At 41.6% G+C, this 144,179-nt stretch overlaps 2 protein-coding genes across 7 annotated transcripts; both read left to right on the top strand.

Moving 5' to 3' along the window:
• The first annotated feature begins 64,786 nt into the window (after positions 1–64,786).
• On the top strand, positions 64,787–111,565 carry LOC127415465 (beta-1 adrenergic receptor-like). 6 transcript variants are annotated; one of them, XM_051654238.1, is made up of 5 exons: positions 64,788–66,852; positions 72,319–72,390; positions 80,372–80,528; positions 102,400–102,816; positions 110,873–111,565. In XM_051654238.1, the coding sequence occupies exons 1-2, from the start codon at positions 65,471–65,473 to the stop codon at positions 72,326–72,328; spliced, it is 1,392 nt and encodes a 463-aa protein (XP_051510198.1). In that variant the 5' UTR covers positions 64,788–65,470; the 3' UTR covers positions 72,329–72,390; positions 80,372–80,528; positions 102,400–102,816; positions 110,873–111,565. The 6 variants fall into 6 exon arrangements, with proteins under 6 accessions (XP_051510192.1, XP_051510198.1, XP_051510194.1 ...); XM_051654234.1 differs by lacking the exons at positions 72,319–72,390; positions 80,372–80,528 and having other exon boundaries at positions 110,873–111,147; positions 111,309–111,565; XM_051654236.1 differs by lacking the exon at positions 80,372–80,528.
• A 2,761-nt stretch (positions 111,566–114,326) lies between these two features.
• On the top strand, positions 114,327–115,256 carry npm2a (nucleophosmin/nucleoplasmin, 2a). Its single transcript, XM_051652865.1, has 5 exons — positions 114,327–114,334; positions 114,486–114,567; positions 114,614–114,724; positions 114,829–114,922; positions 115,001–115,256. The coding sequence occupies exons 1-5, from the start codon at positions 114,327–114,329 to the stop codon at positions 115,024–115,026; spliced, it is 321 nt and encodes a 106-aa protein (XP_051508825.1). The 3' UTR covers positions 115,027–115,256.
• Positions 115,257–144,179: the final 28,923 nt, after the last annotated feature.

Raw genomic sequence — 144,179 nt, 5'->3', positions numbered from 1 at the left:
GTGCAGCCCATAAAAGGGCACGTTTGCAAAACAAACACTGTGGTAACACAGAGGGCTATCAAAGCAACGTGATCATCATGTCATTGACAAAATTTGCGTTTTCCAACAGCCTAATACTTTGGCTCCATTGTTTGCGCTGTAATAATGTCACTGACAACAATACTCATACACCATTTTTTAATGACACATGACAGACTCATCCCACACTGGTTTGAGGTTGCACGTGCTGGTTTGGATAATTATCATAGCTGGACCACAGGCGGAGTTGAGGTTCAGAGGGCCTGGCAAGCTGTCAGACACCCAGCTAATCGTCTCCTACACAGGCAGAGATAAGAGTCCTCTGCCCTTTTACGGGGCCTCAGTCACAGGGGAATACCCACAACACTTGCCTTGGTTAACCTACCTTTCGGTCTTGTGCTCAGAGCCTTGAATAGTCTACTAAATAGAAGTGCAGTAAGGAGAATTATAGTATTTAGTTAATGGTGGCTGGTACAACCTGTAAAGAGGGTCTGGGGTACAGCATTTGGGGGTTGTGTAGTGACAAGTTTACAGATTTCTTGTACTGTATGTCTTGAATGGTGATAGCTCATGGGTTGTTCCTTGCAGGGCTGAACTCAACAAACTACCAGTTACAAGACCTGAGTTTTAGCTATTATGCCTTTATACTGTATACTAAAGGGCGTAGCAGCCGTGGGGGATGTGGGGGACACTTCCCCCACACTCTTTAAAAAGGTGATTTTTGTCCCCCGCACTTTTCCAAGCTAAACCCATACCGAGTCCAAATGGTGGATTTGTATACAGTATTCTTTGCGTTTTGTTTTTTTGGGCTGATTGAGCGAACATCCAGCCAATCACAGGTGAGTTTCATGAGCCGAACAACTCTTACGTAATAGGCCGTCAGTCAGACAGTCTAATCTACGCAGCTCCATTCATTTCTACAAAGTTGCTTTCAACAATGCTCATTTATCCATGTTTTTTTATCGGCATTGATCAAATCAAAATCAAAATCAAATCACTTTATTGTCACACAGCCATATACACAAGTGCAATGGTGTGTGAAATTCTTGGGTGCAGTTCCGATCAACATAGCAGTCGTGACAGTGATGAGACATATACCAATTTACAATAACATCAAATTAACACAACACAATTTAAACATCTATTATACACATAATTACACTCAACAATATACAAATAATAACATACACTGTACAGTATACAATATGCTGATTTGTTTTTTTTTTGTTTGTTTGTTTACTATATAGATACACATTATTCAATAAAAATTAAAAATAAAAATATATAAAAAAAAGTATATATATATATAGAATGTACAGTATTGTACTGTATTGACATTCAGGCTGTCGGTTGATAGTCAGTTGTTAAGAGAGAACATAATATAATAATAATAATATAATTTATGACAGTCCGGTGTGAGATATAAGAGTAAGGGTAATAAAGTGCAGTGCTGATGTATTTTGATCGTGGGAGATCAAGAGTTCAGAAGTCTGATTGCTTGGGGGAAGAAGCTATCATGGAGTCGGCTGGTGCGGGTCCTGATGCTGCGATACCGCCTACCTGATGGTAGCAGTGAGAACAGCCCATGGCTCGGGTGGCTGGAGTCTCTGATGATCCTCCGAGCTTTTTTCACACACCGCCTTGTATATATTTCCTGGAGGGAGGGAAGCTCACCTCCGATGATGTGTCTGGCAGTTCGCACCACCCTTTGCAGTGCTTTGCGGTTGTGGGCGGTGCTATTGCCGTACCAGGCGGAGATACAGCCAGTCAGGATGCTCTCCACGGTGCAGGTGTAGAACCGTGTGAGGATGTGGCGGTTCATTCCAAACTTCCTCAGCCGTCTCAGGAAGAAGAGGCGCTGATGAGCCTTCTTCACAACGACTTCAGTGTGGATGGACCATGTGAGTTCCTCAGTGATGTGGACACCCAGGAACTTGAAGCTGCTGACTCTCTCCACTGGTGCTCCATTGATGGTGATGGGACTGTGTTCTCTGTCTTTTCTTCTGAAGTCCACCACAAGCTCCTTTGTCTTACTGACATTGAGGGAGAGGTTGTGCTCCTGACACCAGTGTGTCAGGGTGTGCACCTCCTCTCTGTAGGCTGTTTCATCATTGTCAGTGATCAGACCTACCACCGTCGTGTCATCAGCAAACTTAATGATGGCACTGGAGCTATGTGTTGCCACACAGTCATGTGTGTACAAGGAATACAGTAGTGGGCTGAGAACACAGCCCTTTAATTGATGTAGATCTAAATTAATTATCTAGAGATGCGGAACACACAAACAATAATTATTTATCGGCATATCGTTCTTGATTGGCAGCATTACGTGAAATGCACTGCAGCAATAAAACTGGAACAAAGTTTGTGAACACTACTGGGAATTAATGGCGCATGTCTTCAGCTCCAAGGGAGGTGGAAGATGCTATGTGCAAGCGATACACCCGGCCAGCTATCCCAGGCTTATCCGCTTGTGTTGCGTGCCACTACCTGGGACGAAACCGGTTCCACCCGGAGGTTGTAGAACCTTGCACAGGTGTTGGGTGTTGCCCAGCCTGCTGCTCTGCAAATGTCTGTTAGAGAGGCACCCCTGGCCAGGTCCCAGGGAGCCGCTACACCCCTGGTAGAATGGGCTGGTAGCCCTACCGGGGGCGGCATGTCCTAGGCGACATATGCCATAGTTATGGCGTCAATGAGCCAGTGGGCGATCCTCTGCTTGGAGACAGCGCTTCCATTCCGCTGTGCACCAAAGCAGACAAAGAGCTGCTAAGAGATTCTAAAGCTCTGCGTGCGATCCAAATAGATGCGTAAAGCACGCACCAGACACAGTGACGACAGGGCTGGGTCTGCCTCCTCCTGGGGCAGCGCTTGCAGGTTCACCACCTGGTCCCTAAAGGGGTGGTGGGAACCTTGGGCACATAGCCCGGTCAGGGTCTCAGGATCATGTGAAAGTAACCTGAACCGAACTCCAGGCACGTTTCGCTGACAGAGAACGCTTGCAGGTCACCTACCTTCTTGATGGAAGTGAGCGCAGTCAGGAGGGCAGTCTTCAAGGAGAGTGCCTTACGCTCGGCTGACTGCAAAGGCTCAAAGGGGGCTCTCTGTAGACACTGAAGAACTACAGAGGTCCGATGAGGGAATGAGGCGTGGTCTGGAGGGATTCAGCCTCCTGGTGCCTCTTAGGAACCTGATGATCAGGTCGTGCTTCCCTAAGGACTTACCGTCGACTGCATCATGGTGTGCTGCTATGGCGGCAATGTACACCTTCAAGGTGGAAGGGGACAGCCTCCCTTCCAACCTCTCCTGCAGGAAGGAAAGCACTGATCTGACTGCGCATCTCTGGGGGTCTTCCCGACAGGAAGAACACCACTTAGCAAACAGACACCACTTAAAAGGCATACAAGCGCCTCGTAGAGGGGGCCCTAGCCTGAGTGATCGTGTCCACCACCGCAGATGGTAGACCGCTTAGGTCTTCCAACGTCCTGTCCAGGGGCCAGACATGGAGATTCCAGAGGTCTGGGCGCGGGTGCCAGATGGTGCCCTGTCCCTGAGAAAGAAGGTCCTTCCTCAGGGGAATTCGCCAGGGGGGAGCTGTCGCGAGGAGCGTGAGGTCCGAGCACCATGTCTGGGCAGGCCAGTAGGGTCTGTGCAAGCAGGGTCTGTGCAAGCAGGCTCACTGGGGGAAACGCATATTTGCACATGCCAGGGGGCCAGCTGTGTGCCAGCATGTCTATGCCGAGGGGGGCCTCGGTCAGGGCGTACCAGAGTGGGCAGTGGGGAGGATTCTTGGGTGGCGAACAGGTGCTCCTGTGCCTGTCGAATCGACTCCAAATCAGCTGGACCACCTGAGGGTGGATTCTTCACTCTCCCCTGAGGGTAACCTGTCGTGACAGCGCGTCCGCTGTAGTGTTGAGGTTGCCCGGGATGTGAGTGGCTTGCAGTGACTTGAAGTGCTGCTGACTCCAGAGGAGGAGACGGAGGGCGAGTTGTGACATACAACGAGAACACAAACCGCCTTAGCAGTTGACATATGCTGCCATTGTCGTGTTGTCTGTCTGAACCAACATGTGCTTGCCCTGGATCAACGGGCGAAACCTCCGCAGGGCAAGCAGAATTGCCAACAACTTGAGGCAGTTGATGTGCCAATGCAGTCGCGGACCCATCCAGAGGCCGGTGGCTGCGTGCCCAATGCAAACAGCACCCCAGCCCATTTTGGAGGCATCTGTCATGACCACAACGTGCCTGGAGACCAGTTCTAGAGGAACACCTGCCCGTAGAAACGAGAGGTCGGTCCAAGGGCTGAAAAGACAGTGACAGACCTGCGTGATGACCACGCGACGTGTCCCGTGGCACCATGCCCATCTCGGGACTCGAGTCTGGAGCCAGTGCTGAAGCGGCCTCATATGCATCAACCCGAGTGGGGTGGCCACCGCAGAGGATGCCATATGCACCAGGAGCCTCTGAAAAAGTTTCAGTGGAAATGCTGTTTTCTGTTTGAACGCCTTCAAACAGGTCAGCACCGACTGGGCTCACTCGTTCGTAAGGTGCGCCGTCAAGGAGACCGAGTCCAACTCCAAACCGAGAAAAGAGATGCTCTGAACCGGGAGGAGCTTGCTCTTTTCCTAGTTGACCCGAAGCCCTAGTCGGCTGAGGTGTGAGAGCACCAGGTCCCTGTGTGCGCACAACATATCTCAAGAATGAGCTAGGGTTAGCCAGTCATCGAGATAGTTGAGAACGCGAATGCCCACCTCCCTTAACGGGGCAAGGGCAGCCTCTGTGACATTCGTAAAGACGTGAGGAGACCGGGACAGGCCGAAAGAATCTCCAGAGCTAGCCCACTGTTGACCTGCTATATGGCCCACCTGATTTACACTTTCTAAACGACAGAATATAATACATAATACTGTATGTGATCCTCACTGTTCACAGAAAACATACTCTTTTTCTCAGATGATGGCACAGCTGTCACCTGACGCTTTACTGTGATCTTTCAATTGGACATTTTAGCTCAGTCGCTACAAGTTATTTAAAACTGTGTCATGTAAATTCAATAAATGCCACGATAAATAACTATCTACAGGCAAATGGATGTAAATGGGGTGTGTATGCGCCCGCTTTGTAAACCGTAGACAGGGTTGGGTCCATGTTTCTAAACTACATAAAGAGACCACTTTGGTGAATAAGCCGAGAAACTCACCCCACCTCTCTCACACTAACACACACACATTACACTGTCCTCTGTCCACTCAAAGGGACCTCACGTCCTCACATCCCACTGGGGTGGACATTTGGGGGAAAAGCCCTTCATTGGTCTGGCCAATCAAAGAGGCCTTTGTGTTTCCCCAATAAAGGCATGTTTTGTCAATGTAACTTAAATGCATTATTAACTGAAGGGTGACTCACAGGTGAACTGAGAGAAAGAGGTAAACAGTTTGTGTATGTATGTGTGTATTCCTAATACGGGTGGAGTTGGTGTGGTTGATTGACAGATATGATGCTAAAGCCAGACAACTGTGATGATGGCATCAGCATTTTGACAGTAGACTGGAAAGTAAACACATACTTCAGCTCAGTCCATCCCACCCTGACTCCCTAATGCAAGCCTTGATCACAAGCCTAGGTAACGTCTGCAGGATGGAATATAAAACATCTGTATGAAAATGAACAGGACACTGGCTATCCAGTAAGACCTGTGTAAAAACATTCAGGACCATTATGACAGCTCAGACGGTACATACAGTCTCACCAAGTCTCAAAAAATTAAAATATTTGGTGTTCATTTCAATCAAATTGCTCAGCTGTAACAGCTACAGAATGTTAGCCAATATTAACACTGACAACTTAAAAATGGAAGGTTGCTTGCTTATAAATATATATATATATATATATATATATATATTTTTTTTTTTTTTTTAGAAAATGTGTGGTGCCTCAATTGATTAGCAGGACTCAAGTCAGATTAGGACTTAAGGCGCACTCAGTAAGTTTTTGTTCATGTCATCTTGGACCTACACTGACACCTAGGGGTATGGATGCATCATTGTTCAAACGCAATAGTTTTCAGTCACTGGGGCCATTGCAGAAAATCACTATTCACAGTCAGCCATGATTAAATTAATCCTGAAGTGAAGGTGTCAATTTACAGGGTTGTTACTGAGATAAAGCAAGTAGTTTTCAACTGGTAGAATAACTGTAGAATAAAACAGCTTTTAAAATGGTACTGATATGTGAGTGCACATGATTTTATACATATGCGTCAAAATTGCAATTACTTTCTTTAGGAGTAAAACGTTTTAATGAGGAAAAATAGTAAATGCACCTTAATTAACATCATGGAGGCATGGTCTCCACTTCAGTGGTATTAACAAAGTAAAAGGAGGAGCTGTTTACTGGTTGATTCTTTGAGGCTGATTAAATCTTCAGAACTTTAACTACTTCTTTGCATTCTGTGCATGATTTTGACAATTTTATAAACAACGAATTCACTATTTTTACAAATACGATCCAACTTTATGCTGTTTTTGAGATAGCCAGAAGACAGAAACATACAGTACTATATACAAGCAACATGATCACATAGAAAATCAGTGTTTTTTCCCCCACCCAAATTCAAATTACAATTTGCTGAAGTATGGACAAGCGACACCATGTGGCAAATGTAAATACTCAAAAAAACGCCATTGATGTCACATCTCTTATGAACTCTGGCTAGCGAGATACTAAATTAAAAAAAAATTGAATTAATGTCATGTCTTGTGCAATGTAAGAAGTACGCACAACTGTAGTTCCAGCTTCGGCTACTGGGGGGTAGTTTGGAAATTCGAAAAACATTGACTGATTTTAGCAGACAAAACAATTAATCTCCTGTCGCTGATTCTCCTGAGGCATCAATCTGACACAAGTACACAAACACATTGAAAGCACCCCATTTCACTTACTTGACATGCGTTCTTGCAGTAAAGCCCAAAGTATACTACGGTTGTCCACGTTGCTTACGATCCGAGCACAGTATGCGTGACGTAAATTTCATCATCAGCACAGTCTGCACAGACTGTCCACACACGGCCCAGATTTTCTCGACACAGTCCTTGTCCTTGCCGCATGCGCCAGCCATTGACTGTACTAAAAAAGTATCACAAAGCAGTCATAGTGTGCATGTGTCGAACGCATTTATATTCGCTCGTGGTCAAAAGAGTATACTTTGGAAGGCAACACGGTCGACCAGGCGTGATCCGACACAGAGCGCAGAAAAATGAATTATACCTGGGCCTTAACATACTGTATTTCAGTACTCAAAGGGGTGGTAGGGTTACCTTTAAATGTTTATGTCATTAAACTAGATTTGATATGTTTCAGGTAGCTATCAATAAACATGTTGACAGTTTAAGAGTGTGTACTACCGTTTTTATTAAGCTGTTGCTTCACCATGACAAAACTGACCGTAGACCATTGCGGCAACATTGAGAACCTAATGTGTACTTGCATTGTGTAATGAATTGCATTCTGACACATTTTGTAATGCAACAAGACTTGAAATCGAGCTTGCAAGGGTAGAAGCCCTTGTGTTCACATCTTTGCGTGTTTCAGTTTTAGGAGTGCAACACGCAAACAGGTAAACAATATGACCCTCATTTGAAAACATGTAGTAGGTCTGTGGACTACTAAAAGCAAATAAATAAATGTTAATTTATGTAAAAGGGAATGGAGTTTTAAAGCATTACACAGTTAAGTAGCATTTATCCAGTTAACCAGCATGGTGTTCAACAGTCTTACAAACCAAACTTCTGAATCAGAATAAAGTGTAGTACATATTTTAGCTTATTCTTTCCAAATACTACCCACTTATTCAGGAAGCAACTGTCTGATTGACATGTAAAATGACAACCCACAGTTTGAGGCAGGAAAACCAGAAATGGATGGTATGACAATAACATACTGTGCCCGCATGCAACAAAGTCATAGACCATTCCAATAATGTCATAAAGCAGTCTCAAAAAACACTTGAATATCTTTCTAAGATTTGATGCCATGAACCTCACAAGCTTTTGTAAATGTAGTGACAAGTTCCTCCTTGGAAGTGCTCATTATAGCAATTTGATAAACAAAACTGTAGCCACTTTTCCACCTTCAAATGATCACAGTGGGTAATGGCTCCAGTAGCCATTAGAAAATGGTTCGGTACGGTACGATTACAAACCTTTCCTGGCCAGAATTGTTGGAACGGTTAGCTAACCGTACTTAGAAGAGAGAACAGCGCTAGTCAAATGGCTTTCTGATGTGGTAACTCCTGATTGGACAGTCCTTTCTAATCCTGATTTCAGCACCACAATTGAAAAATAAAACGTAACCGTGTCTACGAGCCTAGATCGGTACAGAATGGCATGTATTGGATCAGTATTGGTAACGATTCTGTTTTATGGTGGAAAAGGGGCAATAGCTTCCTTGCATACTGATAAAAACCTGTGCACTCCTGACTCCAAGAAGTTACAAAGTAGCTAGCCAATGAGATTATAAGTGGTCGATTGAACTTGCTCTAGCTATTGTAGCAGCTTTTCATCAGATCTTCTGTGTGTGGGCAGACTGCGGCTGAGAATAGGTGTTCAATGATACAAAGAATAAATGCTGTCCATAGACTTGTAAAGTTTTGTTTGGCAAATCTTCTTCCAGCTTTCCAAGAAATTCTGCGTCTTTCTTCTCTCGCCATGGCAGGAACCTCACAGTCCCATCCTGACCAGTAACCCAGATCTCCCTGAGCTGCACTGACCACAACAACTTTAATCAAAAAGCCAGCTGCACCCTCACATGGAGCAACCTGAGTTCCAGCAGGGTCATTTGACATTAGGAAAACATATTCAAAACTCCTCACATTACCCTCTAAAACATTCTCACTCACATCATTTATCATCATCAAAACCAAGTCACAATAGCCAAAATGCAATGCAACCTGGATGAGGTTATTACTATATGTTATTACAAACATTATGGCCCATTACCACTAAAAAAGTCAGTCTTTAATAACCCTGAGCTGTCTTGATCCACACCATCTAAAATGCAACAGTTTGCATATGATTTGGTTGCAATTTTGTTTGGACATTAAATGGAGAGTTTGCTCAAAAATGAAAATTCTGTCACATTCAAACCCACATAACTTTCTTCTATGGAACACAAAAAGCATAACAGAGACAGCCTCAGTCACTATTTACTTTAATTGCATGAAAAAAAAAAAAAAGATGCAATGAAAGTGAATGGTGACTAACACTGTCAGTTCCTTACATTCTGCCTAACGTGTCCTCTTGTGTTATACAGAAGAAAGAAAGTCATATGGGTTTGGAACAAAATGAGGGTGAGTACATGATGACATAGTTAATATTTGGTGAACTATACCTTTAAAAAATAGCAAGGCAAAAGTAGCAAATAAAAAATATTTCCGTATGAAGTAAATACTCCCACAGAATGAAGCAACACTTGATGAAGTGCCATTCGCTCTGTCTTGTTTGCACTCTATAAAACAGGCCAACATTAATGCAGTATTACCATATCTCTGTTTCGGCTCAATTTGAAAAGGCTTGCCACCATCCTGGACACTGTTTGCAGAGAAACCACACTTGCGTCATCAGCGTAGTTGGGACCTGTATTCAAACGACTCTCACTGATGTGCAACTCTAATCCATGTACCGTAACAGCTATCCTTGAAATGGTTCCCTCAAACAAAAATGCACAGTGGTGAGTATGATAACCAGCCATGAGACAGGAGTTTGAAACAAAAAAGTAGAATGCGGTTTCAAAATGAAATCAAAATTGACCCTATTTGCTTTTAATGCATGTTCCTGGTCTTAGTCTGCACCATTCTTTGATGCATGTTATTTCAAGTAGAAAAAAAAGTTTGCAGTCTTTATCAAACTGTAAATTTCTCTGCCTCTGAAATGACTTTCCTTTTCAGTTGATGTCACAAATCCCTCTTACTTTTTAAACGTCTCCCCTACAACTACCTGACTACATTCTGGTATGTTACTTTTCATGAATCAATAAATTGGCAATGTTACAAGCCCTAAGATGTTTTCCTCAATATCCTGTTTCACTCTGAACAACGTCAGCTTACTAAAGTATGATGGGTTGTGAATTATGTTTTACATTGACTTTAAAGAGCTTATATATCTCTTGCACTGGTTAAGACATATTAGTACCTGAGTATTTTAGTCACTTTCGTACTTTGTAAGTCTTGTAATGGCTTAACATCTATAGACTGTAATAGTAATGATATTATAATTTGTAATGATTTGTAATTTTTTTTAAAGATTAATTGGTGACACTTCACAATTGTATTCATTAACATTTGCTAATTACATCATTTAACTTATATTCATTTAAAATAATAAACAATACTTTTACGGCACTAACTATTCTTGTATAATATTAATTTCAACATATACTAATACATTTTAACATTAAAAGTTGTATACATAAAGATTAGTAAATGCATTATAAACTAACATGAACAAACAATGAATAACAACACTAAGCAGGGCACGTGAAACAGCATTAGTGGTTGTAAGTAGTGATCCGTGGTCCAGTTCCGGACAAGAGCGTAGTTCAGTTATACTGCTCTCCAAAACATGAATCAGCAACTTTTAGGTGAGAAAACTGTATTGCGTCATATTCAATTAAATGTAAGCTATTTATGCAAATTCTACAGACTTAGAAAAATATGTCACAACGGTTATAGAAGTGATGTCAGCTCATATGCACAACCTTTTTCAACAAAAGGTAAATCGATTGTGAAAACCGAATCTTCAAAGAAAATACACAGAAAAGTTTGCTTTTATTCTCCATTGTTCAAGTGTTAAACGGGTATGTCTCATCTGTTCAGCGTCTGTAGCGCTTGTAAAAAATATATATATATATATATATATATATATATATATATATATATATATATATATATAATTATAATGTGAAGTGCCACTGAACCTGTATAGAGTATATACATATATCCTGATTGTTTTCTATATAAAGATGTGTCAGCGTTCTCAATCCCAAACATCATCAAGTCAGTTTGTTCTCTTAATAATTATTATATTAAACAATACTAATTATTCACCATATGTGCAGGACAAGTAAAAGCTAATCTTCCCCTCATTGAATGAGAGGATAAGAGAAAATAAGGAAGAGCATATTTCTTTTATGTAAAAATACAGTTTTACATTAGATTGCCATTAGTTTTCTTATGTGCATTGATATTGTTAAAGATACAGACAAAACCTATTTGTTAGTTGAGGGTGTGAGTTCACGTCATGTTTGTTCTTCCCCCATTAAGTTTTAAGTTAAGTTTTCATCTGGATAATCTGGCCCCTGCAAGAAAGTAGTTGAAGAGCACAGCAATAGTATAAACCCCCATATGTATGTATTTATTTTTAAACAAACATGTGTTGTGAACAAAAGCAGTCTCAGAGTATATATATATATATATATATATATATATAAACATTTCTCTTAAGATGGTTATTTATATCTTCAGCTTTAGTGTGTCAATAGGAAAAATACATTTTAGACTCCCAAACACTACATAAGCAAATAGAAAAGATTAGAATAGAAGAACAGGGTGCTCTGCAACAGATGGCATTGTCCCCATAAAAGCCCCCCACTGAACATCGAGTCAATCTGGGATTACATGAAGAGACAGAAGCAATTGAGACAGCCTATATAGATAGAAGAACTGTGGTGAATTCTCCAAGAAGCTTTGAACATCCTCTCTGCCAACAACCAAGAAAAACTGTGTCCAGGTGTACCTAGGAGAATTGGGGCTGTTTTAAAGGCAAAGGTGGCCACACCAAATATTGATATAGCTTTTTTATGTTTACTGGACATTGTATGATGTTAATTGATAAATGAAAACTATTAATGGAATTATTTTTGAAGACATCCTCACTATGCAACATTTTTCACAAGTGCCTAAAACTTTTGCACAGTATTGTATATATATATATATATATATATATATATATATATATATATATATATATATATATATATATATATATATATATATATATATATATATATATATATGTATATATATATATATATAAATCAAGTTTAATACTAACAAGGAGAGTACCTGCACTTCTTTCTTTCACTTCAAGCACTGTAATCATTTACTTACACTTGACTGCATATTAAGCTGGGATACAAGAATTTTAACATAAAAAAACCCCATCAGCTTTAACTGAACAAGCCCTGTAATATGGTGCCACGGGGGTGTGCTTTAATCATCATACATGACTTTATTGCAAGCGACTTGTTCCCAGTACAGTGCCATTACAGATTATTTTAACCTTAAAGACCGGCTACAAGTCACAAAGGACAAGAAAGGCATTAATATGGTAAATGTGTGTACTAGAGAACAGAGATCAGCAAAGTTCATCCAGTCAAGTTTGGACACTATACTGTAGTAATACCATAGCTCTCAACATTAAAGACCGCATGAAATGGCTTGATGAGTGTAGTTCCCTATCTGTCACTCACTCGACGCTGGTGTCGATGTAGTGACACTAGGGGTCACTCTTGGGAGCCCGAGACACCTCTGGTCTTTGATAAAAGGCCAATGAAAATTGGCGAGTGGTATTTGCATGCCACTCCCCCGGACATACGGGTATAAAATGAGCTGGCATGCAACCACTCATTCAGATTTTCTCTTCGGAGCCTAACGGTCATGCTCATTGAGCTGAATACTACTGTTCATTCACCTCTGCTGGATCTGATGGCGCATTTCAGCGGCTTCTCCCCACTCTGCACTGGTGCACTGCAGAGAACGCCCCTGGGCGCTTCGGTAGAAAAACTAGAGAGTTTAATTTCTGAAAGAGCATTTTTCCCCTCTAAAAGAGTATATATTTCTCTAAAAGAGCGCACACACGGAACGTCTTTTTAAAGACGCGTCTTTTTAAAGATGCTTTTCCGATTGTGTGTTATTCCTGGTTGTGCTCATTATCTCTCACCTTCTAACGGTCACGATCACTGTCTTTCGTGTCTGGGCACTGCTCACACGGAGACAGCGTTCGTGGATGGTCATGATCTCATTGCGAGAATATGTCCATGGCAACGTTGCAGTTGCGGCTCGCCTTCGTAAGAAAGCGAGCCACCCCAGAGGCTCCCGCCTCAGTCCTTTTACCCACGGGTATGAGGCCAGCGCGGCTAGCACTTGGGGCGATTTGGGGACCCCAATGGGACCGCCTCCGCCAGGTATTCCCCTGCGGACCTCCCATTCCCCAGCAGGCTCGTCTGCCCCTATCGGGCTTCCGGGTGAGTCCGCTGGCTCGTCTCACGGCGAGTTCGACCTCTTATTTGGAGCCCACGAAAGTGATGAGCTCTCGAGCGCAGCATCGGAGAGCGGGCTCGTCCAGTCGGAAGCCTCAGCTGGGCTTCTCCCTTTGGGGTCGATTGCCCAGTCACAGGCTGACGCGGAGATGACGACATGCTTTCCCGGGCAGCCGCGAGCGTCGATTAGAGTGGATTTTACTGCTCTTCCCTGAAACCTCGCGGCTCGGTGATTGGTTCCTCGGTACGCAGCGCCACTCAAAGCCATGCCCCGCCACCGTTCCTTTCTTCCCAGAAGTGCCTGAGGTGCTAACAAGGTCACGGGAGGCACTTTTTACTGCCCGGTCCTGATCTTTTCAGCTTCCCCACCCTCACTACCCACAATGGTGGGGCGGCCAAGGGCTATTTGGCAATCCCCCGGTGGATAAAGGCGCTCGCGGTGCACCTATGCCCGCAGAGCGCCGCCACCTGGTGCGGGTGCCCAAAGCCCCCGTCCAAGGCCTGTAGGTTTACGTGGTCTCTGACGGCCAAGGCCTACGGTGCCACTGGACAAGCCGCCTCCGCCCTGCACGCCATGGCTCTCCTGCAAGTCGGCCAAGGCGCTAAAGGAACTACACGAGGGTAGTTCCACCCCGGGATTGATGCAGGAACTGCGCTCGGCGACCGACCTCACTCTCCGAGCGACGGAGGTCACGGCGCGGTCTCTCGGGTGGACGATGGCCACACTAGTGGTCCAGGAGCGCCACCTTTGGCTCAACCTGGTCGAGATGGGTGAAGCCGACAAGACACGATTCCTTGCTGCCCCCATTTCCCAGGCGGGCCTATTTGGCGACACCGTCGAGGACTTTGCACAGCAGTTTTCGATGGTAGAGCAGTAGATGGATGCTAGCCGGCATATCCTGCCCCGGTGCGGCTCAAGATCCCGCACCCCATCTACTCATCGCAAAGGGCGTCCTCCTGCGGTGACTGCACCGGCTCCGCCGCAGCCCGCCCCTTCGGCCCGGCCCCGGCGTGGAGCCCACCGCAGGAAGCAGACGCCACCTGTCTCATGGCCGCCAAGAACCCGTGAAAGGCTTCAAAGCGCCCTCGAGACGGGCGACCCAGGGACATCGAAACCCGCTGCTCTGGAGCTGGTAAGCAGATCTCCGTCTTTTTGTTACCTTTTACATTTAATTGCGCTGCATGCCCAAGTGGCTGCAGTACTCAAGAGCTCAGCAAGAGCGGTTTCCTTGTTCCCTGGGTCACGTATCCGGTGTGTACGGCCATCATCACGACCACCGTCCCTACTTCATCGTACCGAAAAAACGCGGTGGGTTGAGGCCAATCTTGGACCTGTGAGTTCTGAACTAGGCTTTACACAGACTCCCGTTCAAGATGCTGACGTGAAAACGCATTCTGGCGAGCGTCCGGCATCAAGTTTGGTTCACGGCGGTAGACCTGAAGGATGTGTACTTCCACGCCTCGATCCTTCCTCGACACAGACCTTTCTTGCGGTTCGCGTTCGAGGGTCAGGCGTATCAGTACAAAGTCCTCCCTTTCGGCCTGTCCCTGTCTCCTCGCGTGTTTACGAAGGCCGCCGACGCTGCCCTTGCCCCATTAAGGGAGGTGGGCATTCGCATTCTCAACTATCTCGATGACTGGCTAATCCTAGCTCACTCTCGAGACGTGTTGTGCGCACACAGGGACCTGGTGCTCTCACACCTCAGCCGACTAGGGCTTCGGGTCAACTGGGAAAAGAGCAAGCTCCTCCCGGTTCAGAACATCTCTTTTCTCGGTTTGGAGTTGGACTCAGTCTCCTTGACGGCGCGCCTTACGAATGAGTGTGCCCAGACGGTGCTGGCCTGTTTGAAGGCGTTCAAACAGGGAACAGCATTTCCACTGAAAATTCATCAGAGGCTCCTGGGGCATATGGCATCCTCGGTGGTGGCCACCCCGCTCGGGTTGATGCATGTGAGGCTGCTTCAGCACTGGCTCCAGACTCGAGTCCCAAGACGGCCATGGCGCCACAGGACACACCGCGTGGCCATCACGTTGGTCTGTCAACGTCTTTTCAGCCCTTGGACCGACCTCTCGTTCCTACGGGCAGGTGTTCCTCTAGAACTGGTCCCCAGGTGCGTCGTGGTCACGACAGACGCCTCCAAAACGGGCTGGGGCGCTGTTTGCAATGGGCACGGAGCCGCCGGCCTCAGGAGTTGTTGGCAATTCTGCTCGCCCTGCGGAGGTTTCGGCCGTTGATCCAGGGCAAGCACGTGTTATTTCAGACAGACAACACGACAACGGTAGCATATGTCAACTGCCAAGGTGGTTTGCGCTCTCGTTGTATGTCACAACTCACCCGCCGTCTCCTCCTCTGGAGTCAGCAGCACCTCAAGTCGCTGCAAGCCACTCACATCCCGGGCAACCTCAACACTACGGCAGATGCGCCGTCACAACAGCTTACCCTCAGGGGAGAGTGGAGACTCCAACTTCAGGTGGTCCAGCTGATTTGGAGTCGATTCGACAGGCACAGGTGCACCTGTTCACCACCCAAGAATCCTCCCCACTGCCCACTCTGGTACGCCCTGACCGAGGCCTCCCTCGGCATAGACGCGCTGGCACACAGCTGGCCCCCTGGCATTCACAAATATGCGTTTCCCCCAGTGAGCCTGCAGGGAGGGAGGACGAGGAGCAGGTCGTCCTGGTAGCACCCTACTGGCCCACCCAGACGTGGTGCTCGGACCTCACGTTCCTCGCGACAGCTCCCCCCTGACAAATTACCCTGAGGAAGGACCTTCTTTCTCAGGGAAGGGGCACCATCCGGCACCCGCGCCCAGACCTCTGGAATCTCCATGTCTGGCCCCTGGATGGGACGCGGAAGACCTAAGCTGTCTCCCACCTGCGATGGTAGACACGATCACTCAGGCTAGGGCTCCCTCTGCGAGGCGCCTGTATGCCTTTAAGTGGCGTCTGTTCGCTAAGTGGTGTTCTTCCAGTCGGGAAGACCCCTAGAGATGCGCAGTCAGATCAGTGCTTTCCTTCCTGCAAGAGAGTTTGGAAGGGAGGCTGTCCCCTTCCACCTTGAAGGTGTACGTTGCTGCCGTAGCAGCACACCACAACACAGTCGACGGTAAGTCCTTAGGGAAGCACGACCTGATCATCAGGTTCCTTAGAGGTGCCAGGAGGATGAATCCCTCCAGGCTGCACCTCGTTCCCTCATTGGACCTCTGTAGTTCTTCAGTGTCTACAGAGAGCCCCCTTTTAGCCTTTGCAGTCAGCCGATCTTAAGGCACTCTCCTTGAAGACTGCCCTCCTGACTGTGCTCACTTCCATCAAGAGGGTAGGTGACCTGCAAGTGTTCTCTGTCAGCGAAACGTGCCTGGAGTTCGGTCCAGGTTACTCTCACGTGATCCTGAGACCCTGACCGGGCTATGTGCCCAAGGTTCCCACCACCCCTTTAGGGACTAGGTGGTGAACCTGCAAGTGCTGCCCCAGGAGGAGGCAGACCCAGCCCTGTCGTTGCTGTGTCTCGTGCGTGCTTTACGCATCTATTTGGATCACACGCAGAGCTTTAGAATCTCTGAGCAGCTCTTTGTCTGCTTTTGGTGCACAGGGGAAAGGAAGCGCTGTCTCCAAGCAGAGGATCGCCCACTGGCTTGTTGATGCCATAACTATGGCATATCTTGTCCAAAACATGCTGCTCCCGGTAGGGCTACGAGCCCATTCTACCCGTTGTGTAACGGCTTCTTGGGCCTTGGCCAGAGGTGCCTCTCTAACAGACATTTGCAGAGCAGTGGGCTGGGCAACACCCAACACCTTTGCAAGGTTCTACAACCTCCGGGTGGAACCGGTTTTGTCCCAGGTAGTGGCACGCAACACAAGCGGATAAGCCCGGGATAGCCGGCCGGGTGTATCGCTTGCACATAGCGCCTTCCACCTCCTTTTGAGCTGAAGACATGCGCCGTTAATTCCCAGTAGTGTTCACAAAATGTGGTCCCTGGTTGGCTTCCTCCAAGCCCTGTGGCAGTCGAGTTTTCGGAGAGAATCGCTGCCGGCCCAGTACATGCGCTAACTAAGAGCCCTGTTCTGGGGTAGGTGCTCCGCATGTGGCGGTTCCCTGTAAGGCTAACCCCATGCAATCTATATCTTCCGCTAATTCGTTTCCCTGCTGGCAAACTGCGTCTTCCTTGGGCAGAGCCCCTCTGCCCCAGTCTCCATGTTTGTAGTAACTCCTCCCCCATTGGGCAGGATCTACCTTGAAGGCTCTCCACATGGTTGGAAAGACCATGTGACGTATTCTTCCACTTAAATATCCCCCCCTCTCTTGGGGCGAGGTGTGGTCTCTGTGGTGTCCTCCCCTTGGGAGGGACACCCCCCGACTAGACCTGGCGGCCCAATCGGATAATCCCCCTTCTTTTTTAGGGAGTGGAAAAAGAGAAGGGGAAAAAAGGCCACGACTGGGTTAAGCCTGTCTCTATCTTTGGGTAGTCGACTTGTCCCCAAAAAGGGCCATTCGACACTCATAACTGTGTTGGGGAGGTTACGTGTCGACCTGGTGTGCTGGCTATGAGGCACACAGCAAGTCTGCCCACCACACACCGCCAGTTCACGTAACACAGTTCAGCCTTGTGGCATTTTGTATAGGGACCCCTAGTGTCACTACATCGACACCAACGTCGAGTGTGTGACAGATAGGGAACGTCATGGTTACTTGTGTAACCTCCTTTCCCTGATGGAGGGAACGAGATGTTGGTCCCTCCTGCCACAACGCTGAACTACCCGCTGAAATGGCCGGACCTTATATCGGCTCCTCAGCGTAAAAGCTGAATGAGTGGTTGCATACCAGCTCCTTTTATACCCGTATGTCCAGGCGAGTGGCATGCAAATACCACTCGCCAATTTTCATTGGCCTTTTATCAAAGACCAGAGGTGTCTCGGGCTCCCAAGAGTGACCCCTAGTGTCACTACATCGACACCAACGTCTCGTTCCCTCCATCAGGGAACGGAGGTTACACAAGTAACCATGACGTTTTCTTTTCTGTTGAGGCATTTGCTTTTGAAACAGGATGTTTGGACAGGGAATTTTGAAGGGCTCACCCTTTAAAAAAAAAAAAAAAAAAGCCAACAGGGTTTAGTTATGTCACAGCCATGAACATGGTATTCTACTTGCTAGCCAGTTATATTCTCATTCTAGAGAGCATTTGAATGGACCAAAATCTGTGTACTGCAAGATGAGCCTTCAATATTTTTGGCCATTTTCCCAGGAGACAGGGACTGTACATTTAAAATGTGTATAACTGCTAGAGGTTAATTTTGTTAACTTTAAGGAATAAAGTAGATATCACTAGCTTCAAAGCTTAAAGACATGGACTAAATGCCATAAAACTCTCATTTTGATTTAATGTGGTCTTTAAAATCTCCCCTTTTCTGCTACTTCCACCATAATTATCTTCATGTTTTTCTGTCTTTCATGCTTTCATTCAAAAGCTTTCTCTTTCTTTCTGTATCTTTTCATCTCTTTACAACATCTTTCTCTTTGTTTGTACACCCAGTATTTCACTTTCAACATCTTTCTCTCACGTCTGTGCCACACCAGGGCTTTATTCCCAGCAGCCCTGTTTCCTCTCCACCGGTGACACATTCACTCGTTCAGAGGAAGCACAGGAAGGCTACAAATTCACTGTGAGCTATTGCCACATCCAACTTACAATGCAATAAACCTCCAGGCCCATTTATATATAAAAATTCTCACTGTTTTAAGACTAAATTTCCCTTTTATGGTTCTATTTGGCCTCTTCTACTTCTACAAGATAAGAGAACATTTAGTAAAGCAATATCACACAAACAAGAGTGCTGTGTGGCCCTACATAAGCACGGCTGTGATTTGGCCACATCCTCGTGCAGCAGGTAATCACAGCCATACTTTAGGGCCATACAGCACGATTGTGTGATGTTGCTTTTATACAACAGTTCAACAAACAAGTAAACACAAATTTTAGGAAAAACTAAGAACTGTTACAAAAATAGAAGTTGTGTGTTGTGCATGGAACATTCTTACGACATGGATCAGGATCTGCCGTTGCTAGTTCAAAAGTTGTGCACAAGCCTCCATTACTTATTCACAAACGTCACTTAAGAACTAGTAACGACAGCTTCAGCTGTTTCTAACAAGTTATTGGAAAAACAAGGGTGCATGTGTTTGTGTGTGTATTTGAAAGACAGAGAGAGAGATTGAGCATGTGCAATTACCTGCGTCTGTCGTGAGTCCCAAGCAGAGATGAACAGTAAAGCTATAGCTGTAGTGTGAATAAGAAGCTAGCAAATAAAAAGCTGGATTCGGCCTCGTGTATTAGTCAGCTTGCTGAAGATTATGGAATTTTGGTCAAAAACATCTTATTTTTTCTATGTAAAAAAACAAAAAATAAAACAAAAACAACAACAAAAAAACGTCCAAGCGCAGTCCTCCCTGAGTATTTCGCAGTAGCTATTCGTTTTCTCCTCCGCCATGTTGAATGTTTACATCTGCTCGCAAAGCGGAAACTCTGGTAGGTAAGAACCTTGAGTATGTGTGATTACTTTGTCTATTGTGTCTCTCAGCTGTTATAAGCCTTAATGTTGAAGCTGTTAATTTAACTTTATTTCCCAGCTGTAGTGTAGAAGTAATCCAAGCGAGCATGGAGCGAGAGACAATTGCCTATGACTACAAAGACACCACTCGCTGACTGATTAGCGCTGACTCAAATGAACGCTGTCAACTCAACTGGCTAACAACACATAAAAACTGTCTTTTGTTGCCACTTGCTAGCTAAAATATTTAATGTCCCAGAGAAAAAGGAAAAGACACATCTAGATGCTTTTAACACATCTGCCTTACTCTTACACTTTAGTTTAGAATGGCACGAACACAAGCGGAGTGATACAAACAGTAAAGCGTCCGAGTGCTGCTGTTCTGAAACATCCACACTCTTGGAACGCATCTTGTCCAATCAGATTCGAGGACCGGAACTAACTGTAATTAACTTGTATAATATAATATAATATAATATAATATAATATAATCAGTGCTGGGTGGATTGCTTGTGAATTTTAATCAGGTACTGATTACAAATTACATGAAAAAAAAATGCAATCAGTAACGTAATCTATTAGATTACTTTTTGGAGTATCTAATCATATTACTGTTGGATTAATTTCAGATTACTTTCAACCTGATTCTTCATGGTTTAATCGTTTGAGTGATGCTTACATCCACAAATTTAGACAAATGTTCGCAAATGTAAAATATGAAGGAAGTTTTCATATTTTCATGTTCTCCCCCATGATGCTGATAGACGTCTAGCCCCGCCATCAATGACAGACTCAAATATGGTTGAGTTTAACAGGCATTTCTTATTGGTGTTTCTAAAATTATGGACAGGTTCCTGGGGCATGTTAACACAAATGTGGTCATGCAATTTTGCCATTTTACAAACGCCATCCACAAGAGGTAAGAGATCAGACCAGTTATATTTGTGAATCAGCATCACAAAAACATCTAAAAGTTATCACTACATCAAAAGTGCATTCACATAAATTATTTTAGATGACTACAAAAGCAATTTAAGGAAACTAAAAGTAACTTTACGGCACTAATCCAACTGAACATGAAATTACGTGTATTTGTGCATTTTGATGCTTTTTATAGACAAAACCCTTCCAAAAACATTGCAACACATGGTTATATCACACAGACAGTAATAATTCAAATAATAATTGAAAAAATGTGTTCAAGTTGGTTAGATTTGCCATGTAAAGTAAGTCTTTAGATTTGATGTAGAATGCTTTGCAGTTGACAGGATTTTATTTATTTATTTTTTAACTTTTTTCTCCCCAATTTGGAATGCCCAATTTCCAATGTGCTCTAAGTCCTCGTGGTGGCGTAGTGACTCGCCTCAATCCAGGTGGCGGAGGACGAATCTCAGTTACCTCTGTGTCTGAGACCATCAATCCACACATTTTATCATGTGGCTTGTTGAGCACATTACTGCGGAGACATAGCGCGTGTGATTATGAGTATTTTAAAATGCAATTTCATCCAATTACAAGTACATGATTTTTTTGCAATCTGATTATATAATCCAGATTACATGTAATTCGTTACTAACAAGCACTGAATATAATATAATATAATATAATATAATATAGAATATATTCTTTCTATATTCATAAAATTAGGTTGAGCCTGATATCAGGAAATGTTTTGGCTTGTTTATTGTTAAAAAGCATAAATACAACCAAAATATTAAAATGTATTTATTTATTGATTTATATCCCTTTAATTTGTATTTGACTTTATTTCAATAACATTCAATAACATTCTCTGTTTATAATAGGTTAAGCATGCTGTCAAATAATTTTTGGTTTGGTTTATTGTTATATTATATCTTTATTTATTGATTGTCAATTTAATTAATTTGTTAAGGAAAGTTTTGATGGTTTGTATTATTATTATTATTATTATTATTATAATTGTTTTTATTATTATTGTTAAAAAGCATAAAAACAAAGTAAAAAAACAAAAACAAAAAAAATCAATCAATCTGGTTTTAACCCGTATCATAGATCATAATAATGCTCAGTTTTTGCTTTGCTGCCCAAAAGGACTGGTGAAAATAGATCTTGCTTGTAAAAATGTTTGTGTTTTCTGCCTTTAATAGAGAGAGAAAAAAAAACATGTAACTTTATTCTGAAAATAGCGCAGTGTCCTGTTTAGTATCTAAAGACGCTGTTGTACATTCCTGTCAATCCAGGACTAATAAACAGATTCTGTTTCATCACTGGTCAGTTTGTTTGCCAAATAAAGAACGTTTAAGAATATGAGGGTCATGTACACACACAAGTGAAGATGGCATTCCCAGACAACACACGGGCCGTGCTCTAAAGTTGCAGCTTATCTCTGATTCAAACTTTTGAGTAAATGACTGTGTTCCTATCTCCTTCTCCTCTCTCTATCTCTCTGTCTCTCTCTCTTTGTGGTTTGTCATAGTGATGAAAAATGGTTTCCCTTTTAAATCATTAAACCATGTAAGCATGCAACTTTGCACCTGTACATAGCATGTATAGTTGAAATTTTCTAGTAAGGGAGAGTGAGGTAAAATGTGTCAGTGGGTAAATTGGCTCACTCCCTTAATCTAAGAAACTCTGCACAATATTTGTCATGTCACCAAATATTTAGAAAGGGCTAGTCATACACTTGAATGAGAGATGCGCCCGAGAATAATGCCATGTAATTTTGAAACAATTTCATGCTATGTTTTTTTTTTATGTCAAAGTAAATACTTTTTGGTACACTACAAGTGTATGAAATGTCATTTATTTGTCTTAGATTATCCGTTAATTATTCAATGAAGCATTTTTTCCCAAAATGGCAGTCTTGGGGTAAAGTGTGCCAGATGCTTCGGGGTAAGCTGTGCCAAAGTGTCAACTAAAAGTAAGCTTTGTCTCCACTGCAGGAAATACTTTTACTATCATAAATATTATTACAAAATGTTGACAATTGTTTCACTCTATTTAAATATTCTGAGTATTAAACCATTTCCTGGTTGGTAAAATAAGAATTTGGAATTGGATTGTGCATAAGCGCATTTTTAAAAATAAAAAATGTAAATCATTCACATACACTCAAATTATTTTAAAATAAAAACAAAATATAAGACCAACATATTTATACCTTTATTTTAGTGTTGTCAGTCGATTAAATTTGTAATCACGATTAATCAAATAATATTTTATTTATAGTTAATCACAATTATTTGCAGATTTTGAAAGTTGTGAAATTTAACTCTATATACTTCTTTTCCAGTAAAAATGCACTTATTTCCTTTTGAGGAATAATAATGCTTTTCCAAATTTTCCAAACAAAGACTTCCACAGTATAAAGATAGAAATGCACTAAAATACCACCAATTCAAGTAACATTGAATGTTTTGCAAAGTCTAAGAGGGAGAATGACTAATTGAAAGAACTATGCAACCATACAGTAGGTTGCATATTCATTGCAATGTGCATTTAATCTCTTAAACTCTCATCCTCTACAATATTCATCTGCCAGTTGACTGTGGCTATCCGCTTTTCTACAGCAATCATGAAGCCACATTCATGATTTGTGTCAAAGCGTCAACACCAGGGTCAAGTGCCACTTTGAACTTCACATGAAAAGCACTTGCAAACGTTTCCATCTGGATTTTGATTATAGTTAATACTTGACATGCTTCTGTGGTAATCAAATTGCACCTTTGACAGCTCTACTTTATTTAGAATTTCAATCTTATTCTATATACTATTTATTTATTCATTTATTGTCCCTTTTATTTGTTGCTGACAATGGGCCCTATTTTAAGAGCACAAGCGTTATGCGTAATGCAATGCCTTAAGTCATGAGCGCAAAGTCAATAGGCATGGCCATGAAGTTTTGGTATTTTCGTACAAGCATGCGCTAAGTCTAGGCACAAGTGGGCTTGGTGAAATCGCCCGTACAAGTGCCATTTAATTCTGAGGTTTTCTCTGGTTATTCAACGTCTGAGTCCTATAATATAATCCATTTCCTCAAGCACCAACGATTTAAACAAAGACAGCACATTAATAAGAAGTTGGTAGTGTAAACGGACTGTATGAAAATTACATGCTTCTGTGCATTAACTGCATCCTTGATGAATGTCATTTCTATGACAGCGACATGCTCCTTTATACACAAGAAAAATGTGATTCTCATCACAATTTTGATGTATGCGCTGTTAAATTATGTAACTACTATTAATCATTTTCATCTACTGACACACAAATCATGTCTAGTAAAAACAGTGACTGTATCGGCGCGCACTTCACTTCTTTCACTTCACGATTTTGATTTTCAAAAATTTTATTCATTTATTGAAACATGAAAAAATTAACCCAAAAATATTTCTAAATTCAAATTACACTTCAAATGAAACTAAATATAATAAAAATAATGAAGTGGTCAAAAAATTATTTAAACCCAAAATTTTACCCTCTCCAACTTGTTCCACCGCCCCCTTTTTCAGTGACTTAAAAAATCACTCTATGATAACTGGTGGAAAATGACTAGTCAAAATTAAATCATAAATACAACTGTAAATATACAAGAATAATACAATAAACATAACAATAAAAATAATAATAATAATTGAAAAAATAAACCATGACCTCTAGAAAGTTTAACACAAATCTCATAATTCTTTGTTTCAACAAATGGCTTCAACAGCAATCGTCAAGGATATTATTTGATGTTCTGAACTTTCAGAATTTGGACATGAACTTTATTACCACCTGCTGGTGAAATCTTTAAACTGCAAATGCGGGAACTGAATTTGGACTTTGCGTTGAGTTAAGAGGTGGTATTGAAACGTGTTAGCGCAATGACCAAATTTTTAGGAAAATAGCAAATTGCACTTTGCGCCACTTCATTTACATACAATACACCCACAGTTTGCATGCCTACACCCACTAGCATGACAATTGCACTTAGAATTCCTGCTCTCGAGAAAATTGGATAAGATGTTGTACGTGGTGGTGGCGTAGTGGACTAAAGCACTGAACTGGTAAGCAAAACGTTGTTGGTTCAATCCCCACAGCCACCACCATTGTGTCCTTGAGCAAGGCACTTAACTCCAGGTTGCTCTAGGGGGATTGTCCCTGTAATAAGGGCACTGTAAGTCGCTTTGGATAAAAGCATCTGCCAAATGCATAAATGTAAATGTACACGGTCGTAGCGCTGTGCTTTGCATACTCATGAAAATAGAACCCTTTATTTCAGTACTAATTTCTGTATATTCATGATATACTGTATATTTTACCCCTAATGCAGGGCAAACAATGTCACTGAGTCATATTTCTTTTGCCAATTCTGAAATATAATTTGGTGTTTTATTATTATTATTTTATTTATTTTTTAACTGTCTCATTTCTCATAGCCGAAAGTACAACTTATGTTAAAAGTGGCACAGCTATACTCACCTACACTGTAAGGCTTGTTTGGGCTTCCTCAAACTCAACATACATTTGAAACTGCTCAGGAGCTGAAAGCAAACACTAAACACACACAACCAACCAATTGTGGAGTGAACATACTATGCAAAGGGCCAAATTTCTGCAAGTCTTTCCTCTTGGCAAGACTCAGGTGTTGGGGAGCTTATCAATTCTCAAGGGCTTTTTAAAATGCAGAGAGGAACCATATGAGAATGTAAGAATATATCAATGCAATTAAAATGTTGTCTCTCACGTTCTCACATTAAGTTTAACTACAACATGACCTCATCAATATGATTCTGAAAAAAAGTAAAAGAAAAAGGTAAAAAGTAGCATATGGTTCCACTCTTTGCATAATGAGAGCAATTTTCCCCACAAACTGATAGTTACAGTGCTTCAAACTGCACAGTGTGTGTTAAATATTTGCTTTATGATCTCATCCTTTCTTACAGACTCGAAGAAACGCTGGTGGGATTTCACAGGATGATTCCACACCTTTTTAACAATATATCTGCTATCCTATTTATTTATTAATTAATTATTTTTATTTTTTTGTGGAGTAACATAGGGTACAATGGGGCTAATGTCCCCCCGAGGTAAAAGGCACTTTTGATTTTATTTTCTACTAAAACACAATACAGCAACAAACACAACCACAGTACTTTTTTAAACACCTGTTTTTCAAAATACACTGCAAAATATTTCTGATCCATGAGATCATCGCGTGCAATGTCTAAAGTTTGATTTTGATGTAATTTGATCTAATATTTAATAATTTTAAAAATGTTGCAAATTTGTGTAGCTAATGAAAATCCCAGAAATTATCACATTTGTTTTGAGACAATATACTTATTTCTCATTTTCAGTTTTGTTCAAAGTGATTTAATAAAAATAAATAAAAATAATAACTTTTAATGAAAGGACAGTATTTGGGGTAAAAAGCCCCCCATAAACCAATTTTCAAAATTGGGGCAAATACATTTTTTATGAATAATGTTCAAAGTGGGCTCACATTGACTGATCTAATCACAATGGAGATTAATTTGTTTATAGAATATTTTAGATGTTATGAAATGCCAAATTTATTGTCAATCCCTGAGCAGCTGTATTTCATAACCCATTACAGAAGTGCTGAATACTTTTTTTTAAACTAATGCCAGGGTAATATAAGACAAAGAATAGAGACAAAAATGTATAATAATAAAAATGTATAAAAAAGACAATTCTAGATGTACCCTGCTGAAGATGGAAATGCATCATCACATGAAAAGGGTCCATAATCATGAAATGACACTAGCCAGATTTGAAGGTCGTCCACATAAGTGCCACCATACTAGATGTCAGAGCATGTGTATTAGCCATCAGGCCACGTCTCAGGCTAAAAAATATCCAAATACATTTACACTGCCTGGCCAAAAAAACAAAGTTGCCATTTGGATTTAAATAAGCAGATACTTAAGAGCCTATGATTGGATCATTATTGCAGTGATTAATATGTTTCAGCTGTCAACAATTCTTTTAACCCTACATGATGCAGTGTGTAACTTCTCATTTCTTAAAAAAACCATGTCAGAAGTCATATCCCGTGATCATGGAAAAGATGTGACTGTGTTTCAGAAGGGGCACATTTTTGGCCTCCATCAAGCAAAGAAAACAGAGATTGCTGAAATCACTGGAATTGGGTTAAGAACTGTCCAATGCATTATTAAAACCTGGAAGGATAGTTGTGAACCGTCACTTGGTGAACTTCGCGGAAGAAATGAGGTCGGAAAAAAATCTTGAATGATCGTGATCGGAGATCACCAAAACACTAAGTCACATCATAAAAAAATCGACAGCAGAACTCATGGCTAAGTTAAATAGTGAAAGTTAGAAAATTTCCACACGCACAATGTGATGAGAACTTAAAGGATTGGGACTAAACAGTTGTGTGGCCACAAGAAAGCCACTTGTTAGTGAGGCTAATCTGAAAAAAAAACTTCAATTTGTTAGGAAGCATAAAGATTGATGAGTCCAGATTTACCATATTCCAAGTGATGGGCGCGTCAGGGTAAGAAGGGAAGTGCATGAAGCGATGAACCTGTCATGCATACTGTAGTGCCCACTGTACAAGCCTCTGTAGGCAGTGTTATAATCTGGGGTTGCTTTAATTGGTCAGGTCTAGGCTCAGCAACGTTATGCAGCAATAAAATGAAGTCAGCTGACTACCTGAATGTACTGAATGACCAGGTTATCCCATTAATGGATTTTTTCTTCCCTGATGGCACAGGCATTCCAGGATGAAAATGCCAAGATTCATCGGGCTCAAATTGTGAATGAGTGGTTCAGGGGGCATGAGGAATCATTTTCACACATGATTTGGCCACCACAGAGTCCTGACCTTAACCCCATTGAAAGTCTTTGGGATGTGCTGGAGAAGACTTTACAGAGAGGTTCTACTCTCCCGTTATCAATTCAAGATCTCGGCCAAAAATTAGGTCAAATCTGGACAGAAATAAATGTGACGTTGCATAAGGTTGTCGAAACAATGCCACGATGAATGCAAGCCGTAATCAAAGCTAAATGCGGGCCAACGAAATATTAGAGTATGCAACTTCTTCTTCTTTTTTTTTGGCCAGACAGTGTATGAAGACTGTTTGGGAAATGAACATATTTTGCACTTTCAAAAGAAAGAAGAAAAGCAGCATTCTTCTGTGAATAGTTACAAAATGGAAAGGATGGTAAAGTCTTGAACAAAGGTTTAGTTTTTCTTTAAAGCTGAATCCTAGTGTTCTACAGAGACTTCAAAAGTGTAGTATTTTTCTCTGTATGAGGTTCAAAATGTTACTGTAGGTATCCTATGAATGTCAAAGCCAACATTACATCATGGTTCACACAATTAATTTGGGGTCTTTTCTAAAGAGTTAACCTCAAAAACACATTTGACTTGAAACTTTTGGTGTTGAAACTGCATTTTTTCCTGCTGTGTTGAAACACGCAGACAGAATGACCAACTGAGCTTCATAAATCATGTGGATTCAGACTTAAGCACGTCTCTGAGCAATTATTATTATTGAGCGCTTATAGATAGGTTGGCAGTCCATCTCAAAAACTCCATTATGCAATGAGGGGAGAGGTACTCTTCTGAACTTTGACACACAGAGTTGTCTCCTGCCAAGCTACAGTGGTTAGATCTGTCATGACAGGACGAGAGAGAAACATAATTCAATGTGCAAAATGTCTCACAATGTCCTGTGAAGCTGCTTTGAATCCTGGTCACCTCATCCTAGGACTTCGACTTATGTAGGGCATTTATCCCTTATAGATACAATCAGTATTACGGCATATGCTGAGGGTATGGTTTAGCGTAAAGGAAAACAAATTTACCACATTTACCAATTAATTCCTATGAGGGAAACTGTGAATTATCAAATAGATTTGGCTATTTTAACAACAAAAACATGACAAAACGCTGGTCTTTATTAGATAATTAGAGAACGTCCTGGTTACTTGCGTAACCTGATGGAGGGAATGAGATGTTGTGTCAATGTAGTGACACTAGGGGTCACTCTTGGGAGCCCCAAACACCTCTGCTTTTTGAAAAAAGGCCAACGGGAGTGGAATTTGCATGCTACTCCCCTGGACATACAGGTATAAAAGGAGCTGGTATGCAACCATTCATTCAAGTTTTGTGCTGAGGAGCCGAGACAAGGTCCTGGCCATTTCAGCGGGTAGTTCAGCGTTGTGGCAAGAGGGACACAACATCTCGTTCCCTCCATCAGGGAACGGAGGTTACAAAAGTAACCAGGACATTCCCTATCTGTCACTCACTCGACGTTGTGTCGATGTAGTGACACTAAGGGTCCCTATACAAAATACCACAACTAGCTGAACTGTGTTACGTGGACTGGAGTGCGAGACGGGCAGACTGCTGTATGCCTCATAGCCAGCACACCATGCCATCACGTAACCTCCCCCAACACCGCTATGAGCGTCGAACGGTCCTTCGGGAACAAGTCAACTGCCCAAAAAATAGGGACAGGCTAGCCCAGCCGTGGACTCTTTTTTTTCTCCCCCAAAAAAGTGTGGAACTTGTTGGGCCATAAATGTCTACGTCGGGGGGGGGGGTCACTCCCAAGGGGAAGACACCGTGGAGACCACACCCCGCCCGGGGGGGGGGGTATTTTGAGTGGAAATATGTCACATGGTCTTACCGAGTCTTGTCGGAAGTATGTCATGTGGAGAGATCCCATGGTAGGTCCTACCTGAAGGGGTGGAGTTTCTACAAAGCATGGCGTCCGGGGGCCCAAGGAAGACGCAGTTTACCGACAGGGAAACGATTTTGCGGAAGATATCACATGGGGTTGCCTTCGGGGAACCAGCACATGTGGAGCACCTACCTCAGTACAGGGGTTCATTAGCGCACGTACTGAGCCGGCAGCGAGTTTCTCCGCAAACTCAACTGCCACAGGGCTAAGGAGGAAAGTCATCCAGGGATCACAGTCTGTGAACACGACTGGGAGTCAAGATTGCACGTCTTCACCTCAAAGGAGGGGAAAGGCGCTATACACAAAGGGGTACACCCAGCCAGCTGTCCCGGAACTTACCTGCTCGTGCCCGCCAATACACGGGACGAGACCAGCTCAACCTGAAGATTGTAGAACCTCACAAAGGTGCTGCCCAGCCCGCTGCTTTGCAGATGTCTGCCAAAGAAGCGCCACTGGCCAGGGCCCAGGAGGTCGCCACACTCCTGGTAGAGTGGGCTCGTAACCCCGCAGGGGGTGGCACGTCCTGAGCCTAATATGCCATCATGATGGCGTCAATGACCCAGTGGGTGATCCTCTGTTTGGAGACAGCGCTTCCTTTCCGCTGTCCACCAAAGCAGACAAAGAGCTGCTCGGAGCTTCTAAAGCTCTGCGTGCGATCCAAATAGATGCGTAAAGCTCGCACTGGACACAGCAACGCCAAGGCTGGGTCTGCCTCCTCCTGGGGCAGCGCTTACAGGTTCACTACCTGATCCCTAAAAGGGGTCGTGGGAACCTTGGCACATAGCCCGGTTGAGGTCTCAGGATCACATGAGAGTAACCCGGGCCAAACTCCAGACACGATTCGCTGACAGAGAACACATGCAGGTCACCTACCCTCTTGATGGAAGTGAGCGCAGTCAGGAGGGCAGTCTTTAAAGAGAGCGCCTTAAGCTCAGCTGACTGCAGGGGCTCAAAGGCAGCTCCCCATTGACCCCGAAGGACACAGAGAGGTCCCATGAGGGGACGAGGCACAGTCTGGAGGGATTCAACCTCCTAGTACCTCTCAGGAACCTGATGATCAAGTCATGCTTCCTCAAGTTCTTACCATTTACTGCATCATGATGAGCCAAAATAGCGGCTACATACACCTTCAAGGTGGAGGGGGAAAGCCGCCCCTCCAGCCTCTCCTGCAGGAAGGAAAGCACCAATCCGACTCTGCATTTCTGGGAGTCTTTGCGTCGGGAAGAACACCACTTAGCGAACAGACGCCACTTCAAGGCATACAGATGCCTCGTAGAGGGAGCCCTAGCCTGAGTGATCGTGTCTACCACCATGGGTGGTAGGCCACTTAGGTCTTCCGCGTTCTGTCCAAGGGCCAGACGTGGAGATTCCAGAGGTCTGGTTGTGGGTGCCAGATGGTGCCCTATCCCTGAGAAAGAAGGTCCTTCCTCAGGGGAATTCGCTGGGGGGGGTTGGCTGTCATGAGGAGCGTGAGATCCGAGAACCATGTCTGGGTGGGCCAGTAGGGTGCTACTAGGACGATTTGCTCCTCGTACTCCCTGACCTTGCACAGACCTTCACTGGGGGAAACGCGTATTTGCGTAGTCCAGGGGGCCAGCTGTGTGCCAGCACATCTATACCAAGGGGTGCATTGGTCAGGGCGTACCAAAACGGGCAGTGGGAGGATTACCGGGAAGCAAACAGGTCTACCTGTGCTCGACCGAATTGACTCCAAATCAGCTGGACAACCTGGGGGTGGAGTCTCCACTCTCCCCTGAGTGTAACCTGTCATGACAGTGCATCCGCTGCGGTGTTGAGGTCGCCCGGGATGTGAGTGGCTTGTAGCGACTTGAGCCGCTGCTGACTCTAGAGGAAGAGACGGCGGGCGAGTTGTGACATGCAACGGAAGCATAGACCGCCTTGACGGTTGATGTATGCTACCGTCGCTGTGTTGTCCGTCCGGACCAACACGTGCTTGCCCTGGATCAACGGCTGGAACCTCCGCAGGGTGAGCAGTACTGCCAACAATTCTAGGCAGTTGATGTGCCAACACAGCTGCGGGCCAGTCCCATTGCATACGGCACCCAGCCCCAGCCCGTCTTGGAGGTGTCTGTTGTAACCACGACGCACCTGGAGACCTGCTCTACAGGAACCCCTGTCCGTAGAAATGCAAGGTTGGTCCAAGGACTGAAGAGGCAGCAACAGATCGGCATGATGGCCACACGATGTGTCCCGCAGTGCCATGCCCATCTAGGGACTCGAGTCTGAAGCCAGTGCTGAAGCGGTCTCATATGCATCAACCCGAGTGGTGTGGCCACCGCTGAGGATGCCATATGCCCCATGAGCCTCTGAAAATGTTTCAGTGGAACCGCTGTCCTGCATCTGAACGCCTTCAGACAGTTCAGCACCGACTGTGCACACTCGTTCGTGAGGCGTGCCGTCATCGAGACTGAGTCCAACTCCAAACCGAGAAAAGAGATGCTCTGAACCAGGGAGAGCTTGCTCTTTTCCCAGTTGACCAGAAGCCCCAGTCGGCTGAGGTGCCGGAGCACGAAGTCCCTGTGGGCGCACAGCAACTCTCAAGAGTGAGCTAGGATTAGCCAGTCATCAATTTAGTTGAGGATGCAGACACCCACTTCCCTTAGCGGGGCAAGGGCTGCCTCTGCGACCTTCATGAAGACGCGAGTGGACAAGGACTGGCCGAAGGGGAGGACCTTGTACTGGTACGCCTAGCCTTCGAAGGCAAACTGCAGGAAGGGTCTGTGTTGAGGTAAGACCAAGATGTGGAAGTACGCATCCTTCAGGTCTACCACTACAAACCAATCTTGATGCCGGACACTCGCTAGAATGCGTTTTTGCATCAGCATCTTGAACGGGAGTCTGTGCAAAGCCCGTTTCAGTATTTGTAGGTCCAGGATTGGTTGCAACCCACCGCCTTTCTTCGGTACAATGAAGTAAGGGCTGTTGAACCCTTTCTTCATCTCAGCTGGAGGGACAGGCTCTATCGCTCTCTCTTCTGCACCCTTGTGCAGAAGGGTCGCGATCTCCACACCCAAGGTAGCGGCACTCTCGCCCTTCACCGAGGTGAAGCGGACGCCACTGAACCTGGGCGGGCACCTGGCGAACTGAATTGCGTAGCCTAGTCGGACGGTCCGGGTCAGCCATCACGACGGGTTGGAAAGTGCGAGCCACGTGCCCAAACTCCGGGAGAGGGGGACCAAGGGAAAGATCACGTTGGACGTACCGGCGGGTGGGGCCTCGCAGCGGGGCGGAGCTCGAGGTGCCACGTCGAGGGTACTCGAGCCCTGTGGCCGTGCTAAGTCCAGGGACATCGAAGCACTTACCTGGCTCCTGCCGCCCACCATAAGATTGGCCGAGGAGGGGGGAGGAGGAATCTCGTCTCCGTAGTCCACCGGAACCAATCCCGTGTGGGTGTGTTTGTGCCACAGCTGGGCACCATACCTGCAAAAATGGGACGGTGGATGGTGGTCATGACGACGGCCGTGCGCACTGGACATGTGACCCAGGAAACAAGAAAACCACACTTCTGTCGAACTTTTGGGTACCGCAGCCTCTTGGGCATGCGTCAAAAAATGAAACAAAGTATTCTCCTCCCGGCCCTCCACCGTGGGGATAGAGTGGTCTGTTCACCAGCTCCAGAGAAGCAGGTCTCCTCGTCCCTGGGTCGCCCGTCACCTGGGCGCTTCGAAGCCTTCCTCGGGTTCTTAGCGGCCGGCCGTGAGACGGGTGGCATCTGCTTCATGCGTTGGGCTCCACACCAGGGCCAGGCTACGGGGGCGGGCATGCGGTGGAGCCGGTGTTGTTGCTGCAGGAGGACGCCCTTGGCGACGAGCATACGGGGTGCGGGGTCTTGAGCCGCGCTGGGGCAGGATGTGTTGTATGGCCTCCGTCTGCTTCTTCACTGCCGAGAACTGCTGGGCAAAGTCCTCTACAGTGTCACCGAACCACCCTGAGATGAGCAGGCGGTCTCGTCCGAGTGCCCGACCGGGGCAAGCGAGCGTGCTGGGGAATGGGAGGTCCATGGGGGGATACCCGGCAGAGGTGGTCCCATTGATGTCCCCAAATCGCCCCCAGTGCTAACTGACGCAGCCTCAAATCCGTAGGTAGAAGGACTGGTGCAGGGAGCCGCTGGGGTGGTGACCGCAACGTTGCCATGGTCATGTTCTCGCAATGATGTCTCCGCATGGACAGTGTCCAGACACGTAAGACAGCGATCGTGGCCTTCAGAAGTGGACAACCAGGAATTACACACAAACGGAAAGGCATCTTTAAAAAGACATTCCGTGTGTGCCGCTCTTTTTGTGAATGAAAATATACTCTTTTAGAATATACTCTCTTTTTTCGCTCTGCCAAAGCACCCAGGGGCGTTCTCTGCACTCCATAGGCACAGAGGGGGAGAAGCCGCTGAAACGTGCCATAAATCCAGCAGTTTTACGAGGTGAATTGGAGGAATTATATTCAGTGCACTGAATGCAACCGCTCAGCTCCGAAGAGAAAATCTGAATGAGTGGTTGCATACCAGCTCCTTTTATACCCGTATGTCCTGGGGAGTGGCATGCAAATTCCACTCGTCAATTCCCATTGGCCTTTTTTCAAAAAGCAGAGGTGTTTGGGGCTCCCAAGAGTGACCCCTAGTGTCACTACATTGACACAACGTTGAGTGAGTGACAGATAGGGAACTAGAAGTTTAATTGCAGCTCATGATAGTCTTCCCATCAGGTGCATTGACAATAAGACAGATTATAAAAATTCTGTTCTAGGTTTTTGGCTGTATTGGAACAGTTTTTGGCATGTTTTTTTTTTTGTTTTTTTTTTAACAACGGCCAAATCTATCAGATATTTCTCTAACTAAAGATTTGTTTTCCCACACAAGTAGGCAGAGCCTCCCTGTCGACTGTATCAACTGCCATGTTATTTTCACTCCCAGGGTGTACTTGTCCATGTAAATACTTTCTCAGTGCACTTTTTGTTGATTTCTGATATTTCTTTTATATTATTTAAAAAAAAAGTATTTAAAAACTATAATGAGCATTATGCCCCTTACAAAAGAGTACTGTGGCAGTACCATGGAACAATGATGGCATTATTTACACTGTAATAATAAACAATGTCTTATTTTCCAGTAAAAATATCTAAAGATTCTTAAAACAAGACAAATTTACTTAAAATTTACTTATGGAAATTGACACAAGATATTTTATTTTGTTTTCAGAGAAATCTGACAAAATGTAGTAATGTTTATGCTTATAACATATATATATATATATATATATATATATATATATATATATATATATATATATATATATATATATATATATATATATATTATTTTTTTATATATTTGTAATGTAAACACTCAGTAAGAACATATTTATTTATTTTTTTTTGGAGTGTACATTTATTTGTTTAGCAGATGATTTTATTGTCGATTTTTTTACGATTTATTATTTGAAAGCGACTTACTAAAGAAGAATATAACATAAGCGATTCATCTTGATGAAGAATTAACAAGAGAAGCAGAGTTCAGAAATTGTGAAGTACAAACTAGAGCAGAGTAGAAAGTAAAAAGAGAACAGTGAAAGTTAAGGAAGGATTTTAATTAACAACCTTTTTTTTTTAGATAGAGTACAAATAGATCCTAATGGAAACAATTGCAGCTTACCACACTGAAAACCCTAATAAGTTGACTTTACTCAATTAATTGAGTAAACTCATTCCCTCAACTGAATTGAGTAACGGCATGTCCAAAACTTGTGTAATTAAGTTAACTTAACTTGGTGATCATATAGAATGAACTAAGTCAGATTTGCTATTTAAATATTGTTGTTTCTACTTAATAATTTTAAGTTGAATTGACTCAAATTAGGTCATACAATAAAACAGCTCAAATAAATATTATAACTGATTCTTGGTCAATCATTATATAAATGTATTTCTCCACAGAAATGCATAGACAAATGTACTTGCACATGCACAAGGAGAACTGAGATAGTGTTAACAGAGACCAGTTTGGCCAAAGGTGAAACAGAAATCAAGAAATCAAACAACTATTGGTAACAAAACAACTTAATACTACAAAAGAGCTAAAACCTTTGAATTCTTAATAACAACTATTTAAGAGAGTCACGTGATGCCATGCTAGGATCGGACGTGTGAACGGCAAGTTCTGCCCACTTTGCTAGTTTTAACACTTTTAATGACATAAACCGGTGAGATTCGATACACTCTGTTCCATAACTGTTCTAGGAGGACAGTATGTCAAAGAATTAAAAATCCTCGGGCTCTGGAGACATTAAAAGACACTTACATGCTCAAGCTGACACCCCCGAGCAGGCTGCGAGCCTGGGAGTCGATTTAGTCTGAGAGGTGCGGGAAATGTGGCAAGAGATGCTGAACATGTTGGCAATGCTGACGAAGTTCATTGCTGACTTGGAGGATCTTGCTGTGATATGTTGATCGATCACTGCCATGGAGGCAAAGTTCTCTGATGTGGTTACAAGAGTGGGGGATGTCGAGAAACGGATCGATTATCTGGAGTCATCGGAGAGGGAATTATTTGCTAATCTGCTAGCGACCAAGGTGGATTTGGAGTGTGTCTGGGAGAAGTTGGAAGACATGGAGAACCATAGCTGGCGGAATAACGTCCGTATTGTTGGAATTCCAGAGACCGAAGAGGGTCAGGATATGGTGAAATTCCTGGATGGGCTCCTTCCGAATCTGCTCGACATAACAGGCCATAAGCTGGAAATCGAGCGAGCTCACGGGTTTCCTTCTCATAGATCCACGGAGGGAAACAGGCCCCGATCAATTCTGGCCAAATTTCTGAGATCATCCGATAAAGATCTTGTGTTACATGAGGCAAAGGGTAAAGGAAGGCTTTCTTGGAAAAACCACAGCATTTTCTTGTTCCCAGACTTTGCGAATTCAACAAGAGAGAAACGTGATTGATTAAAAGAAATACAAGAAACTACATCAATGGAAGGTCGCTTTTGCATTGATATTCCTGGCCAAATTGAGAATAGATGCTAAGGATGGCCGTAAAACATTCACATGCCCACAGCAAGCGATGTCCTTCATAAAGTCAATGGAGTGAGTCATCTTGTGGTACTCACATTGCAGCTGAGTGGACCGGCTCAGTGAACATTCACTTGACTGTTCGAGGAAACTGAGCGTTTTGTTTTGTTTTTTGTTTTGTTTGTGCTGGTTCCGCCTAGTGGCTGGAGTTTATTTTGTAGAGTAACCCACCTTCAGGACAGCTTTATGGATGAATCTACATGCTCTTTGTGTTTATTCTGGCTACTGGCTGGAGTTTGTTTTATAGATTATCTTTTGCCATGTAATTCTGTCTCACAAAATTTGTATAGAAACACCAGACTTGAGTAATGCGACGTCAGAGTTGTTGCGGAGGTTCTCGTAGGCGTGCATGGACTGTTTGAGTTTGGAGGGATGGACGCCAGTTGGCGCTGTCGTGCACGGGGTTAATGCGCACGTTTTTCTTTTTTCTGTTTGTTTTGTTCCGGGGGAGGTTCGGGTTTTGACTGTTGCATTAATGTTAGAATGTGGTCTTTATAATCTTGTTTTTGACACACAATCTGTTTTTACTTATATGTCAAAATGTCAAATGTTAATATGAGTGGACTGTCTCTCTCCATGTGGAATTTTAATGGGTTGGGGCACCCCATAAAAAGAAGGAAGGTTATTTCTCTTTTTAAGTGTATGACATATGATATAGTGTTTCTTCAAGAAATGCATCTTTCTCCACAGGAAGCTGAAAAATTTGGGAGGATATGGGGTGGGCATGCTTTCTTTAGTGTTGGCTCGAGTAAGAGCAGGGGAGTCATTATGCTGATAAGTAAACATCTACAATTCAAATGTCTCAAACATTCAGGGGCAAAGTCTTATTTTGGCAAATATTTATACACCTAACATGGTTAATCAGGGCTTTTTTATAGATCTTGAAGGGATGTTGCAAGGTGCTAGCACCCCTCGTGATATAATATTGGGAGGAAGTCCCTCATTCCATCTGTTGTTGATTGCTCAATTGGAAACATTTTAGTCTCAGATAATGCCCTGGTGTGTTTAGAGGAGTTGCCACATATGAAGAAAATGAAATCATATAGTTGGCGCTTTAATGTATCCCTTTTGCAAAATTCTGAATTCCAACAAATGTTAAAGGCTGAAATCACTGTCTATATGGAGACCAACTGGTCCTCAGTATCCTCTGTGGGTGTGGCTTGGGAGGCACTTAAGGCAGTTCTTAGGGGCTGGATCATACAGTATGCCGCATTCACCAAAAAATCCAAAGCACAAGAACTTGTGGAATTGGAAGGGAATATTAAAAGTGCCAAGGCAGAGCTGAAACACCGAATGTCTTCTAATGGCCTCAGAGAACTGACCCAACTGAAATACAGATATAATACTATTTTATCGTGGAAGGTGAAGTTTTGGCTATTCAGGGCAAGACAGTCATACTTTGTGTCGGGGGACAAAGCAGGGAAGCTTCTGGCTAGATATAGGCACATAAGATGTTTCACAAAAGCATTTGTCTTAAGATGGTTATTTATATCTTCAGCTTTAGTATGTCAATAGGAAATATAAATGTTAGACTCACAAACATTACTTCTGCAAATAGAAAAGATTAGAATAGAAGAACAGGGAGCCCTGCAACAGATGTCAAGGCCCCCACAAAGCCCCCCACTGGACATCGTGTCAGTCTGAGATTACATAAAGCCTAAATAGATAGAAGAACTGTGGTGAATTCTCCAAGAAGCTTGGTACATCCTATTAGCCAACAACCAAGAAAAACTGTGACCAGGTGAATTGGTGCTGTTTTAAAGGCAAAGGTGGTCACACCAAATATTGATTTAGCTTTTTTATGTTTACTGGAATTTGTATGACATTAAGTGATAAACGAAAACTATTTGTCATTATTTTTGAAGACATCCTCACTATGCAACATTTTTCACAAGTGCCTAAAACTTTTACACAGTACTGTAAAACAGAGAGAGTCTTTTTCTACCATTCCCTCAGTGAAATCTGCTGGTGGTGAAATATTTACCTCGGCCACTGATATTAATAATGCTTTTAAAGAATTCTATCTTGATCTTTATAGTTCCACATCTTCGTCTACTGAAGAGGATATTAGAAACTTTGTGGAACCATTAGAACTTCCTAAACTGTCAGCTGAGCAAAAAAATTATCTTGATTCTGAGATAACCTTGGAGGAGCTTGGCGAGGTAATTAAGGCCTTGCCTACAGGCAAGTCTCCGGGGCCAGGCGGCTTTGCCGCTGAAGTTTTTTAGATCTTATGCTACAGACCTGGCTCCACTTTTGCTAGAAGTTCCATTAAAGAATGGAAAGCTTCCGCCAACCACGATGCAAACCCCGATCAGTCTGATTCTTAAAAAGGACAAAGATCCAAGCAAGTGTAAGAGTTACCGTCCAATTTCCCATATCCAGCTAGACATTTTGGAAAAATTTGGCTAACCGACTGAGTAAAGTTATGACATCTCTTATACATATAGATCAGGTGGGGTTTATTCAGGGCCGTAACTCTTCTGATAACATTAGGCGTTTCATTAACGTCATGTGGGCAGTGGCGAACAATCAGACTCCAGTCGCTGCCATCTCGCTTGATGCTGAAAAAGCATTTGCTAGAGTAGAATGGGATTGTCTTTTTAAAATTTTTGAAATGTACAGATTCGGGAATACTTTTATTGGGTGGATTAAGTTACTTAATAGACACCTGGTAATGGTGGTTCAAGCAAATGGATTAATTTCAGATTATTTTACTCTGTATAGGGGCACCCTGCAGGGTTGCCCTCTTTCCCCCTTATTGTTCTGTCTTGCCCTGGAACCATTAGCAGCCACGATTAGAAAGGAGGATGATTTTCCAGGAGTGGTGGCGGGAGGTGTGGCGCATAAGCTTTTGCTTTACGCAGATTATATTTTATTATTCGTCTCCGACCCTACTAGATCTATGCCTTGCCTCCACAGAATTATTAATTCCTTTTCTAAGTTCTCAGGATTCAGAGTTAATTGGTCTAAATCCGACACTTTGGCTCACAGTGGTACACAGAAATGGGCAGGGTAGCGGCGTTCGAAGGAATGTCGGATAGAAGGCTAGGAAACTTTGATTTGTTTAATAGGAAATGGGGCATCTATTTGGTCTTTTGTGAAGGCTCTCGGGGTGAGGCAGTGGAGAGAGTTGTGTAGTATTAAATGTGTGCGAGTATTATTTTTTTAAATATATTTTTATTTTATTTATTTATTTTTGTTTTGTGTGTATACTATAGCTATGACCACAGGGATTTTTGTTGAGGTTCAGGGTGGGGTTGGGGATTGGTAGGGGGAAAAGGAATAATGGGGGTTAAAGTTGATTCTGTGTATATATGTTTTGCTTTTCTGTTCATTTATGTGAATCAATAAAAAGTGTTAATCGGAAAAAAATAACAACTATTTAAATGCCCCTATATGTTCCCTTTGACCAAGTTTAATTCATGTTTAATTAAGACAACTTGATTTTTCCAGTAGTGACAATATTAGGGTTTCCAGTGCACTTTTAACAGCATTGGTAAAGTGTCAAGTGCTCATAGAGTCATGTTATTAGATGGGACTGCACTACCATGGTACTTTGTTATACTCTGCACCATGGTACTGTATGATTACCATAATCATACAGTATTTACATAGTACACTGTAAAAATGTTTTGTCAAATAAACTAAAAATGTGCTTTACGTGGTAAATGAACTGCTAAAATGCAATTAAAAATATTATTTAATATACATTAGTTACTCTGTCACAGAATGTCTCAAAATATACTTCTTCCTGGACATTCACTGCAGTGAGCAGGTCTGTATTTTATCTGTTTATAAATAACACATCAGCACTCTCTGAGTCCAAAGCAAGCCCATCTGGGACTGAATCTCTTGAGTTGGTAGTCTAGATTCTGTTTTACTACCACCAAGGTAGCTGTTCAGAGTAAATGTCAGTCAAATTTTAAAATGAGCTAAATACTCACTAGTAATGGACAAAACCCTTAATACAGCTACTGCTTAATAACCAAACTTTTATTTAAATCATAAGTTTCCTTCCTCTTTTCAGGTTGGCCTTATGATGAATGCTTGCTAAAAACTGTATAGCACTTTTGTATTGACATTAACACAGACAGATTTTGCACTGGTCACCTTTAGAGTAGTTGTATTATCAGAATCAGAATCAGAATTGACTTTTTTGCCAAGTATGCTTATACAAGGAATTTGTCTTGGTGACAGGAGCTTCCAGTGTACAACAATACAAAAACAATACAAAAACAGCAGCAAGACATAGATAATAATAAAAATAAAAAACAGTTATACACATACGTACATACACACAGATACACACATACATACACACACACACATACGTAGTGCAATCTAATACAAATCTGTTATGTACAGTGCAAATACAAATCTGTTATGTACAGTGCAAATGTTTTTGTTTGTTTGTTTGTTTGTTTTTTAATTTTTTATTTTATAAAAGTTAGAAAAATTATAAAAGTTATTATAATAAACAACATTTTTGTGAATAGTCTTTCGCTGAGGTATAGTCGGAGGAACACTGTTTTGCTCTGAATGTTTCCTATTTCCTTTAGCGCTCTTGATTAGACCCCCATGCTAATGGAGAATTTCCTGTGTTAAGAAAATGCCACTCAAACAAACCGAGACAGGGCAATACTAAATTACACATAAACATACAAGTCACGACAACCTAGAGATGACGAAAAGAGAGGAATATATATATATATATATATATATATATATATATATATATATATATATATATATATAAACATGCAGCATTAAAGCCGACATTCTTTTGGACATATGGAAACATTGTCTTAAATAATTTCAGCTGTCTGAGATTTTTTTTTTTTTTTTTTTTGGTGTCTGACATGGACTCATATACATTGTTGCTCTTGGGCCCATATCTGATTCATTTTAAGGAGCCAACACATGAAAATATTAGAAAAGATTTTAAGCAAACAAACACTTCAAAATCACCTTCTGCCAAGTTCTTTTTGATTCAAACCTGAAATTTAATTCTCCAGATTACAGCATGTTTTCTTTTTAAGCAGATTGAATTGCTTTGGTTCGTAATATGTGGTGCAACTCGATCTACTGGAATTAGGGTGTAGTCTTGAGATATTTGTATATGTGGCCAACATTTTTTAGTGGAATCTTGAACCGTTTTTTGTTCAAATAACCATATATGATCATCATAGTGTGTTACTTTTGTCAGTAAATTTCCAGAGAGGATAAATGCCAATCATGCCCAAGAGGCCAATAAGAGAATTATATAGTTATAAATGGTGCCCATAACAACCAGACTTATAACACTGTGATTTCAGCAACAGTAGGTCGAAAGTTTTGCTTCTGAAATCAGTCTGTGCTTACCGAAATTTGAATCAATGCCCCAGTGGCCGAAGCTGGAAATGTTGTTCAACAAATGAGCAGTTTTCGGGTAAAATGTCCACTGAGTGGCACCAAAAGTGAGTTGTATTTTTTGTTGTAAATGATGTATACAGTCAACAGAAATGCATATTCACTCTCTCCACCATTGGTAATTTGAATGTGATTGCTTTATGTTTCCCACGGGACCAGAACCCGTGTCTCAGTGGTTGCTTGTGCAACATGCTATCAGTAGAACTAGAGGGAAATGTGTTCATGCATAATTGATGAAAAAAGGTCCGATGGGGGATGCCACTTGACATTAATTCAGTAGAATGTTGTTGAATTCGGAGTACATGAACATTTGGAAACAACATGTTGATTTCCCGTGTGATCATGTTGTCAAAATGCCTTCATATTTACAGTTCCTTCTGAATAGTTCCATATGTTTTTTATATATATATATATATATATATATATATATATATATATATATATATATATATATGGAACAAAAAAAGAGAACTTTTCCATTCTTCTGAAGAAACAGGATAGCTTTGTGTGAGGAACAGACCATAATGTAAGTCATTATTCACTGACAATATTCCCCTCCATTGAGCTGTTAAAGGAATAGTCCGGGTTCAATACATGTTAAGCTCAATCAACAGCATTTGTGGCATAATATTGATTACCACAAAAATGTATTTTGACTTGCTCCTCTTTTTCTTTAAAAAGAGCAAAAATCTGGGTTCCAGTGAGGCACTTACAATGGAAGTGAATGGGGCAAATTAGTAAATGTTAAAATACTCGTTGTTTCAAAAGTATAGCTACAAGACATAAACAATATGTGTGTTAATTAGGGGTGTGAAATTTTTTTGTATGGTACGATACGACACTCACTATACAATACCATATGTAAGGTACGATACAAAAACACATTATTGTGTATTTAAAACCAAGCAGCGCAATATTGAGAGCTGCAGAACAGTCTCCTCCCCGGAGAGGCGGCGCTGAGAGCTCACAGGAAAACAGAACAACACATTTCCAGTACATACAGTAGGCAAGAAGATCGATGACAAATGGCAAGTAGATTGTACTGTAGTGGTTCAGCTTGTAAAATTTGCCAAACAACGGTGTCATGTCTTGGTGCTACAGTACGTCAAATATGTTGTTTTATTTACATAACAACGCAGCGCAAAATTTGTGAGGCAGAAACAGCAGCAGTAAGTTTAACAGCCACCTCTCCCAGCCGACACTGAGCTGACCTGCACAGCAAGATGCTCTTAAGTTATGAGTCATATCAAAAACAGCTTATTCAAAAAACTGACTACGTAAGAAACCCACGATTACATGAGGCTTATAATTATCTGCTTTTGACTTCGAAATGTAAACAGCTTTGAGAACAACACTTACGCACATGTTACAAGCCAGTAATAATGCCAGTAAGTTTACATGCAAAGTGAAACAGGGGGAAGAGGGAAAAAACATGTGTGCTGATCGTTTTTTGATCAAGCCGCTAAATAATATTGGATTATGTACATATATCGTAAAACTAGAGGTCAGATTTCTCTCAAGTTTTTTTTTTTTTCACCACTAAATAACATTGAAAGAGTTTTTTTTCTAGCTACAGTCACTTCAGCTTGTTCACAGGGGGCTTTCAGACAATAAGGCATGATTTTCTATAAAGCTGCTTTGAAACTATGTGTATTGTGAAAAGTGCTATACAAATATAAATGACTAGAGTGTAGACAAACTTATTTTCTCAAGAAGAACATGAAAATTGTGAGTTCATATTAGTTTTTCTCAACAATCAAACTAAATAAATGCAGTGCTGTTGTTTAAGTTACTTAGAATCTGCTTTTTGTTGCCAATGTCAAATACTTTTGTGGCATTTATGATTTAAAAGACATTTATGTAGAATCCTTGACCTTGAAAAAGTTTGAGAAAAACATTTGTGGGTGCTCGTATTGAACTGTATTGTGAGGCTATCGTATTGTATCTTGAAATTTGTGTATTGTTACATGCCAAGTGTTAACATGATTTTAGTGTAATAAAATCACTTGTGTAAAGTTATAGCCAATTTTATAACTTTGTTGCCATGACGATGTAATGGTAATGTCAACAAACCCTGAGATGACTGTAACAGTTATGATTTAAACAACTTTACAGCTAAAATACTACATGAGTTTTAACAGAAGAAGTGCTTTTATAAAATTATAAGCTTCACATTTCTGCCTTTAAACCCTTCAAAAATTGGCCCATTCACATCCATTGCTGTCTCACTGTCTGGAAAAGAGGTGAGTGAAATTTCTCCTTTTACGCTGGACAAACAAAATAACTCCATACAAGTGTGAAACAACATGATGTAGAGTAAATTATGACAGAATTTTCATTTTGAGTTCTTACAGTATATCTTTTTTCTTCTGTCCCTTTTACTCCTCCCTCCCAACCCCTCATTTGCCATTTCTACTTGGCAACCCTTTCTTGTTAGTTCTCTGCTCTTGACCGATACCACATGCCATACATTTATCAACTCAAGTTAAGCAATCTCTCCCTCTAAATTGGATTTTAACGTTCCTTTCATCCTTAATTCCCCTTTTCTCACTCTGCTTTCTCCCCTCAAGGAACGGGATCATGTCACTGTTCCGCAAAGAGGGCTGTCTCTAATTTGATCTCGACGTAAGCAGACTGTTTCCATGGTAATTAATGAAAAAATCCTGAAACAAATTGGTGGCGGGTGTATGATAAACAGGCCGGCTGAGACATTCCGACTGCTCTCATAACTTACAGCTGAGGTAGATAGCATCTAGCTAATTCAAGGAGTCCTTCTTGTTGTAAACGGCATTTCCACCCTTTGAAAGACACATTTGCAGTCTTGTAAACTTCTTACATTTCGGCTGCAGGCTCTTCTAAGGCAATGCTGAAAGAGAGGCGAACAGATGTGGGAAGGGTCAAAGAAACTGAGCAAAACAAATTTACGAGGCATTACGACTATGTGGATACTGGAGGCTCTGAGTTTGACCTCAGTGATAAAGAGCTTTTCCTGAGTCATTACTGAGATGATGTGAATGCTCTACAAGGGTGGTTCTCAAGTGGTCAAGCTTGTCGACTCATTTTTTGCTGGCATTTTAGCGTTCGAACACACCCCTTGAGGTACTCTCAATTAGGTATATCAAAATACTGATACTTATGTATCTGTAACAATTCGGTACACGCACACAGTCTGAAGATGCTTTTTCACCATTGGGTTAAACCTTTCTGAAGCATACTAAGTAATGGTTCCAGTAGCATTTCCACCTTAGCATGGTTTGGTACGGTTTGATTACAAACTGTTCCCAGCCCAGATTTCTCAGCACTGCTGGCTAACCGACTCAGAACAGTAAACTGTGCTGATGAAACGGCTTTACTGACATAGCGAATCACAGCTGTTCACTAGCCCAGTTGGTCCATTCTATCCTGATTTTGCAAAACCACAATGGAAAAAGAAATTATAACCATGTCGACTAGCCCGGATCAATACCGTATGGCACAATTCGGCAATCGTAGCTATTCAGCCCAGTGGTGGAAATGCACCTTAAGTGATAAGTGGCTGCTTTCGAACACTCACATGTGTATTTTTGCACTCCGGGAAATGCGGTTGCACACATAAATCATCAAATGCATTTCATGGTCAAAATGATTGTAAACCAGTCAGTTGTAAATGAAGGTAAACATGCAGGACAAAATAAAATAGCATGCATGTCAAAATGTTATATCTGTGCATTAGACCTTGCAGTGTAAATGCAGTCAAATAAACCTGCTGCTGTCTAGAATGTAATTAAATGAGATCAAACAGGAATACTGACAAGAAAAAGGAGTAAGCCACTCTGGTCTTAAAAACTCTCTTCAAAACAATTTCTGAAAAAAATCCTTGTTCATATTTATAGGCTATTGATAACTTGTAAATAAAGGAGTGTGTTCAATAGCACATTCGTTTTTTCTGTGGTATTTAAATTATTATTGAAAATCAAGAAATTTCACTGGTATCAGTGAAAATGACATTTTGGTATTGTGACAAACCTTGCCTCAGATGAAGGAAACAATAAAATTAGGGCTGTCAATCGATTAAAATTTGTAATCTAATTAATTACTTGGTATGCCGATTACATAAACCCATCATTGGCCTACAGTTCATAGCAATCCATTTTCAACTGAATTTGTCAATCTGTCCGAGAGAGATCTATTATAAAGACTTGTCTAAGAACATTTCAATGTACACCTGCATCAGACGAATGCTTTTGGAGTGTCTCACTTTGGTTGCATTGCGTCATAAACATAACGTACACTCTAAAAAAAAGATGGTTCTTCAAAGGTTCTTTACAGAACTTAATAGTTCTATTTAGAACCATATCTTCCAGAAGAAACTTTTTGTGCTGAAACGGTTCTTTGCGTTGGGCATTAGAACCGCCCTTTTGGTTTTTGAATGTAATTGTCAATAAATTCTTTCAAAGCTACCGCATCATTGGTTCACTCATAGCACTGGAGTTCTGGCAGCTCAACTGACCAATTTCACAGACTGTCAACACTCTCCATAGGTAAACTTGATATCTTTTTCTAATATTTAACCATTAGTAGTTTTAGCAGGAAAGTTATCAGGATAACATATCCCATTAGCACAGTTGAATAGGAGTGAGCATTTGTTTATTTTTTTTTCACTTCACTCAATGTTTTTGAAAGTGAAACAGTGGTGAATTTAAAGATTACAGTTTATCGTAAATGTGCTGTTTGGGAGCAAGATGTTGGCCAAATCTGAAGTCATAATTTTATCACTTTTGTAACCGCTATGGCTGTAACTGTTCATGTTGGGGAGATCACATTTTCTCAGCTCATTCACCTTATAAAATTTCAAGACAAACATACAGTTAACTAGATGGCGAAACTTTCCCCAAGCTGTTACTATTTTAAGCATTAACATGACTAATTGCGCAAAATTATTTTTATTGTTGCAACATTATCCTCTATGCATTCAAAAATTATAAATTATTTTACTCAGAGCTTATTAAACTTTAAATTTAGAAAAGTAGCCACAAAGTCCAAATAAACCTATTTTTTGAAAATATATTTAATAATCCTGATGAGAATTCATGAAGATAGAACCAAGAGCTCATAACATCAGTTGTTCTCTCTCTGCAGGGCATGAGACTGATGGACCAACATTATGTCACAGTCTGGGCTGGATAGTCCCTCGATTCTGTCTGTCTGTCTTGTCGTGTGTTGGTGCGTGTGTCTGTGTTTCCCTCTCTCTCCCTCTTGTGTTTTGCAGGTGCCACGTGGAGAACGTCAGCTCTGTTGCCAGGATGACTGATTGTTTCTCCACCCAGCTTGTCAACAGCGGCACCTTGCCTTCAATCGCCTTACCCTATAAATCCTCTCCCTTGCAGTTTGTTCTTTGCTGAACTGTTTTGTGATGTTAGCTGTTTGTGCTAATCTGTTTAACAGTTCCTGTTTCTACTTCGGTAGGTCTAGTTCTGTTTTGGTTATTAGTAGGGTGACCATACGTCCTCTTTTTCCCAGACATGTCCTCTTTTTCGGACCTTAAAAAAGCGTCCGGCTGGGATTTCTAAATTTGCGAAAATGTCCGGGATTCGGCTTTAGTTGCATTATGATGTGCATCTGGTCTAATACTTCATTGTGTGTGCGTGCATATTTGCATTGCTTTAACCCCTCTTTGTAAGTCCCGCCTTTTCGCACACCGATTGGTTGATAATAAGAGGCTTGCAGCAACTACTGGCCAAATTCTTGCCTGTCATTCTCTCCGCGAACGAGCGAAGCGCTGTTGTGTTCGGCATCAAACAGTTGCTTGACAGTAGCAGCAAATGACAGCTGAGTGGAAACAATGCTCAAACGAAAGTGCAAATTTACAGAAGATTTGCACAAAAAATTCCCATGCTTTCGTCCAGGTCGAGATCCGTGGGAAGCAGAATGTATGACAAGTAAAGCTGGCACTTATGTGTCAGTTGCTAATAAAGGTGCAAGTGATTTAGAAGCACACATTAGCTCTGCGAAGCATAAAGGGTCAGCAAAAGGTGAAAGTTTATCAGGTAAATTAACGGACTACTTTTTGTGACCAGGTAAAATTGTTATCACATTGATTCATTTTCCATGGCCATTCAAAATAATAGCAATAGTAAATGAAGGTACATTCATGGCATCAAATATTTTATTTTAGTTCATGGACATTCAAAAGAATGTTGGACATTTTTATTTATTTATATATATTTATGTTATGCTAATAGAGTGTCTTTTTCACTGTATTAAAGTTTGCATTCATAGTAACACTGTTTTGAACACTATTATTCCACCGCCCCTGTTATGAAAAGTAGATAATTTTGGATTTTTATTGTGATTTCAGGTATCCATCCCACCAGCGGTATGAGTTGTCTGCTCTGAAAACAGCATAGGCTATGCCTGCCTTAAAGCTATCAGATTATTTGAGTTTTAAGTAGTCCTTTTTTATTTTATTTTTCTCTTTTTTATTTTTTTAATCTATTTTTGCTATTAATTTATACACTATGATTATTTAATAAATGTAATTTCTTTGTGTCATAGGTTTACAGTAAAAAAGAAGCTACACTACACTTCCAGCTGTGTTTGGTGAGGATACTTTTCTCTGCTTCTCCACTAAGCACATGAGTGAAGACTGAATTTGTGATCCACAAATGAAAATTGAAATTGATGTATCCTTACCTAGGCGCAGATCAATGCGAAGTAGGGGGTGCATCTGCATCTGTAACTGTTGTCACCTTGTACTTTTCGCTGGCAGCAATTTTTCTCAGTGTGTGCTTGTCTTTCAAGAGTTTATCGTAAAATGCAGTCCAAAATTAAGACATTGCCCTCATGACTGTTACACTGAGTCGAGATTTATCCGGTGTCCATGCTGCGTTCATTAATGTAAAAATGCAATCCACAGATGCAGATGTCCCAGGCAGGCATAAAACAAACTCCACGACCTTGGCTAAGACTCCAAAGTTGATGGTCTTGCTCTCCAGCTCATGAAAAACATCTGTCCATCTCTCAGACACGGCCGTCTTGTTTATGTTCCACTCAGTGCGACGAGTGAATGTTTTTCGCGCAAGCCCACTCATCAAAGAGCGTGGTTTCTTCAGTCAAACTGAGAGTGGGGATTCTGGAGTAGAAGTGTTCGAGGCTGCTCTGAATGTCTTTCCACTCTGGGATGTTGCTCAGTAGGGCCCACTCAAGTTTTTCTGTGTTCTCCAATAAGCGGCTCTAATTTTGGAGGTAATCCACCTATGCTGAATAAAAGTTTCTCAATGCATAAAAGAAATCATCTTCTCGCATGTCACCAGCTTCAACCAGGGCATCCAACTGCTTTTTTATGTCAGAAGGTATGAATGATTCCACCAGCCTGGCCTGCTAGACTTTTTCTCAGGTCATGAACGTGCAAAGCTATGGCCGCGCACAACAGAAAGATAAGCAAAAAGTCCTTCACTTGCGTGCACCTCGTCAGATTCGGACTTTGCTTCTCAAAAATCGCTAACATGGTGTGGCACACTTTTCACAGCATCCACATGTTTTTTGTATGAACATGCTGCACGATGTTGGTGTGGGCTCCATGGGCGATGGAAATGCAAGCTACACAAATCTCACACCTCACTTTATTAGGCTCTGTCTGTGACTCTTTTTTTAGAAATGTAAACTCTTTTTAAAGATCCTCATTAAATGCATATGCACGCTTCCTTGATATCTTGGCAATTTCATCTGTGTGCTCTTTCAAACTGACTCTTCAATCAGTTCACTAACTGGACGTCTATTGATAGGGAATTGTGATTGGATAGTTTAATCCAATCATGTACTTAAATTAGAACAGTGTGATTTTATTGGTTTTACAAGCCATATCCTTGGCTACCTTTGATTAGAATACTCACGTGACTGAGAAAGCCACATAGGCGATAGAGGAATTTTAGGAGAGGGGAAATACAGGACAAAACACAATTTTTTTCAGAATAAGTCAGGACAATAGAAAAAGTACATAAATACGGGACTGCCCTGGGAAAAAATCTGGCCATGCTATTCTATTTAGCACCAAAAAGGTTCTGCTATTGTTACAAGCCGAATAACCCTTATTTGGTACTATTCAGAACCATTTTTTTAAGAGTGTAGTTTTAAGGTCACTGTGTCAAGTTAAACACAGTTTGAAACTTAAAAAAAAACATGTCTTGAGATCCCTGCGTTCGGATTTGCACTCCAAGCTGTGTTTGTAAGCAAGAATGCATCCTTCCTCATCCTGTGCTCTTTGCTGTCAATAATGGCACTTTTCCACTGCATGTTACGGTTTGACTCAACTCGACTCTGCTCGCTTTACTTTTCTGAGCTTACTTTTCCACTGCAGTTTAGTGCTGTCTCAACGTGGGTGGGATTATAGGCTGATCGTCACAGTTGCGCCACCTCTACTGCCGTGACATCATCTTAAACGCGACACAAACATTACTGACCATAAACAATAACACGACCGCTAGCTGTTAGCTACTAGCTCATTGTGCTGCATAAAGCAGTTGTTGCATGGTGATTTTACACAAGTGTAACAGTTAAATTGGCCTGGTTGATTTAGAAGCAAGCTTTCCAGTAGCTGGTCAAGTAAATAAAGTGAAGCTTTCAAGCAGAATATAGAGTTAACGTAACAAAACATACCATCCTCCATCATAGACTCCAACAACGCCGAGTCCAGGGCACTCTCCCTCCCATTGCTCGCCGGTCTATTGCCATAGATAGCATCCATTTGGTCAAACCACTTCCACTTTCTTCTGTTTGAACCACTCCGGCTGTTGTGGTCCTTGATGGTTCTGTAGTCACTTAAGTTTTTTTTTTTTTACTTTTCCCTACACTGTTGGTAGGCCCGGTGGTAGCCGTGCGCAGCCAACAGCTGAGACACTTCCTGAAAGACTTTTTTGTTTCGCGTCGTTTCGTTTGTCGCTAATGAGAGGAACGTCTGCACCTAATTTATTGACTACGGCGTGATTTTGAGCACAGCCATTTCTTTTTCCATTTCAAGATTGGTTCGCGGCGGTAGACCTGAAGGATGCGTACTTTCACGTCTCGATCCTTCCTCGACACAGACCCTTCCTGCGGTTTGCGTTCGAGGGTCAGGCGTATCAGTACAAAGTCCTCCCTTTCGGCCTGTCCCTGTCTCCTGGTGTCTTTACGAAGATCGCAGAGGCTGCCCTTGCCCCATTAAGGGAGGTGGGCATTCGCACTCTCAACTATCTCGACGACTGGCTAATCCTAGCTCACTCTCGAGACGTGTTATGCGCACACAGGGACCTGGTGCTCTCACACCTCAGCCGACTAGGGCTTCAGGTCAACTGGGAAAAGAGCAAGCTCCTCCCAGTTCAGAACATCTCTTTTCTCGGTTTGGAGTTGGACTCAGTCTCCTTGACGGCGCACCTTACGAACGAGCGCGCCCAGTCGGTGCTGGCCTGTTTGAAGGCGTTCAAGCAGGGAACAGCGGTTCCACTGAAACTTTTTCAGAGGCTCCTGGGGCATATGGCATCCTCAGCGGTGGCCACCCCGCTCGGGTTGATGCATATGAGGCCGCTTCAGCACTGGCTCCAGACTCAAGTCCCGAGACGGGCATGGCGCCATGGGACACACCGCGTGGCCATTACGTTGGTCTGTCACCGTCTTTTCAGCCCTTGGACCGACCTCTCGTTTCTACGAGCAGGTGTTCCTCTAGAACTGGTCTCTAGGCGCGTTGTGGTCACAACAGACGCCTCCAAAACGGGCTGGGGCACTGTTTGCAATGGGCATGCAGCCGTCAGCCTCTGGACGGGCCCACGACTGCATTGGCACATCAATTGCCTCGAGTTACTGGCAATTCTGCTCGCTCTGCGGAGGTTCCGGCCGTTGATCCAGGGCAAGCACGTGTTAGTTTGGACGGACATTACGGCAGCGGTAGCATATGTCAACCGCCAAGGCGGTCTGCGCTCTCGCTGTATGTCACAACTCGCCCGCCGTCTCCTCCTCCGGAGTCAGCAGCACTTCAAGTCGCTGCGAGCCACTCACATCCTGGGCAACCTCAACACTACAGCGGACGTGCTGTCACGGCAGGTTTCCCTCAGGGGAGAGTGGAGACTCCACCCTCATGTGGTCCAGCTGATTTGGAGTCGATTCGGATCGGCACAGGTGGACCTGTTCCCCTCCCAAGAATCCTCCCACTGCCCACTCTGGTACGCCCTCACTGAGGCTCCCCTCGGCATAGACGCGCTGGCACACAGCTGGCCCCCTGGCCTGCGCAAATATGCGTTTCCCCCAGTGAGCCTGCTTGCACAGACCCTGTGCAAGGTCAGGGGGGATGAGGAGCAGGTCGTCCTGGTAGCACCCTACTGGCCCACCCAGACATGGTTCTCGGACCTCATGCTCCTCATGACAGCCCCCCCGGCAAATTCCCCTGAGGAAGGACCTTCTTTCTCAGGGAAGGGGCACCCTCTGGCACCCGCACCCAGACCTCTGGAATCTCCATGTCTGGTCCCTGGATGGGACGCAGAAGACCTAAGCGGTCTACCACCCGCGGTGGTAGACACGATCACTCAGGCTAGGGCCCCTTCTATGAGGCGCCTGTATGCCTTTAAGTGGCGTCTATTCGCTAAGTGGTGTTCTTCCCGACATGAAGACCCCCAGAGATGCGCAGTCGGATCAGTGCTTTCCTTCCTGCAGGAGAGGCTGGAAGGGAGGCTGTCCCCCTCCACCTTGAAGGTGTACGTTGCCGCCATAGCAGCACACCATGACGCAGTTGACGGTAAGTCCTTAGGGAAGCACGACCTGATCATCAGGTTCCTAAGAGGCGCCATTAGGCTGAATCCCTCCAGACTGCGCCTCATTCCCTCATGGGATCTCTCCGTACTTCTTCAGGGTCTACAGAGAGCCCCCTTTGAGCCTTTGCAGTCAGCCAAGCTTAAGGTACTCTCCTTGAAGACTGCCCTCCTGACTGTGCTCACTTCCATCAAGAGGATAGGTGACCTGCAAGCGTTCTCTGTCAGCGAAACGTGCCTGGAGTTTGGTCTGGGTTACTCACACATGATCCTGAGACCCCAACCGGGCTATGTGCCCAAGGTTCCCACCACCCCTTTTAGGGACCAGGTTGTGAACCTGCAAGTGCTGCCAAAGGAGGAGGCAGACCCAGCCCTGTTGTTGCTGTGTCCGGTGCGCGCTTTACGCATCTATTTGGATCACACGCAGAGCTTTAGAGTCTCTGAGCAGCTCTTTGTCTGCTTTGGTGCACAGGGGAAAGGAAGCGCTGTCTCCAAGCAGAGGATCGCCCACTGGCACGTTGACGCCATAACTATGGCACATCTCGCCCAAAACATGCTGCCCCCGGTAGGGCTACGAGCCCATTCTACCCGTGGTGTAGCGGCTTCTTGGGCCCTGGCCAGAGGTGCCACTCTAACAGACATTTGCAGAGCAGCGGGCTGGGCAACACCCAACACCTTTGCAAGGTTCTACAACTTCTGGGTGGAACCGGTTTCATCCCAGGTAGTGGCACGCAACACAAGCGGATAAGCCCGGGATAGCTGGCCAGGTGTATCACTTGCACATAGCGCCTTCCACCTCCTTTTGAGCTGAAGACGTGCGCCGTTAATTCCCAGTAGTGTTCACAAACTTTGTTACCTGGTTGACTTCCTCCAAGCCCTGTGGCAGTCGAGTTTTTGGAGAGACTCACTGCTGGCCCAGTACACACGCTAACTAAGAGCCCTGTTCTGGGGTAGGTGCTCCGCAAGTGGCGGTTCCCTGTAAGGCTAACCCCATGAGATCTATATCTTCTGCTAGTTCGTTTCCCTGCTGGCAAACTGTGTCTTCCTTGGGCAGAGCCCCTCTGCCCCAGTCTCAATGTTTGTAGTAGCTCCTCCCCCATTGGGCAGGATCTACCTTGAAGGCTCTCCACATGGTTGGAAAGACCATGTGACGTATTCTTCCACTTAAATATCCCCCCCTCTCTTTGGGCGAGGTGTGGTCTCCACGGTGTCTTCCCCTTGGGAGGGACACCCCCCGACTAGACCTGGCGGCCCAGTCGGATAATCCCCCTTCTTTTTTAGGGAGTGGAAAAAGAGAAGGGTAAAAGAGGCCACGACTGGGTTAAGCCTGTCTCTATCTTTGGGTAGTCGACTTGTCCCCAAAAAGGGCCGTTCGACACTCATAACTATGTTGGGGGAGGTTACGTGTCGACCTGGTGTGCTGGCTATGATGCACACAGCAAGTCTGCCCATCACACACCGCCAGTTCACGTAACACAGTTCAGCCTTATGGTGTTTCATATAGGGACCCCTAGTGTCACTACATTGACACCAACGTCGAGTGAGTGACAGATAGGGAACGTCATGGTTACTAGTGTAAGCTCCGTTCCCTGATGGAGGGAACGAGATGTTGTGTCCCTCCTGCCACAACGCTGAACTACCCGTTGAAATGGCCGGACCTTATATCGGCTCCTCAGCATAAAACCTGAATGAGTGGTTGCATACCAGCTCCTTTTATACCCGTATGTCCGGGGAGTGGCATGCAAATACCACTCGCCAATTTTCATTGGCCTTTTATCAAAGACCAGAGGTGTCTCGGGCTCCCAAGAGTGACCCCTAGTGTCACTACATCGACACCAACGTCTCGTTCCCTCCATCAGGGAATGGAGGTTACACCAGTAACCATGACGTTTCCAATGGACACTGTTTTTTTTTTTGTGTTTGTGTTATTGATCATTGGCACAAAATCCGAAAACATTACTCAACGTGAATACTAATACCATAGCACACATTGGTCAGTTTATTCAAATTAAGAACAAATTACACTACAAGTCAAGTTTGCCAACTTTAATGAATTTATGTTTCTTATGATATTAAAGGCTTATGTTAAATGCTTGAAATTAGTTTTGTAGACAAATATAAACGGTGCCTATGTATATGCATTGTCTTTACAAAACTAACTTTTATTTAAATATATATACAAATGGTGGCTACTTTGAAGAAGCTAAATATAAGAGTTTTTTTTATTGTTAAACGTTTTGGTCACTACATAATTACTATACTTCCATTTGTGTTACTTCATAGTTTTGATGAATTTGTTATTTTAAAATGTGGAAAATAGTGAAAATAAAGAATGAGCAGGTGTGTTCAAACTTTTGACTGGTAGTGCACAGTCTGTGAATTTAGTAAATCAGTACCTCAATGCATCAAGCACACATTAGGTTTTTAAACAAAAGTTTATTTTAGCCGTCTTGATCAAAGGCTCAGGCACTATGCATTTGATCAACAGAAAAATAATTTAAAGTCTAATATCCTTTAATTTCACAACCCGATTCTATTGACTATTCTGTTTCTGTTCGACAAGCCAAATATGCTGCTCCAAAAAATCTGCATTGAAAATAAAGCCCCATTTGTGTATGAAAGGAGAGAAGGTGAACTCTTTTAAAGGGCCACTGCCCATCAACACCTCAAGCTGTGCCATTCTTCTACCCAGCCCATTGGACTACTACCACAGCCAGCTATGGCACGTTCTCACGCACAGACTAATGACCACCTGCCAAGTCTGTCAACTCCGACACTAACTACTGCGGTACCCACTGACAACCCCAAAACATACACAGAACAGAGAGCACTTATATGCATGAGAACACAAGTTAAAAAAAAAATATGTGCTGCTTCTACATATTACACACACACATTGAGAAAAATGTTCTCTTACATAACATAGTTCACTGACACTATCAAACATAGGCCCCAGCAAGTACAAGTACTTTTGGACATTTAAAATGTAAAAATGTATTAATTTCATTGCATTGATTACAAAATATCAGAGCATGTCACTTTTCTGAGCTCTTTTTTGCAATGACTTAAAGCCAAGTGGTCTGAAGGTGATTTTTTTGTGGATGTATTAAGTCCACACAGGTCTCCTAGCAGATTAACCACAGGTGTACAGTAGTTCATCACATTAACTACTGAAGTGACATGTTCCAATAGCGTAACCACAATGTGTCACAATATGCTATTTCTATTACTTTATCCCTATAAATAAATTTTTGTAAAATGTTCTGCTTGAAAACTGTGTTTGCGATGACTTTTTTTTTTTTTTCAATGGTGAATTAATTTCAATGAATGGTGACAAAGATCATTCTGCTGTCCTGCCTTTGCCTTTTTGTGTTTCACAGAATAAAAAACTTCATATTGAAACAATTTGTTTATTTTACACCCCATGCAAAACTGTGTCGTTTATGTGTTTGTGTAAGAAAAGTGACTTACAACAATCTGTGAAATATTTGGCTAATAATGACATTCTTTGTGGGTAATTCTTTCCATAACAGCCCTACATTAAAACCATTCTGTTTTGTAACTAGATTTAGATGCCAGTGATTGCATGGCAGGATAAATGGAGGAAGTTAACTTAATTTAAGCTGAATTACTTGCAAAAAATTTGGAAGAACTAAAAAGACGCGTCAAAGAAGATGAATCTCAATACAGTGATGTCTTGAAAGCACTGTAAATATCACTTACTTACAGTGCATACAGTGTGTTCAAAAGTATAAGACCACATTGAAAATATAGTTATTTTTTTTTCCTTTCTTTCTTTTTTCTCATTTGAACCTGGCATTGAACAAAAAGTTGTAGGAATAAAAAAAAAAAATGCCATTGAAGCATACATTGACAGCGTGCAGTCTTTTGTAATAGTTGTCTATGAGGCCCCAAATTCTTGCAGGTGGTATAGCTGCCCATTCGTCTTGGCAAAATGCCTCCAGGTCATGCAAAGTCTTTGGTCGTCTTGCATGAACCACACATTTGAGATCTCCCCAGAGTGGCTCGATGATATTAAGGTCAAGAGACTGTGATGGCCACTCCAGAACCTTCACCTTTTTCTGCTGTAACCACTGGAGGGTCAACAGACCATAATGCTCTATTTTGGTCTCGTCACTCCAAAATACAGTGTGCCAGAAGCTGTGAGGCATGTCAAGGTGTTGTCGGGCATATTGTAACTGGGCTTTTTTGTGGCAATGGCGCAGTAAAGGCTTCTTTCTGGCAACTCGACCATGCAGCTCATATTTGTTCAAGTATCGTCGTATTGTGCTCCTTGAAACAACCACACCGTCTTTTTCCAGAGCAGCCTGTATTTCTCCTGAGGTTACCTGTGGGTTTTTCTTTGTATCCCGAACAATTTTTCTGGCAGTTGTGGCTGAAATCTTTCTTGGTCTACCTGACCTTGGCTTGGTATCAAGAGATCCCCGAATTTTCCACTTCTTAATAAGTGACTGAACAGTACTGACTGGCATTTTCAAGGCTCTGGAGTTCCATTACCTTGTTACGCAGGTCTTTTGACAGTTCTTTTCTGCTCCCCATGGCTAAGTATCTAGCCTGCTCAGTGCATCCACGTGAGAGCTAACAAACTCATTGACTATTTATACACAGACACTAATTGCAATTTAAAAAGCCACAGGTGTGGGAAATTAACCTTTAATTGCCATTTAAACCTGTGTGTGTCACCTTGTGTGTCTGTAACAAGGCCAAACATTCAAGGGTATGTAAACTTTTGATCATGGCCATTTGGGTGATTTCTGTTATCATTATAATTTAAAAAGGAGCCAAACAACTATGTGATAATAAATGGCTTCATATGATCACTATCCTTAAACAAAAGACCGTTTTTTTTTTTTTTGCAAGATCAGTAATATTTTCAAAATCAATTCCAAAATTTCACAATTTCTGCCAGGGTATGCAAACTTTTGAGCACAACTGTATACATAGCGTGACTGCTGTGTGCATTTTCCATTTCTCTTTTTGATTTGTGACTAGTAGCACCTAATAAACATGCAGTAAATAAATAATAGTTTTCCTAGGGGGCCTGGGTAGCTCAGCGAGTATTGGCGCTGATTACCACCCCTGGAGTCGAGAGTTTGAATCCAGGGTGTGCTGAGTGTCTCCAGCCAGGTCTCCTAAGCAACCAAAGTGGCCCGGTTACTAGGGAGGGTAGAGTCATGAGGTAACCTCCTCATGGTCGCGATTAAGTGGTTCTCACTCTCAATGGGGCGCATGGTAATTTGTGCATGGATCGCGGAGGGTAGCATAAGCCTTCACATGCTGTGAGTCTCCGCAGTGTCATGCACAGCAAGCCACGTGATAAGATGCGCGGAATGACTATCTCAGAAGCGGAGGCAACTGAGTCTTGTCCTCTGCCACCCGGATTGAGGCGAGTAACCACACCACCACATGGACCTAGTAAGTAGTGGGAACTAGGCATGCCAAATTGGAGAGAAAAGGGGATAAAATAAAAAAGATAATAATAATAATAATAGTTTTCCTAAAAAAAATGTTTTAATCAAATTGTTTATTATGTTTCCTGGAGTGTTGGTTATTCATATTTTTGAAATGTTACAGACATTACAGCTGATTTTCTGTAAAGCTGCTTTGGAACAATGTGCACTGGGAAAAGCACAAATAATAAAAAATAAAAATAATAATATATATATATATATATATATATATATATATATATATATATATATATATATATATATATATATATATTCAAATAAAGATTATTTGACTTGATTTGACTTTTATGTTATGTTTAATGTTTTTTTTTTTTTTTTTTTTTTTTTCTACTTAGGCAACAAAATATCAATGTTCTCTCTTTGCACTGTCAAAAAAACAATTGACAGCCAGTGCTGAAGCATTTTACCAATCAGAAATTAGCATAATTAATTCTGATACAAGTATGGGCAGCATCGTCCAATCACTGCCAGCCATGTTAAAATAAAATTATACATTATAAATTCTATGTATTGATTACCATTGTCCCATGTCTGCCAAACATGTTGAGTGGTCCAAACATCACCTGCAGCCTGAAACGGAACTTTTGATAGGAAGTTTGGATTAAATGCACTTCACTTCATAGGAAAGCTATAGGAAGTTGCCTTGCTTCCTTGTTCCCTATTTATTGAATGATTAACCTCCAGTGTAATGTCTGTCGGCACTGGTCTCAGAACAGTTGGAAAATGTACCTTATTTTCATCCTAACTTCATATAAAGCCTGTGGAAGCACCATTTTTTTTTTTTCAATGTGAAAACGCACAGTAAATATAGGATTTCTAATGAAAACCTTATGCTATTATACACATTAGTGTACACTGTGTTTAGCAGCGTGGCATTTTGTGATAAATAGCTCAAATTAAAATAAATAAATAATGGCATACTGGATGAAACTAAAGACTCAAATCTTTTGGCTCAAACAGGTTTCAGTGTAAAAACTTAATTAGGTTTCTTATCAGATGTAGTTTTGTTGGTGTCTCTCCCAAAGACAAACTCTGCTGTGATCGGCACCATGTTGTTTTGTCACATGACTCTGTGTATCAGAAGTCTAACCATTTACTGACAGCCCAGAGTGTCCTGAACTAAGATCAGTTGGTTTAATGAATTGAAATTATGCATTGTGTATAGCGAAGCCAAAATACAACGTCCACGCATGTGGACGCGGTATCACACAAGATTATATATATAAGCTAATACAGTTTAACATGAACATCCATTTAATTACATCATAGCAAACATTAATGCAAACAATTATGTGCAAGTACTGGACATACAGTCTGGAGAACAGACTTCAAGTTGAGGATCATTAATGATTCCATTACTGCAGATTTAAATGATATATCTGAACAATAAAACAAAAAGACTTTAGTAGAATGGAACACTAGCTCTTCAGAGGACATTTAAGGGTATCCCTGTTTATGTAGCCTCAGCACAAAATCATTTAGAATGGCATGAATCTTGTGGGTCAGTGATCATTTTGAAATCTAATAAAAATCACACTGGGTTTACAGAAGAATTTCTCTTAAGGTAATGAGCACTGACATACTTTCATAGCGCTCAGATGGAGAAAGAAACAATAAACTTTATTTTAGAGAGGACTCGGGGAAGTGTAGTGCTTTAACTGTATTAGATTTCTTTCATATTTTAAAAGACCTTTATATCAATAACAATTAGTCTTGCAGAATTTCTAAGATAGTCAATCTCTATCTCTATCTCTATCTGGGTTTATCTTTGATATTTTAGAGAATCTTTTAAAGGTCCCAAGAGAACAACAAAAGAAATAGAAGCTCATTTAACTGAAGACAGAATAACGCTGCCAACTCTTTGTGGGGAAAGAGAGGAAACATATTTTGTTTTTATCTGTGTTCATCTATATCCAGCACCGTGTGACCGGAACAAATAGTCATTCTCATTCTCATTGTTGCACTACATACTAAAATGGAATGCATTTTTATATGGCCCTTTCAAGAAAGATAATGCAATGTTATTCAGTTAAGTCAGTCCAAAACAGAGAGGATATATTCTCATCAATAGCTTGTGTTTTTTAATATCTTTTTAGAAATGCTTCCATCATAGTTAGTGGTGCTTGCTAAGTCAATCATCGCTATAGCTGTTACTCATAATTTCAATAAACACAAAGTATTAATCATCTGCATATAACACGTTTGTGCTGGACATCAATAATATCATAAATCATGTGGCTTGTTGAGGAAAGGTGTGCCATTTTAACATATATATCTGCTGAAAATTCTGAGGAATTCTCTAGAATAGATTCAATCATAATAAAAATCACATATTACTTATTGATAGCTGAAATCATAGTGAAATCAGGAAAAAAATATTTTATCAACAGACATGCAAGGTATAGGGGATGTATTGAACTGGCATTCCAATTTGTCAGAAAACTGCATAGCTTTCTGTGGAATTTTGTGTGCACAGATTCCGTGTGAACCTAGTCATGGGTCAGATATAGTGTGAATGGAAATGACAGTGGTCTAAATATTCACTAGTTCTAAGTCAAAACTGTGTACAAAATTGTCTCCAAAAATCAGTCAAAACCTCTCTTTCAGGGAGGTCTTCACTTAGAAAATCAATAATAAAAAATAAAATAAACCAAATAATTTTTCTTTTTTTTAATTCTAAAAATGCAGAAATGTTTTTAGGTTTAGAATTAGGGTTGGTCTAAATTAAATACAGTATAATTAGCTTTATAAAAACGATAGAAGATGGTATGTCCCTATTAAGTTTGTGGAAAAAAAAAAAAAAAAAAAAAAAAGATAAAGCAAGAGAAACTGCAGGTCATGCAAACATGATTTACAAAAGAATAATGGGTTCCACTTAATATTAGATGTCTTTAACTATATGTACTAACATTAAAATACATACAATACAATGCACTTTTTGTATAATGACATGTTGTTCTTAAAAATTCTCACAAGATTCACATTTGCTGCAACTGAGGTTGAGGTATGGGTAGGTTTAGGAGTAGGGGGGTTAGAGTTTAGGGTAAGGATTGGGGTAGGGTTAGGTTTAGGGTTAGGGGTAAGGTTAACAATGTAACTACAGATGTGATTAAATGCAGGTACTTTAAATGTAATTACAATGCAACAGCAAGTATGTACATAACAAGTACATTGTAGCACATGCTTAAGTGCACAGTAGTTAAAGACACCTACATAAAGTTGGTCCTAATAAAAATTAAAGGAGAGAATGACAGAAAGGCAGTCAGAGAGAGAGAGGAGGGAAGTACTAGATGACAAAGACCTAGGTGACGACTCTGCCCAGACTTTTCGCAGCTGAATGGCATGCTAGGCATTTGTCTTGATTGTTCTTCCTGGTGGTGGCGGGGTTGGCGTGAGTCGCAGGCCAGATAAGCATCAATTATTTTTAGTGCTGAACGGCCTCAAGGGAGCTGGTATCCTGCTCGAGAAACATAAAAAAAAACCCGTTAATACTGAAGTGTAAATGATGCTCCATTGATGGTTGGATTGTAATGATCAAAGTTTTCACTTTGACATTCTCACTGGCTGTGTCTGATTCATTTGTGTCACATGAATCGCTCATGAAAAAGCCATTTAAATTTAGCTCATCAAACTAAAGAAAGGCGTGCATTGCAATTCAAAATGTAAAATATGAAATCCACTTATATTGAGCTATCCACTGTAATGAAAAGACCAGTGTTGGGGAGAGACTAACTAAAAGTAGCGACACAACTAACTTCAAAAGTAGTAACGCTACTAACTACATGTTTCAGAAGCATGACAGTAGCTCAGCTATTTTCACAAAAGTGTAACGTTCCAGTAATAAGCTACATTTTCCAATGAGCAGCAGTGTAGTATTACAAAATGCTACATTTGTCACAATATTGCGTATGCAGCAATGGAGCCGAGAAAGTAATCAAACACACTCACCTAAACCGTCCACACTCTCACGTAACTGGGAAATCCAAATCATGTTAGAGAATCAGTTCTCAATAAACAATTCGCTTATATTTAGCGATGGGAACCCCAATTCACTTTAGTGAGTTGGTTCGTTCAGACACTTCATGCTAATGAACTACACTACCGGTCAAAAGTTTTGAAACACTTAATCATTCTTTATTATATATATATATATATATATATATATATATATATATATATATATATATATATATATTTATTTATTTATTTTTTCACATTTTAGAATAACAGTAAAGTCATCAAAACTATGGAATAACATAAATGGAACTATGGGAATTATGTTGTGACTAAATAAATCAAAACTGTGTTATATTTTAGCATCTTCAAAGTAGTCACCCTTTGCCTAGAATTTGCAGAAATGTACTCTTGACATTTTCTCAACCAACTTCTTGAGGTATCACCCTGGGATGCTTTTTAAACAGTATTGAAGGAGTTCCCATCTATGTTGGGCACTTATTGGCTGCTTTTCTTTATTATTTGGTCCAAGTCATCAATTTCAAAAACTTTTTTTTATATATTAAATTTTAGTTTTATAATGAAATAAATTTATATGGTGGCACAATTATATTTTTGTCTACAAAACTAATTTCAAACATTTAAGCATACGCCTTCAGATCAAAAGATTTTTAAGATCATGAGAAACATTTCAGTCAAGTGTTTCAAAACTTTTGACCAGTAGTGTAGTTAACATAAATAAGCACCTGCACAGCCTTAAAGGGACTTTGCCTTCTTTTTTTGAAGCAAAATGTTTAGTTAATTGCTGCTGTTTATGACTAGATTTCGACTCAGCTAAATAAAAGAGGATGTTTTATTAGTTTATATTTAGTGTACTTTCATATGTTCATTTTAATGTTGTCACCCTAATTGTTTAAAGTCATACAAATTAAATAATATAATTGTTCTATATTAAATATATTTTCTTCTTTAAATAGCTTCAGTGTAGATCTGTTGATAACTTGTAGTGTAGCTCACTACTTTTTAGAAGAGTAGCTTGACTTTACTTTAACTGGCTTGTAGCTTAGGACACTACAGCTTCAAAGAGCTTCCCCAACACTGGAAAAAACGGCCCATGATATTCGATATTATGCATAAGAAAGTAAGTCATATGACTTGAGGTGAGTAAATTATGATAAAATTTTCATTTTTGGGTGAACTATTCCTTTAAGAAGAGATTTTCAATAAGCAAACAAGCATTATCATTCATCTGACTCTGTTGAACAATCTGAGTACAGCATGATTGACAGAGCTGCAGATAGTCTTGTGACTAAATTCTTGACCGATGACTACATTTGTGATTTTCTTTGAACATGTTACATCAGGGCAATGCAAAAGGAGATGGGTATCAACAGATATAGCTCGGAACAGGCCTTTCCAGTTATGGGGATTTCTGTAAGGGTGAGATGGTGACCAAGACATGGGACATCACGAGGTGTGTTATCACTGACCCTAGCAACACTGGATATTTTTCAAAGTGACTCTGTAACACAAAGGAGTCTTTTACACACTACTATTTAATCACTTAGGTACAAAACATTTTGATTACATTTTGTTATTGTAGATAACCTCAAACTAGTAACTGTTATCAGGTTAACATCAAGGTAAATCAAATCATAAAAAAAACTAATGAGAATGTTGACAGCAAAGGGTTACTCTTAGGCTTTAGGATTAAAAACTTAACACTTTACAATAAGGTGCATTAACTTTAGTTTATGCATTATGCATCATAGCAAACAATGAACAATATTTTCATAGCATTTATTAATCTAGGGTTGCATTCATTTTTAACACTAAACAAGATTGTAACACCTTACAATAAAGTTGTATTCGTTGACATTATTTAACTACATTAGTTAACATGAACTAACAATGGACAATACTTTACAGCATTTATCAGTCTTGGTTAATGTTACAAATTAAAAGTTGTATATAGTAATGATATACAGTTGTATTTTCATAAATGAAAATCAACCAAGGTTAATAAATGCCGTTAAAAATATTGTTCATTGTTCATTCATGATACCTAATGCATTTACTAATGTTAACAAATTACCAGCAAGATTAATAAATGCTGTAAACGTATGGTTCATTGTTAGTTTGTTAACTTTTGTGTGTACTAATGTTAACATAAACAATTTATTTCATAAGTCAAGATATTATAAATATTATGTATATAAAAATTCTCAAAATATATCTCAAGTAAAATAAAATAAAAATCTTTTATTTACATTTTTTTTTTTTTTTGGTATATTCACTTTTCTGACACTGCTTAATAATTCATGTTTATATATTTATATAGAATTTTTGTTTTCTTAAAAATTATATTTAGTCATGTATTATTATATCTTCATTGACTTAATCACTACTTCTGATGTATGAAGTATATATATATAAGTGTTATATATCAAAAGTGTATAACACTTGTTGATTGTGTATTTAATGAGCAGTGAGACAGAGAGAGTGTGTGTGAACTGTTTGAGTGAGGCACTCTTCACAACTCCACCCCTTGGGTGAAGTGTGACTTCAACTACAGCATGCTGAACGCTCCAACTCCAAAAGACCAAGTGAGTGTGAGAGAGAGAGCGGGTGAGCAAGTGCGAGAGAGATAGAGAAAGAGGGAGGGTGCTTCACCACTTTTGTCTGATCCTAGCTGCATTGTCACTGCTCCTTGAGCTTTTGGCAGTAGAGGCACCTCCACTCACCCGTTCCACATAAACACACTCACCATTGACAATCTGCGACTGCAACTCCAGCACTACAGCTCAAACTCCACTTTAGTGGGCTTCTGCAACAGGATGAGTGCTTATCTGTTTTTCCTCTGGTGGTTTTAAGTGCTTTTCTGAAAGTTTTTTCTCCCCGTCTCTCTCGGAACAATTTTACTCAAAATACTTTTTTTCCAACATCTGCAGCTCAGATGTGTGAAATATTACAGATATGTTTGCTTCAGCGCTCCAAAGCTACTGGACAAACAAGTGGGATATGGAGGTTTTGAAGGATGACTGAAGGAAAGGTGACAAGGGATCATTGATGCTGTTGTTCAAGATTTGGAGATACGGTAGTACAAAACACAAGCTGAAATTAATAATCGTCATGGTCTCTCAATCAGTTTTAGAAAGATCACAGGTCATTAGACATATCTGATGCCTTACTATGTGTCTCTTTGCTGATGCTCGCTTCTGAAAGACTGCATGCCTTGATTTGTGGCATATTTAAGTACTCAAAAATGGCAACTCTGACCAACAGTACTGAATCGAATCTAACCTACAATGGGACAAAACACAACAGCGAACTAGGTCTAGCGTTCAGCTCGTTAGTGTCGGTTGTCATGGTGTTCATCGTCACGACTATTGTTGTGGGTAACCTTCTGGTCATCATCGCGATAGCCCGCACCTCCCAGCTGCAGACCACGACGAACATATTCATCATGTCATTGGCATGCGCTGACCTCATCATGGGAGTGCTGGTGGTGCCACTGGGCGCCACGATAGTTGTAACGGGCAGCTGGAAACTGAGTAAGACTTTGTGTGAGTTATGGACTTCAGTTGATGTGCTGTGTGTGACTGGTAGTATAGAGACCCTTTGCGTTATTGCGGTGGATCGGTATATCGCAATCACCAGTCCACTGCGGCACAAAGTGCTTCTGAATAAGTCCAGGGCTCGAATTATTGTCTGCGTCGTGTGGGTGGTCTCTGCTCTAATTTCCTTCGTCCCCATTATGAAAAAGGAATGGCAAAAAAATGACAGCAAAGCAGAAGCGTGCCTGAAAGACCCAGAGTGCTGTGATTTTGTAACAAACATGTACTACGCTATCTCATCTTCAGTCATTTCATTCTACGTCCCGCTACTCATTATGATTTTCGTCTACGCCCGGGTCTTCCTCATTGCCACCCGACAGGTACAGTTGATTGACAAGAACCGTTTGAGGTTCCAAAACGAATGCATGGGCAATCAGGTACAACCACCAATCCATGGCAACAACCACTTCCCTTCAATGTGCAATAACGTTGGAGGTTTGGCGTCAAGGCGGAAAAGTTCTCGCAGACGACTCTCGAAATTAACTGTTGTCAAGGAGCACAAGGCCCTAAAAACACTGGGCATCATCATGGGCATCTTCACCCTATGCTGGTTGCCTTTCTTTGTGGCAAACATCATCAACGTCTTCAATCGAGACATGCCACGTAAGGACATTTTTCGATTATTAAACTGGTTAGGCTACATCAACTCTGGTCTCAACCCAATCATCTACTGTCGAAGCCCAGAGTTCCGTGCGGCCTTCAAGCATATTCTTGGCTGTCCCTGGATCCCATCACTAAGAATGAACTTCCTCTACAAGGAGCTTCGGACTCGATGCCCTTGTTTTCTGGGGTCTGCAGAGCCAGGATTGCCAGGATCTTTCCAGAAGCCCCACACACCAGCAGGGACACTGCCTGGGGAGGGAAGTGTGGGGAGCAGCCAAAGCAGCTACAGGAGTGAGGAGTTGTCGCCGGGACCCCCGCACTCCAACGGCAGCAAAAACTTCAGCGAATTTTCCGAACCCGAGACTGAATTGTGAGTCTTACTTTCTTTATACTAAAACTAGCTAGATCAGAGAATGTCAGAGTAGCTTTACTTACACTGCTGAAAAAAAAAAACTGGTCTCCCAGGCTGGTCATGCTGGTCTGGTTTGCTGGCTTTAGAGGGGTTTTGGACATTTAACATCTGGTCAGGTTGGGAGACCAGATGGCTGCCAAGCTAAACCACCTGAAGACCAGCCAGCTTAGCCAGGCTGGGAGACCACCTTGACCAGTTTAAACCAGTTAAGATCAGCAAACCAATTTAAGCTGTTTATGCTTTTTTTTCCAGGGCTGTTTTTACACCCAATGTGCGATGTTGACTTTATTTTGGCAACACTGAAAATTCTAAGAGGACCAAAGGAGCAAAACTATTTTATTACTAATGTCAATATAAAGTAGGTAAATTCAATTTCACTGAATCAGTTCTATGTCAGTAAGGTCAGTTTTCTCAATATCACATGTAAGCTGGATTTCAAACCTGCTGTAATCAGGTGACCTAAAATTCTGAATGTGCTTGTGACAGCTTTTCTCAGGGGGATGCAGCTCTGTGAGGAGTGTTTAGTGTGTCAAGGTTGAGCAGGGTAGTGTTGAAGTTGTCTCAGATTGCAAAAAGATTCAAGTTGTACATTTCACTCAAAAATGTATAACTTATTATGGTATGGCTCAAAGTGGAATAATAAAAAATAAAAAGTTAGGTGAGGTTTGTATAGAGAAAAACAAATACAAGGCTGAAGCGCATAATCACTTGTGTTTACAACTGAAAGATACATCAGTGTGGTCGGAAACCAGCGTGCCTCTGAGGGCCAGTCAAACCTCACGGAGATGAAGGTTTCTTTGAGAGCTAGAGGAACTTTTAATATTCTACAGCAAAACTGGCATGCTGGAGAGTTTATGCTTTGCTTTGGACATTTTGGCAGGATCTCCCAGAGCTTTAAAAAAAAAAAAAAAACATTATGACACAAAATGTATACTATGTCAGAAGAAATACATGAGCAGTGTTTCATGTGAAAAACAAACCATGTGCTCTGTCCATTTTCTATTAAATGCCCAAGAGAACTGACCACCTGAAGTCACAAACTTTGGAAGGACATTTAAATTAGTGATAACATTTAAAAACATATTTTTGAAAAAAAAAAAAAAAAAAAAAAAAAAAAAGGTCTTTTACATTTCAAAAGTACTTCATAGGTGGAAAAACTGAAGCTGCATATGAAAAAATATCCTCAAGTGTGTCACAATATTAGCCACAACACAAGAGGTTCTGTGCATTATATTTTGAGTGTCACACTAACAAATGCCCAAGAATGACATTCCAAAGAATGAAAATACAATTTACAGAAAGAGCAAGAAATTCTCCAATCCAAAAATTAAAATGAAAATGATTTGACAATATAAGGTTGCAATGTTTAGAACAATTTCAAATTAAGGTACTCTATTACCTTAGTGAGCCTATTTTCTGAGATTTAAGAGAAGGCATGTAAAGTTTAATCAAATGTTGTTTTAACCCCCACCCCAACACACACAGATACAAAGTAATAGCTGAAATTACAAGCCCATAATTCTGCCGTTCTAGGCACATCCGGACCAAAATCATAATTGCACTAACAGTGCCCACAGGGACATCCACACACATGAATACTGTTTTGGTTCAGAATGCATATTTGCGTTTGTTTAACTTTACCTCAAAGTTTTTTGAAACGCTCTTCATTTTCACTGCTGTCCTTCAGATGTACAATCTAAATAGTGAACCTACAGTTATGGGGTTTAAAATGTGGTAGTTATTTAAATTATACAATGCTCAAGGGTAATTAAAATAAGAGGCCAGAGGCCAATTGTGGTCATGTTATGGCAATTATTTTTCATTTGTATAAACTTCTGCAACACAGGATCAAAATCATTTCAAATAATAAATGAATATTTCCTAACAAAAAACACGTGAGAATCATTTTCATTTTCAGCTTTGAAATAAAAATGTAAAGCAAATTTCAATGTAGCATTTACAGTATATTTTAGTAAAAAAAGAAGAATCTCTTAAAGGTTCAAATGTTTTTACTCTGTATATATAGTAGAGCCTTTTCAGGAAAGACATTTCCTAGAAGGGGGACACACTTGACTATCGTGGTACAAGGTTTACAGCAGCTGTTACGGGGGGCTGGGCGGGCAAGCCCTGGAGACATTACCTACCCACAATGAGGTGGAAACAATGTGCAAACATACGTGAATAACATTCACACAGTCGTGTACACCAGACACCAGGGGAGACAACAAATAATGTATTGAGCTTTGGAGAAATCAAATGGAGATATTCAATGACAATGACATCCTACTTTCATACAAACAACTACATGCTTTTTAAGATAATTATACACTTCAATGTTTCAATACATACACTTTGTTCCATTCACTGTGTGTCGCTGATTTAAACAATTAAATCAAACAAGCCCATTTAATTGTAACACTTTCACCTAACAATACTGCTAACATCTTATATCCAGTTCTGAGAAAAGGTCTAGTATCATTTGTCTGCAGATTATATTTTGTTTATATTAGGCAATGATATTTATACATCTTAGTGTGGCTTAAGTGTCCAAAACTATCCAAATACAGTGCTTTTGGGTACACTGTATATTTAAACTATTGCGTGAGTCTTAATTGATGTCAGTGTGTCTGACGGCGTAAAAACGGACAAGCTGCTTGAACTCAGTTTAAAATTTTTCCTCAAATGCCTTTTCATTTTTTGCAAATGCTAAAGCAATTGCTTAAAGTTGGTTTATTATTTAATCACTCTTTACCTGTAATCAATGTAGATAAAAGCCTGAAGTCAATCTACATGAACCAGATGTAATATCTTGTATTTTTGAATGGGTTAGTTAATTTTGTTTTACAATACAAAGCTAAACTTTCTATTGAGGACACAAACTATGAGTTGCTGAAACTACAACAGACTTAATGTGAGGGAAAGAAAATGTTCTAGAGACCAACAGGAATGAAATGGGGAGAAAGAAGCAACTTCAAGTTTTTTTTTTTTTTTCTGGATCATTCTGTGAGCGGCTTAAATCCCCAAATGCTTGAAGCAGTGAGTTCACTGGTGTCAGGTAGCCCATTTCAACAAACAAATCACATTATTTAGCGTATTGCTCAGCAGCTCAGGGCCCATTTGCTAGTACATTTTCCCTGTCCACACTACAACGCAAAGACGTCGTTTTTAAATGTATCCACTAGGGAGTGCCTGAGGCTAAAATAATGCAGTAAATATTAACGAAACAACTTAAAATGTAAAACAAAACACTTCAATGACTAATAACAAAAATAAGTAGAAACTATTTTATATCAAATGCAAACTATTTTATATCAAATGCAAACAATTTTGAAGGGTCAGGGAGGAATATATGGGTTCCCCATACTTAAACCAACATTTTTAACAATATTTTACCATATAAGTACACGTTGCCTTGTTAAATATAAGATTTTACAGTAATTCATGCTTTTTTCTAATACTTTTTTGTAAATATTTTACAGTAAAACTACATGTGTACATTGAGCACACACATATATACATATATATTGAACATAATGCCATTTTTAACATATATGGTAAGCTAACGTAATAGTTAACCTACCAGTTAATTTACTAGGTTTTTACTGTAGAGTTTTTATATACTTTTTCAGTAAACAATTACTAACATTTATGAAAGCAATATGGATTTTGGCAGCATAAAGTCAATTTGATACAAAGGAGCTGCTGTAAAAGCTAAATATGGATTAGTTGTTGTCTGTTGACTTGTTGCCACTGCCAAATCCCATTTAATACATATGCGTGAGAATGAGGTGCTTTCTGCAGTGTTGTTGGTGAGTTTTAGGGCCCCTCTGTACATTCTCAAACACCCCCAACGGCTGATAAACTTTATCACCCAAACGCAACACTTCCGCCTCTGAGGAGAAGCTGTTTACCACCTAAACAGAGCAAGCGCAGCAAACACTAATGTTAGCAGAATCCTAAAAAAAATACTGAGCAAAACAATGTACATTTCCTGCATGTAAAGAAGAGATTACTTATTTTGTACTTTGACAGGTGTTGCTAATACCCTAGTTTTTGGAGACATTTCAAAAACATGAACTTTATGCAAAAATATTGGTTTGTGTTTAATCTTGCATATTCTCTGCAAATACCAGTGGTCAGTAAACATATGTGTGAATGCAGAACCTATTCCTCCAATACATTTGCATATATTTTGATTGGAGCACTTCCAGGTTTTCTCCTGCTGATGATTGGCCAAAAGCAATAAAGTGTCTTCACCACTTCAAGCAAACTGCAAGTTAGATGGAGACATCAGAAGTAGATTTTTGAAAATAATCAAATGAGTTAATGTAGATGGAGAACAAACAGGGCAAGCATTACAGTATCTACATCATTACATAGTCTATGGGACCATTTGTGCATTACTCAATGGGATTACAATGTTCTAGGTTAAAAATAAACAGGTTTACATAATTTCAAAATGGAACTGCTTTAAATCCGGATATTCTGGCAGTATGGAAAAACATGGAATTTCCATTCCCTATATTTACACTGTGTATAATGCTGTATGACATTGTAAAAAATAGGATTTCAGTTCCACCTGATCATGAAAAATAATTTGCAAAACAAGCTGTTACCGTAGAGCTGTCTGACAGCTGCATGCATAGTTTCCTGGAGCCGGACTTTACCAACAAGTATTTAATCACTGAACAGGTTTATATTTGCAAGCACAATACAGCTGACAAGCTGAGGCCAATATAAAAGCTTATCTACTCCAATCGCCTACCTTGCTTAAGAAGTGGGGCACCATGTTTCCACTGATCAGAGAATTATCACCACCATCAGCTACTGGTATCGCTCACTGACTACTGTTGATCTTGACAAGAAAGGGTAGCTAAGACTGGCTCTTGATTGATAAATAACAGAGTGTCGCAACCAGTTTCGGAAAGAGATCTCAAATCAAAGAGTGACTGAACAGAGGGAGGTAAACACCTTTCTGTTTTTCCTCTGTTCCATTGAATTAATTAGAGCATCTACAAATTATATACTACTGACCCATACAATTGGACCACTTTTGCATTCAGTTCTTCAGTGCAAAACAATCCATTTTATTTACTCATCACTCACACGCTAAATAACGAGTTTGGTCAATAATTCTATGTTCACCTCCTGTCAGAATTACTGTAATTACAAAATGAAAACTCAGAGATTTTACTCAGAGCTGTTCACAACCTCAGACTCAAAAAATATTTTGTTTTTAGGGTCCAATAATTTATTAATTCACCTCTATATGCTCCTGCAAAATGTTTATGAACAATGAAAGCACTTTAGGTAACTTGGTGTGGAGGTGGGGGCATGGCAGAGCACCGTGCTGTGAAGAGTGAAGCGTGGAAGATGAGTGGTGAATGATTTCCACCTGTGCTTATCACCTGTCCTGTGTTTCAGTGAGGAGTGATGGGGGCTTTTAAGAAGAGGAAACAGCAGCAGTGGGGAGAGAGAGCCCAGCTGACAAGCTACGTGTGTGTTGGCCGTTGCCATTATAATTTATATTTTGAGTTACCTGTGTGTGAACTGTGCCTTTGCACATTTAAGCGAACGTGTTTGCTGTTAATAAAACAGACATTCCTGTGTTGGAATCGCCATCTCCCACTTCCTCATTCCCTTGAGCTCAGGTTCTTGTTACACCTGGTTAAAATACAAATGAATATACTAACTTTAACTGTTAACTGTTCAGCCATTTTGGCTCTTTTTAAAGGATGAGTTTACAACTTGTAATTAAAGGTGCTGTAAGCGATGTTAGCCAATCTGGAACTTCCATAATACTAAGTTGTTGAATTAGCTATGCCTCCTCTTTCCAAAACCCCACACTTAGGGTTGCCACCCATCCCGTAAAATACAGGATTGTCCCGTATTTAAAGATCAAATGATGCGTCCCTCATTGAATCAATATGGGATGCGATTTGTCCTGTATTTAAGCTGGTCAGATGGCGTCACGGTGAAATCGTTCCAGATCACCAATTTAACATTGATATAAGTTGGAAAATTTGCCTACAGTGGGTAAGGAACCGTCTGAAAAGTCCACACAATGTGCTAAAACGTGCTAATACTGTGGAGGGTGTGGTAAGGGACCGTCTGAAAAGTCCACAAATGGTGGTAAAACTGTGGAGTTTTTTATATATAAATGTTCAATAAGATCAAACAATGTATGAATACAATCATAAAGACAAGTACAGGTAAAGGAAAAAAAATAAACAAATAAAATAAATAAAAATTATAAAAAAAAATATGTATAAACCATCCAAAATGTATACATAAATAAGATAAAGACGACAAATAATCGAAAAAAATTAAAATAAAGATATTTTTAACATATTAAAAAGAATAAAAAATACATCATTTATAAGTAAATTAAATGTCCCTTAATTTAAAAATTCCAAAAGTGGCAGCCCTACCCACACTCCAAAAATAGCGTTGAGACCCACACCGAGCAAAGGAGCAATATTTTGTCTTCCCACAGTTTCAAACATAACAGTAGCAAAATAGCACCCTTAACTGGTAACTGTTATGACTTTGAATATGGCATTCTTTTCAGCGCAAACATACCTCCTTTCTATGCAAATTATAGGCATGTCATAAAATATAGTTATATAGATTATTGACTGGCGCATTACTTTATCGATATGTTTTTGAGGCATCGATATATTAACATTAGCTGACATTTAGAAGCCTAATTTGCATGCTTTACATTTCACTCAGTTGGGCTTCTGTTTAATGTCTGGCGTAACAGCATTGGGAGACCACAAGGGGTGATATAACATTTACTGAAGCAGGTCGCAAGGCACAGGTATCACAACACAGGATGGGTATTTTAGAGCTCCTTGCACAGGATGCATACACAGAAACGTTGTGAAGGTTTTTGTACTTTTTCAAGAATGAAGTGACGTTGATGAGTTTGCAGGTTAGTGTATGAAACTGGTTTAACTGTGCAAACTGAACGATTAGGACTTATGCAATTTCTCTGTGTGTATCTTTGTAGAGGTTTCATTCAAGCTGTCAAACCACAAAAAAGACATACCTGTAACCGAAAATGCATTGTGTAGGCTATATGAAAGATGCATATACACAATATATCATCCACTGATGGCTAGAGTAAAAAAAATCTTTGTCCTTTGATAATAATTTGGGTCGAATTAATGGAAAACCATGCCAGTTACGCTCCGAGGCGAGCACGTGGTGTATGTACCTTCATAGAAAATAATTGTTTAGAATTTTAGAACACACCGTTTCAACTGCCAGACACATCCAGTGTGCGACCCCTTTTATTTACACTGCTGCTCAAGCTTTACCAAAATCGTGTAGAGAAATATGTTTGAAAAGATAAAGGCTATTGTACAAATGGTAGCCCTATTTATATCTGAAAAAATTCAGATATATTTTGATAATCATCTGGAAAATCTTCTGATTATCGATGTGTGAAAAAGGCATTGATCCCAATCTTTGTAAATTAGGCTCATTATAGATTGTGCCTTATTCTCAGAACTATTTGCTTGGTGAAATTATTGCTGTGCTTAGGGATGCACCGATACCGCTTTTTCTCTTCCGATCCGATTCCGATATCGGAAATCTCAGTATCAGCTGATACCAATCCCGCTCCGATACCAGTGTTTTTTTTATTTTTGCATAATCAGTTTAGAATATCTTTACATTAGTGTGTGGAACTAATTGGGAGTACTCTTTAATATGTAAAGAAACACAAACCTCTAACTTCCCGATGGGAAGAACACCACTTAGCGAACAGACACCACTTTAAGGCATACAGGCGCCTCGTAGAGGGAGGCCTAGCCTGAGTGAATGTGTCTACACCATCGCAGGTGGGAGACAGCTTAGGTCTTCCGTGTCCCATCCAGGGGCCAGACCTGGAGACTCCAGAGGTCTGGGCGTGGGCGCCGGATGGTCCTTCCTCAGGGGAATTTGCCAGGGGAGAGCTGTCACGAGGAGCGTGAGGTCCGAGCACCACGTCTGGGCGGGCCAGTAGGGTGCTTACCAGGACGATCTGCTCCTCGTCCTCCCTGACCTTGCACAGGGTCTGTGCAAGCAGGCTCACTGGGGGAAACGCATATTTGCGGATGCCAGGGGACCAGCTGTGTGCCAGCGCGTCTATGCCGAGGAAGGCCTCGGTCAGGGCGTACCAGAGCAGGCAGTGGGGAGGATTCTTGGGAGGCGAACAGGTGCAGCTGTGCCTGTCGAATCGACTCCAAATCAGATGGACCACCTGAAGGTGGAGTCTCCACTCTCCCCTGAGGGTAACCTGTTGTGACGGCGCATCCGCCGTAGTGTTGAGGTTGCCCGGGATGTGAGTGGCTTGCAGCGACTTGTGGTGCTGCTGACTCCAGAGGAGGAGACGGTGGGCGAGTTGTGACATACAACGAGAGCGCAAACCACCTTGGCGGTTGACATATGCTACCATTGTCGTGTTGTCTGTCTGAACTAACATGTGCTTGCCCTGGATCAACGGCCGAAACCTCCGCAGGGTGAGCAGAATTGCCAGTAACTTGAGGCAGTTGATGTGCCAATGCAGTCGCGGACCCGTCCAGAGGCCGGCGGCTGCGTGCCCATTGCAAACAGTGCCCCAGCCCGTTTTGGAGGCGTCTGTCATGACCACGACTCGCCTGGAGACCAGTTCTAGGGGAACACCTGCTTGTAGAAATGAGAGGTCGGTCCAAGGGCTGAAAAGACGGTGACAGACCGATGTAACGGCCACGCGGTGTGTTCCATGGCGCCATGCCCGTCTCGGGACTCGAGTCTGGAGCCAGTGCTGAAGCGGCCTCATATGCATCAACCCGAGCGGGGTGGCCACTGCCGAGGATGCCATATGCCCCAGGAGCCTCTGAGAAAGTTCCAGTGGAACCGCTGTTTTCTGTTTGAACGCCTTCAAACAGGCCAGCACCGACTGGGCGCGCTCGTTCGTAAGGCACGCCGTCAAGGAGACTGAGTCCAACTCCAAACCGAGAAAAGAGATGCTCTGAACCGGGAGGAGCTTGCTCTTTTCCCAGTTGACCCAAAGCCCTAGTCGGCTGAGGTGTGAGAGCACCAGGTCCCTGTGTGCGCATAACACGTCTTGAGAGTGAGCTAAGATTAGCCAGTCGTCGAGATAGTTGAGAATGCGAATGCCCACCTCCCTTAACGGGGCAAGGGCAGCCTCTGCGATCTTCGTAAAGATGCGAGGAGACAGGGACAGGCCGAAAGGGAGGACTTTGTACTGATACGCCTGACCCTCGAACGCGAACCGCAGGAAGGGTCTGTGTCGAGGAAGATTCGAGACGTGAAAGTACGCATCCTTCATGTCTACCGCCGCGAACCAATCTTGATGCCGGACGCTCGCTAGAATGTGTCTTTGCGTCAACATCTTGATCGGGAGTCTGTGTAAAGCCCGGTTCAGTACTCGCAGGTCCAAGATTGGCCGCAACCCACCGCCTTTTTTTGGTACGATGAAGTAGGGGCTGTAAAACCCTTTCTTCATCTCGGCTGGAGGGACAGGTTCTATCGCGTCCTTCCGCAGGAGGGTAGCGATCTCCATGCAAGGTAGCAGCGTTTTCATCTTTCACCAAGGTGAAGTGGACACCGCTGAACCTGGGTGGATGCCTGGTGAAGTGAATCGCGCAGCCGAGTCGGACGGTCCGGACCCGCCCTCGTGACGGATTGGAAAGCGCAAGCCATGCGTCCAAGTTCCGTGCAAGGGGGACCAAACGGACAACGTCATCGGATGTACTGGCAGGTGGGGCCTCGCGGCGGGGTGGAGCTCGAGGTGCCACACCACGTCGTGGCCGTGCTGAGTCTAAGGACATCGAAGCACTTACCTGGCTCCTTGAGACCACCCCCGGAACAGCCTGGGACGGGGGAGGAAGAGGCCTGTCCTCGTGACCCGTGGAGACTGTCACATCGGGGGTGGATTTGTGCCACAGCTGGGCGCTCAGGGGCGGGAGACCGCCGGTGGAGCGCCAACCTGCAAAATGGAGTGGTGGACGGTGGTCATGATGACAGCCGTACACACCGGATACGTGACCCAGGGAACAAGGAAACCGCTCTTGCTGAGCTCTTGAGTACTGCAGCCACTTGGGCATGCAGCGCAATTAAATGCAAAAGGTAACAAAAAGATGAAGATCTGCTTACCAGCTCCAGAGCAGCGGGTTTCATTGTCCCTGGGTCGCCCGTCTCAAGGGTGCTTTGAAGCCTTTCACTGGTTCTGGGCGGCCGCGAGACGGGTGGCGTCTGCTTCCTGTGGTGGGCGGAGCCGGTGCAGTCACCGCAGGGAGACGCCCTTGGAGATGAGTAGACAGGGTGCGGGATCTTGAGCCGTGCCGGGACAGGATATGCCGGCTAGCATCCATCTACTGCTCTACCATCGAAAACTGCTGGGCAAAGTCCTCGACGGTGTCGCCGAATAGGCCCGCCTGGGAAATGGGGGCAGCAAGGAATCGTGTCTTGTCGGCCTCACCCATCTCGACCAGGTTGAGCCAAAGGTGGCACTCCTGGACCACTAGTGTGGCCATCGTCCGCCCGAGAGACCGCGCCGTGACCTCCGTCGCTCGGAAAGCGAGGTCGGTCGCCGAGCGCAGTTCCTGCATCAATCCCGGGGCGGAACTACCCTCGTGCAGTTCCTTTAGCGCCTTGGCCGACTTGCAGGAGAGCTATGGCATGCAGGGCGGAGGCGGCTTGTCCAGCGGCACCATAGGCCTTGGCCATCAGAGACAACGTAAACCTACAGGCCTTGGATGGGGGCTTTGGGCACGCACGCCAGGTGGCGGCGCTCTGCGGGCATAGGTGCACTGCGAGTGCCTTTATCCACCGGGGGATTGCCGAATAGCCCTTGGCCACCCCACCATTGAGGGTAGTGAGGGCGGGGAAGCTGAAAAGATCGGGACCGGGCAGTAAAAAGTGCCTCCCACGACCTTGTCAGCTCTTCCTGCACTTCCGGGAAGAAAGGAACAGGGGCGAGGCGTGGCTTTGAGCGGCGCCGCAAGCCCAGGAACCAATCACCAAGCCACGAGGGTTCAGGGAAGAGCGGTGAAATCCACTCTAACCGACGCTCGCGGCTGCCCGGGAAAGCATGTCGTCATCTCCGCGTCAGCCTGTGACTGGCCGATCGACCCCGAAGGGAGGAGCCCAGCTGAGGCTTCTGACTGGAGGAGCCCACTCTCCGATGCTGCGCTCGAGAGCTCATCACTTTCGCGGACTCCGAATAAGAGGTTGAACGCGCCGTGAGACAAGCCGGCGGACTCACCCGGAAGCCCGATCGGGGCAGACGAACGTGCTGGGGAATGGGAGGTCCGCGGGGAGATACCTGGCGGAGGCGGTCCCATTGGGTCCCCAAATCGCCCCCAGTGCTAGCCGCGCTGGCCTCAAACCCGTGGGTAAAAGGACCGAGGCGGGAGCCTCTGGGGTGGCTCACTTTCTTACGAAGGCGAGCCGCAACCGCAACGTTGCCATGGACATATTCTCGCAATGAGAACATGACCATCCACGAATACTGTCTCCGCGTGAGCAGTGCCCAGACACGAAAGACAGTGATCGTGACCGTTAGAAGGCGAGAGATAATGAGCACAACCAGAAATAACACACAATCGGAAAAGCATCTTTAAAAAGACGCGTCTTTAAAAAGTCGTTCCGTGTGTGCGCTCTTTTAGAGAAATATATACTCTTTTAGAGGGGGAAAATGCTCTCAGAAAATATACTCTAGTTTTTCTGCCGAAGCGCCCAGGGGCGTTCTCTGCAGTGCACCAGTGCAGAGGAGGGAGAAGCCGCTGAAATGCGCCGTCAGATCCAGCAGAGGTGAATGAACAGTAGTATTCAGCTCAATGAGCATGACCGTTCAGCTTTGAAGAGAAAATCTGAATGAGTGGTTGCATACCAGCTCCTTTTATTCCGGGGGAGTGGCATGCAAATACCACTCGCCAATTTTCATTGGCCTTTTATCAAAGACCAGAGGTGTCTCGGGCTCCCAAGAGTGACCCCTAGTGTCACTACATCGACATCAACGTCGAGTGAGTGACAGACAGGGAACTGTTTTGTTAACTAGTATACTGAATAATGTAGCAGCAAAATTAACAGTAATTCCATATAAGTCATCATTAGAAAAGAAGCCATTTTTTTTTTTTTTTTAACTTGTATCTGGACTTTAAATGATTCAGATCTCTTTTTTGTTCAATTTAGTTGTACGACATCAGCTCACTTTTCATTCAGACAGTTATTTTTTGGAACCCATTCAACTTAAATATTATTATAATTTGTAAACAAATGATAATAATAATAATAATATATTATAATAGTAATATAGTAATATATCTCAATCGTGCACCTTTTGTCACGGATCCACCGGTCTCTCTATCTTTCTTCCTCACTGCCGTCAGCGCTCACTCTACCCTGAGTTCTGATTACACGCACCTGCATATCATTAGTGGCTAATCAAGGACTGCATATATGCCCGCTTTCACACACACACTTTGTCTGTTGTCATCGATAGTAACTCTGAGGCTCCAGACCTTTCTACTATGTCAAACATACCTGTGTCTACATTATTGCCTGCAAGTATCATAAGACTGTTGTAGTTCATGAGTAGCGCTCAAATATTGTGCACCGCTGTGAAGGCTAAAAATAGCCGTGAGTGTGAGTGTAAACAGAGCAGCGCCATTCAATAATGCGCAGGTGCTGCACGTGCATTTTATATATTTACTAATTAAACACAGCCTTTTGTGATTCACAGAGCTATCGCACGTCTTCAAGAGACTTTGAATGAAATGCATGAGTCATATGAACTACTTTAATTGTGTTTTAATGGTTCTTTTATGTCATTTTTTGAGCTTGACAGTAACGAACATGACTAACACACAATATCGGATTTGGATTGGGCTCGTCGTACCGATACCCGATCTGTTTAAAAACGTCAGTATCGGAGCCGATACCGATCTAGATATCGGATTGGTGCATCCCTAGTTGTGCTATTATCGCTTGAAGAAAGCAGGTAGTAAACATAATTTTATTTGTCATGTTTTATGTATTTTTTATTTTTTTCTGCAAATGATAGCACCAGTAATTCTTCGAATAATCATCAGATGATGGAGAGCAGCATTATAAATGGGCATATATCCAGACATGTGGTGTAGACAAGCACACTTTCGACATTATAAAGAGCTGATTTAGGTGCCTGGATCGCAGTGGTGGAGTGATGTAGCACAGTTCCAATTAAGTATGCTAAATCGCATTATTCTGCTGTGGCCTAGCCATCAAAACAGCCTGCAAGTTGGAGAACTGCGGTGTCCATATTGCATTCAGCTCAAATCTTTTGGTCATATTTGCACTGTTACCTGATCAGCATAATTCCTTCAGTGAATCGGGTGCAAAAACAACACACACAGCAAGTGCAAATAAACAATGCTTTCAGCATGCACAATTCATTCTTAGTGAATTTACCCTGGAATATATCTTTGGTCTTTGATTTCAGAATAACACCCTGATATAGGCCCTCTGAACATGTGCATCGAGCCATATGTTGTATATCAGCAAATGCATGCCTTCAAATGACTGCTCTATTATTCAGCAAAGAAAGAGAGAGAGGGGAGAGCAAGAGAAAGAATAAGAAAAAAAGAATAAGCAATGAGGTAATTCTCTGCAACAGGATAAGTACTCAGTATGGAAAAGAGTTCTTTTTCAGCCACAATATAGAGCAAATCATCAAGAACTAAAACCAAATCTGCCTGTTACAAGATGACCTCACTGTTATTTTCATAATGATCCCTTTCTGGGCCCACCTGAATCTGTGCTTATAGACCTATACTACCGGTCAAAACCTTTGAAACACTTGACTGAAATGTTTCTCATGATCTTAAAAATCTTTTGATCTGAACGCGTATGCTTAAATGTTTGAAATTAGTTTTGTAGACAAAAATATAATTGTGCCACCATATTAATTTAATCAACAAAACTAAAATGTTATTAAAAAAAAAAACGTTTTTGAAATTGATGACTTGGACCAAATAATAAAGAAAAGCAGCCAATAAGTGCCCAACATAGATGGGAACTCTTTCAATAATGCTTAAAAAGCATCCCAGGGTGATACCTCAAGAAGTTGGTTGAGAAAATGTCAAGAGTACATGTCTACAAATTCTAGGCAAAGGGTGACTACTTTGAAGATACTAAAATATAACACAGTTTTTATTTATTTAGTCACAACATAATTCCCATAGTTCCATTTATGTTATTCCATAGTTTTGATGACTTTGCTATTATTCTAAATGTGAAGGAAAAAAAATTAAATGGCTGATTCAGCGCCGGCCGTTCTACATCACGGCCCGGCCATGCCCTCTTCCTCCGATTCAAGCCGGGGCACCACCGGTCTGACTAACTCCCCCCATCTCTGGAGGGGAGACGCTGCCCTTCCGGTCGTTCTGTCAGCTGGTGGTCCACCCCGCCTCCTGCGAACCTGGGGGAGAGATGAGGGGAAGCGTGGGGAGAGGGAAAGTGTGAGCGGAGACACAGAGAGAGAGAGAGAAGAACTTGCTCGCCGGCTCCTGGACGCGCTGTCGCCTGGTCCTCAACCGCTCCTTTTTTCTTTCCTTTTTAAAAAATCTTTAAATAAATATTGAGAGCGTGCTATGTCATTCCTCATTCCCATTTGAACATGTAAAACATTAGCGAGGACACCCTACATCTGCTTTAAAGGTGCACTCAGTAACTTCTCTCTTTGTGCCATCTTGTGCCGACTTATGTATGACATGCCATAGGGATATAAATAGTCATTGTCCTTAGACCCTGTATGTTTTCATGATCTGTGTTGAGAAAAAATACCTAGACAAAATGGATCGTGTCTCATATCATTAAAAAACCTTCCTTCAACGATTTGCATCTGGCTACTCTGACGTGTAATACATGCTTAATGGCACGTCCATAACGTGGATGTCTTTAGTTTGGAAAGCAAACATGCATTTTTGCCTCAGTACTGAACTTGGTGAACTCCACTAGTAGCAGACGAGTAATAAAGAATTGGACACCACATTATAGATCCATTAAATTTTATTATATGCTACACGTCAAGGGGAGCAAGTTCTAAAAACTCATCTGAAACTTTGCATGCTACCTTGATGAACAATGATTTGTTGAAATTGGAGGATGAAAGTGAAGATATTTGAGTGTAGCAGCTGCTGAATAAAAAACGAGGGATGTCACAAGGTTAAATGGATAATTATTCGGGTTGTTGAAAAGGCTTTGCTGAGTGTCGGCAAGATGTGGTTTAGCTTGTTTTGGATGTCGTGCTGAGATCAGAGTTCAGCTTCTTGTCCAGGCAAGATGGAGAGGGCTTTCAAACAGCAGGAATATAATAATTCAGTGAGCAACGAACATCACACACTGTGAAAGATGAATGCATTGCACTTATAAAATAAGAACTGAAATAAAAGAAACAAAAACACAGTGGGGCAAATTCATGTGTGCAAGTAGTATTTCAGCACAAAAACACTTGGGCCAAAGACTAAAATTTTATCCAGTTTAAGCAGGTGCTAAATTAAGTAACTGTCAATCATTTCAGGGCAAACACATCACCTATCTATAAATGATTTAAAATATGTGAATGCAGATACTTCTAGCTGTAAAAGCTCGATTTTGTTTGTTGTTGCTGCATTCCAAAGTGTCAGAATGCAATTCATAATTCAAACAAAGTACTGTATGCACTGCATTCTGGACATTGCGCCAAGGGGCACTCTAGCAGACAGTGGTTTGAAGTTTCACTTCTATGGTGAGTTTTTTCTTTTAAGTCAACCACTGTCATTTCAGAGCAACAGTTTGAAGAGAATATTGCTAAGCAGGTAAGCCAATATATTTACACCAGCTTACCTTATTAATTACACATCTGGTTTTATGGCACAAACTTTTGATAGCAACTCTATCGAGTTGAGTACAGAGGTTTATTACCACCACAGAAACACAAGAACGCACATTAAGCACGTTCAACCAGCTTTGACAATGCGTTTGACAAGGCGAGGCGCTTGGTCTGCATTCGTGTACGTTTCTGGCCTTATCTACAAAACTCAGTGCTTTTAACCTGGCTTAATTAAAGCAATATGTAATATATTTACTGTACTAAAGCATAAAATTATCATAATATGTTATCAGAGATTTAGAAAACATGCTAAGTTGAAATACTGGCATCTCTGAAAACAATGCTACAGCCAGTATATTCTACTTTGAAATATCCGTTCTGGGCCGGAATTTCTGTTTGTGTTTTGGCCAGTGTGATCCTGCCCACTGCCCATTTTCCAATAATATTTCCACCCCTCAGGTTGCAAGATTTGAAAGCAGACTGATTAGCAGGCAAACACAGCACACTGCAGCCATGGAAGCCAGCAATACATCTAGCTAGCATTGACAGGGATATAAAAAATCCACATGAGCTGGTTTATAATTTGCAAACAATAAAAACATTGCAAACGTATACATTAGCTGATCAACTTACAGTGTAAGGCTTGTCGCTTGCCATTGTCAGTTTGCTTGTTCCTGTCGCGTGTCCTCAACCTGGCAACCCACGTGAGCTTAGAGTCTGGGGAGGATGGGGCGGGGGAGACATCTCTCTCCAATATTTTGAATTTGGACTGCAGTACCGATTTTAAACGCTTGATGTCAATGTTACATATTGCTCCTTTAATGCTGTGCTATTATAATGGCAGCAGCAAATCACAAAATATTGACCTAACGATACAGAGGTGCATTATAACTACGCATTGGGGTGTAAAAAAATACGCTCTCGAATTGATATCATATGTATCGTACGATGCACATATAAATACATAAGTGTAATTAAAACCAAGCAATGCAACATTGAGAGCTGCGAAACAGTCTCCTCCCCAGAGAGGTGGCTCTGAGCGATCACAGGAATACAGAGCAACCAATTTTTATTTATTTATTTATTTATTTTTATTTATCACACATTATACATTTGCACATATACAGTAAAATTCTTTTTTTCACATATCCCAGCTAAGCTGGGGTCAGAGTGCAGGGTCAGCTATGATACGGCACCCCTGGAGCAGATAGGGTCAAGGGCCTTGCTCAAGGGCCCAACAGTGGCATCTTGGCAGTACTGGGACTTGAACCCCTGACCTTCTGATCAGTAACCCAGAGCCTTAACCGCTGAGCCACCACTGCCCCTAGTGTACATAGGCAAGTTAAGAGCTCAAAGACCGATGGCAAACAGCAAGTAGATTGTAGCATTAAAGCTTGTCGAATTTGCCAAACAAAGGTGTAATGTCCTGGTGCTACAGTACATCAAACATGTAGTTTTATCGATTTATCTTCAGTTATTAAGTTGACTTAACTTTTAAAAATTTGAAATACTTGTTACCTACACCACCTTTTAAGTTGGACCAACCGTTTGGTATCTTGGTGGGGCTGGCACACGATCTTATGCAGAAATGTAGATCTGCTTAATAAAGAATATTAAAAATGATGGACAAATGTACTTAAAAATGCAAGTTTATTGAACTTAATAATAATTGATATTTTTGAGATTGCTGAGCTTATTGTATTGAGTTCATGGAACTAAAAATCCAACTTGAATTAATTTGGTACAACTAATTTATCTGAAGTTGAGTAAACTCAAAAATGCTTTGCAGCTGGTTGCCTTTAAGTTTACTCAACTTCAAAAAATTTTCATTAAGGTTCCATTTGTTAAGATTAGTTAATGCATTAGGTATCATGAACTAACAATGAACAATATATCTTTTTACAGTATTTATTAATCTTTGTTAATGCTAGATAATAAAAATACAGTTGTTCATTGTTAGTTCCTAGTGCATTAACTAATGTTAAAAAAAATTTATAACAATATGTTGAAATTAATATTGACCAAGAATAATACATGCTAGAAGTATTGTTCATTGTTAGTTGATGTTAACTTATGTTGTTAACTAATGTTAACAAATGGAACCTTATTTTAAAGTGTTACCACTTCAACATGTTTGCGCCGTTACCTGATTTGCATTATTCTTTTAGTGATCCAGGCACAAAAACAACACAGAAAGCATATGGAAACAAAACAATGAGCATGTGCAATTCATTTTAAGTGAATTCCCTGTGTCTTCGAGTGTAACAGTGAAGCCTGATGTAACAGAGTTTTTTTTTTCCCCCTCAAGGATGAGATCAAGGTATGGCCCCATACCCACATCAACACCTTAAGGTTCTTTGCAAGTCTGTCACGTATACACTAAGCAGAGAGTGGAGGGATTGGAGTAAATGCTTCCTATGGTTCAATTGTAACAAACAGTGCTCTTTCTCTGCCCCTAGAAAATGACTTCTTAAGTGCTACAAGAAAATTCCTCCAATTTTTCAGTGTTCTTAATATGTTGCTGCACAGAGGGTAGACTAAGCTACTCTGTATAATTAGTGGCACCTCCTGAATAGTTTGGTCATTTTAACAGTAACTTTGTAAGAACAGCAGTTAAAGAAATTTAATGAAATACTGTACAGTGGCCCCAAAAAGTATGTGGACACTTAAGCCACACGTAAAATGTTAGAATGTTATTGCATTAAATAAACAATATCAAACTAAGTGCCATCTACAAAAAAAAAAAAAAAAAAAAAAAAGCCTTTTCTCACAAGTAATTTCAACTTTTTGAGCCAATTTTGCAATGAATTTAACCAACTGGTGTCAAGGTGATTTTTTTGATGTATGAAGTAAATTCCCCTCAAATTCAAACAGGTGTCCTAGCAGAGTATCCACAAGTGTAGTTCATCACATTAACTATGATGAACATGTTCCACATTTGACAACTTTCGAGTGCTGCAATACTTTGTCTTAATTTTGAACAGTGTATCTATTGTTTTATTATTTAAAACCATATACACTTCCTTTTGTGAAATGTTTACTTGAAAAGTGTGCAATAACATTCATTCATTTTTTTAAGTGTGGCTTAATTGTCCAAATACTTTCCCTGGTTGAAACTGAGGGTGTGTGGCCTCCTTCAGTGAAGGGCTTAACATGGAGGAATTACTCTTAATAGGCATATAGAGTACAATTTTGCATAGGTAATAAATAAAGACAGCTGTGTAACTATGCCCTACTCCTTTCATAGCAAAACCTTCACATCCACCTGCTGGCTTTACCAAATTTAAACACTTAAGACAGTAGCCTGAAGGCTGGATTGAAAAATTAGTCACTTGTATGTCAGTTGCCAGGAGAGGCGATACTGAGCAGAAGAATGTGATAAGACAATGCAAAAGGTGGCTTTTGAATCCAATGTATTGTTTATTTGCATATTATTGAACATAAGCCAATCATTGGACTACAGTTTACAGCAATCCATTTTGCAATTTAATCTGTCAATCAGTCCGAGATTTATTATGAGGGCTTTTCTAAGGACACGTCAATGTACACCTGCATCAGACGGATGCTTTTGGTGCGTCTCACTTTGGTTGCGTTGCGTCATGCACATACCGTTTTAGGTCACTGTGTCAAGTTAAATGTAGTTTAGTACTTAGAAAAGCATGTCTTGAGATCCCTACATTCGGATTTGCACTCCATCAAATATTGTTTTGAACACAAGAAAGCGTCCTCGTGCTGTGCTGTCTGCTGAAGGGTTGGTTTGTTCTCTCTATAAGCTGTGCATTACCTATACAGCTGAAGTTTCGCTTACTGCCCCCTGGAGAAAACAGGTGGTACTTCAAGCTTGATTTGCTCAGGAATCTTCCTTATTAATGGTCTGGGTACATGATTAATTGTGTTTATTTTATTTTTTACTTTATTTTTATATATAAAATTAATCACACTGAATTAACACATTAAATCGACAGCCCTAATTATATAACATTATGTAACAGGGGTTCCTGGCCTAATAACATGCAAATAGTACAATTTATATGTATTAACGTGCCATGTTATGATGCTTACATTGTAAAGTCATTAAACTAATCATTATTGATGTACAGAGTCATCTACTTGTAAGTTACATTTGAATTTTACTTAATACATATCCATGTGGAAGTGGCAATTAATTATTTATATGAAATTTAGCTTCTTTAGCTTTCGTTTAAGTTCAAATAATACAGTATTTTTGTTTGCATAGGTTAATGTTTTTTTTTTTTTTTTTTTACCCGATAAAACAAAAACTGCTGGACTGCCAAAGCCCCTTTTTTGGAAGACTGTTGTCTATAACATACAGATTGTGCATGAGGTCGACTTTCAAGCTCTTATGGGACTTCAAATAAACAAACCAAAATTGGTTATCATCAGCTTAGCGCATTATTTAATTTGTGGTAACATGATTTGCATAGCCAGTCATGGCTGAACTATGCTCCACTCTCTCACTCTGCCAAACAGCTGCGTCATAAAGTTAATATACTGGCAATTCCAGATTTGGGTTGAGGTTCTTTTCACAAGTGGAAAGGGGCAGCTGCTGTCTTGTGGAGAACCTTGCAACGTTTATCACAGGGTGATCTTTGAGTCAGTGGCCAACATGGGCCCTGAAGCCAGCAGAGGCTTATAACCTGTTTATGGGCTGATGACATTCACATTTACCACTCACACTACTGCACTTATAATAATATGCACCTTCATTCCCCTCTGCCTCTCTCCACTCTCTTTCTTTTAATTTGGACTAAACATGATGGTCTGTCGTGGTCCATAAAATGAAAGCTAATTTAGTAAATAGATATTAATATACAGTATATACACAAAATACAAACTATACTATAAGCAATCTAAATTGAATATTAATGTAAGTACTATATTTATAGTACTTTTATAAATACAAATTACATTTCAGTAACACTGTACAATAAGGTTGTATTTGCAAACATTAGTAAATGTATTAGGTATCATGAACTAACAATGAAATGAGTTTATAATGCATTAACTAGTGTTAGCGTATACAACTTTCAATTAAAGTCTATGTTCAAACTAACATTAATCTAAATTAATAATTTCCATAAAAAAGTTATTCATTGTTAGTTCAACTAAATGTTGTTAATAAACCCCTTAAACTGTATGGACCTGGGGCCGCTATTGCAAAATAAGTTAACGCTTAAAATGTTAAGTAAGGCATATGGGGTATCATTAGAAAGCTTAGAATATGAACCTTTCATAGAGTACCATTCATTTTGCATTTATGTAACATAAAATAAAACATCCACATTGCAAATAAGTGCCACCTAGAGGTAATATGGTAGAAATATGAATGGAAATATAAAAGTCTTTCACAAAGCACTTCAATGGACAAGTCATATATCAAATGAAAGCTTTCATTCTCAGGAATCTGACTATATACTTTACTTTGTTGCCCTAATACCACAGGTCGAAAGATTATTTTATTTAAATGAAATATGATTTCTGTAAGACATTAAATACAAACGTCTTTATGTGCCGATCAATGCAGCTGTAAACCCCAAGTAGCCAAAAATGCTATATCTGCTTTTACCAGTTTTCTACAAAATGAGCCATTTTTTACTTGTCTGTGAGCTTGCTTGGGTGAATAATCCAATGTTATATCTAAGATGTCCAGAACAAAATATGCCAACCAGCAGGAAAAACATGCTAAACAAATGATAAGAAAAATATGTTTTTGACTATTGGTGATAAAATATTTTATATCATCGCAAAGGGGAGAATATCAGATTTCTAATGACACCTAGATTGAGCTTCAAGTCCACTCAGAGGCTGAGATATTTGATGAAAAAATGGGGGTGGTGCATGAACCAAAAATTAGACTGAATGTCTATGGATGAGCATATCTGTGATGGTTAAAATGCATTAGAGTGCCACCTACATTTCAGATCTACACTGTGTGATAGAAGGTGATAGAGGAAATAATATTTTTCCTAGTACTTGCTGCCATCTAGTGTAATAAAATAAGACTTTTTAAAGGGAGATAGAGTGAACAGAACCAGAATTACATGCTTACAAAAGGTCTTTTTGTGTGTGTGTGTGTGTGTGTGTGTGTGTGTGGGGGGGGGGGGGGTGTCATACATCAGTCATTATTTCATGTGGATATACATCAATCATTACGTCTGTGTTTTACTGAATGATAATAAAGTGCAAATAAGTAAAAGACAAAAAGAAAACCGCTAAAAACCAGAGCACAATTTCTCTTAATATTTCCCAAAATGATGTTTAGAGTGGAATTCTGAGTTATTTTAGTGCAGTACCTGTAACTGTGCTTCTAGTGTGTATGCTGCTCATATCTGTGTCCCTATTGTACATGTTCATGCATTCGCTTTTTTAAAATTTCTGATCGTACGCTTATTACCTTGAAATCCGCATGGAACCAGTGAAAAACCGGCCGTTTCAGCTGCCTTCAACATCATCCCGTTTCAAACGGATCACCAAAAATGCATCTTAAAATTAAGATAACAAAATTCATTCACAAACTCGCGCAGTTTATTCTTGATAAATGTATAAAAAATAAAATAAAAAACATGAAAGAGAGGCTCTCGCCTGTTTTCATGCACTATTGGCACCATTTGCAAAGGAAAAAATAATAAAAACATCTGATAATAATAAAAAAAACAGAGGGTAGGGATTTATTTTAATAAAGGGGTTTTATTTTATTTTATTATTATTTTTGTCTCCTTCAACCCAACACCTTGCTCTTTCAACAAAAACTAAAGAATGGAAAACTAATTCCAGTTTCCTTAAATTCAAATTTGAATTGCAATTCTAAATCCTGTTTGGAACCTCAAATCAAATCTAAATTCAGAATGTTGCACAATCCTGGGACTCACATACACCCACATTCTTTCTCTAGTCTTATTTTCCTTTTTTTATCAACTATGGTATGTTTATAGAGTGTGCACCAAACATTTGGTCATTCGCTATGCAACATTGATTGTACATTCATCGGAACAAGTAAGAACAAGGTTGTTTTCACAGTTTTCAGAGATAATCAGTTGATGGGAACCTCTATGTGCCACCCTGCAAAGCTTCAGCCCAGTCTTTAAATTTTGGTCTGTTTTGAATGTCTCAGAGGCATGCAGTATATCAAATCAGTTAAGCCTTAGTTCAGATACTCAGGAAAAATGAATAAATCCTCTGTAGGGTAAGCACATGGGTCAGAGTGCAGCCCTGTGATTCTGCTATGCTGCGATGAAGTAAAAATCATCACAAAAACTGGATCGGCAAAAGTGCCCAGTGGATATATTTGTTTAAATAATTGTCAGTCAGCTGCTGATGTCGAAACAGCTTTGTGTCAGCTTTACCAATTTATTAAATAAAGTTTGGCAAGGTTGGAATAGGATTACAAAGAAGTTATTTTAGAAATATTTCATCAGAACAAATTTCTAAGACTCTAAAGACTTGTACAAATATGTACCAAAATAATTTTTGGAAAGTTTTGCTTTCTGGTTTTATATATATTAGCTTTGATTTTATTGATGCTAGTATACTCCTAATTGTTTTACAAATACATGTTTTTAAAAATTGCAGTCGTTCTCCTCCGGGAAAACGGACCAAAAACACTTGATGACTCATCTTGAACTCAGGGGCATTTTTGTCCTATCAAATGCTCTCTAGAAAGAGAATGTCCCTCCCTCTAATACTAGCAATAACTAGTAGTAAATCAAGAATCATGGCTGTGATGTAAACTAAAACCTATTCGCTATTTTGTTTTAAAAAGCAGCCAAACTTCCTGTTTCATAGGAAACATATCAACACAAGAAAACTAAGCTTGTCTAGCAATTTCATGGGGTCTTTAAGATCAAAATCACATGAACCCTATCAAACTTTCCTGGCCCTATTCAGCCATGTTATAGATTAGGTTTTTAAATTAACAAAACATGTCAGAAAACTTGTGGTTTGTGAGATCATTTCCTCAATCATGCTAATACTGTAATTTGAACATGTTGGCAAAATTACATCAATGTTCTGATCTCTGATCTGAAGTCTTAACAGTTAATTTAAGAGCAAACTGTGTTAATTAGTTTGACAACAGACACATTACGATGCTGTTGCATCTAAGGGACATTTGGGGCATGTAATTGTTTGGTACAGCTTGTATTGGAGCATGAAATCAGCCTTGGAAAAGCTCCATTGTGCTTAAAGATAAGCCAGAGCTGCATCCATTGAAGCACATAATCGGAACACAACATAATTTTACAATGGCTTGTTACTCAAAATGACTGCACAAATATTTATGCACAAATTTAATGACACCAAGCTCCCTTGACAAGAGATGGATCTGTCTGTGACACAAAGCAAACAAGCGAAAGTTGCTGTGAACACTGATGGAACATATGATTGGCCAACTCTCCGAGATTGGATTATGTATGTTTTTTTTTGTTTTGTTTTTTTAAGAGAACCCTATCTGGGTGGAATGATCAACAAAAGTGTCACCCAGTCCTGTCAAGACTTGGTTCCCAGTGATGTGGTCACTTCCTTGATATATCTAGAAAGCCTTTTCCTCCAAGTAACCAACGCTGGTCAATGTCACTCGTCAATGATTGTCAGCACGCATTGGCATTTTTCTCATAAGAAAGTAAATGGCTAAAAAATTTATAAATAGAGGTTGTTTTCTGTAGCATAGGTATGCAACCTAGAAGTACTGGCAAAAATGTTAGTTGACGAAGTTTTTTAAATTTTTTTTATAACAAAGACAAGGTGAAAAAGACGCACATCATTATGATAATAACATGATTTTAATTAAAACGTACTGTTGACAAAAATAAGGCGAGAAAAAAAATATACTGCAAGATGTATTTACAATGCTCTAGAAATGTTTTTAGAAGAATGAAAATACACAAAATGCATAACCAATGTTGTGAGTATGCCATTGTGGTAACAACGCGCTACAAGTAATGCAATGCTTTAATTAAAGTCTCTAAAGCATGAATAATCCACACACAGTAACTTCTACATCACTAATATTTCAGCATACTCATCAAATTTTATTATTTCTAAAGCACAGGTTTTGACAACAAGGAATGCTTACACATGTAGTTTTTTATTTTTGTTGATAAATGTTGATGCATTAAAATTAATAAATGTTTAAATTAATAAAAAAAAATGTATTACACTTTTAAATGTTTCATTAAAGTTTGGTCTGTAACAGTTTGACACGTTTTTGTCATTTACACATTATCAACCAAGATGTTATTTTCATCTACTAAAATTACAGCGGCAAGAAAAAGTAAGTGAACCCTTTGGAATTAGCTGGCTTTATGCATTAATTGGACATAAAATGTAATCTCATCTTTATCAAAGTTACAAGTATAGACAAACAACAATGTGCTTGAGCTAACAACACAAAAACGATTACATTCTTTCATGTCTTTATTGAACACATCCCATTGAACATACACAGTGCTGTGGAAAAAGTAAGTGAGCCCCTAGGCAAACGCTAAAAAGCTAATTAGAGTCAGGAGTTGGCAAATCCAATTAATGAAATGACACTGAAGGTGTGGGTTAGAGCTAGTTTGACTTATAAATAGCACTAAAAAAAATGTGTTTGCTATTCACAAGAAGCATCTGCTGTCGTGGACCTTGACACGCAAAAAAGAGATCTCAGAAGACCAATGATCAAGAATTGTTGCTGTGCATAAAGCTGAAAAGTGTTACAAAGTTTTCTCGAAGAGCTTAGATATTCATCTGTCCACAGTTAGACAAACTACCTATAAATGGAGATATTTAGTACTGTGGCTACTCTCCTTAGAAGTGGCCGTCCAGCCAAGAAGATTCAAAGGGCACACCGCAGAATGCTCAATGTGGTAAAAAAGAACCATAGTGTTCAGCTAAAGACTTGAAGGAATCACTGAATCTGGTTAACATCTCTGTTTTTGAGACTACTATACGGAAAACAATAAACAGGCATAGTGTCCATGACAGGCCGCTGCTTTCCAACAAAAACATTGCTGCATGCCTGAAGTTTGCTAAAGACCACCTTGACACTCGCTATAACGCTACTGGGAAAATGTTTTGTGGCCTGGCGAAACTAAGGTTATATTGTTTGGGAAGAACACGCACCACTACATATGGCATTAAAAAGGCACCGCAGGGGGGCCTGGGTAGCTCAGTGGTAAAATACGCTGGCTACCACCCCTGGAGTTCACTAGTTCGAATCCCAGGGCGTGCTGAGTGACTCCAGCCAGGTCTCCTAAGCAACCAAATTGGCCCGGTTGCTAGGGAGGGTAGAGTCACATGGGGTAACCTCCTCGTGGTCGCTATAATGTGGTTTGTTCTCGGTGGGGCGCATGGTGAATTGAGCGTGGTTGCCGCGGTGGATGGCGTGAAGCCTCCACACATGCTATGTCTCTGTGGCAACGCGCTCAACAAGCCACGTGATAAGATGCGCAGGTTGACTGTCTCAGACGCGGAGGCAACTGCGACCATGAGGACTTAGAGCGCATTGGGAATTGGGCATTCCAAAATTGGGAGAAAAAGGGGAAAATCCCCCCCAAAAAAAGGCACCGCATACCAACATAAAAACATCATCCCAACAGTGAAGTACAGTGGAAGCAGCATCATGATTTGGGGCTGCTTTGCTGCTTCGGGGCCTGGACCACTTGCCATCAGAGGGAAAAATGAATTCCCAAGTATATAAAATAATTTCAGGTTTGATATGCGTCAGCAGAAGCTCAATAGAAGTTGAATGATGTAGCAGGACAATGAGCCTAAACATCTAAGTAAATCCACTACAGAATAGCTTAAAAAAAAAAGAAAATCTGCCTTTTGGAGCGGCCCAGTCAGAGCCCAGACCTTAACCCATTAGAGATGCTGTGGAATGACCTCAAAAGAATCATTCACACCTGACATCCTAAGAATATGGCTGAGCTGAAGTAGTTCTGGAAGGAAGAATGGTCCAAAATTCCATCTGAACATTGTGCAGGTCTAATCCGCAGCTACCAGAAATGCTTGGTTGAGGTTATTGCTGCCAAAGCTGATAATTAAGGTTATTGCTGCCAAAGATGATCCAAAAGGATGATCGACCAGTTATTTAATCCACAGGTTCACTAACTTTTTCCACAGCACTGTGAATGTTTAATGGGATCTGTTCATTAAAATTGTTTGTGTTGTTAGCTTAAGCACATTGTTGTTTGTCTACACTTGATGTGACTTTGATGAAGATGAGATCACATTTTATGACCAATTAATGCACAAAACCATCTAATTCCAAAGGGTTCACATACTCTTCTAGCCACTGTATATTCAGTTTTCATTTCCAAATGAATGAACGTTGACGAGATTAAATAATGACATTTAAAGAGCACTTTTGTCAAAAGACAAAAACTATGGACTATCCACTGTATATATTTATATATAATCCATAATTATCCATACTGCATGTACATGAAAGACTTTCTGGATATCCAAAGGCAGACTTGATAAATGAGTTTAAGTCAAACAGGATACTGATATTCCACCCACAGTACAAGCAAAACCTTTCTATTAAGCTTTATATAAATCATGCTTTTCCACTGCTGGCCCACATTTTTTTACAATAGCAAACTCACTTCCTCTCAGGCAAAGTGCGTGACATGTAATGTACTAAATAAATTACTGTGATTCATCTAAAATGAAAACACTATGGCCAGTGAGGGCTAACTGCAGTAAATCATAGTAGAACTCATTGGTGAGCGAGCTATGAAAGCTCTTGTATATACACCGATTGGCCACAACATTAAAACCACCTGCCTAATATTGTGTACGTCCCCCTCGTGCTGTCAAAACAGTGCCAACCTGCATCTCAGAATAGCATTCTGAGATGCTATTCTTCTCACCACAATTGTACAGTGCGGTTATCCGAGTTACCGTAGACTTTCAGTTCGAACCAGTCTGGCCATTCTCTGTTGACCTCTCTCATCAACAAGGCATTTCCATCCACAGAACTGCCGCTCACTGGATGTTTTTTTGTTTTTGGCACCATTCGAGTAAATTCTAGGTCTCCGCAGTAACACGCTCAACACGCCATGTGATAAGATGCGCGGATTGACGGTCTCAGACGCGGAGGCAACTGAAATTCGTCCTCCGCCACCCGATTGAGGCGAGCCACCATGAGGACTTAGAGCGCATTGGGAATTGGGGAGAAAAAAAAGAGTTCCATTCATTAAAAACAGATGTCCAAGGTAAAAGCACTTCACGTGTGCTAGAAGTAAATGTCTTATTCACTATGCACTGTATATACAATTGGTTTGATTCAAATTTTTTTAGTAAATGTGATTGCTAATGTGGACATGCCATCCATGGTTGCTGGACCACTGTGTGAACTGTTATTTCCTTCTTCCTAATATATTAACAATTTCTTCATGTGCAAATAAATTACTAAAATTTGATGACTAAACAGAAATCTAAAAGAAACTGCAATCTACCATTTAAAATGCAATATATTTTTTTTTTTGTTTTGTGTGAAATTGAGTAAATATAGTGGTAAATAAAAGTTTTTTGTTTTTTTTTTTAGCAATTTTATGTTTGTTATTTACAATATTAAATTGTGTGATATATCGGCATTGTATTGGCCTATCGGCCACCCTGCTCTCTGGACATCAGCATCGGCCATTAAAAAAACCATATCGGTTGACCACTAATCCATTGATTCACTGGAGTGCCTCAAATATAGAACCGTCTGAGCTGCAGTAAATCTATGAGTCTGATAAATAGAGACTGGAACAGAGAGAAACACAAACACAAAAGCATGATATTTATTTAGTCTTATGCACACTTTTTGAAACACAGACCTTAAAGGAATAGTTCACCAAAAAACAAAAATGTTGTCATCATTTACTCTCCAACCATAAGTAGTCCATATGACTTGCATGTTATATTCCAAATTTACAGAAGCTGTACGATGACTTTGTGTGAGGAACAAACGGAAATGTAAGCCGTTATTCACTGACAAAGCTCTCAAATCTCATTCACGCTTGTGTTCAATTAAAAAATTGTGTTTTTAGATGCATTGCGCCAGGTTTGACATCACTGATGATAAACGCCATTGATTCACACTGATGAGATGTGGCAACTAGTGCTGGGTATTGATACATATTTCCCGATTCGATTGAACACGTATTAAAAACCGGTACTGTTTCTTCAAAAAACACATAATTTCTGTAAACAGCGTCTTTAAATGAGCACGTTAACTAGAGAGACTCGAATGGCTTTACCTCATCTGTGCCATGCCTTATTAGTATTAAATGTTTATTTTTTTAATTTATCAACAACTGACTGTAAAGAACAGAAAGGGTATTAAGAGACATTGTTCAATGACAAATGGGTCGCGTGGATCACATCTTTGGACACACAATGAACAACATTTACTCTCAACATGCAGTCAAAATATCTCACTGCTGAATACTCCACCACTATACTACACATTTACTGGTGAGTGAAATATAAACATTTACCAGCAAGTTGCCAAATACATATACTATATACTCATTTTCGAAATTTGCTTGCAAATGCGAGTGATTTCCTCTTATTGTAGGGGAGGGTTGCGCATAGAGTAAAAGATTGTTCTTGGGATTTAAGAATCGACATAGAAATTATTCAAATGAAGATCGCAACACATTGGAAAATCAATATTTCTTACCCACCCCTAGTAACAACACTGAAAACCACAACTACAAAACAGATTTAAGAGCTAGGTGCAAAAAGAAAGATTATCAGTGAACAATGGTTTATATTTTAGTCTGTTCCTCACAAGCTCTATTGTATGGCTTCAGAAAACTTGGAATACAGACTTGGAAAATTATAAGTCAATTGGACTACTTTTATGATCTTTTCTGTCTCTTTTGGAGCATGGCAGTACAGATCAACATCTTCATTCCTTGTTTTGAAAGCAGAAGCTCAGACATTCTACGTCCTTTTCTGTTTCACTAAAGAAAAAAATATAGGTTGTAAAACCATGTGGGGATGTGTAAATGGTGACAAAATTTTTAGTTTTGCGTGAACTATAACTAATAATGTGTGAATTTTAGTTGACACAATAAACTCAGTCTTTTCCCTCTTCGTAACTCCTTTACACCGAGCCAAATCAATAACCTGAAAAGATCCTTTTGAATAGAGGGGCTCTGAAAAATGGAAAATTGACAGGAAGATTATTAAGGTAACGATTTATGTGGCTGTTTGAAAAATATTATCTTTTAATCAACTGTGCAATGCAAACGAAACTCCAGCTATTCTTCGGTGGAATATTTTGGTCTTATTTTCACTGTCCTTGCATGGATATGGATGGTGGCAGACAAATAGAAGCCACACATTCTTCCAACAGATTAGACACAAATGTTAAAAATACCCTTAGGTATTTTTTGATTCTTTAATTCTTTATGATGTAATCAGCAATGCATAACAGAGCAGACAGAGAGAGAAAGACAGAAAGTGAGAGAGAACCACAAGGAAAGAGTACTCTGCAAATACATCACTTTCTTAATCAGATTTTTTTGTCTTGTCTTGTTTTCCAGTAAAAAAAAAAAAATGATTTAAAATGAGTATAAATTAGTATAAAATTCACATTTTTTGTTAGATTATGCTTAAAACAAGAAAAAACTATACTGCCTGGCCAAAAACTAAAAGTCACCGTTTGGATTAAAATAAGCAGATACTTAAGAGCATATGATTGGATCATTACTGCAGTGATTAATATGTTTCAGTTGGCAACAATTCTTTTAACCCAAACTGATGCAGTGTGTAGATTTTCTTTTCTTAATCAACCATGTTGGGAGACATATTCCGTGGTTGTGGAAAAGATGTTACTGTGTTTCAAATTACTGGCCTGCATCAAGCAAAGAAAACAAGTAAGGAGATTGCTGAAATCACTAGAATTGGGTTAAGAACTGTCCAACGCATTATTAAAACCTGGAAGGATAGTGGTGAACCGTTAGCTTTGCGGAAGAAATGTGGTCGGAAATAAATCTTGAACATGATCGGAGATCACTAAAATGTTTAGTGAAGTCACATCGTAAAAAATCAACAGTAGAACCATGTTTAATAGTGAAAGTAAGAGCATTTCCACAGAACTTGCAGGATTGGGACTAAACAGCTGTGTGGCCACATGAAAGCCACTTTTTACTGAGGCTAATTGGAAAAACCGACTTCAATTTGCTAGGGAGCATAAAGATTGGACTGTGGAATAATGTAAAAAGGTTGTGTGGTCTGAAGAGTCCAGATTTACCCTATTCCAAAGCGATGGGCACATCAGGGTAAGAAGGGAAGTGCATGAAGCGATGCACCTGTCATGCATAGTGCCCACTGTACAAGCCTCTAGAGGCAGTGTTATAATCTGGGGTTGCTTCAATTGGTCAGGTCTAGACTCAGCAACGTTATGCGGCAATAAAATGAAGTCAGCTGACTACCTCAATGTACCGAATGACCAGGTTATCCCATCAATGGAATTTTTCTTCCCTGACGGCACGTGCATATTCCAGGACGACAATGCCAAGATTCATCGGGCTCAAATTGTGAAAGAGTGGTTCAGGGAGCATGAGGAATCATTTTCACACATGAATTGGCCACCAGAGAGTCCTGACCTTAACACCATTGAAAGTCTTTGGGATGTGCTAGAGAAGACTTTACGGAGTGGTTAGACTCTCCTGTTGTCAATACGAGATCTCGGCCAAAAATGAATGCAACTCTGGACGCAAATAAATGTTGTGACGTTGCATAAGGTTGTCGATACTATGCCATGACGAATGTGTTCCATAATCAAAGCTAAAGGCGGTCCAACGAAATGTACAGTATGCAACTTTTTTGGGGGTCTTAATATCTTATGCAAGTTTGCTTCTCAAGCAAATCTATTGTGTCTGGAACACAAGACAAAACTACTGATTAAGACTGATAAACTGATAGAAATGCTATTGTTGCAGTGTGCATGAATGAAAAAAAATAATAAATGCCCTTACGAAATAATTCTGATATCCAGACACAGTCAGCAAGACATAATATTTGTGAGGATATGAATATTGAAATAAAAAAAATAAAAAAATGCAGTCATGTCATGACATACATTTGGTGATTAATTGGAATAATCATACTGGAAATAGCACACCCCCAATTTAAAATAATAACATAACAGACCCCTTTGACCCCTATGGTGTCAGGTAGCTCTTAAAGCTCTATATTTTAATACAGTAAATGGCTTTGTAAGAAAAACAGCAGAGGAAGCATGACAGCTCAAGCTGAGTTAGCGAGATCACAACGCGAAGAAACACTAAACGTGTTCCAGGTGGCCTTTCTGGGCATGGTGGCGAGGCCAGACGTGATTAAAATATTTTCAGTTCATCAATCATTGAAGTCAACAATGTTTTACATCTGATATTTCACTGGACCCTTTTCCCAAATAAAATGATGGCCAAAATTTTTCTAAAAATCGCCAACCTAGCCATCTACCTTTACTGAGAAAAAGACATTTTAAACTAAATACACATTATTCGAAAACAATGTGAAAATCTCCCCAGTGTCTTGCACTTAACGCCCTTTTGCAGACTAACCCAATATCACCACTCAAATGCAAAAACAGAAGCAAGGCAGTGCTGGCACTGACCTAAAGTTGGTATCTGGATGATGCGGTTGCCTTTGGCCAAGGACGGGCTATGTATTGTTTGACATTAATATAGCAATATGGACAATGCACCATAGAGATTATTCCTTGGTCTTGGCTGACTGTCAATATAAAGTCTAATAAACACAATCAGCAATATCATGCATCAGGTTATGATATTAAAGTGGTTGGTGTTGGGTGTTGATTAAGGTAAGAGAACAATAACATTGCAATATCTGATAACATAATACCACATGCATTAATTTGTATGTGAGACGGCAGAGTAGAGAGAGGAATACTTCCTCAACCTCAGGAAGAGATCATGAAAATAACTACTAAGTTATACCTAACTGAAATAAATAGAATGTGATGGTATCAAAGTAGGGATGTGCAAAACTGACAATTGTCTGAGCGACTAGTCAACTAGTCTGTGTAAAGAACTCATAGATACTGTAAATAGGCTGTGTTATATCCACCACACCCCCATCAGAGATGTTCCATAGAGATATTTTTATTCAACAAATATATAAATGTGTATGTATATTTTCTGGACCAATCTGAAAAATGACAGGTTGTTAGCCTGATTTGAGCTGATTGAGAAAAATGTATAATTCTGTTTTCATCAAAAAAAATTGGTGATTTGACTTAACAGAAAAACTGCACCTTGTAAATGTGTCCGATCATCTATTTTCACGATGCTGCCACCCTGAGGGTTAAGCAGTGGGGCAGGGACTCTCCGAATTTCTCATTTTGTTTTTTCCTCTTCCCTCTGATAGCACATAAATGCTCTGTATTGTTTATGTGTTCCTGTGGAGACATGTATAGTAGCTGAGATAGGATCAGAATTTAAGGCATTTAAAGTGAAAGAAAATCAAGGAGAAGAAGAGGTATGGCTCACAGTGGTGGGATGAGGTTACTTCGAGGATCATGTGAGGGATGTTTAACAGAGTTTCACCAGAGATGAATATATTTGTCAAAAGTACCACTAGAATAGACCTTCAGGTGAAGTTTATTTTCGTGGCAACTTTTAATGAGAAAAAGTCTGTGCAGAATGACAAGGAAATTGGATCGGGATGCTTTGTATGCTGGTCTCAAACCTGCAACACCCGCATGAGCAATATGACTCAACACATGCGTCCACGGCTTCTACGATCAAGTCATTTTTAATTAGTAGAATGTCTCTCGCATATCTACCTCACAATCTGCTACAAATGAACCGCAAACTGTAACACATCATTAATCATAGAGGTATACTTTGATCAAATAAACATACTGGGTTCAATACAAGTTAAGTCCAATCATTACTGCAAAAACTGTCTTAACCCTCCTTTTCTTTAAAAAAAGCATTAATCTGGGTTACAGTGAGGCATTTGCAATGGAAGTGAATGGGGCCAATCTGTAAACATTTAAATACTCACTGTTTCAAACATACAGCCACAAGACTTAAACAATATGAGTGTAAACATGATTTTAGTGTGATAAAACCCTTTGAGACCTTCCTGTCAGCTTTGACTAGTCTGCCCATTCTCCTCTGACCTCTGTCATTAACAAGCCGTTTCGCTGGATGTTTTTTGCTTTTCGCACCATTCTCTTTACACTCTAGAGACTGTTGTGTGTGAAAATCCCAAGAGATCAGCAATTACAAAAATTCTCAAACCAGCCCATCTGGCACCAACAAACATGCCACGGTCGAAATCACTGACATCACATTTTTCCCTGATGGTTGATGTGAATATTAACTGAAGCTCCTGACCCATATCTGCCTGATTTTATACATTACACTGCTGCCACACAATTGGCTGATTAGATAATCGCATGAATAAGTAGATGTACAGGTGTACCAAACAAAGTGGCCGATGAGTATACATAAATAATCCCACATATAGAACTTTTTAAGCTTAAAGACCATTTCCGAACTGACATGGGACAGGGAAGGGGGAATGTACTTGTTCATACAAATAGCATTTGACAAGTAATGCCTTTCTCAAGCCACTGACTGTCAGAATGACAGACGCACATGCAGCCAGTGCAGTTCAAGCTGATGTTATCGCTGTGTGCAGCTTTTACCACTTAAATGTCCTCAAACGGACAGCTCAAATGGTAAATGTAATATCAGTAGTACTAATTATATGTACCTGTAAGACCATTGCTTTTTAAATCATTATTGTGACATCTGTGTCATCTGCTCATTCCCTTCATGGGGTAGTATAGTGGTTAAAGCTCAGGGCTGGCAATCGTAGCAGGCTGCATGTTCAAATCCCACAAGGAGTGAGCCATATGCTATCACTATTGTGCAAGGCTGAGCCTTGAGAAAGACATTTAACCCTAGGTTTCTCCAGGGAGAGTGTCCCTGAAATAAGCAGACACTTTGGATAAAAGTGTCTGCTAAATTAATACTTATTTAAGTGCAAAGCAAAACAACTATTGATGGACATGCTAAGAACAAACTGCTGAAATAACTGTAGCTGTAGGGTCCCTACATGGTCATCTCTAACATAGCACAGTATCCCCAAGGCCCAGTGAGTAACGGATTTGAGGAACTATATAGTTCCTCAGGTGCGAAAACAACGAAAAGTACTAGTCCCGGAGGAAAGTGCCTAAAATGGGCTTTAGTCCCTGCAGTGGGAAAGGGTCTAAAAGGCTATACCATGGAGGATCTTAGTGGTTACCCCTTGTCACAGGGCCTGGGACAATGTTCCTAGTTTCCCCCCACTGACAGCAGAGATTAGATCCCTTAACACCAAACTGTATATGCCAAATGTCATATTTTAATATATATGAAAGTTTAGAATTGACAGAGAGAGAGAAGAAGAATGGGATTGGGACATGACACTAGGCCGGACTTGAAACCGGGTCCCCTTGAGCACAACACCTCTTTATATGATGAGCAATGCACTGCTCTATGTACCACAGCTCCATCATCTGTGCACATTAAAAATGTCTCAGTTTTAAAATGGAATTCTTCTAAATATTCAAATGTGGCAAGTTTGTTTGCAACCCTTAACACAGTCTGTTCTTTTCTTATTTCCCTCAGCTGTGAACTACAAGAGCAGGATTGCTAAGAGTCAATAGCGTGACTGGAGGAATGCTGAAGAAGAAATGGTGAAAGGACTGACCTAACTCACAGTTGGCTGACCTTCCACAGCAGAGACCACAAAGCCCCACGAAATATTTATAAAGCCATCAGGGGAGCCTCCTCCAAAAATAATCTAAGGATAAAGAAGAGAGACAGACAGACAGACAGAAGAGTGAAAAGCCATACCAACAAGTTCTGAAAGAACAGCCTGTCTATGGAGAGAGCGACTGAACTGGTACTGCTTACAGTGAAGTGTAATCCACTTCAAGCCGGTACTGCTTATGTTCTGTTAAGGAGAGGAGTACTAGAGCGATCCACTTCAGCCTGGTTTGGTCCAGTTCGTATGACAAACAATGAATCAGTGCCATGTTATTAGTAAGGACTTTAACCGATTCTTCACACACATGGACACAATAACTCTGAATAGACTTTCCAAGTGGAGTGTGTTTTTTTATTTATATATATATATATATATATATATATATATATATATATATATATATATATATATATAAAAGATTTAGATTTTGTACAATATCTTATATTAAATTATTTTCTATTTATTTTACTCCCTGCATTGTAGCTGTGAATGTGTAATATGCTTACCACATTAACATACTGTATATGTGTTGTACAGGTTAAAGGAATAGTTGGCCCAAAAATGAAAATTCTGTAATAGTTTACTCACCCGTATGTCGTTCCAAACCTGTATGACTTTCTTTTTTATGCAGAACACAAAAGGATTTTTTCAATGCAATGGCAGTGAATAGTGCCTCACTTTAAAGCTTAAAAAAAGCTTTCGAAGACATACGCAGGGTTGGACAGAATAATAAATACTCTCTCTTAAATGTAATGAGTACTGTATTTCATTACATCACATAAAAAAGTAACATTCAGATTACTTTTATAATACTTCTACAAAACATATTTATAAAGGGAAAGAATTATATGTGATATGTTATTATTATTTCATTTCTTGATAGCTGGCCAGCTATTTATTAGCAACTTTCATGACCTTAGCGCTATAGTGTATTTCTATGCGAACAACTGCCTTATTTTGCAGTCATTATGAGAGAAGTATTCTAAAAGTATTCTAAAAATGTTATAAAGTAACTGTAATCTGAATAGGGGTACTTGAAAACGTCACTAGGGCACAGTTAATTAATTTTTGTATTCTGAAGGTGTAATGTATTTTGTCACAGCTCAACCCTGGATATAAGACCCCAAATTTATGTGATATTTTCAGCGAAAATGTTGACGTCCTTTGTGCATTCATAAGCGCTATGAGAGGAGCTTGTTCACAGTGGCTTGCATTGTTTTTAACGCTATGCAACACAAGTTCTCGAATGAACACAATTTTCTCATGCCACTCTTGAACACATGATGGAAGTCAAGATTTTCACAGAAAAATGACACTAAAAAAATATTATATGCCTTCAGAAGACTTGGAATATGATGCACAAATTGCATGGACTACTTTATGATATGTTTAGGTCCTTTTTATATGATTTAAAGTGAGGCATTATCCACTGCCGTTGCATTGAAAATATGGACCGAGATATTCATTAAAACATCTCCTTTTGTGTTTTGCATTAGAAAGAAAGTTAAACAGGTAAATTATGACAGAAATTTCACTTTTGGGTGAACTATCCCTTTAAAACATTTGCAATTGTATATCAGTGGTTCACTGATTAATGCCAGTGCAGCCACCTCAATATAAGCTAAAGCACTTCCCGGTCTAATACCATATCTATACTACAAGCAAAGTGTCTAAGCTGTGATGCAGAAGGTAGCGCACTTGCTCATGACATTTATAAGCACTGTTGATGCACAGGGACCTGGGTTCAAATCCGGCCTGGGTCATGTCCCATTCCCCCACCCACTTTCTACCACTACTGTCCTTCAAAACATAAAGGCTAAAACGGCCCAAAATAAAATTCAGTAAATATATGACAATGCAATAACAGAATGCTCCTGAGAACGTTGCAAGCAACACTTGAATTGTAGACAGCTTCACTGATCATAACAACAACAACAACATCAATTTGTTGCATCGTATTACTCGCTTGCAGTGTAAACCAGAGTGTAGGACACAACATTTTTCATCAACATCAAGAGGAAGAGAATGACAGACACTTCATTCACTCAAACATGATATTTCACTTTGACCCTAATCAGATTTGTTTGTTTTCTTTTCTTATGTTCTACGCTGCTATTTCATTGGAAATGGAAAAAATTATAAGCATTACACTCCTGAAACCATGGCAATGTACAGGAATTTTATGCACAGTATTGCTTTTTATTACACTAACATAAGCCTATAAGCAAGCACCGGAGCCTCAAATGCTAGAATGTATTTTTGACATAATGGGCCAAGAGGGAACACATCCACCAATTTGTTATACAATACAATATAACTTTCTATGTTTAAAGTGGTAGTGGTAAAAAAAAAAAAAAAATTTTCCTGTTTGTAATCATATGTCATCTCATACCAAGACTTTTTATAGAGCTTCCAATTAGTTCACACCCTCTTTCACAGAATTTTATCTGTAGCAATTAATTCTAGTCCATCAACAACATAAAAAAAAAAACTTTCCATTCTGGGGTCTTGAATACTAACCTGTAAGATAGTGGTCTGATGATGGCGTTCTGATGTTAACAGGACAAATGTGAGAATTGAATTTAAGGTAGGCTATTTTTGTATGATCAGGCACAGTGGCAGAGATAAAATGTTTAAATTGAGTTTACAAAGGGAAAACAAGAAATGTGAATGTGAGGCCAGATTGGGGGGGGGGGGGGAATAATATTAATTCATGTTAAATTAGTCTTTAAGACCTTAACTTGACTTCTTTAGACACAAATCCTTAAGAATCCAGTCAGTCTTTTGAGCTCTGTAAAAAATTCCCACTTAATTGTTTTACTGTATGTACGTGGGGCAGAATAATATTTTGAGTAAATAGACATACTCTAAATTATGAAATAAATTAATTAAGTTCCAAAATTTTCAAAAGTGGGTCTCAGTATGTGTGTGTGTGTGTGTGTGTGTGTCGACTTGGCTGTACTTTTGGGACAAATTTTTTGTCAAATCTAACATATATATATATATATATATATATATATATATATATATATATATATATATATATATACACACACACACACACACACACACACACATACACAAATACACACACACACACACATATATATACATACACATACACACACTACCGGTCAAAAGTTTTGAAACACACTCATTATTATATTATTATTATATTATACTTTTTTTTTTTTACATTTTAGAATAATAGTAAAGTCATCAAAACTATGGAATAACATAAATGGAACTATGGGAATTATGTTGTGACTAAACAAAATCCAAAATAAATCAAAACTGTGTTATATTTTAGCATCTTCAAAGTAGTCACCCTTTGCCTAGAATTTGCAGAAATGTACTCTTCACATTTTATCAACCAACTTCTTGAGGTATCACCCTGGGATGATTTTTAAACAGTATTGAAGGAGTTCCCATCTATGTTGGGCACTTATTGGCTGCTTTTCTTTATTATTCGGTCCGAGTCATCAATTTCAAAAACTTTTTTTTTTTTTTTAAATTTTAGTTTTATAATGAAATAAATTAATATGGTGGCACAATTATATTTTTGTCTACAAAACTAATTTCAAACATTTAAGCATACGCCTTCAGATCAAAAGATTTTTAAGATCATGAGAAACATTTCAGTCGTGTTTCAAAACTTTTGACTGGTAGTGTATATATATATATATATATAAAATCATGTTATGCAATTATACATATCTGATTCATAAATTAAATAAATACATTTTTATTCTAAAAATGCAAAAACATTTTCTTTTAATGGCAGCGTTTCATTTAGGGTTAGTTTATAGTTAGCTTTAAATAAAACCAATAGAAGTATATGCTGCCATTCAAAGGCAAAACACAGTAACTACATCAACACTAAGAAAAATGCCTTCAAAGTTCAAGCTGGATTTTGTAGTTACTGCATTTTTCATATTCTGTTTCCTTTTAATCTGAGCCTAATTGTGTCAAATCCATCTGTTACAAGAAAGATCTTAGTCTAAAACAGTGATTCCCAACAAGCATTCCCCAGGGGGTACATAAGCAGGTTCTAGGGGGTACACGAATATAATTGGATTTTGCCATGTTGAAATGGCATAAAATAAAAATAATACAATTAGGAATGGGTTAAAACATTTTTCCAATTAATCGCAAAATTCATTTGAACAATTCCGATATAGAATTTTATGAAGTTTGGCACTGAGATCTTGTTACTGCGTGTTGAGAAAGTCTGGTTTGGCTCGTCCCATGTAATGTGTGTCCAAAGATGAGATACACACAATCCATTTGTCATTGAATAATGTCTCTTTTAATACCCTTTCTGTTCTTTACAGTTTTTTTTAATCAAAAACAACAAAAAAGGAATATTAATTCTAATCAAACACAGCACGTAAAGTAACCATGAGTGTTCTCTCTCTTTAATATGCACTCACTGGCTGAACTGCCGCCAGTAGTCTTAAAGAGGCAGTTTTGTTCTACATATCAAATTTAACACTTGTAAATAGTACAAATTATTCATGTAAACAAAATGTAATTAAACATATGTACACAACATAATACACTCCTGGGCAAAAAGGGGGCCAAGCCCAAAATGTCAAAAAATTAAGCTTTTACTGGTCTCCAAAACAAGTCAGGAAATTAGCAAGAATTAAACAATGCACCCCCGGTGCACTTTAGTGCCACCATTTGCTCATTAACTTTTGCTGCAGTAAACTGTTTGGGGAAAAGCTGGAAACAGGGAAATTCACTTAGTCTTCTTTTACGCAAAAGTAAAATCATGATAATGATTAAAATGTTTTATATAAAATTCAAACTAAAATATGTCTGGGTGACAACATTTTCCAAAAATATCTTCTGGGATGTTTTTTTTATTTTTTTCGTAAAAGATTAATCATTAGTTGATGATCTGCCATACCTGATGCAGCCCATCAAAAGGCCTGATAACAAGCTCATAAAAGGAACCAGGAGTGATAGAGCAGGGAGAGATCTATAATATGCAGTGTTGTGAGTCCCAAAGTAAATGAGTGAGAAAATGTGCTCCACAAAAAGCAAAATATCATGCAGGGGTTGCTGTCAGTAACCACATAGCTGGTCTGTGTCAGGCTAACTGTAGCTATTCTGAAGTTAACAAGACCTTAAAGGCAGAGAAAATCCCTATTTCTCTATCAGCTATTAAGATAAAATGTTAACACTTTGAAACAACAGGTGATGTTGCCAGAAAGAAAGGATCTGGAAGGCCCAAAGCCTCTGCATACAGGTATGACCACCTGCTGATATTTACAGTTCTCAAAGACAGGAAAAATTCAAGACCTCAGAAAACAAGAGTCTTTCGAGAAGAACAATAACTAGAAGGTTATCTAATGCAGCTTTTGTGTCTAGAAGATGTGTTAAAAAGCCATCGCTGTCTCGTAAAAACATCAAAGACAGAATGACGTTTTTGGCAGAATATGGAAAGTTTAATTCAGAGTGGTTCAGCAGAGTTATGTGGAGTGATGAATCATGATGAGTTGCATGGTGATGCTCTAGAGAGGTGCCGTCGAAGATCTGGTGAGAAATACAATAGTGAATGCATCTCTACCACAGTGAAGCATGGAGGAAGAGGTGTCATGGTGTGGGGAGCCTTTTCAGCAGCTAGTACTGAGCTGCTTCACTATGAAAAGTCAACTAATGCTTTGGAGCACAGGAAAATATTGCAGAAAGGCTTGCTTCCCACAATTGAAAAGCTATTTTCTAAAGAGGAATGATCAGATGTTATTTTTCAACAAGACAATGCTCCTGCTCACACAAAGACCTCCAAAAAGTAGCTTGAGAACAAGTCCATCAGGCTCATGTTTTGGCCTGGTCAGAGTCCAGATTTGAACCCTATAGAGAATATTTGGTTTTGGAATATATGTTTAAAGCCATCAACATTGAGTGGAACAACATTGACTCTTCTTTCTGTAAAAAGCTGTCTGCAAGTTTATCCACAAGGCTTAAAAATTTGAAGAAATCAAAGGGAAAAACTTTCCCATACTAATTACTGTATCTATTTGTTCCATTTTTCTTGACCAATGATTTGTTGTGGAGACCATTTAAAGCTTAATGTTTTGCCATTTTGCACTTGGTCCATTTATTTATTTTTGTCCAGGAGTGTATGTGCAAGTCAAAGACATATATATATTAAAGGAATATATAGAATTTCTGCTTTTTTAAAAAGCTAAAATGTGACTAATCTTATGAAAACTAATGATAATATCAAATCTGTAAAATTATTTTTTTCATAATGTACCAGGTTAGATGGCCCCCTGAATATTTAACAGCATTAGCTAAGATACAATTTCTTTCCTATGTAAGCAAAATGGACATAACTAAAATAAACCTGAAATATAATTGATTATTATCATTATTAATAATCAGTATTAATGATAATGTTAAATGATACAGTCTTTGGTACACATATTTGGTTTTGCGTCAATGCAGTGGTACTTCAGCCTTATTGATGGTGCTGTGGGGGTACTTATGGCAAAAAAGGTTGGGAAACGCTGATTTAAGAGACCAAATTTCGGTCAAAACTCAATTTTAAAAATATGTGCAGTTACTGATTTACCTTTGCGCAGCAGTATGGCATGTTCTCACTTAGACAGCGAAGTAAAACTCTGCGCGCGTGTGTGTGTATATGAGTATTTACATTTAATTGTGGTCATTTAATTTAGCTCTTTTAGTCACAGTGCAGTGCATCAATATAGACTTACCAGTCTACTAGGTGAATGCAGCACTTGAGCCACTCAGGACACAAAAACACACTTATCACTCCAGCTTTACTGGATGGAAACAATTAAGGAGACCTCCATCCACAGTACAGGGGAGATGACAAACAAAACCTGTGGATAATGGGCAAAGCAGAACAATGAACATAGAGCAATGCAATTTAGATGGACAAAACCATCACTATACAGTGTCTCTTCTCGGTCATTGACCTGTGCCAAGGCCGGCCTAAGCACTGAAAAAAAAAAAAAAAATAATCTCTGTAGATACTGATCTCTAAACCTCCCATGCAGCTCACAGCCATAATAAACAGCATTAATTTTGGGAGGGAGGACGAGTCTCTTCAGAGTCTCTAAAACAAATAAATGGTTGAATGAAGGGGATTTAAGATTCTGCTATGGGGTATGAATGCCCACAATGAAAAACTTGTATAGAAATGGACTATATCATATTGAAGACACAACTGTCTGGCATTATTATAATCATAGAGCAATGTTTAGAAAACTCACTTTTTTGTTGTTTCTTTAGAACAATCAACAAATAGATCTATAACTGATCTGATATTAGCCACAAAGCAAAATTATGTTGCTTACACAAAGTTCTTTGGAGTGGTTTTCATAATTTGCATGCTCAAGTTTAAATGAATGTTTCAGGTTTAATATCTACAAGTTAAGCTCGATTGACAGCATTTGCAGCATAATGCTGATTACCACAAAAAATTAATTTAGACTCGTTCGTCCTTTTCTTTAAAAAAAATAAAAAAGCAAAAATTGAAGTTTATATGAGGCACTTACAATGGAAGTGAATGGGGCAATTTTTGGAGGGTTTAAAGGCAGAAATGTGAAGTTTATAGTTTTATAAAAGCACTTACATTAATTCTTCTGTTAAAACTCATGTATTATTTGAGCTGTAAAGTTGTTTAAATCATTACTTTTACAATCGTTTTAGGGTTCGAAGTTGTAAAATTGGCTATAACTTTACACAGAACAGGTCAGTAAGTGATTTTATCACACTAAAATCATGTTAACACACATATTGTTAACATGTTGTGGCTATACTTTTAAAACAGTCAGTATTGTATCGTTACCGAAATGGCCCCATTGACTTTCATTGTAAGTGCCTCACTGGAACACAGATTTTTGCTTTTTTTAAAGAAAAGAAGGGGCAAGTCAAAATAAATGTTTGTGTTAATCAACATTATGTCACAAACGCTGTCGACTGAGCTTAACTTGTATTGAACCCGGAATATTCCTTTAAACAAAAAACTTTTAAATATATAACATTTTAGATGTGTGTATTGCTATTGCTCATATGATTAAACTTCAGATTTAGGATTACATTTATGAATTTAAGTGTGACGAGAAGGAGAGTGTGGCCAGGCCGTGAGAACGCACGTCCGGCAATGCATTGTCCTAATCAGCCGGGAGGGGGATAAGGACGCCAATTAGAGAGAGAAGAGAGAGAAAGAGAGAGAGAGAGAGAGCCACGTGACTGTGTGTGTCTATGTTTCGTTGTACCGTTTAAATTTGAGTTTGAAATTAAAGTTCGGTTGATTGTTCACTCCGGTTCCTGATTCCTCCTTGGTAGGGAAGGCAGAGTCTGCCATAGTGGTGCCGAAACCTGGGATAGGAGGAAGACGCGCCGTCAGAAAAGCCCTCGCCCCTGGGGGAGGGTCGCGACGCTGAGAAGGTATGATACGGTGGTACTGGAGCGGTTCGCCCGAAGGCGGAGGAGCCCGCTGCCATCCGCCAGGAAACGAAGGAGCCGCTGCCATCTGCCAGGAAGCGGAGGGGTCGCTAGAGGGCAGAGGAGCCGCTACCGTCCGCCAGGGGGCAGAGGAGCTCGCTGCTGTCTGCCAGGAGGTGAGGTCCAGTGCCATTGCCCAGCGTCACAGAAGACCGATGCCCACGGTGGCGTGGTTGGTATATAAAGTGTTTCTTTTCTCTCTCTCTCTCTCTCTCTCTCTCTCTCTCTCCTCCTTGCTCTTTCCCTCTCTCCTCTCCTCCCCTCGTCTCTCCCCCAGGTTCAGAGGAGGCGGGGTGGGCCACCAGCTGAAAGAACAGCCGGAAGGGCAGTGTCTCCCCCCCCCAGAGATGGAGGAGGAGGGCGAGGCCGGGCCGTGATGGTGCATGGCTGGCTCTGAATCAGCTGATCAGCGGGAGAGCAAGATAAAAGGGTGGCCGGAGACGCCGGTTCGAGAGACAGAGATATGCACGTGGCTGCGCTACATGTTTGTTTATGTTGGTTTTAAGTTTACCATTAAAGTTTATGTTTACTGCTCAGCCGGTTCCCGCCTCCTCCTTGCCCGTCCTTTATGTGTTACATTAGGATTAAACTTTTGCATATAACTTGTGCAAACTTTTGCACAGTCCTGTGCCGTTGTGCTACAGACATAAATTACATCTCAAATTGTGTGGCTTGAGGAGGAGACATGTGCCATTACTGTACGAAGAGACTGGACTTACAACTTTCGCCTGGCAAATGACAAAAAAAAAAAAAAATCCTATATACATTGAAAGACAGACCGAGTCTTATCTAAGCACCAGAATATCAAAGAGGCTTGGGGGTGATCTCTTTACTTGGTTGAGTAAACAACAGCAACCACCAAGCAACAGCCTAACAACCATCCAGAACACCCTAGCAACCACATAGAAACATGTTAAACACCACTCAGAACATCATAGCAACCACATATCAACACCCTGGCAACCATCCACATCATCGAGATAGCAAGTTTTGCTCTTAAAAATCTAGCTATTATTATTATTATTAAATTATGGTAAAAGAGATGTAAAAGGGAAGTGCATGTGTGATCATTTCTTTTTATGAACGTACTGTAACCTAGCCTAAATATCTAGAAAATGTATTGACTTTTAATGACATCAACAAATGACAACACTCTTTCAGAGTTTCAGAGCAACTTATTTCCTATCTCCTTCATACTTCTAAATAACACAGCACCCGCTGATGTGTTGAATAAACTGCAGGTCTAAGCAGAGTGCTGCAGCCCAGATAACAGGCACAGGAGATTACAAGGGTAACATGAGTGTGGAGTGAGTATGTGCACTTTTTTAGACTTACTAAAAAGAGAACGAGGAGAATTCCTCAGAAAAAAAAGAGATAAAAATGTTATAGAGCTGGCTCGATTAGTTGGACATCAGATAAGCAACACGGCCAACAGTTGGACTCACCCGCCAAAACTATGTGTACAAGAATTCCACCCTGCAACAGCAAAAAAGCAAATGTGAAAAATCATATGACAATAATAAATTCTAGGAGGTTATGTCAAAGTCAAAAACTTACAAGTTTGTATATATACACACAAGTACTCACACAGATCTTCACAACATGACAGTTGAAGATAAATCGAAAACACTGATGAAGAAACCATTGGCACTGTCCATCTGGAGATTTGCAGAGTTTTCTTAAAGAGATTTATCAGATTATGGTGGAACAGAGCAATAGTTGACACAGTGTGGAGCAACACATCAACAACTACCATTCTGCATTCAACTGATTTAAAACTGGACTATAAATTAAGATGAAGTTGTGTCAAGCGACATTTTCAGCGCACGATTTTTACATAAGCTTTCCACTCAGGATTACAGGAAATTACTGCCCTCTACCCACTTAGTATAGATTGTTTTCAGGTAGGAAAAATAAACATAAAATGTTAATGCTTTTGAAAAAAGAGGGAGAAGCTTGTGGTTACTTTCACATTAAATAATTAAGGCCTACATGTTCTTAGCAGAATAGAATGGAATAAATTACTGGGTGATCTGACATGAAATGATCTATAATTTTATACAGCTGTATAAATTGTTTAACCCACTGATGATTGCATTATTAAATGATTAAGGAAAAAACTTTATAGTTCACCCAAAAATGGTAAATTCTCACATCATTCACCCTCATGCCATGCCAAACTTTCTTACATCAGCAGAACACAAATAATATAGCCAGAAGAACACACAAACAAAACCAAAAAAGTTATATTTTTATCCATTAAAAGTTTTCTTTTAGACATTTAAGCCACATTATGTCAAAATGGTACACATTTATCCTACTCAAAAGCATGTGACCTCAAATAAACAATTAGGTCAGAAGTAATCCCAAAGCAATCAAATTAGATTGCCTTCCAAATGTAATCCAAAACATTATTTTATTGACTACAATTTTAGTCTTGTAATTTAGCAATCAGTATCAGATTACAATTCAGAATTAATCTACCCAGCACTGTCTATTCACATGTGAAACTGAAATGCAGTCTTTTTCTAAGGCCCATACACTGATTATAACCTCTTTGAGAGAATCACACCCTCTGACCCCTGGACTAATATGTGAATGTTTAAACGTTTCACTGTATGACTGTATGATCTCAAACAAGATTACATTTCCCCATGCAACCAAAACCGAAGACACTGCAACTAATGATACATTCAAGTGAAAACACAGAGAGCCAGTAGTTTTGTGACTACTACCCATCCCCAACGCCAGTACACACTATTATATCATGTTTAAGACTTCCTTTTCAAATAAACACATTAAATAAATTCAACGCTTACCTTAAAGGCAAAAATGCAGTTGCTTATGGCTACAAAAGTTCATTAAGCTGTGCAAATTTGCAGTCCGAAAAGGCTTGACAGACAATAAATGTGATAGGAAATCACAGAACGCCCTCTGGTGTTTAAGGAAGGATTTCACAACCTCAGACAAACACCTGAACTTCAACACTTTTATAATATTGCTACGTTCTGGATGCAGTGTACGTTTCACTCTGTTTATTAGTTTGTCTACAAAGTGGATAGCACATTTGTTGTCAAATATCTGCTGCAGAGTAAATATAATTCACCTATCAACGATATATTTTTCTTGACTTTACGTCGGTGACTATTTTCTCAGGCAAAGCAAGATTAAACGCTACTTTGTAATTTATGTGAAATCGTTTACGTGAAAACAAGTACTTTTTCTCTTCTCCTCAACGCCATTTTTACCCGAACAGTGTTTATGCTGCCTGAAATGACAACCTGTTTTGTTCTGAATGACTCTGTAACTTAAATCAGTCTTTCTGAACTGTACAGGTCATTTGTGTCCGACAGAGCTTGTTCACTGGGGTAAGCTCATTTCACTCATGTACAACACAGAATAATTTTATTTATCTACATTTAATTTTTGTCTTTTGTTGTGTCTGTTTTCAAAGTTGTGCACTCCGTGGTTCTCAGGCCACAGCTGTCTTTAAAGCAGATAATGATCTTCTGGAGAACCAGTTTTTCATCAAAACGGTTTTTTTCTCCCTGACATTGAAATCTGATTTTTATAGTTTCACAGATATGTCTTAGAGAGGAGGCAGGAGATGAGATGCATGTTGTGGCTGTTTGTGATGGGATCAGTGGTCCCAAACCATTGCCCATCGCTACCCTTCACCATTGTATGCCAGTGGTGAATTATTATGTCTGGTAGTTTGCAAGATAGTGAGACTTAACAAATGGCCAATCAGGAGTGAACACAAGATGTTTTAAAACTGTTGTTGTCATGTGTTACAGATCAGCTTTCCTGTTTTGGAGCTTATACCCCCTGTCACCTTTAAATTGTGTTCTGGAAAAGGACCTTTGTTAATTTCTGCTCTGCATATTACATGTAAGGGCTGTGTCATTTATTCTATTGCCATCACCTGTTGTCAGATTTATTGACAAATGATGTTCTGCCTTTCTGTAGTGAATCCTATTGAAATGACTGAGTGAGAGGAGGATGATGAAGATGGTTAAATGACAGTGATGTGGCTCTGGAGAGCTTTTTTTTTTTTTTTTTTTTGACAGTTCGAATCATGATGGGTTAATTGGGAAAGCAATAATTGTGCAGCCTATTGATTTCTGTTACTAAAGCTTCTCGGTGTTACCCAACAATCAAATATTGTTTTAACACTAATGCAAAAACTACAAGCCTGGGCAACTTGTAAATTAATAAAAATGAGAATCGCAATGTAAATAATACAAAGAAAATTTATCTAATGAATTTCAAACCCATCTGTTAATTAAACAAATGTACTTTGAGGGTTTGTGTAATTGACAGTGTGACATGGTACACTGTGTCCAAAACTACCACCATAAACAGTATTTTTCAAATTCTTTTATTATTGTGCATGCCGTTTTTTGACCTCATAGTAATTGAGACCACATAATTGTACTTTAAAAAATTCATTTTTCACTGCAGATCTGTTTAAAAGACCTCTTTACCAACTATAAGCAAAACAAAGGTTAAAAATCATGAGAAACGTAAAAAAAACTGACCACTTACAGAACCCAAAATATACACTTTCCCTTTATATATGTATAGATATTTAATATCTATTTATCTAACATATATATATATATATATATATATATATATATATATATATATATATATATATATACACTGATGAACCAAAACATTATGACCACCTGCCTAATATGCTGTTCGTCCTCCACGTGCCTCCAAAACAATGCCAACCCACCGAGGCAAGGACTCTACAAGACCCCTGAAGCTGTGCAGTGGTATCTGGTGATCAGGTCGTTCTGCCGTGATGGTCTCCCATCCAGTGTATCTTTATATGCTGCTATAGCAGCCACGTACACCTTCAGGGTAGAGGGAGACAGCCGTCTCTCCAGTCCCTCCTGTAGGAAGGACAACACAGACCCGACTTCGCATCTCCATGGATCTTCCCCGTGGGAAGATCACCAATTTGCGAAGAGACAATTGTAAGAGACGGAGTGTAAGTCAATTACACTTCAGAGCGTACAGCCACCTCGTGGAGGGGGCTCTGTCCTGAGTGATCGTGTCTACCACTGCTGGCAGAAGGCCTGCTAGGTCCTCCGCATCCCGTCCAGGAGCCAGACGTGGAGATTCCAGAGTTCTGGTGGCGGGTGCCAGAGCGTGCCCTGCCCCTCTGTGTGAGAAGGTCCTGCTTCGGGGGAATGTGCTAGGGAGGGGCTACTGCCAGGAGCATCAGGTCTGAGAACCAAGCCCGGTTGGGCCAGTATGGCGCAACCATCAGGACTTGTTGCCCATCCTCTCTGACTTTGCACAACGTCTGTGCAACGAGGCTCACTGGGGGAAACGCGTACTTGCACAGTCCTCGAGGCCAGCTGTGCCCCAAGGCATCCGCGCCGAAGGGAGCCTCGGACAGGGAGTACCAAAGGGGGCAATGAGAGGACTCTCGGGAGGCGAACAGTTCCACCTGCGCCTCCCCGAATCGCTCCCAAATTAGCTGGACTGTGCAGGGGTGGAGTCTCCACTCTCCGCGGAGCATTACCTGCTGTGAGAGCGCATCCGCTGCACGGTTGAGGATGCTCAGGAGGTGAGTGGCTCGCAGAGATTTCAACATCTGCTGACTCCAAAGGAGGAGGCAGCGGGCGAGTTGTGACATGTGACGTGATCGTACGCCACCCTGGCGGTTTATGTATGCCACGGTCACTGTGTTGTCCGACCGGACCAACACATGCTTGCCCTGAATCAACGGCCGAAGCCTCCGCAGGGCCAGCGATACTGCCAGCAACTCTAAGCAGTTGATGTGCCATTGCAGGCGGGGCCCTGTCCAGAGCCCCGATACTGCCTGCCCGTTGCACACGGCGCTCCAGCCCCTAATTTGAGGCATCCGTCATGACCACAATGCACCGAGACCTGTTCTAAGGGAACCCCTGCCCATAGAAATGCCAAATCTGACCAAGGGCTGAAAGTTTGGCGGCACCATGGCGTGATAGTCACATGCTAGGTGGCGCCATGCCCACCTCTGGACTCGAGTCTGTAGCCAGTGCTGGAGTGGTCTCATATGCATCAACCCAAGGGGGAGTACTGCCGCAGAGGATGCCATATGCCCCAGGAGCCTCTGAAATTTTTTCACTGGCACCGCTACCTTCTGCCTGAAGATTCTCAGGCAGGCCAGCACCGACTGTGCACGCTCGTTCGTAAGGCGTGCCATCATTGTGACCGAGGGAGCCTTGGTCGGTTCCTCCAGGTGGCTGCGCCCTGTGGGCATAAATGCACCGCTACGGCGCACTCAACCTGGGGAAGCTCGACGTATCCCTTAGCTGCTCCGCCGTCGAGGGTAGTTAGGGTGGACGAGCCGGCGAAGCGTGTACGGGCAGAGAAAGGTGCCTTCCACGACTTTGTGAGCTCCTCGTGCACTTCCGGGAAGAAGGGCACCGGGGCGGGGTGCAGTCGTGAGTCATGCTCCGAGCCCAGAAAGCAATCATCCAGCCGTGAACGCTCAGGGCAGGGTGGAGGGTTCCACTCAAGCCCGATGTTTGTGGCCACCCGGGCAAGCACGGCTGCCAACTCAGCATCCGCCTCATCCTGAGCTCTACCGCCTGAGCGGGATCTCAGAAGATACGTCTGCTTCCGAAAGCAGAAGCCCATCCTCCGATGCTGCGACTGATAACTCATCCTTGTCACGAGCCCCGAACGAGACATTAAATCCACCCTGAGGCGGACCGCCTGCCTCACTCGTGAACTTTACCGGGCAGAACGTGTGTACTAGGGGATGGGAAGTCCGCGAGGAATAAGCCGGCGGAAACGCTCCCATATCCACATCCAGATCTCCCGCGGTGCTCACCAACACAGCTGCCTGAGTCTCAACCCAGGACGGACCGGGTAAGGAAGAAGCCGCGGTGGCTCTCTGCTTCATGAAGAAGGAAGAGAGCCGCGACCGCAACGTTCTCATGGGCATGTTCTTGCAGTGAGAACATAACCCCTCCACAAAGCTGCCTCGGCGTGCTGGCGACCCAAACACTTGCGACAGATTTCGTGGCCATCCGGTGGGGAGAGATAACGGCCACACCCAGTAGCACAAATGCGAAAGGACATCTTTAAAAATATGCCAATCGTTTGTGCGAGCTCTTTTAGAGAAAATATACTCTTTTGAAATATACTCTCTTAACACCTGTGGACCAAAGCGCCCAGGGGAAGCACAACACTCGATCGTGCGAGGGTGACTGCTGATATGCGCCGTAAATTCCAGCAGCAGAAAGTAAGGTGACGGGATGAACACACATGCGCCCGGGTCCAAAGAATGTCCATGTTATTTGTAAAAGACCCATAAATACACCTAATAATACACACAAAAACATCAAATCAGTGAAGTCATATTAGACAAAGTGTGTAATAATAATAAAATAAAGAAAAACATAGTTAAAAAAATAGTGATTAGAGAATGTGAAATGAAGGATCCCAGTTTTGGCTGCATTTCCCTCTCTGCCTCTCTTTTCTCATTTTGCTGATGTTAATTGTAAAATTATACAATAAATTATCTCGCTTAAGTGAGGGTAGGAACGTGATTTAAGGCAGATTTCATGACATAGACTGTCCGAAAGATGGAAAATGCTGCCTTGGTGACTATATATGAAGGTACTGTAGGATGAAAATAAGGTGCCTTTTAGTTTCCTCGAGACATCCATTCATTCACAAATGCTGTTGGTTAACCTATTAACTGATTAGACAGCAAGTCATCTACCTAAGCTTTTAGATGCAGCCATAGTTAATGAGTTGTTGCTAGGAAACAGTCAGAGCGTATCTTAGCAACAGATGGTAAACAAACCATGGCACATTATTGCTGACATCAGACTGGAAAATGGTTTGTGTGGTTATTGTGAGATAGAACCTTATGCACCAATACAGGATGGCAGCTCGCTCTGTGTTTGACAGTGCACCCTTCTCCTCAACTGAGATTAAGTTTATAGAGGACTTCAAGCAAGATACGCATCCCGATAAAGTTAATCTCGCAGGTAGGGGTGAGGGACTTTAGTGCCTCTGCCCCACACTGCACTACATTACCAAAGTAATCAATTATGAATCAGTGCTTTTCAGAAAAAGTGACATGTTTAACTATTTAACATCACAGTGTTGCTTAGATAAGTGGATCTCAAGTGTTTTTTTCTACACAACCAAGGATTTACATTAGACATCAAGTGGTGACCCAATACTGAACAATAATAGAATTGTTTATTGTGCACAATGATTTCAATCAAACATTGAAATGCATTAGTATTACCATAAACTGCATAGGCCCAATGTTTTCCCAGCTGACTGTTATTGCAATTTTGTAAATGCAAGCCTAACACATGGAACAAACACTGGCCATTTTCTACGCCCTTTTAAAAATAGATAACGTCCTGGTTACTTTCGTAACCTCCATTCCCTGATGGAGGGAACGAGATGTTGTGTCAATGTAGTGACACTAGGGGTCACTCTTGGAAGCCCTAAACAACTCTGATCTTTGAAAAAAGGCCAATGGGAATTGGCGAATGGAATTTGCATGCCACTCCTCTGGAAATACGGGTATAAAAGGAGCTGGTTATTATAGATTATAGAACCTTGCAAAGGTGTTGCGTGTCACCCAGCCCGCTGCTCTGCAGATGTCTGCCAAAGAGGCGCCACCGGTCAGGGCCCAGGAGGCCACTACACTCCTAGTAGAGTGGGGTGATATGCCATCACAATGGCGTCAACGACCCAGTGGGCGATCCTCTGTTTGGAGACAGCGCTTCCTTTCTGCTGTCCACCAAAGCAGACAAAGAGCTGCTCGGAGCTTCTAAAGCTCTGCGTGCAATCCAAATAGATGCGTAAAGCATGCACCAGACACAGCAATGCCAAAGCTGGGTCTGCCTCCTCCTGGGGCAGCGCTTGCAGGTTCATCCCTAAACGGGGTCATGGGAACCTTGGGCACATAGCCCGGTCGGGGTCTCAGGATCACGTGAGAGTAGCCCGGACCGAACTCCAGTCACGTTTTGCTGACAGAGAATGCCAGCAGGTCACCTACCCTCTTGATGGAAGTGAGCGCAGTCAGGAGGGCAGTCTTGAAAGAGAGTGCCTTAAGCTCAGCTGACTCCAGGGGCTCGAAGGAAGCTCCCCATAGACCCCAAAGGACTACAGAGAGGTCCCATGAGGGGATGAGACGCAGTCTGGAGGGATTCAACCTCCTAGCGCCTCTCGGGAACCTGATGATCAGAGGCGGAGGCGGAGCCTGTTGCTGCAGGAGGACACCCTTGGCGACGAGCAGTCGTGGTGCGGGGTCTTGAGCCACGCAGGGGCAGGATGTGTTGAATGGTCTCCGTCTGCTGCTTCACCGCCGAGAACTGCTGGGCAAAGTCCTCGACAGTGTCGCCAAATAGGCCAACCTGGGGCATGGCGGCATCAAGGAACTGTGCCTTGTCGGCCTCTCATCTCGACCAGGTTGAGCCAAAGGTGGCGCTCCTGGATCACCAGGGTGGACATCGCCTGCCCAAGAGACTGCGCCATGACCTTTGTCGCCCGGAGAGCGAGGTCAGTCGCCGAGCACAGTTCCTGCATCTATCCCAGGTCATAACTACCCTCGTGCAGCTCTTTTAGCACCTTGGCTTGGTGAACTTGTAGGAGAGCCATGACGTGCAGGGCAGAGGCGGCTTGTCCAGTGGCACCATAGGCCTTAGCCATCAGGGACGACGTAAACCTACAGGCCCTGGACAGGAGCTTCGGACAGGAGCCTTATCCACCTGGGGGAATCACCGAATACCCCTTGGCCCCACCCCACCATCGAGGGTAGTGAGAGCGGGGGAGCTGAAAGATCGGGATCAGGCAGTAAAAGGTGCCCCCCACGATCTTGTCAGCTCCTCATGCACTTCCGGGAAGAAAGGGCGGGGCGTGGCCGTGAGCAGCGCTCTGGGCCCAGGAACCAATCATCAAGCCACGAGGGTTCAGGGGAGAGTGGAGGGTTCCACTCTAGCCCGACATTCACGGCTGCCTGGGAAAGCATGTCCGTCATCTCCACGTCGGCCTGAGACTGGGCGACCACACCCAAAGTATGGAGTCCAGCCGAGGCGTCCACGTCAGAGTGGACGAGCCCGCTCTCCGATGCTGCGCTTGATAACTCAACTCATCGTCTTCCTGGGCTCCGAATAAGAGGTCAAACTCACCGTGAGGCAAGCCAGCGGTCTCATCCGAGAGCCTGACCGGGGCAAGCGAGCATACTGGGGAATGGGAGGTCTGTTGGGGTTTACCCGGCAGAGGTGCTCCCATTGTGGTCCCCAAATCGCCCCCAGTACTAACCGGCATGGCCTCATACCCGCAGATAGAAGGACCGAGGTGGGGAGACGCTGGGGTGGCTTGCTTTCTTACGAATGCAAGCCGCGACCGCAACGTTGCCATGGTCCTGTTCTCGCAATGAGGACAAGACCCATCCACGAACGCACCCAGACACGTAAGACAGCGATCGTGGCTGTCAGAAGTGGAGAGATAACGAACGCAACCAGGAATAACACACAAACGGAAAGGCATCTTTAAAAAGACGTTCCATGTGTGCTGCTCTTTTAGAATGGAAATATACTCTTTTTAGAATATACTCTTTTTGTTATTCTGCCAAAGCGCCCAGGGGCGTTCTCTGCACTCCACGGATGCGGAGGGGGAGAAGCCGCTGAAATGTGCCGTAAAATCCAGCATATGAGGTGAATGAACTCGCGGATGAATTCAGCTTCAATGAAAAGAACCGCTCGGCTCCAAAGAGAAAATCTGAATGAGTGGTTGCATACCAGCTCCTTTTATACCCATATGTCTGGGGGAGTGGCATGCAAATTCCACTCGCCAATTCCCATTGGCCTGTTTTCAAAGATCTGAGGTGTTTCGGGCTCCCAAGAGTGACCCCTAGTGTCATTACATCGACACAACGTCGAGTGAGTGACAGATAGGGAACCCCATTTATTTTGCTGTCCTAACAATACACAGTTATATGGTTAGTTGGGTGATTATCACAAAACCTGTCAAGAATTTTCCAGGTCATATTAACCCCAAATCAATACAAAAATAATATAAAATTTTATTTTGCATAAAGAAAATTAAGCCTACACTTTGGACCATTAAGAGTTTTTGCATTGTGGCATAATTTTCAGGACACTTAAAGGTGCTGTAAGTGATTTTATGTTTAATTAAATGAAATGCAGTAATGTCCCTATTCCGTGCAAGATATCACTGAAAAAGGTGCAATAAAATATCACATCTGCCTCTGTAACAGCCCTAAGCTCAGTAAACAGTGGGGAAAAGGATGGCCATGATTAGATCCTTTGTTTAGCCAATCAGAAGACTTTCTCCATGTGAACCATTGTCCATGATAACAGGGCAGCCCATATGTGCTTGTATAAGTGCCGGTACAGTGTCCTGCTCCCGCAAAATGCTCCGGGTCAGATGGCAAATGCTCAGGGGGACCCATCGCCCTCCATCTGCTCCATTACAACTGTCTCGAGTGTGTTTGTGTGTGCGCACATACATTTGGAGTGCAGGGTATTGAACAGAGGGGGCATGGCTAATTCAACAGCTGGTCTGGTGGTAGTTCCAGAACAGCACCAAATAGAGCACAACAGTGCGGTTCCGCAAGTAAAAAAATTTTTCGTTAGACAAATTGATTTTCAACTACAACTTATAAATCTTTAAAGACAGACCAACCTTGAGCTCTGAGGTTGTTCATCTGTGGTGTATGCTTTTGTTGAAGCCTTCAGTCTGCATTATTTCTACTTCATCGTTTAAAAATTGGTGAACAACTACATTACCCATGATCCAGCAGAGAGAACCTCCAGTCAGAGAACAGTGGCCAACAGAGCCTGCTGAAGTCCAGCAGTGACTGCCCACTTCCAATAAAGCATTGTGAATGACGCAATCGAGTCAGTCTTCCTACACCCTCAAACTACATATATATTTGTATATGTCAGAATATTTTGCAGTAAACTTAAAATATATTGTTTCTAAACTTATAATCAACAACCTAGAATCAATAGTTTTATATATTTCCATAGTTTTTTATTTTTTATTTGATTACTTCATCTGCAATGCTTCATGGGATTGTAGTTTGTACCCTTATGAAAGACGCTAAGTGCACAGTCTTGAACCTTTATTTTTTTGTCAAATTTTCAAATATTTTTTGCTTCAAATCAAAGTTTGTAATGTTGTGATTCACCCCTGAGCTGGTTGGTTTGGTTCGTGGCTTAGAACTGTTTTATGAAGGATTTTATGAAAAGCCTATGGAAAACATTAATGGGAAAAATACTTCCGGAACCCAGTCACTGAACGGGCACTGTTGCGCACTATTCTCATTACCCAGATGCGTCTGGATGTTTAACTTGTACTATTGCCATTGTCTTTGATGATTCTTATTATAACACTTTTCTTCATAATAATTTACCATAATATTTTTTTTAGTCTATTACAGTCAAACAGTGATAATTGTTTATAGATAATGAACAATCTTTTTAAATAAAACCAATGAGAATGAAAGCCATTACCAAGTGAGTCCTACAATTTTTTTTTTTTTTTTTTTTAAATAGGCTTCATTTTCTATATGCAAAATATAATTTGCTTCATTTGGATTTGGAGTAAAATAGTGCCTGGACAATTTATTGACAGCTTTTGTGAGAATTCCCCAGTTGTATTTTATTATTTGCATTTAGAATTTTGTTTTGTTTTGTTTTTTTGCTGTCTGCGACCATACCAGAAAAGACCTGTAATCCATTTTAGGGCTTGCAACCCACAAGTTTAGGACCACTAGTATATATCATAAGTTACATTTTCTATTCTCAAATACATGCTCATTGGCAACATTTCAGAAACTTGACTTTGAACTGTAATGCACACCAAACTTCTCTGTGTGTAATTGAACATGTACTGTTCTTGTGTTAATGACCGGAGTATGTTGGAGAGCACGGACTTACCACATGGCTTCCTCTTATACGAAAAATTAAGCAACAGATTGCCACAGACCCTTCTCTTACCGCAGAGTACCCACCCATTATTGGTCTCCCAGACTTCACCAGGAGGGTGACAGAACTTGCTTTGGGCAGTGATAGCCCTGCCATTTTGGAAAGCAGGGTAACATCCTTTAATCTTTTCTGTAACCAACGTCACACTGTAGACCATCTTTCCATGAAATAAATTTCAACAATGTTTGCATGCCGAATCTTGCTTGTTATCAACAGACCAGCAAGCTGAATACACTGATAGCGCTGAGTAGGCTTGGTACATTGTATGTACTACATGTATGTAATTTGTTTGTTTGTAGATGGTTTAAAACTGAACATCTTCAGCGCTATCATGAAATGCCAGTCTAAGCTGTAAACCATGTACGGCTTTTGATTACACAAAAGGGTTAGTCACCCACAATAGAAACACTGATGCTGAATAGAAACACCAGACTTCCATTGATTACTATTATTGACCTGATTAACATTACACTGTACATCCAATGTTTGTATTGGTATAAATGTCCTGCTCGCCATTCGAGTATCTGTAAGAATAGACATTTAAAGGCCTGACACAAACCTCAGGCTGCTGAATAATTTTATTTGACCTTGTGCTTTTAAACCATATTGAACCAGCAAATGCACATTATTTACAGGGGATAAAATGGTCATTGGTCATGTAAAGAACTGATATTGCTTTAAAAGTGAGTCTGCTATAGTACACTGTGTTCCGGGCTGACAATATACCTTATTCAGGGTATATTTAATTGGATGCTAAGGAAAAAGGCATACAAGTTCAGAATGTTCAAACAGTTGTACTATTTTGTACCGTGTTGATCGTTAAAGGTGCACATATAGTTTTGCACTGAAATAAATCAATATACACTTTAAAAAATATGTTAAGCATAATGTACACTCACATGGGATGAAAACTGCAGTCATATGAGTAGCCTAATAAAATGTTTTATTCATAGAATTGGTTGCTTCATAGGCCAACATATTAAAATCATATGACCAGCCTAGCAGTATTTGCTTTATGTCAGTAACCACCTGTTTTTGGACACTTTTAGTTGTGAAATAAATTAATCATCTGGCTGTGAGTAGGGCATTTCTACAATGGCATTGGTACCTGAAAACTATTGATGTTGCGTGATGTTGCTTCCACACCAATAGAACAAGTGTTCAAAAACTTCATTTTAGTTTAATCTAACAAATTATTGACAAAAATGTTAAACTTTTTACCTGCTCAGAGGAAATGTGTAATATTTTTTTACTCTTGTAAGGTTTTCGGAGTCCAAACAGTAGGATGTACTGGGGCAGTGAGTCTGGGTGCTGAATTGCTGAGATCCTGGTACTGTTCAAGCTCATCCTGGTGTGGGCCTGTCCTTTTCTCCATGTGATGGTGGGTATAAAATGTGCCCATGACATACAAATTACCTGTTCAGATTTTGATAATTTGATTCTATTTGACTCAAGTCACGATATTCATGTCTCGGACTTAAACACTTATGGCTCAGACTTCGACTTGAACATTAAGTGCGTTCTTACTTGGAGGAGAGGACATGTTACAACCATTAACTTGTTTAGTGCAGGGTTTTGGAAAGAGATGGCATGGCTAATCCAGTGGCTCAGCTCCTGAGAGTTACAGAAAAGCTCAAATTTGCTTACAGCACCTTTAAAGCTCATTCAGCCAATACATTAATGTTTGCTAGCTAGCCTGTAACCTTTAATGTTACATCAGCGTGCCAGTGCCCTGTGTTGTCAGTTTTGTTTACAGTGATTTTACCTCAGATGTGACAAAATGTTCAGCAAAATGCAAAATTTATCAAAGAGTGATCGAGAAGAAGCTGGGGTAAACCTCCAATTTCAACCGGCATCTTTCTGGAGTGCACCCTGAAAAGTAAGCTAACTCCTAGAGTTGCCACCTGTCCCTTATAATATGGGATTGTTTTCAGGATCCTGTTTTTAAAAATAAAAAGTTGCGTCCTTTATTTAACAAATAAGGGATGGGATTTTGTCCCGTATTTTGGATTTTGTTCATATTTTGATTGTTTAAATATTTTTAGTCAATGGGGAGCTGAAAGAGACACAGATGACTGTCAGGCAAACGCTGCAGTCTGTGTGATAAATAGGGCTGGGAGTTGATGCCAAAAATAATCGATTTTTCCATTCCGATGCATAGGAAATTGAGAGTCAACAAAAATGGGTGGAGTCGATTCCTCTCAGGCTGAATTTGTGTGTGTGTGATAGGACTGAGTTCGTGGGCAATGGAGGAGTCAGGAGACAACGAAACAGGTTCAAGGTTTGTGTTTTTAATTCAATGCTTCTGGCTCAGACACTCAACCGTCGACGGTAACCATTGGAAACATAAATATCACACTCTACTGTGATGAAAGCACTCCCAAATAATGAACACTCTCAGATCATTGCTGTTATGCTTTTGGTCGCTCCCTCTCCCACACTGATGCTCTGTCGTGCCATATCAGGTCTCCCTCCACCATCACTATAATGAGAGATGACCCAGGTGACGAGCCTTACTGCTCTCCCTATCCCTCCATCATACCCCCCATGCCACGTACCCCCACCGCCGACTCAGGCCGGGACAACATCCGGCCTGCCCACTCCCCCCCCATTTCTGGAGAGAAAGTCAGCCACAACCATTTGCGCCCCCGGTCTGTGGATCACCACGAATTTAAAGGCCTGAAGAGCCAGATACCACGTTAGAATCCTTCATGCGGTGGAGCTATTGCAGAGGAGCGTGATTGGAGCAGAGGGTGAAGGCCCGCCCCAACAGATAGTAGTGGAGGGTAAGAACAGCCCACTTAATCGCAAGACACTCCTCTCGATGGTACTGTACTTTGTCTCCCTGAAGGAGAGCTTGCGACTAATAAACAGTACCGGCCATTCCTCCCCCACCACCTCCTGTGAGAGCACCGCCCCCAGCCCCCTGTTAGATGCATCTGTCTGTAAAATAAAGGGGATAGAGAAGTCAGGAGCATGTAAAAGCAGCCCCTCACAAAGTGCGGACTTTACCCTGTCCACTGGAATGGATCGGGGGACCTCCTTTTTAGTAAGGTCAGTCAGCAGGCTGGTGACATAAGAATAACTAGGCACAAACCTCCGGTAGTAGCCGGCTAGCCCCAAAAACTGCCTTACCTCCTTTTTGGTCTTGGGCGTCAGGCAGGCTGCGAATGCTGCGGTTTTGTTAACCTGTGGCCATACCTGCCTGTGACCCAAGTGGAACCCCAGATACCTAAATTCCACCCACCCATTCGTGCACTTCTTCGCGTTTGCCATGAGTCTCGTCTGTCGCAGAGCTCTCAGGACAGCCCTCAGATGTTGCATATGCTGCTGCCAGTCAATACTATAAATGATAATATCGTCTAGATATGCAGCGGCATATGCTGTATGCGGTCTGAGGGTCTTGTCCATAAGGCGCTGAAATGTGGCCGGGGCCCCGAACAAACCGAACGGAAGCATCATGAATTGGTGTAATCCAAATAATTAAAAGGAGTTAAAAGGATCTGCCAATAACCCTTTAAGTCCAGCGTCGAGGAAAATTGAGCCGCGCCCAACTGATCGAGTAACTCGTCAATTCGTGGCATTGGATAAGCGACAAATTTGGACACCGCGTTCACTTTCCAGTAGTCAACACAGAACCAGACCGAGCCGTCGCTCTTCGGTACCAGAACTACCAGGCTGGCCCAATCGCTGTGAAACGCTTGTATTACGCTCATCTCAAGCATTGCCTCTAATTCTTCCTGAACAACCTTTTTCTCAATATGGTGCTCTACAAAGTTTGTGCGACCGGAAAGGGGTGAAAATACATCTGCGATTTCCGCTTGCAACCGGACAATGTCTGTAAGCTGCGACGGTGAGAGGTGGTCTCCACAAGGGACCGGGGTTAACGAATTTGGTTTGGGAGTCACCTCCGGCCTGAGCTCCGCCCTCTCCGGAACTACTGTCACCAAGGCTACTTAGACATTTTGCTCTAAGGTCAAGAACGTATTGAATTTGGTTCTTACTATTCGAAGGTCCTTCCTCCCAAGCTTCCCGTATGACGTCAAGCACGCCACGCAGCAGACGTCCATACAGAAGCTCAAATGGGGTAAACCCTGTGGAGGCTTGAGGCACCTCTCGTACTGCAAACAACAGGAGTTCGAACCACTTATCCCAATTTTTAGCGTCTTCATGTACAAACTTACAAATCAGGTTTTTCGATAATTTTGAAGAGTGCCTCCGCAACACTACGTGCTGAGATGTTGTGTAGAGGCACTGCTTCCGGATATCGCATTGTGTAGTCCACTAGAACTAATACAAAGCAATGGCTGCGTGCAATCCGCTCAAATGGCCCGACGAAGTCCACGCCAATTCTCTCGAAGGGGACCTCTATCAACAGCAGAGGGTGCAATGGCGCTTTTGGGGTGGTCGGTGGATTCACCAACTAGCATTCACAGCATGCCGCACACCATTTGCGTACATCACCATGAATGCCTGGCCAAAAGAAACAGGCCTAAGTCTTTTCATGTCCTAAGTGGCCAGCCATTGAGTTATAGTGAGTTGCCTGGTTATATATATATATATATATATATATATATATATATATATATATATATATATATATATATATAATAGCTGTGTTATATTTTCTTTGGTCTGAGTGTCCTGCGTCACTCGATACAACTGCTCTTTAATAATGGAAAAGTACGGTTATGTGAGCATGACATTAGGCTGGTGCTGTTGACCATCAATTACTTTCACCTGGTCAAAGGCGTGCTTGAGGGACTCGTGACACGACTGCTCTAGAGTGAAATCTACCTCAAAGAAGCCCCTATGTATTGGAATTCCCTTGTGCTGTGTGGTGGTCTGACTGCTCGTCTCATCTCTCACTACGGCTGCACCAGCATGGAGCTCTGCTCACACAGAGCCCAGTTTAAACTGTAACATGAACACACTGACTCTGTCCGAAAATGGGAAAATGTTGCCTTCAGGGGACTGTATAAGGAAGTAGGATGTAATAATGTGGTTTTTAAACTGTTCAGAGACCAGTTTTCTTTAGAATTCCATTCATCAAAAACGCTGTCGTTTAAACCATTAACTGATTAGGCAGCTGCCTACGTTTTCGGATGCAGAAAAAAGCTCGTGTAAAACAGCCTTAATAAAAGTGTAACTCCGATCCTGGCATCCTCTGTCAGTGTTGTTGATTTCGGTGTTGTTGATTTCGTTGTTGTTTTTTAAATTGAATCGTGCGTCCCAACCACAACAGAAGGAAAATGGTCAGTACTAGATGACGTCATTACATGCGAAAGTGAATGCAACAGGGATGTCTCCTAGGGGGTTCCGTTCCTCATTTGAGTTATCATCTTGAAAGTTACTAAAGGAAAAGTACCAGGACTGTAGGTGGAAAAAGGCCTACTGGCTAAAGGCAACTTAAGAACTCACACAGTCCCAATTTCTTCACTAGCAACTATTTTGTGCATGAGCTGAGATGTCAAAGGCAGCAGACAAGGAAGTATTTCCATTTCACACTTTTAAGAGCCTTCTGAAAATCTGTCACTGGAAAAATATCTACTATAATATAAAACAATGGTAACACTTTACAATAAGGTTCCATTTGTTACTATTAGGAAATGCATCAAGTATCATGAAGTAGCAATGAACAATATATTTTTTACAGCATTTATTAATCTTAGTTCATGTTAGTTAATAAAAATACAATTGTTCATTGTTAGTTCATAGTGCATTAACTAATTTTAACTAATGTGTGCCACCAAAACAGCGACTACCCACAGAGGCATGGACTCTACAAGACCCCTGAAGGTGTCCTGTGGGATCTGGCAGCAATACATTAGCAGCAGATCCTTCAAGTCCTGTAAGTTTCGAGGTGGAGCTGCCATGGATTGGACTTGTTGGTCCAACACATCCCACAGATGCTCAATCAGATTGAGATCTGGGGAATTTGGAGGCCAGTGCAACACCTTGAACTCTTCATCATGTTCCTCAAACTATTCCTGAAGAAGGTGTGCAGTGTGGCAGGACACATTTTCCTGCTGAAAGAGGCCACTGCCATCAGGGAATACCATTTCCATGAAGGGGTGTACCTGGTCTGCAATGATGTTTAGGTTGGTGGCACATGTCAAATTGACATCCACATGAATGGCCAGACCCAGGGATTCCCAGCAGAGCATTGCCCAGAGCATCACACTCCCTCCACCGGCTTGTCATCTTCCCACAGTGCATCCTGGTGTCATCACTTCTCCAGGTAAATGGTGCACACGTACATGGCTGTACATGTGTTGTAAAAGAAAATGGGACTCATCGGACCAGGTGACCTTCTTCCACTGCTCCAAGGTCCAGTTCTGACGCTTGCGTGGCCATTGTAGGTGCTTTCGACGGTGGACAGGGGTCATCATGGGCACTCTGACCAGTCTGCGGCTATGCAGCCCCACATGCAGCAAGGTGCGATGCACTGTGTGCTGTTACACATTCCTCCTGTAACCATCATTAAAATTTTCTGTGACTTGTGCAACAGTAGACCTTCTGTCGGTTCAGACCAGATGGGATAGCCTTCATTGCCCTCATGCATCGAAGAGCCATGGGCGTCCAACACCCTGTTGCCGGTTTGGGTTTGTCCCTCCTCAGACCACTGTCGGTAGGTACTCACCACTGCTGACCGAGAGCACCCCACAAGCCTTGCCGTTTCAGAGATGCTCTCACCCAGTCATCTGGCCATAACAATTTTGCCCTTGTCAAAGTCAGTCAGGTCTCTTCTCCTGCCCATTTCTCCTGCATTCAACACATTGCCTACGAGAACTGATTGTTCACTTACCATCTAATCTACCCAAACATGTGGCCTTGTTAGGAGAGGATCAAAGTTATTTGTTTCACCTGTGAGTTGTCAGAATGTTTTGTCTCGTCTATGTATTAGTATGTGTTGTAACTAACATTTAGTAAATCCTGTAAAAATATTGTTCATTGTTAGTTCAGGTTTACTAATGTATTTGCATTTTTGTGTTGCTTACAAAAATATTTAGTCAGAATACACCGCTGCTTCTGAAAGGCTGTCAATGGAGAAAGATACTTTTTGGCTGTGTTATGGTGTAGTTATGGCATATGCCACCAGGGGCTAACTGACAATACTCATGTCATGTTTAGGCTAAGACTAAGCCTTATCCCAGCCCTAAATAGTATAATCCTTACATATAATTGGTTGACTTGAGTGTTTTTCCAGAAGCAACAAGGATATTGATCTAGGCACATGTCCTACTTAGGTAAATAATTTTAAGATGTTAAATGTACATACCTTTTTTCTAGAGCTGTCAGAATTATCGTTGTAACGCATGTAATTCATTAAAAAGTTTAACAGGGTAATTTATCTTAATTGCGATTAATGTAAGCACAGCGTAGTTCTAGCAGGAAGACTAGCAGTTGTACATCATCGCACCGTTAGCTAGGTAACTCCTAGCCAATCACATGTAAGCCATTGCCTTATAAGTCTGCTCACAATCTATCACATTGCTGTTTCAGTGCGCTAACATGGCAACCTCCACCACCCCACCGCCACCAGTTGAGTCCCATCCTGCACAGGGGTAGGCCCCTCGCCCCTGCCTCCTATCTCCTGCAGGATCTGATGGTTCCGAGTACAACAACTTCGGACTGCCAGATGGGGCTTACGCCAAAGAGAGACATTACATTCCTGTTTTATATTCATCAAATAAATGTAATCTAAAACTTTACTCAAATCTGCAAATCTTCCTGATAGAAAATGCATTTACTATTAATACAGCATAAACTAGCATAAACACTTGTTGGAAGGGCGAAACATTTGTTTTGTGTCGATGTGTCCGCCCAGAGTCATTAGACTGACGTACACACCACAAACACACACACAACAGCGTTTCCCTATCATTGATAAACTTATGGAGAAAGGACCTCTTAGCGCTATTTGATGTACAAAACAAGCCCAGATGGGACTTGTGATAGAAATAAAGTATTTTCAGCCTATGTACGGTGCATTTTAATTACCACAGAAACACGTTAATTCTTAACTATCACCTAAATGCAGAATGAGACATTTTTGTCTGCAAGCGCGTTCATGAAGCTGCGTTCATGAATCGCGTCAGAGCGCCAACATCAAGCATCAGGATGCTTGATGTTGGCGCTCTGACGCGATTCATGAACGCAGCTTCACGATTGCTGTAGGAAAGCGCATAGCCACAGTCTACCGGCAGATTAATATTATGGAGGATGTATAAGAAATTTAACGCCATTTCAATGAATATGCAACCTATGTGAGGACTAGTTCTTTCAATTAGTCAAACTCCCACTTAGACTTTGGGAAATGTTTAATGTTACTTTAATTGGTGTTATTTTAGTGCATTTCTATCTTTATATTGTGGAAGGCTTTGGTTGGAAAATGTTAATAAAGCATTATATTGCTACACATTGTTTTGTTTTATTCCTAAAATGGAAATAAATTCATTTTGATGGGAAAAGAATTATATAAGGTGTCAAATTTCAGCATTTTCAAAATCTGGGATTAACTGCATACTGAACTCACTACTTTTTTCACATTTACAGGTGAGGGAGTGGGCCATCTTCTCTGAGAAACTTGTTCAGACACTTTGGTCCTGCCCACCAGTGGAAGGTGCCAGAGTCGGTGCCACTGTACTAAGCAACCCTGCCCATCTGGTTGAGTGGTAAAGTTTAGATTAAAAAAATAATCATTCCTTTTATTTAGGCATTTTATGATATGAAATATATTTAAAGATGTTAAATGTCAGTATGTTCAAATGCAGTTAACATTTTTTCACAAGAACATTGTGTTTGCATAATGGTAAGATGATTGGGTATCTGAAATGAAAACGGGATATTTCTAGTTCATAGTCAACAACTGTATATCATCAATATAGTTTAAATAAAAAAATATATAATCTATGAATTAAAAAAGGTGGACAGTTCCATTTTTGTGAACATATAGTAATCAATAACACAAGTAAACACTTGAACTGTAAACAATGTAGAGAGAAACGCTTGTTTATGATGACAAAATGATGATGCTCATTCCTGAAGTTAATTCACTCTGTCTCTGTTCCAGTTTTGATGGCAAAACTAGAGCATGTAGTTACTAGAAGAAGATAAATGATAATACAACTTGAAGCTGCTACTACTGTAAAGTGAGCAGACCCCTCATCTAATGAATTCCCTCTCTGGACATATGCCTGTCTCAATGAGGTGTCTCTTTTTTTTTTTTTTTATACAGGCTGCACAGGTTTAAAAAAATATTTGTTCTCCAACTTGTTCATGTTAGTTGTGGTTAACATTCTAAAACATCAAATCATTCACTTGCCATTGCAAATGAGGATCATCTCAGCAAGCAGCCATATCACCCTGTAGCTTAAGACCGGTTGCCCACTGAAGCTAAGCAGGGTTGAGCCTGGTCAGTACCTGGTTGGGTGACCTCTTGGGAAAAATAAGGTTGTTGCTGGAAGAGGTGTTAGAGAGGCCAGCAGGGGGTGCTCACCCTGTGCTGTGGTCTGTGTGGATTCTAATGCCCCAGTGTAGTGACAGGGACACTATACTGTAAAAAGGCACTGTCCTTCGGATGAGATGTTAAACTGAGGTCCTGACTCCCTCTGGTCATTAAAAGTCCCAGGGCACTTCCTGTAAAGAGTAGGGGTCCTGGCCAAATTCCCCCCATTGGCCCTTCTCAATCATGGCCTCTTAATAATCCCTATCCATTAATTGGCTCTATAACTCTCCTCTCCACCAATAGCTGGTGAGTATACTGGTGCCCTATGGCTGCTGTTGCATCATCCAAGTGGATGCTGTACACTGGTGGTGGTTGAGGAGATTCTCCTGTTCACTGTGTAAAATACTTTGAGTATAGTGTCAGAAAAGTGCTATATAAATGTAATGTTCATTCATTCATCTGGATATGTAAATATGCATGAATGCAAGATGATTTTCAGATAGATGTGCTCAGGGTATCCATTCTTTAAGCAAAACCTATATGAAAACACTGTGTAACAATTTTTTTTCTTTTTTTTCTGGGTAGTAAGTGTTATTTCCTAATTGCTTATGCCTCAAAAGTATAGAAAATGGCTATTATTCCCCACAACTTGCAGCAAATTGTCCATTGTTGCCAAAGGTTTGCTGGAGGTTCACCACTACCAGCGAAGAGCTACACATTTCTGGCAAACATCTGCGCTGAATCAAATGCTCATCTGCGTGTAAAAATAAAGAGAGGCAAATTTGCGGCTAGTTTAGATTTTTTGTAAGGGCGCCTTTGTATTGCAATGCTAATGTCTTTTTTATGTAAAATATTTGCTGATTTTGATCAAATTAAAGTAACAATAATGTTTGTATTGTTACTGATATTTCAAAAATAGTAATTGATGAATTGAAGCAACTTGTGCTTGCTTAATTTCATAGATTAGAAAAATCATGTTAAATGTGTTTATCACAATAGTGTAGTCTAGTGCATATGCATATACGTATATATAATGTATTTGATGTGATCACATGTAATGTTATACAGGTCTATAGACCAAATAGAGGAAGTTGTCATGGCCATACTTCCAAACATATGGTATCTTTGAAAATCCCTGGGTGTCCTCTTAATATATTCCAAGATTTCCTATTGTTGCATGAATGGGGTAGGATATTTTTAAATAACAAAAGTCCTACACAAAAATTAATTTCTGGGTCTCACAAGGATAATGACCTTTAAAGCCTGATGTATAAAATGTGATAATAATAATAAATATTGCTGCAAACAGCCATAATGGGCCAAGCACCAGCATGGCAACCACTGCACAACATTAAACACAACCCAAAAATCTCACAGATCACAGAACCCCAGGATGGATTTTAACCCATGACTCTCTGTTCTAGAGTTCAATGTGCTATCCACTACACTACACAGGGTTGCCAGTCAATAAAGGGACATATCAAGCTTAGAGGAATCACAGCCAATCACAGCTGTTACCATGATCAGCTTTATATTCATGTAACTTTTCAACAAAGGGGAAAATAAAAATTTGCTTGGGGAAAAGCCCAGCAACCATTCATTAAACAGAATTCAAAAATCTCCAATATGGCAAGCACTACACCATAGTAAGCACAACACATTGCATGAATAATATATACTAAGCAACCCAACACTACTTCACAAGTCACCAAAAAAGTGACAGAAACAGAAAAGTTTCAGAGTTACTAAAGATACATACCAAGCTGAGAGTCTGCAGGTTTTGAAAAAAATAAATATTTAAAATGGTGGTGTGCTGATATGTCTGATATCAAACAACAGAAATAAAGAACAGACCAGTCATAATGTATTTGCTAACTGATTAGCATGCTAACCAATTAGAGTGCTAAGCTAATGCTGCCCTACGGATAGCATTGTGATCAAATAGCCATATAATACAGAAAATCCAACGGTTAGCATGCTAACCGATTAGCATGCTAAGTTATCATAGCATGTTGCACGATAACCATGCTAAACAGATCATGTTCTTTTGAACTACATATGATGCTGTCTCCAAACTTCTCAGTCCTTTCAAAAGGTATCACTCCCATATATATCAGAAGAACAACACTAAGACAAAGAAGAACAAGAAGTATACCTGCAAACAGAAATGATCTGTGATAAGCCCTGCATCTATTCAGTAAACAAAAAACAAAGATCTCCAGTACAATGTAAAATAAATTCTATCACTAGTCATCCTGCAAATCAAACCCACAAACTTTCAAACTATAAAGCAGTACATTAACACACTGAGCCACTCAGTTGACATGCCCATTGAGTGGCAAAGAGACTCCCTGAGGTTAGAGTCAGCACTCAAGTGTAGGTTATCTTTGAACTTTAGGAGGCACTGTCTCCAAACTGCTCAAGTATCATTAGGACATGTTGTCAATGATGCATACCATTTATTTATTTATTTATTTTAATCTGACAATGTATTTAAAAGATATATCATTTTTTCAATAATTTCAATATGGTGGAGGGACATTATAGTTGATATGGGAAAAAATGGTATTGTTGAAATCCTTATGACCCTCAGAACAATAGACACCATCCTCATGATTTAAGGACATGCGGTTAAAAAGTTACGGGCAAAAATAGCAATTTTTTTGACCCATAGGTGGCACTGTCACAAAACTCTGCATGTGCCCTCAGATCATGGTCCTCATGAAGCATACCAAGTTTCATTTTGATAGGACAAAGGGTTGCCAAGATACAGCCTTAAATCCATTTTCACATCGACCTTGTTAATTTTGTGATGCCATAACTTTTAAACAAAAGCAAACTTCTTTACTATCATTTCTCTGCGGCTTGGTCTGGTGATTATTTTGAGCCATTGTTTGGGCAAATCAGACAAGGTTTGAAGGACATCAAACTTTTAAACTGTAAACATACTTATCCAAGATGGCAGCTACTATAATGGGTGGAGTTATAATGTATGGGGGTTCATTTGAGTCATTAAGGGGAGAGTAATCACACAAAAAATAATTTTGTTTCTAGGACAAAAGGTTCAAAAGATATGCACAAAAGAAAATTTAACTTCTGAAGATCCACCGAGCCTTGACCTCTTCACTCTGACCCCTTGTTAAGATCATACTGAATCTTACATAAATTCATCTTATTCAATCATCTTTTCATTAGTCATCTTTGAAAGTTCAAAAGATACGCATCATATATTCAAGAGTACCAAGGACACTAAAACATTTGAACTTTTAATTTGTTAGGTTCATGTAGACAGCTATTCTCTGAAGTTCGCACTTCAAGAAAAAGCCAGAAAACTGCACTTTACTTTTAATTAATAAAATAGCCATAATTCACTAAAAGAATGGCAATAATCTTTGCTGCCTCTTTCATGTTGCTGGTTGTTTTTGAAAATATAAAATTTACAAGCCATGTCAGTGCATGTGGGGTGTTTTAAGTGGAAGCGTTCAGCAAAGCTGCAGATGTCATTATATAACTTTTAAGGACATTTTTGTTAATTAGTACTGTGTCTGAGGAAGCTGTGTAATTTTTAAAAATGCTAAAACAGTTACCCACAACAGAAAACAAAAGTACATCAGTACATAACCCGATACCTTGTTTGAAGCTATTTATGTAAACATCAAGCAACATTCTCTAATTTCCCTCACATTTTATATGCTTACAGGAAGTATTCATTAGCAAAATCACACACAAAAAATTATTGACCTGAACATTTAATGGCACAGACTAAAATTTATTGTTTTAAATACAAAACTTCTTATTCTGAAATAGTATGACCTAAACTGTAATACTCAAGTCAAGTAATTTTTATTTGTATAGCGCTTTTCACAGCACACATTGTTTCAAAGCAGCTTTACAGAAAATTATTCTGTAACAGAAAATGATGCTGTAATGTCTTAAAGTTCTCATTGTGCGGTTTAAGTGAAAAGCGCAGTTGAAAATCATGCCTTAAAAATTATTGTCTTCAGGCCAAAGACGACTGTGGCAAGGAACATAAAACTCCAAAAGATGTTAGTTTATAGAGAGAAGAAAAAAAAAAAACTTGGGGGAAACCAGGCTCACTGGGGGAGTAATTTCCCCTTTGACTAAACGGCATGACTATAATGGCAATATTAGTTATTTATGTGTAATACACGTCTTGCTTTTTATGTGAGTAAACTGAGTAGATGTTAGTGGGCGATGTTTACTTTAAACTAAAGGATTTTGTATAACGGTAAGATTAATAATTTAGAATCTTCAAAGTCCATCCTGAATTGACTGCGGAAGTGCACATAGATGAAATGTTCTTTTTATTTGACTGACGAAGGCTTTAGCAGGTGTTAATTTATTGTCTTTGTATTCCATTTTAAGAGAGTGTAGTCCATTTTATGACCAAGATGATGCAGGTGCATCACAGTCCGGCTGAAAGCTTCTGGCAGTTCATTTCTGGTGAAGTCCACCCTAAGTCCGAGGTGCAGGCAGTGGACAGTGAAATATGCCTTGTTGTATGGTTTTAGTTGGCAGCGGTTCATCCTCTGTGAAGTCCATCATGGTAGATTGAAGTTATACAGACAGTGATCATCAAAGTCTCCCTCACTGTCCGGCTGGCACAGGCTGCAGTTAGTAGTCATCACTCTGTGACACATAGTGGCGGGAGTGCGACATCGGGCTGGACCAGAGCTGGATCTGGCAGGCTCTGGTCACATTCTACCCAAGTAAGAGGTTTATGTCTGGGCAGAGATAGATTATTATAGTGTGTTATTCTTGTGTATCAAGGCTATTGCTTGTACAGTTTACAGACTGCCGAGTCCTCTCATTTCTGCTAATAATACTCAAGGTATTACTGTAACTTACTGTTACCACGAATGAGATTGTGCATTTCTGCCATCGCAGGTGAGACCGGCACACTGAGTTTATCCATTACCAACGACCACGGTGGATGGATTAGGAGCCATTCACCACATCTCTGAGTGATAAAACTAACGGTTGCCGTCTCTCTCACGATCGCTAAACCGACTTCAGTGCTGTCACCCTGTTCTCTCTCTCTCGTACTAACTGCACACACACATGACCCCTCACAAACATACCCACACACACATTTGGTGAACAGATAACTTGGTGATAGAGCCCAGCTTTGACCCTAAGTTATCGTACCAGCAGAGACACGTGTTAAGCGGGCAGATGCCATTAACCAGTCTCTCCACCCACATTCGCGACCACATTCTCTGGCCGGAAACCCTGCGTGACGCACTCTCTACGAGAGCCACGCCTGCCATTTTGTGCACTCCTTCTCTCCTTACACACACACACACACACACATACACCCATTCGCACACACACACACACACCTCTATCCTCCTCTCATGTATTATAGGCATATCTAATCATGTTACTGTTTAGTTTGTAGTTGGAAGTCAGAAATTTATCGACTGCATTGTATTGATTATTAATTGTTCCCTATCTGTCACTCACTCGACATTGTGTCGATGTAGTGACACTAGGCGTCACTCTTGGGAGCCCGAAACACCTCTCATCTTTTGAAAAAATGGCAATGAGAATTGGCGAGTGGAATTTGCATGCCATTCCCCCGGACATACAGGTACAAAAGGAGCTGGTATGTAACCACTCATTCAGATTTTCTCTTCGGAGCTGAGCGGTTGCATTCAGTGCACTGAATACAATTCCTCCCAAAAAAAGAAGAAAAAAAACTCACCTCGCTAAAGACTGCTGGATTTGATGACGCATTTCAGCAGCTTCTCCCCCTCTGAGCCTGTGCAGTGCAGAGAACACCCCTGGGTGCTTTGGCAGAGCAAAAAAAGAATATATTCTGAAAAGAGTATATTTAACATTCATAAAATAGCAGCACACACGGAACATCTTTTTAAAGATGCCTTTCCGTTAGTGTGTTATTCCAGGTTGCGGTCGCTATCTCTCTTCCGATGACCACGATCGCTGTCTTACGTGTCTGGGCGCTGCCCACGTGGAGACATCGTTCTTGGATGGATCATGTCCTCATTGCAAGAACATGACCATGGTAACTTTGCTGTCGTGGCTTGCATTCGTAAGAAAGCAAGCCACCCCAGCGGCTCCCCACCTCAGTCCTTCTACCTACGGGTATGAAGCCGTGCCTGTTAGCGCTGGGGGCGATTTGGGGACCTCAATGGGACCACCTCCGCCGGGTATCCCCCCACGGACCTCCCATTCTCCTGCACGCTCGCTTGTCCCGATCGTGTGCTCGGACGAGATCGCTGGCTCATCTCAGGGCGAGTTCGACATCTCGTCCGGCACCCCGGAAGATGATGAGTTATCGAGCGCAGCATCGGAGAGCAGGCTCATCCGGTCTGACGCTGAGGCTTCAGCTGGGCTTCCTCCTTCGGGAACGGTCACCCAGTCTCAGGCCGACGCGGAAATGAAGGACGCTTTTCCGGGCGGCCGTGAGTGTCGGGCTAGAGTGGAACCCTCTGCTCTCCCCTGAACCCTCGCGGCTCGACGATTGGTTCCTGGGCTCGGGGCGCGGCTGTGAGCGGCCCCCGTTCCTTTCTTCCCGGAAGTGCGTGAGGAGCTGACAAGGTTGTGGGAGGCACCTTTTACTGCCTGGTCCCGATCTTTCAGCTCCCCTGCTCTCCTTGATGGTGGAGCAGCCAGGGGGTATTCGGTGATCCCCCAGGTGGACAAGGCACTCGCGGTGCACTCGCGGTCCACAGAGTGCCGCCACCTGGCACGGGCGCCCGAAGCTCCCATCCAAGGCCTGTAGGTTTACGTCAACCCTGACGGCTACAGCCTACGGTGCCGCTGGACAAGCCGCCTCCGCCCTGCACGCCATGGCTCTCCTGTAAGTACACCAAGCCAAGGCACTAAAAGAACTGCACGAGGGTAGTTCTGACCCAGGATTGATGCAGGAACTGCGCTCAGCGACCGTCCTCGCTCTCTGGGCGATGAAGGTCACAGCGCGGTCTCTCGGGCAGGCGATGTCCACTCTCATGGTCCAGGAGTGCCACATCTGGCTCAAATTGGTAGAGATGCGAGAGGCTGACAAGGCACGGTTCCTTGATGCTCCCATCTCCCAGGTTGGCCTGTTTGGCGACACAGTCGAGGACTTTGCCCAGCAGTTCTCGACGGTGAAGAAGCAGACGGAGGCTATAAAGCACATCCTGCCCTGGCACGGCTTAAGATCCTGCACCCCATCTGCTTGTCGCCAAGGGCGTCTCCCTGCAGCAACATCTCCGGCTCTGCCACAGCCTGCCCCCATGGCCCGGCGTGCAGCCCATCGCAGGAAGCATATGCCCCCCATCTCATGGCCGGCTGCCAAGAACCCGAGGAAGGCTTTGAAGTGCCCCTGAGATGGGTGACCCAGGGGCAAGGAGACCCATCTCTCTGGAGCTGGTGCACAGACCACTCCATCCCCGGTGGAGGGCCAGGAGGAGGATCTTTTGTTTCCTTTTTCGCCGCATGCCCCAGAGGCTGCGGTACACAAAGGTTCAGCAAAAGAGCAGTTTCCTTGTTTCCTGGGTCACATGTCCGGTGTGCACGTCCGTCATCACAACCGCTGTCCACCGCTCCTTTTTGGCAGGGTTGGCGCTCCAGTGGCGGACCCCCGCCCCTGGGCGCCCAGCTGTGGCACGAATACCCCCACACGGGATTAGTGCCGAATGACCTCGGGGACGAGACTCCTCCTCCCCCCTCCTCGGCCAAGCTCACGGTGAGTGGCAGGAGCCAGGTAAGTGCTTCGATGTCCCTCAACTCAGCAAGGCCATGGGGCTTGAGTCCCCTCGACATGGCATCTCGAGCTCCGCCCCACCACGAGGCTCCACCCGCCGGTACGTCCGACACGATTATCCCCTTGGTCCCCCTCGCCCGGAGTTTGGACGCATGGCTCACGCTTTCCAACCCGTCGCAATGGCTGACCCGGACCGTCCGACTCGGCTATGCGATTCAGTTCGCCAGGCACCTGCCCAGGTTCAGCGGCATCCGCTTCACCTCGGTGAAGGGCTAGAACGCCGCTACCTTGCATGCGGAGATCGCGACCCTCCTGAGCAAGGGCACAATAGAGCCTGTCCCTCCAGTTCTACAGCCCTTACTTCATCGTACCAAAGAAAGGTGGTGGGTTGCGACCAATCTTGGACCTGCGAGTACTGAACCGGGCCTTGCACAGGCTCCTGTTCAAGATGCTGACGCAAAAACGCATTCTAGCGAGTGTCCGACATCTAGATTGGTTTGCGGCGGTAGACCTGAAGGACGCATACTTCCACGTCTCGGTCCTACCTCGACACAGACCCTTCCTGTGGTTTGCCTTCGAGGGCCAGGCGTACCAGTACAAGGTCCTCCCCTTCGGCCTGTCCTTGTCCCTTCGCGTCTTCATGAAGATCGCGGAGGCAGCCCTTGCCCCGCTAAGGGAAGTGGGCATCCGCATTCTCAACTATCTCGATGACTGGCTGATCTTAGCTCACTCTCAAGAGTTGCTATGAGCACACAGGGACCTCGTGCTTCGACACCTCAGCCGACTGGGGCTTCGGGTCAACTGGTAAAAGAGCAAGCTCTCCCCGGTCAGAGCATCTCTTTTCTCGGTCTGGAGTTGGACTCTGTCTCGATGACAGTGCGTCTCATGAAGGAACCCGCTCAGTCGGTGCTGAACTGTCTGAAGGTGTTCAGACAGAGGACAGCGGTTCCACTGAAACTTTTTCAGATGCTCCTGGGGATTATGGCATCCTCAGTGATGGCCACACCGCTCGGGTTGATGCATATGAGACCGCTTCAGCACTGGTTTCAGACTTGAGTCCCGAGATGGGCATGGCACTGCGGGACACATCATGTGGTCATCATGCCGATTTGTCGCCGCCTCTTCAGCCCTTGGACCCACCTCGCATTTCTACGGGCAGGGGTTCCCCTAGAGCAGGTCTCCAGACACGTCGTGGTTACAACAGACGCCTCCAAGACGGGCTGGTGTGCTGTATGCAACGGGCACACAGCCGCCGGTTCTTGGACTGGCCCGCGGCTGCGTTGGCACACCAACTACCTAGAGTTGTTGGCAGCAATGCTCACCTTGCGGAGGTTTCGGCCGTTGATCCAAGGCAAGCACTTGTTGGTCCGGACGGACAACACAGTGATGGTAGCTTACATCAACCGCCAAGGCAGTCTACGCTTCCATCGCATGTCACAACTCACCCGCCGTCTCCTCCTGTGGAGTCAGCAGCGCCTCAAGTCACTATGACCCACTCACATCCCAGGCGACCTCAACACCGCAACGGATGAGTGGAGACTCCACCCTCAGGTGGTCCAGCTGATTTGGAGTCGATTCGGTCAAGCACAGGTAGACCTGTTTGCTTCCCGGGAATCCTCCCACTGCCCGCTTTGGTACGCCCTGGCTGAGGCACCCCTCAGTATAGATGTGTTGGCACACAGCTGGTCCCCTGGACTACGCAAGTATGCGTTTACCCCAGTGAGCCCACTCGCACAGAACCTGTGCCAGGTCAGGAAGGATGGGGAACATGTCACCCTAGTAGCACCCTACTGGCCCACCCAGACATGGTTCTTGGATCTCACGCTCCTCAACATCCCCCCCCCGGCGAGTTCCCCTGAGGAAGGACCTTCTTTCTCAGGGACAGGGCACCATCTGGCACCCGCGACCAGACCTCTGGAATCTCCACGTCTTGCCTTTGGACGGGACGCGGAGGACTTAAGTGGCCTACCGCCCGCGGTGGTAGACACGATCACTCAGGCTAGGGCTCCCTCTATGAGGCGCCTGTATGCCTTGAAGTGGCGTCTGTTTGCTAAGTGGTGTTCTTCCCGTTGGGAAGACCCCCAGAGATGTGCAGTAGGATCGGTGCTTTCCTTCCTGCAGGAGAGGCTGGAGGGGCGGCTGTCCCCCTCCACCTTGAAGGTGTATGTAGCCGCTATTTTGGCTCATCACGATGCAGTAGATGGTAAGTACTTGGGGAAGCACGACTTGATCATCGGGTTCCTGAGAGGCACTAGAAGGATGAACCCCTCTAGGCCGCGCCTCGTTCCCCCGTGGGACCTCTCTGTAGTCCTTAAGGGTCTACGGGGAGCTCCCTTTGAGCCCTTGGAGTCAGCTGAGCTTAAGGCACTCTTTTTCAAGACTGCCCTCCTGACTGCGCTCACTTCCATCAAGAGGATAGGGGACCTGCAAGTGTTCTCTGTTAGCGAATCGTGCCTGGAGTTCGGTCCGGGTTACTCTCACGTGATCCTGAGACCCCAACCCGGCTATGTGCCCAAGGTTCCCATGACCTCTTTTAGGGATCAGGTGGTGAACCTGCAAGTGCTGCCCCAGGAGGAGGCAGACCCAGCCTTGGTGTTGCTGTGTCCTGTGCGAGCTTTATGCATCTATTTGGATCACACGCAGAGCTTTAGAAGCTCCGAGCAGCTCTTTGTCTGCTTTGGTGGACAGCGGAAAGGAAGCGCTGTCTCCAAACAGAGGATCACCCACTGGGTCATTGATCAAGCTCAGGACGTGCCACCCCCTGCGGGGTTACGAGCCCACTCTACCAGGAGTGTGGCAGCCTCCTGGGCCCTGGCCAGTGGCGCCTCTTTGGCAGACATCTGCAGAGCAGCGGGCTGGGCAACACCCAACACCTTCGTGAGGTTCTACAATCTCCGGGTTGAGTCGGTTTCATCCCGTGCAGTGGCAGGCACAAGTAGGTAAGTTCCAGGACAGCTGGCCAGG

Source organism: Myxocyprinus asiaticus, chromosome 24 (genome assembly GCF_019703515.2).
Source record: "Myxocyprinus asiaticus isolate MX2 ecotype Aquarium Trade chromosome 24, UBuf_Myxa_2, whole genome shotgun sequence".
NCBI lineage: Eukaryota > Metazoa > Chordata > Actinopteri > Cypriniformes > Catostomidae > Myxocyprinus > Myxocyprinus asiaticus.
Note: the sequence above shows the minus strand (reverse complement) of the source record. Positions and strands in the feature narration are given on the sequence as shown.

What these genes read in the sequence shown, in the direction of transcription:
- npm2a (XM_051652865.1), top strand. An exon ending in TTCACCATTGTATGCCAGTG is followed by an intron (nt 114,725 to 114,828) that starts GTGAATTATTAT and finishes CATGTGTTACAG; the next exon opens with ATCAGCTTTCCTGTTTTGGA. An exon ending in TTCTGCTCTGCATATTACAT is followed by an intron (nt 114,923 to 115,000) that starts GTAAGGGCTGTG and finishes GCCTTTCTGTAG; the next exon opens with TGAATCCTATTGAAATGACT.
- LOC127415465 (XM_051654232.1), top strand. Translation starts at nt 65,471, where the DNA reads ATGCTCGCTTCTGAAAGACTGCATGCCTTGATTTGTGGCATATTTAAG. An exon ending in TCCGAACCCGAGACTGAATT is followed by an intron (nt 66,853 to 67,146) that starts GTGAGTCTTACT and finishes TTTTTTTTCCAG; the next exon opens with GGCTGTTTTTACACCCAATG.